We start from the raw sequence: 144,179 nt of genomic DNA, 5'->3' as shown, positions 1-144,179 counted from the left end.
ATGGACTAAATTTTTATTCGTCTCGTACTTGTGGTAATTTATGTTCCTGAACTATTAAATTATTGAACTGCAATATAAGCCCTTTATGTGACGTCGCTCAGACGTCCGACTGCAGCGTGTCTTTTGTTTCTTACTTTAAATATAAACCCTTTATGTGATGTCGCTCAGACGTCCGACTGTGGCACGTACTGCCTTTATTTTCTGTTATAAGCCCTTTATGTGGTGTCGCCCCGACGCCCGACTGTGGCATTATTATTCTCGCAGTTTCCTCTCGAGGAGTCATTCAGACCCTCGTTTGGCACCAACATTAGTATTCTCGCAGTTTCCTCTCGAGGAGTCATTCAGACCCTCGTTTGGCACCAGCATTATTATTCTCGCAGTTTCCTCTCGAGGAGTCATTCAGACCCTCGTTTGGCACCAGTATTACTATTCTGCAGTTTCCGCTCGAGGCGTCATTCAGACCCTCGCTTGGCACCCAGTATTTATTATCTCTATGTCTGAACGCACTGGATAAATTGTTCACATGCTTCATGTTTACATTTGTTATATCTTATGTCCGAACTGTCTTGCGAGTACTTTCATAGTACTCACCTGGCTTGTTGATTTGGCCAGATGTTGACGAAGGCGATCTCTTGGATGAAGAGTTTGATAGCGCGTCCGACGCCTAGAGGAGTCCCAGTCAGTCCTGCGCGATCCCGGATATTGGTCACTTGTATTATATACGCTTCCGCCACCCACAATAAGTCTCCTCAAGCCTCACTCCGACGCTCGAAGAGCTGTAGTCTTCAGGAGTCATATCACTCGCTTCGCGGTGATATTTCCACCACCGTTATTATCGTGAGTTAGTAGTATGCCACCCTATCCGCCGTCTTGTTTTATTGGCGTGCATGTAATAAATTGTTGGGTAGTCTCCGCTCAACCTTGTATTATATTTAGTACTCCTGGTATTTTTCTTCTGTGACCAAGATATTGTCTACCAGTGAGAAGGAATTCTTCCTTACTGGTCCGTAAAAGGGATTGGTCTCTCAATAATTATTTTATTGAAAAACTGGTCGTGACAGCGAGCCTTAAGGAATGCTTCGGCAAGGTGACGTAGAAGGTAGTCTCCTGTGTTAATGAAATGGATCTGGTACTTGAGGGATGGATCCTCATCTTCTGGGGAAATCCTCACTTGTGTCGGAGCTCCAAATCCGCTCTTGCCAGGTAGGTAGCGGGTGGCGTGTTCTTCTTTCATTTCTGGAAGGAGGTCTCGAACACGGAAGAGCGCTTCGTATGCCACTTGCTGAATGGCCAGGTCTCTTGTTGGCATGGGCGGTCCAATGAAGAACCGCCCCTAGGGTGTGGTCTTGGCAGGCATAAAAACCTTGGCGTAGAACTCCTTCTCGAACACATCATTTTCTAGTTCGTGCAGGGTGTACATGGGCAGCAAAGGATAGTGGCATTGTTGGAGGCAGTCTCTTAGGAGTGATGGAAATCCTGTCATAAGAAGTCTCAAGGGGGTGAGGGCCATCTACAAAAGTTGAATAGGAGAGGTCAATAAGGAAAATATCCCTTAGGTTTGGGAAATCTCAAAAAAGAGGGGAGGTATAGGTAGTTTTGAAAAATCGTTTTACCCTAACTAATGACCATGCTAACTAAGGCTTCCTCTAGGTAGGATGGCTCTGATACCAGCTCTGTGCGGACCCCGACTCATAAGTCGTGATCACCGAATGCACGTGTACAGTGATCCCAGATATCAATGCTCACAGAACACACAGAAGTTGAATAACAAGAGTCTTACATCCATACATACCGTCTTACACAAATTATGACCATTATGATCATGTATTACATAGATAAAGCCTCAAGGGATGAATATCAAATAAACTTAAGCAGCGGAAACCTTTGTTGATAGGTAGAGCCCATGCCATCTGCCTTAACCCTACAGGCATTCTGACTAGAAAAAGCATCCTAGTTCGCATGTTCGTCTCCAAAGGATTCTTCTTCGAACTCCTGTTCTTCCATGCCTGGCCAATTAAATAACTAGTGACAAGCCAATGAGTACTTTGAATGTACTCGCAAGCAACCCATGTTTTGGAACAAGTATGACAAGGCATGATATAGCACAAAATTGGAAATGTTTGCAGAAAGCTAATTTTGAGTGCAATGTCGTGAGCTACCTACTTGTAAGGCATGCATCATAAGAGTCCAGAAACCCATGTGAGCAGGTTACAAATATCATCATAAACCAAGTTTGGGTTATTTCCAACTTAGTCAACACGTCGAGTCATTTGACTTGAATCAACCAGCTCTCTCCACACACACACGCACACGAGGTTCGCAAACATTCGACGTAGCCCAAGAGCGGTTACCCAACTGTCCTTGACCATGGACACGACTATTCGAATAGTTACACACTCTGCAGAGGTTGCACACTTTAGCCACAAGATCCGGGAAGCTTTCGTGTCATCCACGATCCCGCAGTACCTCAAGTACTCGGGGGAAGCACCCAATCACTATGTTTACCTAGGCGACACTAACATAGGGTCCACTCGTTGGTACACAGCCTTTGTGTATAAGCATCAAGATCTTGGGACACTGCCCTTTTCATTACCTCACATACACGCAGGGACCAACGGTGTGTCTGGTGCCCTGTGAAAACAGTCATGGCCACCTTTCCAAGCACAACCCCGTCCCGAGAGTGACCTCATGTCACCCCCGTCACTAGTAATGTGGGCACCATGCTAGTATCGGCCTAGGTAATCAATAATTCCCTTTCCCATATAAGGGTAGAGTGGTCGAGCAAGTAAGGTTGGAGTAATGGTCGCTACTTAAACCAATCTGCTTTTGAAAACAAAACACTCACTTGCCTCAGTACACCACTTCTTTATCATGTGGTTACCTAGCTCAACATCTCCCTCGGGCATTAGTGGCACCCAACGGGGTTTTCGAAAAAATCTTTGGAAATACTTTTGTCTCCATCACCATGCATAGACCCGTCCCATTTGCGTAGCAACTACATTAGCATCCTATCTGACCGGCATAACACTCATAGGAAGGTAGGGCCATGCACAATGCAAGTAGCAATGAGGAAGTAACAGAGGCAATCCATCAAAGTGGTTACCACCTCATCATGGTTCCGATGGAACAACAATATGGTGCTATATGATAAGCATATAAAGGGTTTCATAGACATGGTCAAAGGGCTGCTTGCCTTGGTTGGGTTTGTCTTCAAAGTCTTCAAGTCCTTCTCCTTCTTCTTCTCTAGCTACTTCATCAAATACGGGATCTAGTCATCGCAAAGAAACAACGAAAAAAAGACAATAGCAAAACAGAAAAACCAAAGTGCTCAGAAAAATGTCAACTCATTTTTTTAAATACTAGGAGGAAAACTAAGAAGGGGAAAATTATTAGTTTTGGATTTGGAGTCAGAGTCACAGAGTAGTGGATTTTGAAACAGAGATTTTATTTTTCCAATTTGAATTTAAATTTGAACAGTACAGAAAAGGTTCATGAACATGCATGAAAGATACACCATTTAATAGGTGGGAATATTACAAGATTTTAGGACTTGGAATTAATTAATCTGGGTAAATATTTTATCCTGAGGATTTATTTGAAAATCATCAGAAAAGAAAAGGAAAAAGGCCACTGTGCAACTGGGCCAGAATAGCCACCGTGCACAGGCCCAGAGGCGATTTGGCCCGGGCGAGCCGAGCGGCGCGCGAGCCAGCTTTAAACCTGATGGGCGGGGCCCAGGCGCCAGTGAGAGAGAGGCGAGGGAGAGGAGAGGCTGACAGGCGGGGCCCGCCTGTCATCCCTAACCCCGAGTCCATATGGCAGGCGAGCTCACCGACGGCGATGCAGGGCACGGCAACGAGGTCAGGGTTGGACTCAGCGTGGAGTCGCCGATCAGGTGGTGGTGGAGTTGGTCGCCGGTGTGGCCTGGTTTGCCGGCGACGAGGTCACGCGGTGGAGGGCTTCGGGCGTCGGTGGCTCCGGCCGTTTCCGGCTACAAAAAGAGAGGGGAAGAGAGGGGAAAGAGTCAGTGGCTCGCTGCGGTTCCAGATCAAGGAAGAGGAGCGGCGGAGGAGGCTTGTACTTCGTGAACGTCGGCGTGCCGAAGCGGCGGAGCTTGAGCTCGATTTCGAGCTCGAGCGCTTCTAGAGAGGAGTGGGTGGTGTAGGGGGTGATTTGGAGTGTGAGAGAGCGAGTGGTGGCGAGGGAGAGGCTCGGGGAGGCCTTTAAGTAGGCGAGCCATGGCTCACCGTAGACCATTGCGCCGGCGAGGTCGTTGTCGTTGCTGTGAGTCATGGGGGCACTCGTGGGTGTGTCTGGGGTGCTCGTGGGTTCGGTCCAGAGCTAGGGGAGAGAAGAGACAGAGCAGGAGGGAAAGGGGCACCGCCCGTGTGAGCTTGCTCACTGGTGCACTCGGGCGGCCGGCGCGCGTGCGAGCAGAGGCAGAAGGAGGGAGAAGGAGGAGGGGGCCAACCAACTGCCGTGCTGCGGATGCACAGGCAACTCGTCGAGCGTGCTGGGGAGGCCCGAGGTGGCCGGAGGCATTGGGTAGAGGGCGGCCAGAGTGCGGGAGCACACTGTAGCGCGCTCCAGAGCGTGCAAATGGCCGGCATGCAATTTTATATGCATAGTGAGCACGTCCATTGGTGTCTAGCAGGTGTGGGAGAGAGTAAAGAAAGGAGAGGGAGCCTCGGATGCTCTGGAGGGTCCTTTGTGAGAGAAGAGGGGTGAGAGAGAAGGGTGCTATGGCTGTCCATATGGGTGTAAATGAGGAGGTTTCACCCCTCAATCATTGAGCTGAGGCCAAGGGAGAGTTATTGGAGATACAAGAGGGTCAGGAGTAGCTATGGTAAAAAGTTGAGCCCATTTGGATTAGTGGAAGAGGTCAAATTAGTTGTTTTAGAAAAAAGGGCAGAAAGTGTTTGTTGCTGGTTAGGGAAAAAATGGATTCCATTTGGCATGAGACTCCACAAGGTGAAATGGCACATATAATTAGGGCCTTCCACCAATTTTGAGCTCATTTGGGCAAAGTTGCCAGTGCAACTTCTGTAAACCCTAGAAATCAACAGAAATGGACTTGCTTAGATCTAGCTAAGCTAAACTCTTCTCCTTGATGCACAACTTGGTGTAGTGTCACTATTTGGGTACATGAGCATGTCCACAATGTTTGGGATCAAATGGTGAAAGTTGGCAATGTAGAGTTCTTCAAACTTGCATCTGGACAAAGAGGGTTTTGGGGCACTTTTGTGAACCAAAATTATTTTGATTCAGATGAAACTTTGCAAGATCATCACATTATGCGTATGTGACTTGCTAGAATTTTCCTGGATGTATTTGAAAATATTTCTTATAGAAATATTTCAAATACCTGAAATGTACATAAATGGTTTTGGAGAGTTTTATCCAATATTTTGAACATGACGATGTGTTGAAACTCATATATATGGAAAATATATGTCCACTGAGTTTCCGTCAATTTTCTTAAATACTTCTGAAACTTTAAAATAATATTAACCTATTAAAGACCATTTCTGGCCTAAAGAAAAAGCCTTTAAATAAAATAGAAAAATAACTTTTAAAATAATATTTTTGTGGTTTTAGGGAGTCCTATATCTAATAGGATTCAAATATAATTTTTAAAAGATTTTTCACATCCCAAATTAAGTACTTGTAGTTCAAGCCTTAACTCAGGGGTTTTTTGAAAACCTAATTTAGAAAATACTTTCTGGCCAAATTATTTCTGCAAGAAAATAGTATTCTATCCTATACACATGGCATGATCATTGGACAAAGTTTTGGATCAAGGAGAAGGAGTATAAGTGTCGGAGGATTTATTTGATTTTTAGAGCACTTGCAAATAGCAAACAAAACTCCAATCAAGCAAAGTCCAAAACACTCAAAAGGTTTTGTAAAACCACATTTTATCATGATTTATTAGCTTAAGTGTTGTGGCATGAAAATCAGGGTGTGACAGGTGCTGCCCCGAAGATGGCAGTAGCGACGATGAGCTTGGCCTTGGCGACGGCCATGGCGATGACGAGGGTGAGCTTGCCCTTGGCGACGGCCGTGCCATCACCAGCAGCGACGGCTGCTCCTCCGGCGAGAGCACCAACAGCGGTGGCTATGACCAACTACCCCGCCACCGGGCTCGGATCGGGGAAGGCAATAGTCCGCCTCGCCGCCGCGCTCCGGTGAAGCGAGAGGAAGGCTTGTACTGAGCCCGGGCATCGTGGAGCCCGTCCTCAGGAGCTGCTGCAGCCGTGCGGCCCGCTTTTGTTTAACCTTTCCTTTCTCCTGCATTTGAAAAAAGTAGAAGGCCCCGCTGGGGTGTGCTGAACTATGGCAATTATGCCCTTATGCTATGTTTATTATTTTGATATTGTGCCATGACACCTATGTCTCGAGTAGGTGCGGTTAGGGTAACTTAGCTTGATATGCTTGCGGTAGTCTCCCGCCTCGCGAGGACGCGCCTTTCCAGCGCATCTGGCGAAACTCCCTTCCTGGCAACTCAGGAGCTGTTGGGCCTCAGGAAATATTGTAGAGCTGCAGTGTCATATAAAAGCTAGACGGGATGTCTCGTTCTTCCTCGCGCGAGCCGCCCGTCGTGGGTTGGTTGGGGCTATGTGGGGGCCCCGACTCATAAGTCGTGATCACTGAATGCACGTGTACAGTGATCCCAGAGATCAATGCTCACTGAACACACAGAAGCTGAATAACAAGAGTCTTACATCCATACATACCGTATTACACAAGTAGGACCATTATGGTCAAGTCTTGAGTATAACTTCGCAGCGGAAATCTTCATTGATAACTTGGACCCATGCCATCTGCCTTAGCCCTACCGGCATTCTGACTGGGAAGTGTCCTAGCTCGCATGTTCGTCACCGAAGTATTCTTCATCATATCATGTTCTTTCATGCCTGGCCAATAAAATAACCAGTGGCAAGCCAATGAGTACTTTGAATGTACTCGCAAGCAACCCATGTTTTGGATCAAGGCACAATAATGCATGATATAGGTAAATCTTTGCAGAAAGCTAGTTTTGAGTGCTATGACATGTTCAACAACTTGCATAGCATGCATCATGAGAATTCAAGTAACGCTGAGGACAGGTTACATATATCAACATAAATGGAGTGGGCACCAACCCAACTCAATCATGTCAAGTCCTTTGACTTGACCCAAGTAGTTCTTTCCACTCATCTATACACACTCACCAGGTTTCGTAAACATGTGGACGTAGCCCAAGAGCGGTTACCCAACTGTCCTTGACCGTGGACACGGCTATTCGAATAGTTTTACACTCTGCAGAGGTTGCACACTTTACCCACAAGATCCGGGGAACTTTCGTGCCATCCACGACCCGCGGTACCTCTAGTACCCGGGGTAAGCACCCGATCACTACCTTTCCCTAGACGATACTAACATGGAGTCCACTCGATTGGTAGTAACTCCCATGCCCAACATTTCATATCTTTCAATTGTGGAGCCTCGCTCCCATATTTATCACATACCACTGGCACGGGGTACCAACGGTGTGTCCGGTGCCCCATCAAAATGTTCTTGGCCGCCCTACCTGGCACGACCCCGTCCCGAGAGAGCGCACCAACAGCTCTCCTGTCACTAGTAATGCGGGCTCCAAGCTAGTATCGGCCTAGGTAATCAGTAATGCCCTTTCCCATATAAGGGTAGAGTAGTTGCGCATGTAAGGTTGGAATAACGGTCGCAACTTAAACCAATCCGTTTTTGAAACCACACTCACATATCCTTCTCCGGTACGCCACTTCTTTGTCAAGTGGTTACCAAGCTCAACATCTCCCTCGGGCATTAGTGGCACCCGACGGGGTTTTCAAAAAAAGTCTTTGGGAGCATACTTGCCTCCATTACCATGCATACCCGTCCCATTTGCGTAGCATCTAATTTAGCATCCTATCTACTCCCACCCGCATAACCCTCATAGGAAGGTAGGGTCATGCACAATGCAAGTATCAACAAGGAAGCAACAAAGTCAACCCATCGAAGTGGTTACCATCTCATCATGATTCCGATGCAACAATAATAAAGTGCTATATGACATGCATAAAAGGGGGTTTCATAGACATGGTCAAAGGGCTGCTTGCCTGGTTCATCAGAGTCTTGAAATCTTCTGGTCCTTCTCCAAGTACTCCGTCTACTTCGTCAACTAACGCCGGAAGCAACCATAATAAGCAACACAACAAGGCAGAAAATAAAAGTGCTCTAAAAATATTAATTTGATTTTTCTAGGACATCTCTGGTTATATGAAAATTAACCAGAGTGGTTTCATTGGAATTGGGTCAGTGGATATTCCTAAACATTTTGATATGATGGAATCAAGGGGTTTATGGATTTGCAAGAAGTGTACAGAAACATATTTTTGAAAAATGAGCAAAGGCACCCATTTAACAAAGGATGATTTTAGAAGCATCTAGGAGTTGGTTTCACTGGATTTGGAGTTCAAATGATTTTCCTATGAATTTGCAAAGTTAACAAGTATGAAGAAATTGTTGAGGAACGTAGTAATTTCAAAAAAAATCCTACGCACACGCAAGATCATGATGATGCATAGCAACGAGAGGGGAGAGTGTTGTCCACGTACCCTCGTAGACCGAAAGCGGAAGCGTTAACACAACGCGGTTGATGTAGTCGTACGTCTTCACGATCCGACCGATCAAGTACCGAACGCACGGCACCTCCGAGTTCAGCACACATTCAGCTCGATGACGTCCCTCGAACTCCGATCCAGCCGAGTGTTGAGGGAGAGTTTCGTCAGCATGACGGCGTGGCGACGATGATGATGTTCTACCTACGCAGGGCTTCGCCTAAGCTCCGCAACGATATTATCGAGGTGTAATATGGTGGAGGGGGGCACCGCACACGGCTAAAATATCGTATATCAATTGTGTGTATAGAGGTGCCCCCCTGCCCCCATATATAAAGGAGCAAGGGGGAGGCTGGCCAGCCCTTGGGGCGCGCCAAGGAGGGGGGGAGTCCTCCTCCTAGTAGGAGTAGGACTCCCCTTTCCTAGTCCAACTAGGAAGAGAGAAGGGGGAAGGAAAGAGAGGGAGAGGGAGAGGGAAAGAAGGGCCGCGCCCCCCTCCCCTAGTCCAATTCGGACTCCCCATGGGAGGGGGCGCGCCTCCTCCTGGGCTGCTGCCCTCTCTCTCCCCTCAGGCCCACTAAGGCCCAATACTTCCCCGGGGGGTTCCGGTAACCCCTCCGGCACTCCGGTTTTATCCGAAACTTCTCCGGAACACTTCCGGTGTCCGAATATAGTCGTCCAATATATCAATCTTTATGTCTCGACCATTTAGAGACTTCTCGTCATGTCCGTGATCATATTCGGAACTCCGAACAACCTTCGGTACATCAAAACATATAAACTCATAATAAAACTGTCATTGTAACTTTAAGCGTGCGGACCCTACGGGTTCGAGAACTATGTAGACATGACCGAGACACCTCTCCGGTCAATAACCAATAGCGGAATCTGGATGCTCATATTGGTTCCCACATATTCTACGAAGATCTTTATCGGTCAGACCGCATAACAACATACGTTGTTCCCTTTGTCATCGGTATGTTACTTGCCCGAGATTCGATCGTCGGTATCTCGATACCTAGTTCAATCTTGTTACCGGCAAGTCTCTTTACTCGTGCCGTAATACATCATCCCGCAACTAACTCATTAGTCACAATGCTTGCAAGGCTTATAGTGATGTGCATTACCGAGTGGGCCCAGAGATACCTCTCCGACAATCGGAGTGACAAATCCTAATCTCGAAATACGCCAACCCAACAAGTACCTTTAGAGACACCTGTAGAGCACCTTTATAATCACCCAGTTACGTTGTGACGTTTGGTAGCACACAAAGTGTTCCTCCGGTAAACGGGAGTTGCATAATCTCATAGTCATAGGTACATGTATAAGTCATGAAGAAAGCAATAGCAACATACTAAACGATCGATGTCGGGTGGTAGGTGCGACATATGCCAACGGGTGGCTTATCATGGTGGGTGCCAGTAAGACGTCGCCGGTGCCTGGAAACGGGATGAGGCGAAGACATGCACGCCGGCAAATCTTCCCCAGGTTCGGGGCTCTCCGTGGAGATAACACCCCTAGTCCTGCTCTGCGGGGTCTCCGCATGATCACTAGATCAGAAAGAGTAGCTACAAATGCTCCTAGAGCTGTTGGGTTCAAGGGAGAAGAAGAGCAAGACTAGCTCTTGCTTCCCTCTCTCTATGGTGTGTGTGTAACTCTAAGAAGCCAACCCTTTGCATGGGTGCCCCGGGGGGTTTATATAGGCCTACCCTCCGGGGGTACAATTGTAATCCGGCTGGGTGCGGGTCCCAGTCATCAGTGTCTTCGCTCGCCGGCTTCTCCGCCGGCCGTTGGGGCCCGCCGACTGGTGGGTCCCGCCGGCTGCCAGCCTCTTGGTCGACAGGCCGGCACCACTGCCTAGGGGTCTTGTCGGCGGCTGCTTACTGTAGCCTCATCCCTGATGACGAGGGCTTCGTTGAGGTAAGCGTGGCTACAGTGTGCCGCCATGAGGGCTCTCACTGTAGCCTTACCTCGTCTTGTCTCCTTAATGTGGCACATGCTTCGAGGGAGGGGGTAGCCGGCTTCTGGGGGCCGGCTGCGCCCTTGGCAGACTGGGGGAGGCCGGGCCGCCTTCGCGCCTCTCTCTGGCTAAAGGGGCCCGCCGCCCGTGGGCCATACTGGCGTCTGTCGTGGGTGACGTCGAGGCTACCATGGCTATAGTGCCGAGCCGGACGGGAGATGGCCGTCCCGTACGGCGTCCGGTGGCCATGCCTGCCTCGGGCTTCGAGGGTAGTGGGCCACACTGTGGCCACACCCCGTCTTGTCACCGTTACATGGGGTAGTTTTGGTGGGTGCGGTCTTGGCTGGCTTCTTGGAGTCGGCGCTCTTCGTGGCCGGCTCTGGGGAGTCGGCGTTCTTCGTGGCCGGCTTTGGGGAGTCGGCATCCTCTATGGCCGGCTTCCTGGAGTCGGCCATCCCGTGGTTATCTTGGGGGGAGGTTGCTGAGGCTGGGTCGCCTTCTGAGAGTCGGCTTCAGAGGTAGCCGACCAGGGAATGCAGCCCAATGCTTTGAATGCTTGAAGGCTCAAATGGCCTGATAATTTTTGAAGAGCCAGGGGCAGTCGGTTAGGCTACCCGTGGCCATTTACTCCGACAGTAGTCCCCGAAGCTGATTGAGCTTCGAGGTTGGGTGGGAGTCGAGAAACTCGGTCAGCTTCCTGTCTTGACGAGCCGACAGCTGGGAGCCGACTTTGGTTGGGCGCGCCGTCTCGGCCAAAATTTTTGGAGTCGGAGGGCGGGAGCTCACCAGCGCGTGCACCGGGCCGCGGGCCGGCCACTTGCCGCCTGCGAACCACGTGGCAAAAAATCCTGCCAGCCCACGCGCGCGACGGGACGTCGCCACAGGTTGGGGGCCCGCCACGCCCACGCCCGGGCCCAGGCGTAGATTCTCTACGGCCCGAAACCGCCCGCACGTCTCCCTGCGGCGGTTTCGGCATGCTTTTAGGGCGTAATAATCGCGAGGCGTGGGGGGAGTGGGTGCAGTTAATCCCACGTCTCACCCCACGTCCGGCCTCCCCGGCTTCACCTTGCGAAGCTATAAGTAGGGGGAGGGGGAGAGCAGCAGGCTCTCGCACGCTCCTCCTCATTCCACCATCTTCTTCCTCCTGCCCTTTCTCACAACAGTGCCTTGCTGCCGCACCGTTCCACCACTTGCTCCTCCGCCGCTGCGCTCGTTCTTGCCAGCCCCATGCCACGATGCAGTACGGCGGGGATTGGGACAGCTCCAACGTCCACGAGGATCACGTCGAATTCCTCCGCAAGACGCGGCGGCTGCCCGGCGCGGACAAGGTGGAGGTCCATCTCGCGCCGGGGAAGGAGATTACGCCGGAGCTGCGGGAGGGCGAGCGGGTAGTCTTCCGCTCGCATTTCTTGCATGGCATCGGCCCGCCCGTGAGCGCCTTCTTCCGCTCTTGGCTCGAGTTCTACCAACTCCAGCCGCACCACCTCCCCCCGAACACGGTGGTGCTGCTGTCCGCCTTCGTCACCTTGTGCGAAGGCTACCTCGGCGTCCTCCCTACCCTCGAGCTCTGGGGGGAGTTCTTCCAGTCCAAGCTGGGCACGTGCATGCAAGGCGTGCCGGCTCAGAGTGGCGCCTTCATCGCGATGCGGAGGGTGGCTGCCGACAACCCCTTCCCCGTCATCACGCTGATCTAGTCGGTGAAGTTATGGCAAAAGTCATACTTCTACGTGAGGAACGTCGCCCCGCAGGGCGACTACGTCAATCTGCCGGCTTACGTAGCCGGCCCACCGGCGGGCAGGCGGCCCCAGTGGTCCTACCGGGCCGTGATGCTGACGCCGGCTGGAAACGCAGCCGTCGCCCGAGTGCGAGCGATGATCCAGTCGGAGGGCTTATCGGGGCCCGACCTGCTGGCCGCCTTCGTCATGCGCCGGGTACTCCCGCTCCAGAGCCGCCCTCATCTGATCTGTCAGATGAGCGGCCAGCTCAATCCGAGCCGGATGTGTACCAAGGACATGCCGCACGACGAGGTGGCCTATATGGTGAACTACCTTGCGAACTGCAAACTCTCCGCAGAGTGGCAGTTCGGCAAGGAGCCATATTGCCGAGCCAATCTGCCGCCTACGGTATGTTCTCCTTGTCTCTTCTTCTTTTCTCAGTTATGTCGCCGAGTTCCTTTTGGCCGACTCTGACTAGTCGGCTTGTTTTCGACAGAGCCCTCTTCTTCGGCCTGCAGGCGGGTCAGACGCGGAGCGCCGATTCGTCCCGGACCAGACGGAGCACGATCTAGAGGACCCCGACTTGGGGGCGGCTGCTATGGACGACAACACCGAGCCGGGTGGCGGCCAAGCCGGCGGCGAAGCAGGCGGCTCCGGGCTTGGAGTCAGCTTCGACGACTGGCCGGACGATTTCGAGGCCGAAGTCGTCCCGTGCCGTCAGCCGGCGTCTGGCCGCGGCGCGGGTTCCTCCGCTACGCCGCCTGCTCGGGGTGGCGGGCAAAAGCGTCGTACCGCGCAGGATTTGTTCGGCAGTCGGTCGAAGAAGCCCTGAGGCGGGGCAGCAGCGACTAGGCGGGAAGAGGCGGCCGCGAAGGCGGCTCGCTTCCGCAAGGCGGTGAAGCAACCGCAGACGGTGTCGGCGTAAGTTCAAACTCCTTCGTGTACTCTATTTTTTTCTTTTCTCTGGTGGTTCCTGAATCCTTGTCTTTTTCTCCAAACAATCAGAGCTCCATTGTCGCTCGAGCGGGCGGCTGCCGCCTTCGTCGTTGAGTCACCGAGGGGATCTGGGAGCACCACTCGCCGCGTGGACCCCCGTGCCGACCTTCAGGCGGCGACGGAACGGAACGCGCGGGAGGTCCGGGAGGAGCGGGAGGCAGAGGCATGGAAGGCGGCCGCCGCCCAGGCGGCGCAGGAGGAGGAGGCGGCGAAGGTGCGCGCCGACGCCGCAGCCAAGGCCCAAGCGGAGGCTGCAGCTGCGGCGATGGCGGAGGGGGCCTTGTTGGTCACCCCACTGCGCGTCGCAGGGCCTGGGGCCCCGGAGCCTCCGCCAGAAGAAGCTGGCGGTGACCAGCCGGGGCTGGAGAGGGATGACGACGTCGTCATCCTGGATAGGGCGCCGGTGCCGACCCCGCCGACTGGGGCGGCTCAAGGCGGCCGGCCTGATCTGCCGCCTGCGCAGTCGGCGGGGGGCGAGCCGGCCGCGAGGACTGAGCTGGCGGTCCGGATGCCGCCGAGCCGGCGCGTGGGGAAGGCTGCGTCAGAGCGACAGAAGGCTGCGTCGGAGCCGCAGCCAGCCGTGGGCTCCAGCTCGTCGGCCCAGGATGTGGAGGTGGCCAGCGCCACCTCGGGGTGGACGCCGGGCAGAGGGATGCCCGTGATGAACGTGGCCGCGCAAGACGTCCGGACCCGGCTCCAGGCCCAGGCTACGGCGCAGAGGCGATACACCGACGAATTCCTTGCGACGCAGGCGGCTATCCGGGTTAGTCTTCTTATCTTGCTTCTTCTTGATCTTGGTTTCTTCCGTGGGGGCGTGTCAGCGCACCCACTGGGTGTAGTCCCCGAGTTCCGAGTCGGCTGCTGAGCAGGCGGCTTGGAACTTCTTAGTGGATTTGGCTTTGCTATTCTTGTTCTTACTTCGATCTTCTGGCTGTCTTGCAGGACTACCACAATCTTCGCGCGGCTGCCTTCAATTCCCAGGCTCGGGAGTTGACCCAGAAGACCGCCGACCTAACTGAGAGCCGGGGTAAGTGCTTTGCTCTTTATCTCACGTGGAGGGCGCGTTAGCGCACCCACTGGGTGTAGTCCCCGAGATTCGGGCCGACTGCTGAGCAGTCGGGTCGGATCTTCCTTGACGACTTGCTCTTATTGTTTCTTCTTTTTCTGCCGTCCCTGCAGCGGCCAACGCCAGTCTGAGGGCACAGCTGGGAGGGTCTCAGACTGCCCTTCGTGCCAAGGAGGCCGAGTTTGCCGCCTTGGTGCAGGAACGTGACCGCCTGGCCAAGAGGTTGGCCGACCAGGAGGAGGGCCACAAGGCGGCTCTGAAGGCGGTGCAGGACCGCGAAGCCGCCCTCCAGGCCGAGTACGAGACAGAAGCGGCTGGCTAGGCTGAAGCAAGGCAGACTCTGACCAATGGCTATGGCCAGATCGAAGATCTGGTTGACGGTAAGCCGCCTACTTCTTCGTCCTTTCTTGCCGTCTGCCGCTTTTGGCTCGTTTTCTGACTTGGTGTTTTCTCTTCTTTCTCTTTCTTTCTTGCACAGAGTACTTCCCTGGCTACTCTACCGCCGCCAGCCAGATCATCGAAGCCCGCCGCCAAGCACGAAGGCAGGCTGGCGCCGAGATTGCACCAAACGCGGGCCGTTCGCTGGAGGAGCAGCTCTTGGCGATCCAGGCCCGTCTCCAGCCGGCTCATTGACTGCTCCGCCGGCTTCGGCGTGCCAGGGCGCAAGTATTGGCCGCCCTCTGGCCCGGCGAAGTGGTTCCCCGCACCCCCAGTCGGACTGCCGACTGGCTGGAGGTGGCGGTCGGTCGCTTCAAAGCCTGGAAGGCCTCGGCGGCTCTGTCCGGTGCCAGGCGGGCGCTGGAGTTCGTCAAGGCCTGGTACCCCGGCCTGAGTCTGGACTAGCTGGCTACCTGGCGGCAGCAAGCCGACACGGAGCTGGAGCCGGCGCGGCCGGCTATCATCCAGCGGGCTTTGGCGATCGCCGACTACACTGACACCAGCGGCTTCGCCCCTGAGGTAGATGACAACAGTGTCGCCCAGCCGGAGGAGTGGTTCGGGCTGAACCCGGCAGACGGTGAAGACTCGGCGGAGGAGATCGACTCCAGCGACGAGGGCGACGAGGAGGGTGAAGACGCCGGTCCGAATGGTGGAGCGGCCGACCAGCCTCAGCCTCACCGCGCCTCCAGCACCACGTCACGCGCGGGTGCGTCGCCTGCCACCGGTGGTGACCTAGCCGAGACCCGCCAGCCAGCCACTCCTTTAGCCGGCGACGCCATCTCCACCGACCAGCCTGGCTCCCGCACCGCGCCTTAGTCTAGTCTGCTATCATTTGTTTTCCTGTCTTGTCACTTTTGGAACAATATTCTGTTAAGTCTGCACAATTCCACCCACTGGGGGTGTATTCGAACTATGTCGATAGCCGGCCTGTTGGGGGCTTTATATGTATATATGACTTATGCATGCGTTTTGGCTTTTCCTCGTTCTTTGCTTTTCATCCTTCTGCTGTTTCCTTTGCCGCCCTCCCTTGGTTGCCGCCTCCCCAGTCAGACAGTTGCTCTGCAATCTGTGGCTGGAGAAGTGCTTGGCCAATTGGGAGGGCAAGTACTCTAGCTTTGTTGGATTAGAGCTAAGTGTTTAGGAAGCCGGCCAGCCGGCTATTCTGACAGCCGGCAGGCGTGGTTGGAGGCCGTCTTTTTGCTATATAAGTTCATTAGTCCTTAGCCGTTTTTCGTGTGGGCGTCCTTTCTGCCTTGTCTCTTGCTAGTCGGACAGTCGGTTCTTCGAGCTGCGACTTTCAACAAGAGAGGACTCGGGAGCCGGCGCACTACTTGTCTGACTTCAGGTAGAACTTTTAATATAGCTTAAGGCGGCCAATCCCCGGGCCGACTAGTCGAACCCGGTGCCAGACAAGAAATCAAATGTAATAATACATTCATGGACATGACACTCGCCACTCATAGATAAATGAAGGCAGTCCCCGAGTACTGTACGGGGGGCCTGTTGGTTTGTACTTAATACAAAAGGGTAGCATGATACATACTGCTTTCAACTGTAAAATCTTCTCAGGAGGTTCCCGTTCCATGGTCGCTCCGACTCCTTGCCGGAGTCATCTCTCTTGCGTGCTCTTGGTTTTTGCGCGTCGATCAAGTAGTAGGAGTCGTTGCCTAGTGCCTTGCTGATGACGAAGGGGCCTTCCCAAGGGGCCGAGAGCTTGTGCTGGCTGGCTGTTCGTTGTATCAGCCGAAGCACAAGGTCGCCCTCTTGGAAGGATCTTGGCTTGACCTTGCGGTTGTGGTAGCGACGCAACCCTTGCTGGTAGATGGCGGACCGGCTGAGTGCTAACAGCCGGCCTTCTTCTAGTAGGTCGATGCCGTCTTCTCTTGCTTCCTTGGCCTCCGCCTCCGTGTACATGGTGACCCGAGGCGAGTCGAACTCGATGTCGGTTGGGATGACAGCCTCGGCACCATATACAAGGAAGAACGGAGTGAAGCCGGTTGACTTGTTGGGGGTAGTGCGCAGACTCCAGAGGACAGCCGGCAGCTCATCGAGCCAGCTGCCGGCCGATCACTCCAGTGGCACAACCAGTCGGGGCTTGATGCCGGAGAGGATGAGTCCATTTGCTCGCTCGACCTGGCCGTTTGACTGCGGGTGGGCAACGGACGCTAAGTCCAGTCGGATACCCTGCGTCGCGCAGAAACGTGCCAGTGCTACTTTGGCGAAGTTCGTGCCGTTGTTAGTGATGATGTTGTGCGGCACGCCGTACCGAGTAGTGATGTCAGTGATGAATGTCACGGCAGTCGGCCCGTTCAGCTTCTTGATCGGCTTCGCTTTGATCCACTTGGTGAACTTGTCCACGGCGACAAGCAGATGTGTCAAGCCGCCGCGGGCTGTCTTGAAAGGGCCCACCATGTCCAGTCCCCAGATGGCAAAGGGCCAGGTGAGGGGAATGGTCTTGAGTGCAGAAGCCGGTAGGTGTTGTTTGGAACTGAAAACTTGGCATCCTCTGCAGCTCTTGACTATCTCTTTGGCATCTTCCAAAGCAGTCGGCCAAAAGAAACCGTGACGGAAAGCTTTGGCCACAAGTGATCTTGAGGCTGCGTGGTGGCCGCATTCACCTTGATGGATATCCTTGAGGATTGCCACTCCTTTTTCTGGCTCGACACAGCGCTGGAAGACTCCAGTGACGCTGCGCTTGACAAGCTCTCTGTTGATTATTGCATATGCTCCAGCTCGTCGTTGCACTAGTCTTGCTGAGATCTCATCAGCCGGCAGCTCTCTGCTGACTAGGAACTTGAGGATGGGCTAGGCCCATGATGGAGCTGTGACTTCTTCTTCTGTTAGGACGGCCACCATGACTCGGGTGGGTCGGTCGGGAGGCATGGAATTGGAGTTGGCTAGCGCTTCTTGCGTTGCTGCAGTCCCCGGGCCGACTGCTGCAGTCCTCGGGCCGGGTTCTGAAGTCCCCGGGCCGGGTGCCACTACGGCAGTCGGCGGGCCAGTTGTCGAAGTCCCCGTGCCGCCTGCGGGGTTCCTCCAGTCGGATCCGGCTGCATCTAGCACAGGCGGTACGAAGATAGAGTCCGACTCTGGAGACGGCTTGATGGACGGCTTGAGGAGGCGCTGGAGGGAGACGCCAGTCGGTATGGCTTGTCGGGTGGAGCCGATCCGTGCTAGGGCATCTGCTTGGTCGTTGTCGGCCCTTGGCACGTGAAGGAACTCGCACCCTTCGAAGTACCCGCTGATCTGTTGGACGAGGAATCGATAGCTCGCCATGTTTGCGTCCTTGGCGTCCCAGTCGCTAGACGACTGCTGGACCACCAAGTCTGAGTCGCCGTAACATAGGATCCGGCGTATGCCGAGCTCTTTGGCTAGCCGGAGCCCATGTACGAGCGCCTCGTACTCGGCCACGTTGTTGGAGGCGGCGAAGTGGATCTGCAGCGTGTATCTGAGTTTGTCGCCTTTGGGAGAGGTGAGGACGATGCCGGCTCCCAAGCTAGTGCGCATCTTGGACCCGTCAAAGTGCATCCGCCAATGGGTAGAGTCGGGAGCCGACGGTAGGTACTGGGTCTCGGCCCAGTCGACGAGGAAGTCGGCCAATGCTTGGGACTTGATGGCGGTGCGGGGTTGGTAGAAGATTGTGTATGGTGCCAATGCAATGGCCCATTTAGCCACCCGGCCGGATGCATCCCGGCTGCCTATGATCTCGGCGAGCGGGGCGGTGCACACGACCGTGATGGGATGCTCTTGGAAATAGGGCTTCAGCTTCTTGGCGGCGAAGTACACCCCATAGCACATCTTCTGGTAGTGCGGGTAGTTCTGCTTTGAGCTGGATAGCACTTCGCTTAGATAGTACACCAGCCTCTGGACTAGCTGGGCTCGGCCTTCTTCCGGGCGCTGGACCACAACAACAGTATTGACCACTCGGCTAGTCGCGGCAATGTAAAGGAGCATGGGCTCCTTCTCAGTTGGCGCTGCCAGGACAGGCGGAGTGGTCAGCATCTTCTTCAACTCATGGAAGGCTTGGTCGGCTTGGTCATTCCACTCGAAGTGAGTGGACTTCTTCATGAGTCGGTACAGGGGGAGAGCCTTCTCTCCTAGTCGGCTGATAAAGCGATTCAGGGAGGCCAAGCACCCGGTGAACTTCTGCACATCTCGCAATTTGGTGGGAATCTCCATCCTCTCGATGGCCTTGATCTTCACAGGGTTGCACTTGATGCCGCGTTCGGAGACCAGGAAGCCTAGCAGCTGGCCGGCTGGTACTCCGAACACGCATTTCTCGGGGTTGAGCTTGATTTAGAATCGGCGCAAGTTGGCGAATGTTTCTTTGAGATCTTCCAGCAGGGTGCCGCGCTTCTCTGTCTTCACCACAATGTCGTCTACATAGACATGGGCATTTCTGCCGAGTTGCTTGAGGAGGCATTTCTGCATGCAACGCCGAAAAGTGGCACCGGCATTCCTCAAGCCGAATGTCATAGTCAGGTAGCAGAAAGCTCCAAATGGTGTGATGAAGGCAGTCTTCAGGCGGTTAGCTGGGTCCAACTTGATCTGATGGTACCCTGAGTAGGCATCCAAAAAACTCAACAGCTCACATCCGGCTGTGGAGTCTATCACTTGGTCAATCCGTGGCAAGGCAAACGGATCCTTGGGGCAGGCCTTGTTCAGGCTGGTGTAGTCTATACACATACGCCACTTGTTATTCTTCTTCAGTACCAGAACTGGGTTGGCAAGCCACTCTGGAAAAAACACTTCCATAATAAAGCCAGCGGCAAGGAGCCGGGCTATCTCTTCTCCTACGATTCTTCGCTTCTCTTCTGACAGTCGGCGGAGGGGCTGCTTGACCGGCTTTGCGTCGGCTCGGACATGTAATTTGTGCTCGGCGAAATCCTTCGGGACGCCCGGCATGTCCTTTGGGGACCATGCGAAGACATCTCGATTCTCACGGAGGAAGTCGACGAGCTCGCCTTCCTATTTACTGTCCAAGTTTGCCCCAATGACAGCAAACCTCTCCGGATTCTCCGGGTCCAGAGGTATCTTCTTCGTCTCTTTGGCCGGCTGGAAGGAGCCCTGTGCATCACAATCTTTGGGGTTGGGGGACAGGGCCGGCTGCTTGCCGGCCATGGCCACAACCCGCTCCAGCATCTTCTTCTCTTCTGCCACTACGAGGGAGTCGGCCAGCCGGCTACTAGCCATGGCGCACTCGATGGACTTCCTGTAGTCGCCGGCTACGGTGATGATCCCCTTCGAGCTCGGCATCTTCATCTTCAGGTAGGCATAGTGGGCCACAGCCATGAACTTGGCCAGAGCAGGTCGGCCAAGCAAAGCATGATAGGGGCTCTCCAGATCCACTACCTCAAACCAGATCGCTTCTCGGCGAAAATGATCCTTGTCTCCGAAGAGAACATCCATCTTGATCTTGCCGATCGGGGAGCAAGACAAACCGGGGACGATGCCATGGAACATGGTCCGGCTTGGCATAAGTTGCTTTGCCTTGATGTTCAGCTTCTCCATAGTATCACGATACAGTATATTGATACTGCTTCCGCCATCTATCAGGACGCGGGAGAATCGGGCAGCTCGCCTCTCCGTCGCGAGGGTAACATCCAAGACCAGTGCATAGGAGCCAGGGGATGGCATCACCTCTGGGTGGTCGGCCCAGCTCCAGTTGATTGGCTTCTCTGACCAGTGCATGAACTCGGGGGCGCTAGAGGCGACTGCGTTGACCTCTTGATGCTGACGGCACCGACTGCGCTTGTCTTCGGCTTGGCTAGTGAAGACGACGTAGGCGGCGTGCTCTTCAGGGAACTCATCTTGAATGGCTCCGACTGCCGGCCGAGCCGCCGGCTGCTGGGGGGTTGGAGGCGGCGGGCCGGGATGCGGAGGCGGCAACAACCCTTCGCCCTTGGAGATTCGCCTGAGCCAGTGGCATTTTCTGGTCGTGTGGTTGGACGGCTTCGCGCCGCTGTGGAACTTGCAGGGGGCGTCGAGAGTCTGCTCGTAAGAGAAAGCCGGCTGCCAAGCCGGCCTGCCACCCTTCTTCTTGGGAGCGGGCCGCTCTTCAGGCTACTCATCTTCAACTGTGGCCACCTGCCGGCTGGTGGAAGGCGGCATGGGGGCCTTGCGCTTGTGATCATTCTGGTAGGGGCGCCGATTGGAGTCGCCAGCCGGCGTCTTGGGAGCCGGAGCGAGCACCTTCCCAGAGGCGTCCACTCGGAGCTCGGTCTTCATCGAGGAGTTGGCCGTGGCGTACTTGTCCGCGATGATCAACAGTTCGTCGAGGGTAGCCGGCTTGTCGCAGAGGAGTCGGTGCTTGAGGAGGGTGCCCTCTCGGCACCCGGCGGTGAAGTACTCGATGGCCTGAACCTCGTGCACCCCCTCGCAGGAGTTGTGGAGCTCGGCCCACCGCGTGAGGTAGTCGCGGGTAGACTCGTTGGGTCCTTGGACGCACAGGGAGAGCTGGCGAGGCTTGGGAGGCCGCTTGTACGTGCTGGCGAAGTTGTGGACAAAGACTTCCGTGAAGTCCAACCAGCTGTTGATGCTGTAGGGCTTGAGGTTGTTGAGCCATGTGCGCGCCGTGCCTTGCACCATGAGGGGGACGTACTTCACGGCCACGCGCCGATTGCCGTTGGCTATGCTGACAGCAGTGGAGTAGTCGATGAGCCAATCTTCCGGCTTCACAGAGCCGTTGTACTTGGGCGTGTCTCTGGGGAGCGAGAACCCTTTGGGGAAGGGCTTGTCGCGGATGCGGGGGCCAAAGCATGGCGGGCCAACATCGTCTTCTTCTTCTAGCACCAGGGATCGAGCAAAGCGGTCGATCCGGTGGCGGGCGTCGTTCTCGCCGACTCCTTCTCGGCGGCCTAGTCGGTCACCAAGAGTCGGGTGCATGACGGGCGGCGGGGTGAGACGTCTCTCTCTTCGAGGCGGGGGAGGAGGCAGGTTTCCTTGGCGCTCCACCGCTCGAGGGCGGCCTTCCGCGTCGCGCTTGATGGTGATACGAGTCCGGCTGCGGCTGGTAGCCGGCTCCTTGTCTTTCCTCTGGCGGGCGCCGCTCGTAGTCGGCGAGCGGGACGTCGCGGCGTGCTCTCGGCGCGGGGGATGACTATCGGCGCGGGCGCCGGCTTCATGCCCTTCCGCAGCCGTGTCGATCAGCTGCTGGATCCGCCTTGTCATGTAGGGGAGCTCGTCGGCTCCCAGCCCATTTAGCTCTTCAGCGGCCACCTGAGCGGCTCGCAGATTCTCGAGCGGGGTGGCGTAGACGGGGCAATCTGCCCCTAGCATACTGGCGATAGCCGCGCCGCGCTTCTGGACGAAGCCGGCTCGGCTCGGCCCGCTAGGCGGCGACGTACCGAAGGCGGCGCGGTCGACTTCGCGCTGGTGGGCCTCGGTGAGGCGTCTCATGGAGGCTATCTTCTGGCCCTCCGCGACGAGGGCAAGGCGACGTGCCTGCAGGGTCTCGGCGTCGGCGTCGGCCGGGATGGGGACGGAGAGGTCGTGCATCGCCGCTTGCAGGGCGTCGTGGGCGTTCTCGCCCGAGTTGGCGACGTGGATGATGACCAACACTTCGGTGACAGTGCTGCTGCCACTGTCAGCTCGAGGGAGAGGATCATCCAAGACCACCACGTCGGAGGGGTAGCCGTCGAGTGATGCCGTGTCGGAGTCGACAAGCATCGGGTCGGTGGAGCCGACAGACTCCACATCTGCAGCAGGCTCGCTAGAGACGTGAAGATGGTCGAGGAGGCTGACGAGGCGGCTCTCGGGGTAGTCCGTGCCCGCGTCGGACGCAGGCTCGTCGGAGATGCGAGTCTCGCCGAGAAGATCGGTGAGGCAGCTCGCCGCGCAGGCGTCGTCGACGCCTTGCAGCGCGTCGAGGCAAACGCCATCGGGCGCAACAGGCTGGCTGCGCTCGCGGGGGAGGAAGAGGGTTCCCGTCCAGAACAGGTCTCCGGACGACGGTGCACCTGGCTCCATGGTGGGCGCCAAATGTCAGGTGGTAGGTGCGACATATGCCAACGGGTGGCTTACGATGGTGGGTGCCAGTAAGACGTCGCCGGTGCCTGGAAACGGGATGAGGCGAAGACATGCACGCCGGCGAATCTTACCCAGGTTCGGGGCTCTCCGTGGAGATAACACCCCTAGTCCTGCTCTGCGTGGTCTCCGCATGATCACTAGATCAGAAAGAGTAGCTACAAATGCTCCTAGAGCTGTTGGGTTCAAGGGAGAAGAAGAGCAAGGCTAGCTCTTGCTTCCCTCTCTCTATGGTGTGTGTGTAACTCTAAGAAGCCAACCCTTTGCATGGGTGCCCCGGGGGGTTTATATAGGCCTACCCCCCGGGGGTACATTTGTAATCCGGCTGGGTGCGGGTCCCAGTCATCAGTGTCTTCGCTCGCCGGCTTCTCCGCCGGCCGTTGGGGCCCGCTGACTGGTGGGTCCCGCCGGCTGCCGGCCTCTTGGTCGACAGGCCGGCCCCACTGCCTAGGGGTCTTGTCGGCGGCTGCTTACTGTAGCCTCGTCCCTGATGACGAGGGCTTCGTCGAGGTAAGCGTGGCTACAGTGTGCCGCCTCGAGGGCTCTCATTGTAGCCTTACCTCGTCTTGTCTCCTTAATGTGGCACATGCTTCGAGGGATGGGGTAGCCGGCTTCTGGGGGCCGGCTACGCCCTTGGCCGACTGGGGGAGGCCGGGCCGCCTTCGCGCCTCTCTCTGGCTAAAGGGACCCGCCGCCCGTGGGCCGTACTGGCGTCTGTCGTGGGTGACGTCGAGGCTACCATGGCTATAGTGCCCAGCCGGACGGGAGATGGCCGTCCCGTACGGCGTCCTGTGGCCATGCCTGCCTCGGGCTTCGGGGGTAGTGGGCCGCACTGTGGCAACACCCCGTCTTGTCACCGTTACGTGGGGTAGTTTTGGTGGGTGCAGTCTTGGCTGGATTCTTGGAGTCGGCGCTCTTCGTGGCCGGCTCTGGGGAGTCGGCGTTCTTCATGGCCGGCTTTGGGGAGTCGGCATCCTCTATGGCCGGCTTCCTGGAGTCGGCTATCCCGTGGTTATCTTGGGGGGAGGTTGCTGACGCTGGGTCGCCTTCTGAGAGTCGGCTTCAGAGGTAGCCGACCAGGGAAGGCGGCCCAATGCTTTGAATGCTTGAAGGCTCAAATGGCCTGATAATTTTTGAAGAGCCAGGGGCAGTCGGTTAGGCTACCCGTGGCCATTTACTCCGACAATCGAGTGCTAAGCTAACGGAATGGGTCAAGTCAATCACGTCATTCTCCTAATGAGGTGATCCCGTTAATCAAATGACAACTCATGTCTATGGCTAGGAAACATAACCATCTTTGATTAACGAGCTAGTCAAGTAGAGGCATACTAGTGACACTCTGTTTGTCTATGTATTCACACATGTATTATGTTTCCGGTTAATACAATTCTAGCATGAATAATAAACATTTATCATGATATAAGGAAATAAATAATACTTTATTATTGCCTCTAGGGCATATTTCCTTCAGTCTCCCACTTGCACTAGAGTCAATAATCTAGATTACACAGTAATGATTCTTACACCCTTGGAGTCTTGGTGCTGATCATGTTTTGCTCATGGAAGAGGCTTAGTCAGCGGGTCTGCAACATTCAGATCCGTATGTATCTTGCAAATTTCTATGTCTCCCACCTGGACTAAATCCCGGATGGAATTGAAGCGTCTTTTGATGTGCTTGGTTCTCTTGTGAAATCTGGATTCCTTTGCTAAGGCAATTGCACCAGTATTGTCACAAAAGATTTTCATTGGTCCCGATGCACTAGGTATGACACCTAGATCGGATATGAACTCCTTCATCCAGACTCCTTCATTTGCTGCTTCCGAAGCAGCTATGTACTCCACTTCACACGTAGATCCCGCCACGACACTTTGCTTAGAACTGCACCAACTGACAGCTCCACCGTTCAATGTAAATACATATCCGGTTTGCGATTTAGAATCGTCCGGATCAGTGTCAAAGCTTGCATCAACGTAACCACTTACGATGAGCTCTTTGTCACCTCCATAAACGAGAAACATATCCTTAGTCCTTTTCAGGTATTTCAGGATGTTCTTGACCGCTGTCCAGTGATCCACTCCTGGATTACTTTGGTACCTCCCTGGTAAACTTATAGCAAGGCACACATCAGGTCTGGTACACAGCATTGCATACATGATAGAGCCTATTGCTGAAGCATAGGGAACATCTTTCATCTTCTCTCTATCTTCTGCACTGGTCGGGCATTGAGTCTTACTCAATCTCACACCTTGTAGTACAGGCAAGAACCCTTTCTTTGCTTGATCCATTTTGAACTTCTTCAAAACTTTGTCAAGGTATGTGCTTTGTGAAAGTCCAATTAAGCGTCTTGATCTATCTCTATAGATCTTAATGCCTAATATATATGCAGCTTCACCGAGGTCTTTCATTGAAAAACTCTTATTCAAGTATCCCTTTATGCTATCCAGAAATTCTATATCATTTCAAATCAGCAATATGTCATCCACATATAATATCAGAAATGCTACTGAGCTCCCACTCACTTTCTTGTAAATACAGGCTTCTCCAAAAGTCTGTATAAAACCAAATGCTTTGATCACACTATCAAAGCGTTTATTCCAACTCCGAGAGGCTTGCACCAGTCCATAAATGGATCGCTGGAGCTTGCACACTTTGTTAGCTCCCTTTGGATCGATAAAACCTTCCGGTTGCATCATATACAACTCTTCTTCCAGAAATCCATTCAGGAATGCAGTTTTTACATCCATTTGCCAAATTTCATAATCATAAAATGCGGCAATTGCTAACATGATTCGGACAGACTTAAGCATCGCTACGGGTGAGAAGGTCTCATCATAGTCAATCCCTTGAACTTGTCGAAAACCTTTCGCAACAAGCGAGCTTTATAGACAGTAACATTACCATCAGCGTCAGTCTTCTTCTTGAAGATCCATTTATTTTCAATGGCTTGCCGACCATCGGGCAAGTCAACCAAAGTCCATACTTTGTTCTCATACATGGATCCCATCTCGGATTTCATGGCTTCAAGCCATTTTGCGGAATTTGGGCTCACCATCGCTTCTTCATAGTTCGTAGGTTCGTCATGGTCTAGTAACATAACCTCCAGAACAGGATTACCGTACCACTCTGGTGCGGATCTTGATCTAGTTGACCTACGAGGTTCAGTAATAACTTGATCCGAAGTTTCATGATCATTATCATTAACTTCCTCACTAATTGGTGTAGGTGTCGCAGAAACTGATTTCTGTGATGATCTACTTTCCAATAAGGGAGCAGGTACAGTTATCTCATCAAGTTCTACTTTCCTCCCACTCACTTCTTTCGAGAGAAACCCCTTCTCAAGAAAGGATCCATTCTTAGCAACGAATATCTTGCCTTCGGATCTGTGATAGAAGGTGTACCCAACAGTCTCCTTTGGGTATCCTATGAAGACACATTTCTCCGATTTAGGTTCGAGCTTATCAGGTTGAAGTTGCTTCACATAAGCATCGCAACCCCAAACTTTAAGATACGACAACTCTGGTTTCTTGCCAAACCATAGTTCATAAGGCGTCGTCTCAACGGATTTCGATGGTGTCCTATTTAGAGTGAATGCAGCCGTCTCTAAAGCATAACCCCAAAATGATAGCGGTAAATCAGTAAGAGACATCATAGATCGCACCGTATCTAATAAAGTACGATTACGACATTCGAACACACCATTACGCTGTGGTGTTCCGGGTGGCGTGAGTTGCAAAACTATTCCGCATTGTTTCAAATGTAGGCCAAACTCGTAACTCAAATATTCTCCTCCACGATCTGATCGTAGATACTTTATTTTCTTGTTACGATGATTTTCAACTTCACTCTAAAATTCTTTGTACTTTTCAAATGTTTCAGACTTATGTTTCATTAAGTAGATATACCCATATCTGCTCAAATCATCTGTGAAGGTGAGAAAATAACGATATCCGCCACGAGCCTCAATATTCATCAGACCACATACATCTGTATGTATGATTTCCAATAAATCTGTTGCTCTCTCCATAGTTCCGAAGAACGGTGTTTTAGTCATCTTGCCCATGAGGCACGGTTCGCAAGTACCAAGTGATTCATAATCAAGTGATTCCAAAAGTCCATCAGTATGGAGTTTCTTCATGTGCTTTACACCGATATGACCTAGACGGCAGTGCCACAAATAAGTTGCACTGTCATTATCAACTCTGCATCTTTTGGCTTCGACATTATGAATATCTGTGTCACTACTATCGACATTTATTAAAAATAGACCACTCTTCAAGGGTGCATGACCATAAAAGATATTATTCATATAAATAGAACAACCATTATTCTCTGATTTAAATGAATAACCGTCTCGCATCAAACAAGATCCAGATATAATGTTCATGCTCAACGCTGGCACCAAATAACAATTATTTAGGTCTAATACTAATCCCGAAGGTAGATGTAGAGGTAGCGTGCCAACGGCGATCACATCGACTTTGGAACCATTTCCCACGCGCATCGTCACCTCGTCCTTAGCCAATCTTCGCTTAATCCGTAGCCCCTGTTTCGAGTTGCAAATATTAGCAACAGAACCAGTATCAAATACCCACGTGCTACTGCGAGCATTAGTAAGGTACACATCAATAACATGTATATCACATATACCTTTGTTAACCTTGCCATCCTTCTTATCCGCCAAATACTTGGGGCAGTTCCGCTTCTAGTGACCAGTCTGCTTGTAGTAGAAGCACTCAGTTTCAGGCTTAGGTCCAGACTTGGGTTTCTTCTCCTGAACAGCAACTTTCTTGCTGTTCTTCTTGAAGTTCCCCTTCTTCTTCTTCCCTTTGCCCTTTTTCTTGAAACTAGTGGTTTTACTGACCATCAACACTTGATGCTCCTTTTTGATTTCTACCTCCGCTGCCTTTAGCATTGCAAAGAGCTCGGGAATTGTCTTATTCATCCCTTGCATGTTATAGTTCATCACGAAGCTCTTGTAGCTTGGTGGCAGTGATTGAAGAATTCTGTCAATGACGCTATCATCCGGAAGATTAACTCCCAGTTGAATCAAGTGATTATTATACCCAGACATTTTGAGTATATGCTCACTGACAGAACTATTCTCTTCCATCTTGCAGCTGTAGAACTTATTGGACACTTCGTATCTCTCAATCCGGGCATTTGCTTGAAATAATAACTTCAACTCCTAGAACATCTCATATGCTCCATGACTTTCAAAACATCGTTGAAGACCCGGTTCTAAGCCGTAAAGCATAGCACGCTGAACTATCGAGTAGTCATCAGCTTTGCTCTGCCAGACGTTCATAACTTCTGGTGTTGCTCTTGCAGGAGGCCTGGCACCTAGCGGTGCTTCCAGGACGTAATTCTTCTGTGCAGCAATGAGGATAATCCTCAAGTTACGGACCCAGTCCGTGTAATTGCTACCATCATCTTTCAACTTTGCTCTCTCACGGAACACATTAAAATTCAACGGAACAACAGCACGGGCCATTTATCTACAATTAACATAGACAAGCAAGATACTATCAGGTACTAAGTTCATGATAAATTCAAGTTCAATTAATCATATTACTTAAGAACTCCCACTTAGATAGACATCCCTCTAATCATCTAAGGATTACGTGATCCAAATCAACTAAACCATGTGCGATCATCACGTGAGATGGAGTAGTTTCAATGGTGAACATCACTATGTTGATCATATCTACTATATGATTCACGCTCGACCTTTCGGTCTCCGTGTTCCGAGGCCATATCTGCATATGCTAGTCTCGTCAAGTTTAACCTGAGTATTCCGCGTGTGCAACTGTTTTGCACCCGTTGTATTTGAACGTAGGGCCTATCACACCCGATCATCATGTGGTGTCTCAGCATGAAGAACTTTCGCAACGGTGCATACTCAGGGAGAACACTTTTATCTTGAAATTTTATTGAGAGATCATCTTATAATGCTACCGTCAATCAAAGCAAGATAAGATGCATAAAAGATTAACATCACATGCAATCAAGATAAGATGGTATGATATGGCCATCATCATCTTGTGCTTGTGATCTCCATCTCCGAAGCACCGTCATGATCACCATCTTCACCGGCGCGACACCTTGATCTCCATCGTAGTATCGTTGTCGTCTCGCCAACTTATTGCTTTTACGACTATCGCTACCGCTTAGTGATAAAGTAAAACAATTACATGGCGATTGCATTGCATACAATAAAGCGACAACCATATGGCTCCTGCCAGTTGCCGATAACTCGGTTACAAAACATGATCATCTCATACAATAAAATATAGCATCATGTCTTGACCATATCACATCACAACATGCCCTGCAAAAACAAGTTAGACGTCCTCTACTTTGTTGTTGCAAGTTTTACGCGGCTGCTACGGGCTTAGCAAGAACCGTTCTTACCTACGCATCAAAACCACAACGATAGTTTGTCAAGTTGATGCTGTTTTAACCTTTGCAAGGACCGGGCGTAGCCACACTCGGTTCAACTAAAGTGAGAGAGACAGACACCCGCCAGTCACCTTTAAGCAACGAGTGCTCGCAACGGTGAAACCAGTCTCGCGTAAGCGTACGCGTAATGTCGGTCCGGGTAGGGTGGCTACGCCCGGTTTTTCAATAAAAATAATTATAGAGAAACCAATCCCTTTTACGGACCAGTGAGGAAGAATTCCTTCTCACTGATAGACAAAACATTGGTCACAGAAGAAAAATACCAGGAGTACTAAATATAATACAAGGTTGAGCAGGGACTGCCCAACAATTTATTACATGCACGCCGATAAAACAATACGGCGGGTAGGGTGGCAAACTACTAACTCACGAAAAAAAGGTGGTGGAGATATCACCGCGGGGCGAGTGATATGACTCCAGAAGACTATAGATCTTCGAGCGTCGGAGTGAGGCTCGAGAAGACTTATTGCGGGTGGCGGAAGCGTACACAACATAAGTGACCAAAATCCGGGATCGCGCAGGACTGACTGGGATTCCTCTAGGCGTCGGACGCGCTATCAAACTCTTCATCCAAGAGATCGCCTTCGTCAACATCTGGCCAAATCAACAAGCCAGGTGAGTACTATGAAGTACTCGCAAGACAGTTCGGACATAAGGTATAACAAACGCAAACATGAAGCATATGAATAAGTTAACCAGTGCGATCAGACATAGAGATAATAAATACTGGGTGCCAAGCGAGGGTCTGAATGACGCCTCGAGCGGAAACTGCAGAATAGTAATACTGGTGCCAAACGAGTGTCTGAAAGACTCCTCGAGAGGAAAATGCGGAATAATAATACAGGTGCCAAACGAGTGTCTGAAAGACTCCTCGAGCGGAAAATGCGGAAATACAATGCCGCAGTCGGGCGTCGGGGCGACACCACATAAAGGGCTTATAACAGAAAGTAAAGACAGTGCATGCCGCAGTCGGACGTCTGAGCGACATCACATAAAGGGCTTATATCGAAAGTGAGAAACGAGTACACGCCACAGTCGGATGTCTGCACGACGTCACCTAAAGGGCTTATATCACAACTCATTAATACAATAGCTCGGAGACATAATTTATCACAAGCATGAGACACAAAATAAAGTTAGTCCATCAACTGGAATAACAATAAAACTGAGATTTTACCGCTTGAGCTTGTTTACCGGGGGCAAGATTTTCACACGGATAGATTTGGATGTAAAGTCTACATTACTGATCATGGATAGGATGATTTGGAAAGAATTGACTCTGCAGAGTTTGTACTTAACCACTGCCAACGGATTTTAGTAGTCACGGGGACTAGTTCCGTCTACGGTGTTCTGGAAGGAACACGTCTAACCAGTACACACCCAATTCAACCATCCGAAGCCAGGGATCACCCTCGGCAACATTCAGGAAAAACCCTGAGTCAGGGAGGCTACAACCTCGCGTAGCATGGGATCAAATTTCTATACGCGCGCTATAAGGGGGTGCCCCCCCCTCTCGGTCCCAACCGGAAACACCCATGCCCCCTGACTGAATGACTGGCTTTAATCCTGGGCCAAGGTACCATCATCCCGGCCTCTCTGTTTGGTGTGTACACGGAAAGAGGTTACCAACTTACTAAACCGTATCCTGGCAATGAGACATGTGGTAGCACGGAAAGGGGAAGGGACGATAACACGGCTCCAACCATGTTAACGTCGGGAAAGTCGGATGACACAAGGCTGGCATGCTACAACAGTACCACCTCGCTGCCCTTCATGTCACCACATGATTAGGCCACCTCTCATCAGAGGTCATCGCAACCTTGGAACATGCACGAAAAGATCGATAACGTGGCTCCAACCACGTTAACGTCGAAGAAAGTCGGATGACGCAAGGCTGGCATGCTACAACAGTACCACCTTGCTGCCCTTCATGTCACCACATGATTAGGCCACCTCTCATCAGAGGTCATCGCAACCTTGGAACAACCGGGTCGTTGCCTTACAAGCAACGAGGTATTTATCGACCCTCACATGCCACGCACAAACTTTCACATGAACATGCAAAACATCTGCCATATCAAATGTTCAAACATGCTTGCCTGGTTCGGAGAAGTCGGAGTCTAGCACGGCGAAGTTCGCGGCTCCGTCCCCTCTCCCGGAACCTACGGCAATCACGAAACGGGGGTACTAACGTGAAAACCAACACATGCACAGAAAACTTTGCCAAATATTTTTCAAATAAATCCCGTAAAAAACTAGACAAAATTTGGAGATTGACAGAAAAAGAATCACTCAAAAATACCTTTTCATTAAAAAGTTATAAAGGTTTCTGTCCAGGGACCTTTCTATAATGAAACAGAAAAGTTCCAGGGTTTTAACTGAGAAAACAGAAAACGGTTCATTTGGAAATGCGCAAGCGCAAGAGAGAAGACGTATTTTGCCCGAAGGCGCCAACAGAAAACGATTCGGGGAAATAAAACAGAGGCTGACACGCGGGGCCCGCATGTCAGATTTGAAAGCTCGCCGGCGCCCGAAGACGGCGGTGGACGCCGGCGTCGAACCACGGCGAGTTAGGAGAAACGGAGGGTACCAAGAGCTTCAGTGTCTTCTTCCGCGTCGGTGGGTGGTGGACTCATCCAACGGGGAGCACCACGTCGACGGCGACACTATCTCCGGCGGACGGCGGTTCGGGTGAGGTTGGGGAACTCCGGTGGAGGGCTGCAAAGTATGAATTGAGGCGCGGGTCAGAACGAGGGATGCAAGGAGAGGCTACTGGCAAGAGAACGGAGACTGCGGAGCACACACGGGGGCGAATCGGGCTGGATCCCGTGGCGGATCGCGGCGGCCGGAGTCGAGGAAGGAGACCCCCTCGCGGCTCTTCCAGTGGCTGGGCGTGCTCTAGGGGAAGTGTCGGGCTGGTGGGTGCTCGAGTTGAAGCTCGGGGCCCCTATTTATAGGCAGCTCGACGGGGTGGGCGTGAACGGAGAATCTCCGGCGAGCGATTACGGCGGAGCAGTGGGTTGTCAGGGGGTTTGAGCGGTCGAGCAGCATCAGTGGCTGTTACTGGACTCGATTTGCAGCTGAACGGGGCTGGTCTGGGTGTAATGGCGTCTGTCCACGGTGAGGTGACCGCACGGGCTCAACGGCGGCAGAGAGCGCGCTCCGCACCCTGGGGTTCACGACGAGTGCGGCAGCGCATTCGGGGGAGTGGACGGCCACGCGGCGGGCTCCAGTGGTTTGGGCGGCGCTGGGTGGAGTCGGCGGCGCCGTGTCTCCCGCTGGCGTCCGCAAAGCCGCCGCCGGCATCGGTCACGGGGCGGCGCACCTTCTGCTGCTCGTCGCCGACGCCCAGAAGGTTCCAGGCACTCGTGCGGTGTAGGAACAAGAGGGCGAGGACGAGGAGCAAGGCGACGCGATGGCACTGGCGAGATCGATGCCCTGTTCTGAAGAAAACGACAGTAGCCACTGAACTGAATCTCTGAATTTATCTGAATTTGACATGACCATGCACTGCAGGTGTTCGACAGTAGGTTTTGGTAAAGAGATAAATTTTTCTGGAGCTGTAACTTGGTGAGATGATCACTCAAAGCACCCAGGGGCTGTATGAATTTACTTGGAATTTTTGGAGAAGGTTTTGAATGAATTTCACCAAATTTGGCAAATCTGGTCCAAACTTGCAGCTGATGTAGTTTTAAAATTTTGAACTAGAGACCAGTGGATCTTCATGGTTCTAGGTTGGGGGTTCAAAGGACTAGGAGGGGGAAGAAGTTTGGGGCCAAAAATCAAAACAGAAAGAGGAGTTCCTTTGTAAACCTCCAAGTGCTAGAAGAGAAGACATAAATTTATTTGAATAGAATTTGAATGGAAATGATCACATGGGGAGGTTCAACTTGCTGGATTTGATGCAAATCATGGTCCAAAGGTGAGGGAAAGGTTAGGAGAGAGCATTTGCACTAATGCCATGGCAAGGAGGAATTGTTGAAAGTGGCAAAAGACTTTCCAAAAGCCATAGTGCATAATTCAAGAAGATTTACCAAAGGTTATTTTCCCAAATGAAAAACCATTTTGTCTTGAGTCCAAAAGAGAGCAAGAACCTCCAAGGTTAAAGGCAGATCTTGGGTGAATCCAAATAAAATTTTTGCCATAAAGAAAATATATGAGAGGGAGAGTTCTCTTGAAGAAAAATTTTAAATCACTCCCTTCAAGTCAAATGAAACCTTTTGAAAAATCCAATAAAAACTTGGGTGTCACAACACCTACCCCTTAGGAAAAATCTCGTCCTCGAGATTTCTGCTGATCCTCAAATAGATATGGATACTCTGCTCGGAGGAAATCCTCCCTTTCCCATGTGGCTTCATCCTCAGTGTGGTTGCTCCACTGGACCCTGAAATTTTTTGTCGTTTTCTGACAGGTCCTCCGTTCAGACTCTTCTAAAATCTTTACTGGCCTTTCTCTGTAGGTGAGATCTGGTTGCATATGAATGTCCTCATGAGGTACATGTTTCTCCGGGTTACTCACACATTCCTCAACTGCGAGACGTGGAATAAGTCATGGACGTCTGACAGCTCTTTGGGCAGGTCTAGTTGGTAGGCTACCGTGCCTCTTCGTGCCTTCACACAAAATGGTCCAATAAATCTTGGGGCTAGTTTCCCCTTTATTTTGAACCGTTGCAGACCCCTCATAGGAGATACTCGGAGGTATACGGAATCACTAGGCTCAAAGCTGACCTCACGATGCTTCTGATCATAGTAGCTCTTTTGTCGGCTCTGTGCTGTCTTGAGTCTGTCCCTGATTTGTTTAACCTTTTCCTCGGCCTCCTTAAGCATATCTGGGCCGAAGATACGGCTGTCACCTGTTTCTGACCAATTCAATGGGGTACGACACCTCCGTCCATACAATGCTTCAAAGGGTGCCATTTGCAAGCTGGCTTGGTAACTGTTGTTGTACGCAAATTCGGCATAGGGCAAACTCTCTTCCCAACTGGATCCATAGGTGAGCACACAGGCTCTTAGCATATCCTCTAGGATTTGGTTTACACGTTCTGTTTGTCCATCTATCTGAGGGTGGTATGCTGTACTGAAAGCCAGTCGTGTGCCCAGAGCTTGTTGTAGGTGTTCCCAAAATTTGGAGACGAATTGGGTGCCTCGATCTGATATTATAGTCTTCGGGACTCCATGCAAGCAAACTATACGAGAGAGATAGAGTTTTGCCAGTCTTTGTGTGGAGTAGGTAGTCTTTACGGGAATGAAGTGAGCAACCTTGGTTAGTCGGTCTGTGATGACCCAGATGGCGTCATTTCCCCGCTGTGATCGGGGTAATCCGATAATGAAGTCCATTACGATTTCATCCCATTTCCACTCCGGTATTCTGTTTGGCTGGAGTAGCCCTGCTGGCTTTTGATGCTCGGCCTTGATACGCTGGCATGAATCGCAACAAGCAACAAATGTGGCTATATCTCTTTTCATACCGTGCCACCAAAATCTTTCCTGGATGTCCTTGTACATTTTGGTTCCTCCAGGATGTATCGAGTATGGAGCGGTGTGGCTTTCCATCAAGATCTGTTGCTTGAGTTCCTCAATGTTAGGTACGCAAAGTCTGTTTCGGTACCACAATGTTCCTTCACTGTCCGTGACGAATTCTGAAGTCTTACTACGGTTCATTTTCTTCTTTATGCCTTCGATACTGGGATGCCCCTGTTGAGCCTTCTTGATTTGTTCCACTAGGGTGGGTTGTATCTCCAGGTTCGATACGGTGCCCTCGGAGACTAACATCATGTTGAGCCGAGTGAACTCTCGCTGAAACTCAGGCCTCAAGTTTTGCTGACCGTCACTGTCCGGGCTGGGGTTTCGACTAAGGGCATCGGCTACTACATTTGCTTTTCCAGGGTGGTAGTGGATGCCGATGTCATAGTCTTTGACCAGTTCCAACCAGCGTCGTTGGCGTAAATTTAGCTCTGGCTGTGTGAAGATATATTTGAGGCTTTTATGGTCCGTATATATTTCACAGCGATTTCCCAACAGAAAGTGCCTCCACTCCTTGAGTGCATGTATAACTGCTGCTAGCTCCAGGTCATGTGTTGGGTAATTTTCCTCGTGTTTTCGCAGTTGCCTGGAGGCATATGCGACAACCTTGCCATCTTGCATTAGTACACATCCGAGACCTTTTCGGGACGCGTCACAATATACTTCAAAACTCTTGTGTATGTCTGGCACAGTTAAGACTGGTGCGGTTGTCAGCTTTTTCTTGAGTTCTTGGAAGCTCTGCTCGCATGCTTCTGTCCATACAAATTTCTTGTCCTTCTTGAGTAACTGTGTTATAGGTTTTGCCACAGTGGAGAATCCTTCAATAAACCTCCTGTAATACCCGGCCATTCCTAGGAAACTCCGCACATCTGTAACATTCGCGGGTGGCTTCCAGTCTAGTATGGCCTTGACTTTTTCTGGGTCTACGGCCACGCCTTCTTGGTTCAAAATATGGCCCAAGAACCCAACTTGTCTTAGCCAAAATTCGCATTTGCTAAATTTGGCGTACAACTGATGTTTCCTCAATTCTCCCAAAACAATTCTGAGGTGCTCAGCATGCTCTTCGGGTGTCTTTGAGTAAACTAGAATATCGTCAATGAATACCACCACAAATTTGTCCATGAATTTCATGAACACTTTGTTCATGAGGTGGACGAAGTATGCGGGGGCGTTTGTTAGACCAAAAGGCATCACTGTGAACTCGTATAGCCCATATCTGGAAGTGAATGCTGTCTTGGGGATATCCTCTGTTCGTACCTTCAGTTGATGGTATCCTGATCTCAAGTCAATCTTTGAAAATACTTTAGCTTGTGCGAGCTGGTCAAACAAATCATTTATCCGTGGCATCGGGTATTTGTTTTTGATGGTGACCATATTGAGGGCTCGATAGTCTATGCATAGTCTCAGTGTCCCATCCTTCTTCTTGGCGAACAATACGGGCGAACCCCATGGTGAGGAGCTGGCTCGTATAAACCCCTTGTCCAATAATTCTTTTATCTGCTTCTTTAACTCCACCAATTCTGAGGGTGCCATTCTATACGGCTTCTTATAAATGGGTGTGGTGCCAGGTGCTGATTCAATGCTGAATTCGATCTCTCGGTCTGGTGGCATACCTGGTAGTTCTTCCGGGAACACATCAGGGAACTCGCATACCACTGGCACTTTTCTTAATTCTGCGATGTCCATCTTGTTCAGATTTGGTTTCTGTGATCGTGGCCTTTCTTGAGCGGAAACTCTTATTGTCTTGCCGTGATGGTGAGTGAGAATCACTGTCCGATTGAAACAGTCGATGAATCCTTTGTTGGTGGTTAACCAGTCCATTCCTAAAATGACATCCAGTCCTTTACTTTCCAACACGATGAGATTTGCGTGGAATGGTAGTCCTTCGAACTCAATGACCACTCCTTGGCAGTAACCCTGAGCAAATTGCTTGTTTCCGGGGGACTTGATGATCATAGATTTTTCCAAGGGGAGTATCGGAAAACCATGTTGCGAAACAAAACTCTTCGAAACGAACGAATGGGAAGCTCCAGAATCAAACAAAACCGTGGCAGGTACTGTGTTGACAGGGAATGTACCGAGCACGATGTCTGGGGCATTCTGCGCTTCTTCCCTGGTCACATGGTTCAAGTGACCCTTCCTGTGGTTGTTGTTTGGGTTGAAGTTGTTGCGCTTGGGGGCGGGATTGTTCCCACCATTGTTCGGCTTGGGTGCCGAGTCTCTTGGCTTCGGGCACTGTTTAGCATAATGCCCTTGCTGACCACAAGCATAGCAGGTGACTCCCGGACGGTATGTGAACTCCTTGTCTCTGGCATGAAAATGTCCGACGGGTCTTGGCTCAGTGGTCGTGGATCTCCTTGTGTCTGTCCTTGGGACCTCAGCCTTGCCTCGGTTGTTGCGGGCAAGAGTCGTCTTGTCCCTCTTCCGCTTGCGGATATCTTCTAGACTACGGCACTCATTTTCCAAGATGATGGCCTTGTCCACCAGCGTCTTAAAATCCGGAAAGGTGTGTACAATCAGTTGGCATCTTAATGCTGGTGCCAGGCCGTCCAGGAATTTTTCCATCTTCTTGTTTTCTGTCATGTGCTCGTCGTAGGCATAACGAGACAGCTGGGTGAACTGACCATTGTACTCTGTCACTGACATGCCTCTTTGTTTCAGGTCATCAAACTCTCTCTTCTTGATCTTTAGAATGCTCCTGGGGATGTGTGACCCACGGAAACCTTCCTTGAACTCTTCCCAGGTGATGTTGTGTTCCCTGGGATGCATGTGTAGGAAGTTCTCCCACCATGCTGCGGCTGCTCCAGTAAGGTAGTGTGGTGCATAAAGCACTTTCTCATGATCTGAGCATTGAGCAATAATCAGTTTCCTTTCAATCTCACGAAGCCAATCATCGGCTTCCAGCGGCCTATCGGTGTGAGCAAAAGTTGAGGGGCGAGTCTTCTGCAACTCGGATAACTTGGAATGTGGTTGATAGTGTTCACGGTGATTTCCCATGTTGATGACATGGTTCATCATCTCTTGGTGTTGTTGCTGACTCTGCTCGAAGAGACGGCATACTCGAGACAGTGCTGCTTCGCTGTCTTGTTGGCTGGACTAACCCTGAGTGAAATTGTTGCTGGTCTGTGTCCCGTAAACCTCTTCTGGCTGATTGGGCATGGAGCGAGTCCATGGGCGAGACATTTTTCCAGTCTGGGGTATTAGTTGCAAAACCCATGAGAAAAACTGTGTAGCACGAGGAAACTCTTGCAAAGGCAACACAAATGATTTTTCATGGAAGAGAAGTGCTTAACACAAATCTTCCATGCGAAAGCAAATACAAGATACAACACTCAGGTTGTGCGTACACAAACCTGACATGTTATTAAAACTAGCGTACTACTCCGGAAGGCAGCAAAACACCCCAATACAAACTAGCGTACAGATAAGAACAACACATCATACAAGCAGACATAACACGCGGCTACTCGGTGCTCTCAGTCGGAGATGGTGAGGATCTCCTTCCCCTTGCCGATGGCAAGGCTCAGTGGTCCAGGAGAATCAACCTCCTCCTCTCTAGCTGGCTCCTGGCGTGCGACGCTGCGCTGCGGTGATGGTGCGGGGGCGACTGGTGGTAGAGCGTGTGCGGCAGGCGGTGCGGCTCTGACTGGAGTAGGGGCGATGACTCGGTCGAACTCCTCAGTGGTAGGCAGACGGCGAGCAGTGGCCAAAACGGCTGGTGCATACGAGGCTGAAGACGAGACGAATGTCAGAGGCGGCGCCGTGTGGAGAAGCTCCTTCCTGCTGGCAGGACTGCTCCGGACTAAGTCCATGCGAGCCGCCACAAGATCATCTACGAGGTTGTCGAAAGACTCCTCCAGAGCCTTGAGATACTCCACAACCATCTCGATGGCTTCGTCTCTTTCTCCCCGATGGCAGGCAAACGCATGGTGGCTGGTGTATGGCACATGGCATGGGAGGTAGCGGTAGCGACGAGTCTTCATCGTAGGAAGGATGTCCCGAAGGCGAGCTATCGCCTCACTGGCAGCCATCTGCATGGCATGCCTCTCCGTGGGCATGGCCCTTCCCGTAAAACGGAAATGGCGAGCAGCAGATCGTCCTCCCCTGAACTGCACCACGGCTTGGTGCATAGACACGTCGTCACTGAGCTTGTGCTGATAGAGGGTGAACTCCGGGCGAGCTGCTGGCCCAATCGCGAGCTTGGTGATGGAGATGAGGAGCTTGACAAACCCCTCGGGCACGTTAGTGAACACTCGATTCTCACAGCCGCTGCCAGCCATCTACAAAAGTAGGCAAAAATTCTGAGTAGTCATGTCATAAATTTATGATGACCAACAGAAAATAGCTACAATTGCAAAATGCTGAAAAAGCACAAAAGACGCTAATAACCGATTAGCGATCGCACCTAGTGGCTTCCTACAGTCAGCCTGGCTCTGATACCAAGCTTGTCACGACCGGTTTTTCAATAAAAATAATTATTGAGAAACCAATCCCTTTTACGGACCAGTGAGGAAGAATTCCTTCTCACTGATAGACAAAACATTGGTCACAGAAGAAAAATACCAGGAGTACTAAATATAATACAAGGTTGAGCAGGGACTGCCCAACAATTTATTACATGCACGCCGATAAAACAATACGGCGGGTAGGGTGGCAAACTACTAACTCACGAAAAAAAACGGTGGTGGAGATATCACCGCGGGGCGAGTGATATGACTCCAGAAGACTATAGCTCTTCGAGTGTCGGAGTGAGGCTCGAGAAGACTTATTGCGGGTGGCGGAAGCGTAAACAACATAAGTGACCAAAATCCGGGATCGCGCAGGACTGACTGGGACTCCTCTAGGCGTCGGACGTGCTATCAAACTCTTCATCCAAGAGATCGCCTTCGTCAACATCTGGCCAAATCAACAAGCCAGGTGAGTACTATGAAGTACTCGCAAGACAGTTCGGACATAAGGTATAACAAACGCAAACATGAAGCATATGAATAAGTTAACCAGTGCGATCAGACATAGAGATAATAAATACTGGGTGCCAAGCGAGGGTCTGAATGACGCCTCGAGCGGAAACTGCAGAATAGTAATACTGGTGCCAAACGAGTGTCTGAAAGACTCCTCGAGAGGAAAATGCGGAATAATAATACAGGTGCCAAACGAGTGTCTGAAAGACTCCTCGAGCGGAAAATGCGGAAATACAATGCCGCAGTCGGGCGTCGGGGCGACACCACATAAAGGGCTTATAACAGAAAGTAAAGACAGTGCATGCCGCAGTCGGACGTCTGAGCGACATCACATAAAGGGCTTATATCGAAAGTGAGAAACGAGTACACTCCAGAGTCGGATGTCTGCGCGACATCACCTAAAGGGCTTATATCACAACTCATTAATACAATAGCTCGGAGACATAATTTATCACAAGCATGAGACACAAAATAAAGTTAGTCCATCAACTGGAATAACAATAAAACTGAGATTTTACCGCTTGAGCTTGTTTACCGGGGGCAAGATTTTCACACGGATAGATTTGGATGTAAAGTCTACATTACTGATCATGGATAGGATGATTTGGAAAGAATTGACTCTGCAGAGTTTGTACTTAACCACTGCCAGCGGATTTCAGTAGTCACGGGGACTAGTTCCGTCTACGGTGTTCTGGAAGGAACACGTCTAACCAGTACACACCCAATTCAACCATCCGAAGCCAGGGATCACCCTCGGTAACATTCAGGAAAAACCCTGAGTCGGGGAGGCTACAACCTCGCGTAGCATGGGATCAAATTTCTATACGCGCGCTATAAGGGGGTGCCCCCCCTCTCGGTCCCAACCGGAAACACCCATGCCCCCTGACCGAATGACTGGCTTTAATCCTGGGCCAAGGTACCATCATCCCGGCCTCTCTGTTTGGTGTGTACACGGAAAGAGGTTACCAACTTACTAAACCGTATCCTGGCAATGAGACATGTGGTAGCACGGAAAGGGGAAGGGACGATAACACGGCTCCAACCATGTTAACGTCGGGAAAGTCGGATGACACAAGGCTGGCATGCTACAACAGTACCACCTCGCTGCCCTTCATGTCACCACATGATTAGGCCACCTCTCATCAGAGGTCATCGCAACCTTGGAACATGCGGGAAAAGATCGATAACGTGGCTCCAACCACGTTAACGTCGAAGAAAGTCGGATGACGCAAGGCTGGCATGCTACAACAGTACCACCTTGCTGCCCTTCATGTCACCACATGATTAGGCCACCTCTCATCAGAGGTCATCGCAACCTTGGAACAACCGGGTCGTTGCCTTACAAGCAACAAGGTATTTATCGACCCTCACATGCCACGCACAAACTTTCACATGAACATGAAAAACATCTGCCATATCAAATGTTCAAACATGCTTTCCTGGTTCGGAGAAGTCGGAGTCTAGCTCGGCGAAGTTCGCGGCTCCGTCCCCTCTCCCGGAACCTACGGCAATCACGAAACGGGTGTACTAACGTGAAAACAAACACATGCACAGAAAACATTGCCAAATATTTTTCAAATAAATCCCATAAAAAACTAGACAAAATTTGGAGATTGACAGAAAAAGAATCACTCAAAAATACCTTTTCATTAAAAAGTTATAAAGGTTTCTGTCCAGGGACCTTTCTATAATGAAACAGAAAAGTTCCAGGGTTTTAACTGAGAAAACAGAAAACGGTTCGTTTGGAAATGCGCAAGCGCAAGAGAGAAGACGTATTTTGCCCGAAGGCGCCAACAGAAAATGATTCGGGGAAATAAAACAGAGGCTGACACGCGGGGCCCGCATGTCAGGTTTGAAAGCTCGCCGGCGCCCGAAGACGGCGGTGGACGCCGGCGTCGAACCACGGCGAGTTAGGAGAAACGGAGGGTACCAAGAGCTTCAGTGTCTTCTTCCGCGTCGGTGGGTGGTGGACTCGTCCAACGGGGAGCACCACGTCGACGGCGATACTATCTCCGGCGGACGGCGGTTCGGGTGAGGTTGGGGAACTCCAGTGGAGGGCTGCAAAGTACGAATTGAGGCGCGGGTCAGACCGAGGGATGCAAGGAGAGGCTACTGGCAAGAGAATGGAGACTGCGGAGCACACACGGGGGCGAATCGGGCTGGATCCCGTGGAGGATCGCGGCGGCCGGAGTCGAGGAAGGAGACCCCCTCGCGGCTCTTCCAGTGGCTGGGCGTGCTCTAGGGGAAGTGTAGGGCTGGTGGGTGCTCGAGTTGAAGCTCGGGGCCCCTATTTATAGGCAGCTCGACGGGGTGGCCGTGAAGGGAGAATCTCCGGCGAGCGATTACGGCGGAGCAGTGGGTTGTCAGGGGGTTTGAGCGGTCGAGCAGCATCAGTGGCTGTTACTGGACTCGATTTGCAGCTGAACGGGGCTGGTCTGGGTGTAATGGCGTCTGTCCACGGTGAGGTGACCGCACGGGCTCAACGGCGGCAGAGAGCGCGCTCCGCACCCTGGGGTTCACGACGAGTGCGGCAGCGCATTCGGGGGAGTGGACGGCCACGCGGCGGGCTCCGGTGGTTTGGGCGGCGCTGGGTGGAGTCGGCGGCGCCGTGTCTCCCGCTCGCGTCCGTAAAGCCGCCGCCGGCGTCGGTCACGGGGCGGCGCACCTTCTGCTGCTCGTCGCCGACGCCCGCAAGGTGCCAGGCACTCGTGCGGTGTAGGAACAAGAGGGCGAGGACGAGGAGCAAGGCGATGCGATGGCACTGGCGAGATCGATGCCCTGTTCTGAAGAAAACGACAGTAGCCACTGAACTGAATCTCTGAATTTATCTGAATTTGACATGACCATGCACTGCAGGTGTTCGACAGTAGGTTTTGGTAAAGAGATAAATTTTTCTGGAGCTGTAATTTGGTGAGATGATCACTCAAAGCACCCAGGGGCTGTATGAATTTACTTGGAATTTTTGGAGAAGGTTTTGAATGAATTTCACCAAATTTGGCAAATCTGGTCCAAACTTGCAGCTGATGTAGTTTGAAATTTTTGAACCGGAGACCAGTGGATCTTCATGGTTCTAGGTTGGGGGTTCAAAGGACTAGGAGGGGGAAGAAGTTTGGGGCCAAAAATCAAAATAGAAAGAGGAGTTCCTTTGTAAACCTCCAAGTGCTAGAAGAGAAGACAGAAATTTATTTGAATAGAATTTGAATGGAAATGATCACATGGGGAGGTTCAACTTGCTGGATTTGATGCAAATCATGGTCCAAAGGTGAGGGAAAGGTTAGGAGAGAGCATTTGCACTAATGCCATGGCAAGGAGGAATTGTTGAAAGTGGCAAAAGACTTTCCAAAAGCCGTAGTGCATAATTCAAGAAGATTTACCAAAGGTTATTTTCCCAAATGAAAAACCATTTTGTCTTGAGTCCAAAAGAGAGCAAGAACCTCCAAGGTCAAAGGCAGATCTTGGGTGAATCCAAATAAAATTTTTGCCATAAAGAAAATATATGAGAGGGAGAGTTCTCTTGAAGAATTTTTTTAAATCACTCCCTTCAAGTCAAATGAAACCTTTTGAAAAATCCAATAAAAACATGGGTGTCACACCCCCTCCCCTAGTCCAATTCGGACTCCCCATGGGAGGGGGCGCGCCACCTCCTGGGCTGCTGCCCTCTCTCTCCCCTCAGGCTCACTAAGGCCCAATACTTCCCCGGGGGGTTCCGGTAACCCATCCGGCACTCCGGTTTTATCCGAAACTTCTCCGGAACACTTCCGGTGTCCGAATATAGTCGTCCAATATATCAATCTTTATGTCTCGACCATTTCGAGACTCCTCGTCATGTCCGTGATCATATCCGGAACTCCGAACAACCTTCGGTACATCAAAACATATAAACTCATAATAAAACTGTCATCATAACTTTAAGCGTGCGGACCCTACGGGTTCGAGAACTATGTAGACATGACCGAGACACCTCTCCGGTCAATAACCAATAGCGGAACCTGGATGCTCATATTGGTTCCCACATATTCTACGAAGATCTTTATCGGTCAGACCGCATAACAACATACGTTGTTCCCTTTGTCATCGGTATGTTACTTGCCCGAGATTCGATCGTCGGTATCTCGATACCTAGTTCAATCTCGTTACTGGCAAGTCTCTTTACTCATTCCGTAATACATCATCCCGCAACTAACTCATTAGTCACAATGCTTGCAAGGCATATAGTGATGTGCATTACCGAGTGGGCCCAGAGATACCTCTCCGACAATCGGAGTGACAAATCCTAATCTCGAAATACGCCAACCCAACAAGTACCTTTGGAGACACCTGTAGAGCACCTTTATAATCACCCAGTTACGTTATGACGTTTGGTAGCACACAAAGTGTTCCTCCGATAAACGGGAGTTGCATAATCTCATAGTCATAGGAACATGTATAAGTCATGAAGAAAGCAATAACAACATACTAAACGATCGAGTGCTAAGCTAACTGAATGGGTCAAGTCAATCACGTCATTCTCCTAATGAGGTGATCCCGTTAATCAAATGACAACTCATGTCTAGGGCTAGGAAACATAACCATCTTTGATTAACGAGCTAGTCAAGTAGAGGCATACTAGTGACACTCTGTTTGTCTATGTATTCATACATGTATTATGTTTCCGGTTAATACAATTCTAGCATGAATAATAAACATTTATCATGATATAAGGAAATAAATAATACTTTATTATTGCCTCTAGGGCATATTTCCTTCAGAAATGGCTCATTATTTTGTGTGGTATAGAAAGTATTAAAAAGATGTTCATAAACTAAGTTATGAACTCAAGAGCATCTAGGAATTTGAATCATGGCATTTGGATCAAGGATGATCTGTCTGTGATTTTCTAAAGTTCATCACAGAAATAGGAAAATAGGGTTTCACGAAATATGTGTGAAGAAAAGTTTCCTGGAAAAATGTGCAAGTTGCACCATGAGATAGATCATGAGTTTATGAGCTACTAGAAATTTGGATCATCAAATTTGTAGTTAATTTTATTTATTTAAGTGCTTTTGAAGTCTACTGGGAAAAAGAAAAAGGAAAAGGGGGCTTTACCCTTATCATGCGCGCAAGGCGAGAGATAGGCAGCGGGCCGGCCCAGCTGCTCGGCCGCGCGTGGGCTGTGGACGCAGGAGGCGCACTCTTAGGAGTACGCCTTCCCCGAGCGAAGGCGGTGGCAAGCAGAGCCCGTCTCCACTTAACGGGGCGGGGCGAGGCCACTAGCCAGCGGCTCCGCCTTGCTGGTTGAACGACCTCGCCGCTATCTCCGCCGCTATCTCCGCCGCCGTCGCCTCGTCCTCTCCTTCCCCTCCGCCTCTTCCTCCACTCCGATGGCCGGCCCGAGCTCGAGAGCTTCGGCCAGATCCGATCGAGGTAGCTCCAGCGTTGACTTTTCCCGAGACCAGAATATTTTCCAAGTCATTATTTTTCTCAGCATATGCCCCTGTTCATCTTTGCATAACTCTCCGCATATAGCTCTGTTTCGTGCGTGTAATATGTCAAATTGTTCGTCTCATGATGCTCTACATTTTGTTCAATTGCACCATGTTCATTAGAGGCCATCTTGATGCCCAAATCTCTGGTGCAAGAGTCCTAGTTGCTGTTATCTACTAGTTCTTAGCAGAACTTGGAGATTTGTCATTTTTGTATCATTTAATCTGGATCTTATGGGCATGAGCTCTACATGTGTTTTGTTGTATGCCATGCCATGATTCCAGTGGTGTATGCCATGTATTTTTTTGATCTCTGTGGTGACTAGCACAAGCATGCAAACTAGGCCCCGTAATGTTTCTGATTTCAGGGACTTGGTGATTTCTCTAAGTCTTTGTCTGCTGTTATTTTGTTGCCATGTAAACTTGATGATACAGAGAGATCCATGCATATTTTGGATATGTTCAATAAGGATGTTTTGGAGATATTGTTGTAATTGATCCATTCCTTCCTTGTTTGCAATTATGGGGTGCCATAGCATGACTCAATCTTTCTCTATTTTTGCTATAAAATATTTCTGGCAGATTGTTTACGTGTTATTCAATTTTGCCAAGCTTGTTGTAGTTGGTCCATGCATGCTATGCTTTTGTCCTTGCCATGGTTAGCTTCATAAACATGCCGTCTTTCTGTAGGTATGCTAGTTTTGTCATGTATTGCTTTGTGGTGAGTGAATCAAGCTCACAAACATGCCTTCATATTATTATTTCTGCCATGCTCTGTTTTCTGCTAAGTCTGAAACCTGTCAACGAAACTTGCTATGTTTACATGCTTGCCATCATATCTTCTGGTCCTTCTAGGCTTATGGTCGTTAAGGGACTTTTGTCATGTGCATTTAGTAGAACACTGCCATGCCTTGTTTTGCCATGTTAAGTTCCTGTAGCATGTTGATTTTGTGCTTTGAACATTGCTACCTGATACTGTTTTCTGCCATGTCCAGTAATTTCACCAAGTCTATGAACCTGTTATCTTTTGCACTTTTGCCATGCTTGTTTGAGCTTGATATGTTGTGATCTAGCCGTAGCTCAGTGTTCATCTTTTGTCAAGCATCTCCTGTAGATTACTGCCATGTACTTTGTAGCTATGTTGGAGTGCCGTAGCATTGTTACTTGTTGCATTCTAAGTGCTATCATGCTGTTAATCACAGATTCGTGTCATTCTTGTTTTGCTTGCCATTTGCAAACCGTGCATCCGTTTCCGGTGATCTTTATATCGATTTCGACTGAAATCATCTCATCCTTCCAGCGGCATGCTTGGTTTTCCAAGTTACTGCCTTGTTCATCATTTTCCTTCCGGAGCACGCATATGCATCGCATATCATATCTCGCATATCATACATGTTTTGCATCATGTTGCTCGTGCATTTCTCATGATTGATTGTGCTTCCGTTGCTTGTGTTCGTGTCTTGGGTAGAGCCGGGAGACGAGTTCGTGAATGAGGAACATGTTGAGTACGCTTACGAGGATAAAGCTTTCGACAACTCTGAGAACCTTGAAGGCAAGATGACCACCCCTCGAAATCACTTCTATCTTTTCTTTGCTAGTTGTTCGCTCTATTGCCATGCCGCGTTACCTATCACTTGCTATATCATGTCTCCCATTTTGCCATGTCAGCCTCTAACCATCCTTTCCTAGCAAACCGTTGTTTGGCTAAGTTACCGCTTTTGCTCAGCCCTTCTTATAGCGTTGCTAGTTGCAGGTGAAGTTGAAGTTGGTTCCATGTTGGAACATGGATATGTTGGGATATCACAATATCTCTTATTTAATTAATGCACCTATATATATTTGGTAAAGGGTGGAAGGCTCGGCCTTATGCCTGGTGTTTTGTTCCACTCTTGCCGCCCTAGTTTCTGTTATACCGGTATTATGTTCCTTGAGTTTGCGTTCCTTACGCGGTCGGGTGATTTATGGGACCCCCTTGACAGTTCGCCTTGAATAAAACTCCTCCAGCAAGGCCCAACTTTGGTTTTAACATTTGCCGTCTAAGCCTTTTCCCCCAGGTTTTCGCGAGCCCGAGGGTCATCTTTATTTAAACCCCCGGGCCAGTGTTCCTCTGAGTGCTGGTCCAAACTAGAGCCACTTGCAGTGCCACCTTGGGAAAACTCGAGGATTGGTTTTAGCTGTATGTAGTGTTCATCCGGTGTGCCCTGAGAACGAGATATGTGCAGCTCCTATCGGGATTTGTCGGCACATTCGGGCGGCTTTGCTGGTCTTGTTTTACCATTCTCGAAATGTCTTGTAAACCGGGATTCCGAGACTGATCGGGTCTTTCCGGGAGAAGGTTTATCCTTCGTTGACCGTGAGAGCTTATGATGGGCTAAGTAGGGACACCCCTGCAGGGTATTATCTTTCGAAAGCCGTGCCCGCGATTATGAGGCAGATGGGAATTTGTTAATGTCCGGTTGTAGAGAACTTGTCACTTGACCCAATTAAAATACATCAACCGCGTGTGTAGCCGTGATGGTCTCTTCTCGGTGGAGTCCGGGAAGTGAACACGGTTTGAGTTATGAATGACGCAGGTAGGAGTTCAGGATCACTTCTTGGTCATTGCTAGATGACGACCGTTCCGTTGCTTCTGTTCTCGCTCTCTTTTGCGTATGTTAGCCACCATATATGCTTATTGCTGCTGCAACTCCACCTCATTACACCTTCCTTTCCTATAAGCTTAAATAGTCTTGATCTCGCGGGTGTGAGATTGCTGAGTCCTCGTGACTCACAGATTCTACCAAAACAGTTGCAGGTGCCGACGATGCCAGTGCAGATGATGGGATCGATCTCAAGTGGGAGTTCGATGAGGAACGTGGTCGTTACTATGTGTCTTTTCCTGATGATCAGTAGTGGAGCCCAGTTGGGACGATCGGGGATCTAGCATTTGGGGTTATCTTATTTTCATTTGGATCTTGACCGTAGTCGGTCTATGTGTGTATTTTGGATGATGTATGAATTATATTTATGTATTGTGTGAAGTGGCGATTGTAAGCCAACTCTTTATCCCATTCTTGTTCATTACATGGGATTGTGTGAAGATGACCCTTCTTGCGACAAAACCACTATGCGGTTATGCCTCTAAGTCGTGCCTCGACACGTGGGAGATATAGCCGCATCGTGGGAGTTACAAGTTGGTAATCAGAGCCATCCCCGACTTAGGAGCCCCCTGCTTGATCGAATCGCTGGCGTTGTTGAGTCTAGAACAAAAATGTTTTGAGTCTTAGGATTATATATATCGGAGAGTAGGATTCTTTTTACTCCTCAGTCCCTTCGTCGCTCTGGTGAGGTCTCCTGACGTAGAAATTTTGACTATTCTCTCCTCAAATTTCACTAAAAAAAATTTAGGATCACGCGGGTATCTTGGAATCGTTCCGATGGTTTTGTGACGAGAACATTGTTCTTGCTGCCTCCTGACATTTAGGGGTTGTGGCAGTGTCCCGGGGAGTTGAGCTCCGAGGTGTTGTCGTCATAACTTTATCGTTGCAGTTCTAGAATACCTGAGTTTCGCCGACATCGAAATCTCTTTTATGCAGTTGTTGGTGAGATCACCTCGACGCCACCCAGTACTGGGGCGGGAGTTCGGGAGTATTGCCATAACTTGTATAACGGATGCTTTTCGAAGGTTGAGGTAAACGATTTCCGAAGGTTTCTTGGTTATGTGTTGACGGATGGATACAGCTGGATCTAGGGATTGCTAGTTTGGGTGATATATTTTGTGTCCCCTATATCCCCAACACCAGATTGCATAACCAGAAAGTTTCGGGAGTTTATAAGTGGGAATTCAAGTAGCCTTAGGATATCTTTCCGACAGACGCATGATAAGAGATTGGGGTTCGACGTCTAGTGGTCTGCCTGTACACGGTTGGTTTTACAGTGGTCTCGTAGTGTCTTAAAGAGTCCATGGCTATGCCGACTCGGGGACGCTTCGTATGTCATGTGCACAGCCTTGTACATGATGGTGCTGTACGATCGAGCCCGTGTGGGCCCCACCATGAAAACTTTGGACGAAATCTCTATCATATGTTTGTTCCGGCTTATTCTGCAAGCCAATACTTTGTTTTGTTTTGTATTGTGGTATTCGAGTTGCTTCGAAGTCAAATGCTGATTCCATATCTCTTTCTAAGTGGCTTCTAAACTTATGGAAGTGTGATGATTTACTATGAAATTCATTCGTTCATCTTCGTTCGAATGTTTATTGTGAAGACTATATGTTGCAATTTCTATCCGTTGATTCTACTTATCTATTTGTCTATCAAGATGCTAACGGATGTCACCCTCTTCAGGATGGCTCCGCCAACGCGTCAGAATCCGGATCACAATGAAGGGAGTCAAGCGAACCCTCCGCCACCACCTCCGCCTCCGGAGGCATGGCAAGCTATCATGGCAGCCACCAACGGCAATGCTCAGATGATTCTACAACTCTTGCAAGAACGCACCCAAGGGCAAGGCAATCAAGGCAATCAAGGTCAAGGCAACAATCAGCCTCACTTCGCTACACTCATCCAGTTTCTCGCAAATCAGCCCAAGTCTTTCAGCTACTTTGCCGAGGCCAGGGATGCCGATGATTGGCTCATGGACATCAACAAGCATTTTGAATGTAGCAATGCCAGGCCTGAGGACTATGTCAAGTTCGCTTCTTTCCAGCTCAAGGACCAAGCTGCTGATTGGTTTCAGCAATACAAAGATTCCAGAGGAGGTCGTGTGATCACTTGGACTGACTTCTGTCGGGACTTCAAAGCGCACCACATTCCACAAAGTGTTGTTGAGAGCAAGCGTGAGGAGTTCCGCAATCTCAAGCAAGGCAACATGTCTATGTATCAATACAACTTCCAGTTTCAGAGACTTGCTCGCTTCGCTAAACAAGACGTTCCTGATGAAAAGAGTATGATCTATCACTTCAGAGGTGGCCTTAGAGAGGATCTGCAGTTAGCTCTCGTTCTTGTTGAGCCTACTCAGTTTGATCAATTATATAATATGGCACTGAAGCAAGACGCTGCTCAGCTCAAGTGTGAGGCTTCTAAGAAGAGAGTCAGAGACGCAGTTCAGTCTTCTTCTTCCTCACTTGTGGCAGCTAAGCAACAGAAGTTCTGGTTGCCTCCTCCTCCTCCGTTTCGTCAGCCTTACCAGCAGAAGAACAAGGGTGGCCATGGTTCTTCCAACTCTTCCAACTCTGGCTATTAGAACAAGTCTCAGAATCAAGCTCCAAAGTCCAATGCTCCTTATCATCGTCCACACTCAGAGGTGACTTGCAACAAGTGTCAGCAGAAAGGTCACTATGCTAACAAGTGCTTCAACCAAAGGCGCCTTCCGCCTCCTCCTCCTGTCAGATCTTCCAGCAATGCAGTGGTCAAGCATAATCCAAAGTCTGCAAAGGTGAACATGATGAATGCAGCTCAAGCGGAGGAATCTACTGATGTGATAATGGGTAATCTTCCTGTTAATGATATTCCTGCAAAAGTTCTTTTTGATACTGGTGCATCTCTTTCTTTCATTTCAAGACCTTTTGTTGCCAAGCATGAGTTTGTGACGGAAAAGATTCCTATCCCGTTGAAGGTTGTGCCTCCGGGCAAGCAAATGACATCTAATAATTGTGTCCCGGATGTTTCCATCAAGATGGGAAACTATAAATTTCTGCCTAAACCAGTTGTTCTTGGTGACTCGGATATTGATCTAATTCTCGGGATGGACTGGCTTTCCAAGCACAAGGCTCAACTTGATTGTGCTGCCAGGGAAATTCAATTGACACACTCTTCTGAGGATGTGATCATTTATGCCGCTCGTGATGAAACCATTCGGTTTTTTTCTCTCAATGAGAAGGGCGAATTGAATGCCATCTCTCAAATTCGATTCGTTTGTGAGTATCAAGATGTCTTTCCAGAAGAGCTTCCGGGTATGCCTCCTCATCGACCAGTTGAGTTCGTTATCGAACTTGAGCCAGGCACTGAACCCGTTTGCAAGCATCCATACAAGCTTGGAACTAACGAGCTGAAGGAATTGAAGAAACAGCTCGATGAACAAGAGCGTCTGGGTTTGATCAGACCGAGTTCTTCTCCATGGGGTTGTGGTGTTCTTTTTGTAAAGAAGAAGGATGGCGTGGACCGACTTTGTGTCGACTACCGTCCATTGAACAAGAAGACAATCAAGAACAAGTATCCACTTCCCAACATCAATGAGCTATTCGAGCAACTCAAAGGTGCTAAAGTTTTCTCCAAGCTTGACCTTCGTATGGGTTATCATCAGATTCGCATTCGTGAAGAAGATATTCCCAAGACATCATTCAGAACAAGCTTTGGTTCTTATGAATATACTGTCGTGTCTTTCGGCCTTGTCAATGCTCCTCCAGTGTTCTCTCGGATGATGAATTTCATCTTCAACCCCTATACCAATGAATTCGTTCTGGTGTATCTCGATGATATATTGGTCTTCTCCAAGAATAAGAAGGATCATGCCAAACATTTGCGATTGGTGCTCGACAAGCTCAGAGAGTATCAATTCTATGCGAAGTTCTCCAAATGTGAGTTTTGGCTCGATGAAGTTCTTTTCCTTGGTCACATCATCTTTGCCAAGGGCATCGCTGTTAACCCCGAGAAAGTGTCCGCAATTGTGAATTGGGAACCTCCTCAGAATGTCAAGCAGCTCCGCAGTTTTCTTGGTCTTGCAAGCTATTGCCGAAGATTCGTTGAGAATTTCTCCAAGATGCAAAGCCCCTTTCCAACCTCCTCCAGAAGCATGTGAAGTATGTCTGGTCTCCTGAGTGTGACGTTGCTTTCAACACTCTCAAAGAGAAACTAGTCACAGCTCCTGTCTTGACTCCTCCTGATGAATCCAAGCCATTTGAAGTTTTCTGTGATGCTTCTCTCCAAGGTCTCAGTGCTGTGTTAATGCAAGAGAAGAAAGTTGTGGCCTATACCTCTCGTCAGTTGAAGCCCAATGAGAAGAACTACCCCACTCACGATCTTGAGTTGGCGGCAGTTAACCATGCATTAATAACGTGGAGTCATCTCTTGTTGGGAAGACAAGTGGACATTTTCACCGATCACAAGAGTCTCAAGTACATCTTCACTCAGCCCAACCTCCACCTCAGGAAGACTCGATGGGTCGAAATGATTCAAGAGTACAATCCGAGTATTGAATATACTCCAGGTAAGGCCAATGTCATTGCAGATGCTTTAAGCAGGAAGGCTTATTGCAACAGCTTAATTCTCAAGCCTTTCCAACCGGATCTTTGTGAAGCTTTCCGCAAGCTGAATCTCCAAGTTGTTCCTCAAGGCTTTCTTGCCAACCTCATAGTCTCTCCTACTTTGGAAGATCAAATTCGTGAGGCACAACTTCTTGATGCCATGGTGAAGAAGGTGAAACGTGGTATCGACAAGGGTCTTTCCAAATACAAGTGCTATCGCATTGATGACAGAAACACTTTATTCTTCGAGGACCGGATTGTGGTTCCTAAAGGTGATCTAAGGAAAGTCATTATGAACGAGGCACACAATTCTCTTCTTTCCATTCATCCTGGAAGTACGAAGATGTATCATGACCTCAAGCAGTCGTATTGGTGGACTCGAATGAAGCGAGAAATCGCCCAGTTCGTGAATGAATGTGATGTCTGTCGAAGAGTGCAAGCAGAACACAAACGACCAGCTGGTCTCCTCCAACCTCTTGCTATCCCAGAATGGAAGTTTGATCATATCAAAATGGACTTCGTGACTGGTTTTCCAAAGTCCAAGCATGGAAATGATGCTATCTTCGTTGTCATTGACAAGCTTTCTAAAGTGGCTCATTTCCTTCCAATCAAAGAATCCATCACAGCAGCTCAGTTGGCAGAGCAATACACCTCCAGAATTGTCTCCTTGCACGGCATTCCACAATTGATTTCTTCAGATCGTGGAAGCATCTTCAGCTCTAAGTTCTGGGACTCCATCCAGAAGGCCATGGGCACAAACATTCGCTTCAGCACAGCTTTCCATCCTCAAACTAGTGGCCAAGTCGAGCGAGTCAATCAAATTCTTGAAGATATGCTCAGGGCTTGTGTCATTTCCTTTGGCATGAAATGGGAAGATTGTCTTCCATATGCCGAATTCTCCTACAACAACAGCTTCCAAGCAAGTTCGGGCAAGGCCCCAATCGAGATTCTCTATGGCAGAAAGTGTCGTACTCCTCTCAATTGGTCAGAGACTGGTGAATGCCAACTTCTTGGAAATGACTTAATCACTGAAGCTGAAGAAATGTGTAAAGTCATCCGTGAAAATCTCAAAGCCGCGCAATCGCGCCAGAAGATTTACTATGATAGTAAGCACCATGATGTGGCTTTCGAGATCGGAGACCATGTCTACCTCCGCGTCTCTCCAATGAAAGGCACTCGTCGCTTCGGTATCAAAGGGAAGCTTGCCCCTAGATACGTGGGTCCTTTCAAGATCATTGGCAAAAGAGGCGACCTCGCCTATCAACTTGAGCTTCCTTCCAACTTCGCGAACGTGCACGATGTGTTCCACGTGTCACAGCTCCGCAAGTGCTTCAAGACGCCTGAGCGCACTATCAACTTCGAAGAGATTGACCTCCAAGAAGATTTGTCTTATCATGAGCACCCCGTTGCTATTCTTGAAGAAACTGAGCGCAAGACTCGCAACAAGTCAATCAAATTCCTGAAAGTGAAGTGGTCGCACCATTCCGACCGGGAAGCCACCTGGGAACGCGAGGACCATCGCCGTTCCGAATATCCGGAGTTCTTTCAGTCCTAGATCTCGGGACGAGATCCTCTCGTAATGGTGGAGTGTTGTAACACCCCGGATGTAACTTGCCATATTTGTAACTCCAACTCTTGCCTTTTTCGGCTATGTGCTATGTTTTTCCCTCCGTGTTCGGGTTTTGTCTTTTGTTTTGTATTTTGTTCATGTCATGCATTTCATATCATGTCATCATGTGCATTGTATTTGCATACGTGTTCATCTCATGCATCCGAGCATTTTCCCCGTTGTCTGTTTTGCAATCCGGCGCTCCCATCTCCTCCGGTGCTCCCCCCTTGTTTTCTTTCGTGAGCGGGTGTCAAACATTCTCTGAATGGACCGAGGCTTTTCAAGTGGCCTTGGTATACCACCGGTAGACCACCGGTCATGTTTCGCACCATTTGGAGGTCGTTTGGTACTCCAACGGTTAACCGGGTAACCGCAGATGCCTCCTGTGTGTTCCAGCAAAAACCCCCTCTCTAAACAGCCCAAAACCCACCAAACTCTCTTCCATGTTGTAGGTCGTTCGATCACAATCATGTGGGCGAAAACCGCACCTCATTTGGACTCTCCTAGCTCCCTCTACCTATATATTCACCTCCCCTCCCGAGACATTCGCAGTCCAAACCCTAAAAATCGCCCTCCGGCGCCGTCGGACGTGTCCGTACGTCACCGGACAAAGCCGCCGCCGCCTCCAGCCACTCACGCGCCGCCACGTCACCCCTGTACCCCGCGCGCAGCCGAAGCCCGCGAGGGCCCAGCGCCGGCCCCCGCGGCCCGACGCCGCCCGCGCCGCCCGCGCTCGCCCGAGCGCCTCGCGCCTCCGCCCGGCCGGCCCCGCCGCCCTCGCCGCACTGTCGCACCTCGCCCGCGCCGCCGCGGCCTCTCCGCGGGCCGGCGCCGCCATTCGCCGCCTGCGGCCTCGCCGCCATCTCCGCCGCCGCGCGCCACCACCGCCGCCGGCGCCTCGTCCTCTCCTTCCCCTCCGCCTCTTCCTCCACTCCGACGGCCGGCCCGAGCTCGAGAGCTTCGGCTAGATCCGATCGAGGTAGCTCCGGCGTTGACTTTTCCTGAGACCCGAATATTTTCTGTCATTATTTTTCTCAGCATGTGCCCCTGTTCATCATTGCATAACTCTCCGCATATAGCTCCGTTTCATGCGTGTAATATGTCAAATTGTTCGTCTCGTGATGCTCTACATTTTGTTCAATTGCACCATGTTCATTAGAGGCCATCTTGATTCCCAAATCTCTGGTGCAAGAGTGCTAGTTGCTGTTATCTACTGGTTCTTAGCAGAACTTGGAGATTTGTCATTTTTGTATCATTTAATCTGTGCATCTTATGGGCATGAGCTCTACATGTGTTTTGTTGTATGCCATGCCATCTTTCCAGTGGTGTATGCCTTGTATTTTTGTGATCTCTGTGGTGACTAGCACAAGCATGCAAACTAGGCCTCGTAGAACACTGCCATGCCTTGTTTTGCCATGTTAAGTTCCTGTAGCATGTTGATTTCGTGCTCTGAACATTGCTACCTGATACTGTTTTCTGCCATGTCCAGTAATTTCACTAAGTCTATGAACCTGTTATCTTTTGCACTTTTGCCATGCTTGTTTGAGCTTGATATGTTGTGACCTAGCCATAGCTCAGTGTTCATCTTTTGTCAAGCATCTCGTGTAGATTACTGCCATGTACTTTGTTGATATGTTGGAGTGTTGTAGCATTGTTACTTGTTGCATTCTAAGTGCTATCATGCTGTTAATCACAGATTCGTGTCATTCTTGTTTTGCTTGCCATTTGCAAACCGTGCATCCGTTTCCGGTGATCTTTATATCGATTTCGACCGAAATCATCTCATCATTCCAATGGAATGCTTGGTTTGCCAAGTTACTGCCTTGTTCATCATTTTCCTTCCGGAGCACGCATATGCATCGCATATCATATCTCGCATATCATACATGTTTTGCATCATGTTGCTCGTGCATTTCTCGTGATTGATTGTGGTTCCGTTGCTTGTGTTCTTGTCTTGGGTAGATCCGGGAGACGAGTTCGTGAACGAGGAACCTGTTGAGTACGCTTACGAGGATCAAGCTTTCGACAACTCTGAGAACCTTGCAGGCAAGATGACCACCCCTCGAAATCACTTCTATCTTTGCTTTGCTAGTTGTTCGCTCTATTGCCATGCCGCGTTACCTATCACTTGCTATATCATGTCTCCCATTTTTCCATGTCAGCCTCTAACCATCCTTTCCTAGCGAACCATTGTTTGGCTAAGTTACCGCTTTTGCTCAGCCCTTCTTATAGCGTTGCTAGTTGCAGGTGAAGTTGAAGTTGGTTCCATGTTGGAACATGGATATGTTGGGATATCACAATATCTCTTATTTAATTAATGCACCTATATATATTTGGAAAGCATTGGAAGGCTCGGCCTTATGCCTGGTGTTTTGTTCCACTCTTGCCGCCCTAGTTTCTGTTATACCGGTATTATGTTCCTTGAGTTTGCGTTCCTTACGCGGTCGGGTGATTTATGGGACCCCCTTGACAGTTCGCCTTAAATAAAACTCCTCCAGCAAGGCCAACTTTGGTTTTACCATTTGCCGCCTAAGCCTTTTCCCCCGGGTTTTCGCGAGCCCGAGGGTCATCTTTATTTAAACCCCCGGGCCAGTGTTCCTCTGAGTGCTGGTCCAAACTAGAGCCACTTGCAGTGCCACCTTGGGGAAACTCGAGGATTGGTTTTAGCTGTACGTAGTGTTCATCCGGTGTGCCCTGAGAACGAGATGTGTGCAGCTCCTATCGGTATTTGTCGGCACATTCGGGCGGCTTTGCTGGTCTTGTTTTACCATTGTCGAAATGTCTTGTAGACCGGGATTCCGAGACTGATCGAGTCTTTCATGACCGTGAGAGCTTATGATGGGCTAAGTTGGGACACCCCTGCAGGGTATTATCTTTCGAAAGCCGTGCCCGCGGTTATGAGGCAGATGGGAATTTGTTAATGCCCGGTTGTAGAGAACTTGTCACTTGACCCAATTAAAATACATCAACTGCGTGTGTAGCCGTGATGGTCTCTTCTCGGTGGAGTCCAGGAAGTGAAAACGGTTTGAGTTATGAATGACGTAGGTAGGAGTTCAGGATCACTTCTTGGTCATTGCTAGATGACGACCGTTCCATTGCTTCTCTTCTCGCTTTCTTTTGCGTATGTTAGCCACCATATATGCTTATTGCTGCTGCAGCTCCACCTCATTACACCTTCCTTTCCTATAAGCTTAAATAGTCTTGATCTCGCGGGTGTGAGATTGCTGAGTCCTCGTGACTCACATATTCTACCAAAACAGTTGCAGGTGCCGACGATGCCAGTGCAGATGACGGGATCGATCTCAAGTGGGAGTTCGATGGGGAACGTGGTCGTTACTATGTGTTTTTTCCTAATGATCAGTAGTGGAGCCCAGTTGGGACGATCGGGGATCTAGCATTTGGGGTTATCTTATTTTCATTTGTATCTTGACCGTAGTCGGTCTATGTGTGTATTTTGGATGATGTATGAATTATATTTATGTATTGTGTGAAGTGGCGATTGTAAGCCAACTCTTTATCCCATTCTTGTTCATTACATGGGATTGTGTGAAGATGACCCTTCTTGCGACAAAACCACTATGCGGTTATGCCTCTAAGTCGTGCCTCGACACGTGGGAGATATAGCCGCATCGTGGGAGTTACAAAATTGGTGTTTTTAGAAAAATGGCAGAAGGTGTTTGTTGTTGATTTGGGCAAGAAGATGAACTCCTCTTGTCATAAGGCTTGACAGGGCCAAATGGCATGAGAAAACAAGTGGTTCCAGCAAGATTGAGTCCATTTGGGCAAAGTTGCCAATGCAACTTTTGTAAACCCTAGAAATCAACAGAAATGGACTTCCCAAGATTTAGTCATGCAAATCTGTTCTCCTTGATGCACCACTAGGTGTAGTGTCATAATTTGAGGTTCTGAACATGTCCACAAAAGTTGAGATCAAAAGGAGAAAGTTTCCAATGTAAAGTTGTTCAAATTTGGTTCTGGACAGAGAGGGTTTTGGGGCACTTTGATCAAGATAACATTCTCTCCAACTTGTGCCATTTGGTCTAGATGCATTATTACACCATTTGAGCATGTGCACCAAGTTTGAGAGCATTTGGACATGTTTGACAGTGCAAAGTTGTTCAAACTTGAAAAAGGACAGAAGTGGTTTTGAGGGGATTTCATGATGTTATATTGTTCGTGTGGAGCACCAGTGCTCATCCAAAACTGATACAACAAACTACAGACGATGCCACGCTCTTCTCCTTGTTACTTCTGCGTGATCGATCACCTCCCTCGGCCTCTACTACGCAAGGACTTGTCGCTAGACATCCCACGACAGCCCTTGGCTTCTGCTCTTTGCCAGCCTGCGCGGTGACCACCATTTTGGCATGGTGTTTCTCGCGCTCTAGCGCCTCCGTCTCCTTCTCCCCGTCTGTGCACTCATCCCCTCGGAGCCTAGCCATGTCCAGCGTGTTCCCCACGTTGTTGCCGTGTCACGACCGGTTTTTCAATAAAATAATTATTGAGAGACCAATCCCTTTTACGGACCAGTAAGGAAGAATTCCTTCTCACTGGTAGACAATATCTTTGTCACAGAAGAAAAATACCAGGAGTACTAAATATAATACAAGGTTGGGCGGAGACTGCCCAACAATTTATTACATGTACACCGCTAAAACAAGACGGTGGATAGGGTGGCATACTACTAACTCACGATAAAAATGGTGGTGGAAATATCACCGCGAAGCGAGTGATATGACTCCTGAAGACTACAGCTCTTCGAGCGTCGGAGTGAGGCTCGAGGAGACTGATTGCGGGTGGCGGAAGCGTATATAATACAAGTGACCAATATCCGGGATCGCACAGGACTGACTGGGACTCCTCTAGGCGTCGGACGCGCTATCAAACTCTTCATCCAAGAGATCGCCTTCGTCAACATCTGGCCAAATCAACAAGCCAGGTGAGTACTATGAAAGTACTCGCAAGACAGTTCGGACATAAGATATAACAAATGCAACCATGAAGCATATGAACAATTTATCCAGTGCGTTCAGACATAGAGATAATAAATACTGGGTGCCAAGCGAGGGTCTGAATGACGCCTCGAGCGGAAACTGCAGAATAGTAATACCGGTGCCAAACGAGGGTCTGAATGACTCCTCGAGAGGAAACTGCGAGAATAATAATACTGGTGCCAAACGAGTGTCTGAAAGACTCCTCGAGAGGAAAATGCAGAATAATAATGCCACAGTCGGGCGTCGGGGCGACACCACATAAAGGGCTTATAACAAAAGAAATAAAAGACGAACATGCCACAGTCGGACGTCTGAGCGACATCACATAAAGGGCTCATATTGTAGCTCAATAATACAATAGTCCGGGAACATAAATTATCACAAGTACGAGACAAATATAAAATTAGTCCATCCACAGGAATAATAATTAAACTGGATTTACCACTTGAGCTTGTTCACCGGGGACAGTTTTCCACGCGGATAGATAGGGGTATAATGATTACACTACTTGATAATTGATACGATGAATGGAAAGGAATTGACTCTGCAGAGTTTGTACTTAACCACAGCCAACGGATTTCAGTAGTCACGGGGACTAGTTCCGTCTACGGTGTTTTGGAAGAAACACGTCTAACCAGTACACACCCAATTCAACCTTCCGAAGCCAGGGATCACCCTTGCCACCGTTCAAGAAAAACCTTGAGACGGGGAGGCTACAACCTCGCGTAGCATGGGATCAAATTTCTATACGCGCGCTCTAAGGGGGTGCCCCCCTCTCGGTCCCAACCGGAAACACCCATGCCTCCTGACCGGATGACTGGCTTTAATCCTGGGCCAAGGTACCATCATCCCGGCTTCTCTGTTTGGTGTGTACACGGAAAGAGGTTACCAACTTACTAAACCGCATCCTGGCAAATGAAACATGTGGTAGCACGGAAGGGGGGGAGAACGATAACGTGACTCCGTCCACGTTAACGTCGGGGAAAGTCGGATGACGCAAGGCTGGTATGCTACAACAGTACCACCTTGCTGCCCTTCATGTCACCACAGGATTAGGCCATCTCTCATCAGAGATCATCGCAACTTTGGAACATGCGGGAAAAAGAACGATAACGTGACTCCGTCCACGTTAACGTCGGAGAAAGTCGGATGACGCAAGGCTAGTATGCTACAACAGTACCACCTTGCTGCCCTTCATGTCACCACATGATTAGGCCATCTCTCATCAGAGATCATCGCAACTTTGGAACATGTGGGTAGTTGCCTACAAGCAACGAGGTATTTACCGACACTCATATGCCACGCACAAACTTTCAAGCAAAGATGCCAAACACTTATCATATCAAATGTTCAAACATGCTTGCCTGGTTCGGAGAAGTCGGAGTCTAGCTCGGCGAAGTTCGCGGCTCCGTCACCTCTTCCGGAACCTACGGCAATCACGAAAACGGGCACTAACATGAAAACCAACGCGTGCACAGAAACTTTTCCAAATATTTTTCAAATAAATCCCATAAAAACTAGACAAAATTTGAAGATTGTCAGAAAAAGAATCACTCAAAAATCCCTTTTTATTAAAAAGTTATAAAGGTTTCTGTCCAGGGACTTATCTGTAATGAAACAGAAAAGTTCCAGGGTTTTAACTGAGAAAACAGAAAACGGTTCGATTGGAAATGCGAAAGCTCAAGAGAGAAAACGTATTTTGCCCGAAGGCGCCAACAGAAAACGGTTCGCGAAAGAATAGAACAGAGGCTGACAGGCGGGGTCCACATGTCAGGTTTGAAAAGCTCGCCGGCGCCCGAAGACTGCGGTGGACGCCGGCGTCGAACCACGGCGAGTTAGGAGGATCGGAGGGTACCAAGAGTTTCAGCTTATTCTTCCGCGTCGGTGGGTGGTGGACTCGACCAACGGGGAGCACCACGTCGACGGCGACACTATCTCCGGCAGACGGCGGCTCGGGTGAGGATGGGGAACTCCGGTGGAGGGCTGCAAACTTTGAATTGAAGCGCGGGTCAGAAAGAGAGGTGCATGGTGAAGCTACTGGCAAGAGAAGGGAGGCGGAGGTGCACACACACGGGCGAATCGAGCTGGATCCCGTGGCGGGTCGCGGCGGCCGGAGTTGAGGAAGGAGACCTCCTCGGGGCTCTTCCAGTGGCTAGGCGTGCTCTAGGTGGAGTGCAGGGATGGTGGGTGCTCGAGTTGAAGCTCGGGGCCTCTATTTATAGGCGGATCGACGGGGTGGCCGTGAACGGAGAATCTCCGGCGAGCGATTACGGCGATGCAGTGGATTGGCAGGAGGTTTGAGTGGCCAGGCAGCATCAGTGGAGGTTACTGGTGTCATTCCATAGCTAAACGGAGTTGGTCTTGGCGTAATGGCGTCGGTCCACGGTGAGGTGACAACACGGGCTCGACGGCGGCAGAGAGCACGCTCCGCGCCCTGCGGTTCACGACGAGAGCGGCAGCGCGTTCGGGGGAGTGGAAGGCCACGCGGCGAGCTCCAGTGGCTTGGGCGGCGCTGGGTGGCGTCGTCGGCGCCGTGCCTCCCGCTGGCGGCCGCAAAGCCGCTGCTGACGTCGGACACGCGGCGGCGCACCTTCTGCAGCTCGTCGCCGACGCCATCAAGGTGCCAGGCGCTTGTGTGGTGCAGGAACAAGGGGGAGGGGACGAGGAGCAAGGCGACACAGTGGCACTGGCGAGATCGACAACCATCTCTGAAGAAAACGACAGTAAGCCACTGAACTATTCTCTGAATTTTTCTGAACTTGACAAAGACCATGCACTGCAGGTGCTCGACAGAATGATATGGCTATGAGAAAAAAAATTCTGGAGCTGGTACTTGGTGAGATGACCACTCAATGCACCCAGAGGCTGCCTGATTTTACTTGGAATTTTTGGAGAAGGTTTTGAATGAATTTCACCAAATTTGACAAATCTGGTCCAAACTTGCAGCAAGTGTATTTTGAAAAATTTGAACTGAAGACCAGTGGGTCTTCATGGATCTTGGTTGAGGGTTCAAAGGACTAGGGAGGAGAGTTGGTTTGAGGGCAAAAATCAAAACAGAAAGTAGAGTTCCTTTGTAAATCACCAATGGCTAGAATAGAGGACAGAAATTTATTTGAATAAGATTTGAATGGAAAATAAACATAGGGGAGGTTCAACTTGCTGGATTAGATGCCAAACATGATCCAAAGATGAGGGGAGGGTTAGGAGAGAGTATTTGCACTAAGGCCATGGCAAGAGGGAAATGTTGAAAGTGGTAAATGATTATTCCAAAAGCCATAGTGCAAATTTCAAAGAGATTTTCAAAGGCATTTTCCCATGTGAAAAGCATTTTGTCTTGAGTCCAAATGAAAAGCAAGAACCTCCAAGACCAAGGACAGATCTTGGGTGAATCCAAATAAAACTTTTGCCAAAAAAAAATATTTGAAAGGGAGAGTCCTTTTGAAGAAAAAGTTAAATCACCTCCCTCAAGTCAAATAAAAATCTTTTGAAAAATCCAATTAAAAACTTGGGTGTCACAACACCTACCCCCTTAGGAAAAATCTCGTCCTCGAGATTTCTGCTGACCCTCAAATAGATATGGATACTCTGCCCGGAGAAAATCTTCCCTTTCCCATGTAGCTTCATCCTCAGTGTGGTTGCTCCACTGAACCCTGAAAAACTTTGTCGTTTTCTGACGGGTCCTCCATTCAGATTCTTCCAATATTTTACTGGCCTCTCTCTGTAGGTGAGATCTGGTTGCACATCAATGTTCTCATGAGGTACCTGCTTGTCCGGGTTACTCACACATTTCCTCAACTGTGAGACGTGAAATACGTCATGGACGTCTGACAGTTCCCTGGGTAGGTCTAGTTGGTAGGCTACCGTGCCTCTTCGTGCCTTTACACGAAATGGCCCAATAAATCTTGGGGCTAGCTTCCCCTTAATTTTGAACCGTTGCAGACCCCTCATAGGAGATACTCGGAGGTATACGGAATCACCGGGTTCAAAGCTGACCTCACGATGCTTCTGATCATAGTAGCTCTTTTGTCGGCTCTGTGCTGTCTTGAGTCTGTCCCTGATTTATTTAACTTTCTCCTCGGCCTCTTTAAGCATGTCGGGGCCGAAGATACGGCTGTCACCTGTTTCTGACCAATTTAGTGGGGTACGACACCTCCGTCCGTACAATGCTTCAAAGGGTGCCATTTTTAAGCTGGCTTGGTAGCTGTTGTTGTAAGCAAATTCGGCATACGGCAAACTCTCTTCCCAATTGGATCCATAGGTGAGCACACAGGCTCTTAGCATATCCTCTAGGATTTGGTTTACACGTTCCGTTTGTCCATCAGTCTGAGGGTGGTATGCTGTACTGAAAGTTAGTTGCGTGCCCAGGGCTTGTTGTAGGTGATCCCAAAATTTGGAGACGAATTGGGTGCCTCGGTCTGATATTATAGTCTTCGGGACTCCATGCAAGCAAACTATACGGGAGAGATAAAGTTTGGCCAGTCTTTGTGTGGAGTAGGTAGTCTTCACGGGAATGAAATGAGCAACCTTGGTTAGTCGGTCTGTGATGACCCAAATGGCGTCATTCCCGCGTTGTGATCGGGGTAGCCCGACGATGAAATCCATTCCAATTTCATCCCATTTCCACTCTGGTATCCTGTTTGGCTGGAGTAGCCCTGCTGGCTTTTGATGCTCGGCCTTGATGCGTTGACATGAATCGCAACAAGCAATAAATGTGGCTATATCTCTTTTCATACCGTGCCACCAAAATCTTTCCTGAATGTCCTTGTACATTTTGGTTCCTCCAGGATGGATCGAGTATTGAGCGGTGTGGCTTTCGGTTAAGATTTGTTGCTTGAGTTCCTCAATGTTAGGTACGCAAAGTCTGTCTCCGTACCATAATGTTCCTTCACTGTCCGTGACGAACTCTGAAGCCTTACCAAGGTTCATTTTCTTCCTTATGCCTTCGATGCTGGGATGTCCCTGTTGAGCCTTCTTGATTTGTTCCACCAGGGTGGGTTGTATCTCCAGATTTGATATGGTGCCCTCAGAGACTAGCATCATGTTGAGCCTAGCGAACTCTTGCTGAAACTCAGGCCTCAAGTTTTGCGGACCGTCATTGTCCGGGCTGGGGTTTCGACTAAGGGCATCTGCCACTACATTTGCTTTCCCTGGATGGTAGTGAATGCCGACATCATAGTCCTTGACCAATTCCAACCAGCGTAAATTTAGCTCTGGCTGTGTGAAAATATATTTGAGGCTCTTATGGTCCGTGTATATTTCACAGCGATTTCCCAACAGAAAGTGCCTCCACTCTTTGAGTGCATGAATAACTGCTGCTAGCTCCAAGTCATGTGTTGGGTAATTTTCCTCATGTTTTCGCAGCTGCCGTGAGGCATATGCGACTACTTTGCCATCCTGCATTAGTACACATCCGAGACCTTTTCGGGACGCGTCACAATACACTTCAAAGCTCTTGTGTATGTCTGGCACAGTTAAGACCGGTGCGGTTGTCAGCTTCTTCTTTAGTTCTTGGAAGCTCTGCTCGCATGCTTCCGTCCATACAAATTTCTTGTCCTTCTTGAGCAACTATGTCATAGGTTTTGCCACAGTGGAAAATCCTTCAATAAATCTTCTGTAATATCCGGCCATCCCTAGGAAACTCCGCACATCAGTAACGTTGGCGGGTGGCTTCCAGTCCAGTATGGCCTTGACTTTTTCTGGGTCTACGGCCACGCCTTCTTGGTTCAGTATATGGCCTAAGAAACCAACTTGTCTTAGCCAAAATTCGCACTTGCTCAATTTGGCGTACAACTGATGTTTCCTCAATTCTCCCAAAACAATTCTGAGGTGCTCAGCATGCTCTTCTGGTGTCCTTGAGTAAACCAGAATATCGTCAATGAATACCACAACAAATTTGTCCATGAATTTCATGAACACTTTGTTCATGAGGTGGACGAAATATGCGGGGGCGTTCGTTAGTCCAAAAGGCATCACTGTAAACTCGTATAACCCATATCTGGAAGTGAATGCTGTCTTGGGGATATCTTCTGTCCGCACTTTCAATTGGTGATATCCCGATCTCAAATCAATCTTTGAGAATACCTTGACTTGTGCGAGCTGGTCAAACAAATCATTTATCCGTGGCATCGGATATTTGTTTTTGATGGTGACCATATTTAGGGCTCGATAGTCTATACACAGTCTCAGTGTCCCATCCTTCTTCTTTGCGAACAACACAGGCGAACCCCAGGGTGAAGAGCTGGCTCGAATAAATCCTTCGTCCAATAATTCCTTTATCTGCTTCTTCAACTCCACCAATTCTGAGGGTGCCATTCTATAAGGCTTCTTATAGATGGGAGCGGTGCCAGGTGCTAGTTCAATGCTGAATTCTATCTCCCGGTCTGGTGGCATGCCTGGTAGTTCTTCAGGGAACACGTCAGGAAACTCGCATACCACTGGAACTTTTCTCAGTTCAGCAATGTCCATTTTGTTCAGTTTTGGTTGCTGTGACCGAGGTCTTTCTTGAGCGGAAACTCTTATTGTCTTGCCGTGATGGTGAGTGAGAATCACGGTCCGATTGAAACAGTCAATGAATCCTTTGTTGGTGGTCAACCAGTCCATCCCTAAAATGACATCCAGTCCTTTACTCTCCAACACGATGAGATTCGCGTAGAATTGTAGTCCTTCGAACTCAATGACTACTCCTCGGCAGTAACCCTGAGCGATTTGCTTATTTCCGGGGGACTTGATGATCATAGATTTTTCCAAGGGGAGTATCGGAAAACCATGTTGCAAAACAAAACTCTTTGAAACGAACGAATGGGAAGCTCCAGAATCAAACAAAACCGTGGCAGGTACTGTGTTGACAGGGAACGTACCGAGCACGATGTCTGGGGCATTCTGCGCCTCTTCCCTGGTCACATGGTTCAGGTGACCCTTCCTGTGGTTGTTGTTGGGGTTGAAATTGTTGCGCTTGGGGGCTGGATTGTTCCCACCATTGTTTGGCTTGGGTGCCGAGTTCTTTGGCTTTGGGCACTGTTTAGCATAATGCCCTTCTTGACCACAAGCATAGCAGGTAACCCCTGGGCGGTAGGTGTACTCCTTATCCCTGGCATGAAACTGTCTGACGGGCCTTGGTTCAGTAGCCGTGGATCTCCTTGTGTTTGTCCGTGGAACCTCAGTCTTGCCTCGGTTGTTGCGAGCAAGAGTCGTCTTGTCCCTCTTTCGTTTACGGATATCTTCCAAGCTACGGCGCTCATTTTCCAAGGTGATGGCCTTGTCCACCAGAGTCTTAAAATCCGGAAAGGTGTGTACAATCAGTTGGCATCTTAGTGCTGGTGCCAGGCCGTCCAGGAATTTTTCCATCTTCTTATTTTCTGTCATGTGCTCGTCGTAGGCATAACGAGACAGCTGGGTAAACTGACCATTGTATTCTGTTACTGACATGCCTCTCTGCTTCAGGTCATCAAATTCCCTCTTCTTGATCTTTAGGATGCTCCTGGGGATGTGTGCCCCACGGAAGCCTTCCTTGAACTCTTCCCAGGTGATGTTGTGTTCACTGGGATGCATGTGTAGGAAATTTTCCCACCATGCTGCAGCTGCTCCAGTAAGGTAGTGTGGTGCATAAAGCACCTTCTCATGATCTGAGCACTGAGCAATAATCAGTTTCCTTTCAATGTCACGAAGCCAATCATCGGCTTCCAGCGGCCTATCGGTGTGAGCAAAAGTTGAGGGGCGAGTCTTCTGTAACTCAGATAACTTGGAATGTTGTTGATAGGGTTCACGGTGGTTTCCCATATTGATGACATGCCTCATCATCTCTTGGTGCTGTTGCTGGCTTTGCTCGAAGAGACGGCATACTTGAGACAGGGCTGCTTCGCTGTCTTGTTGGCTGGACTGACCCTGAGTGAAATTGTTGCTAGTCTGTGTCCCATAAACCTCTTGTGGCTGATTGGGCATGGAGCGAGTCCACGGGCGAGACATTTTTCCAGTCTGGGGTATTATTGTGCAAAACCCATGAGATAAACTGTGTAGCACAAGGAAAATCTTGCAAAGGCAACAGATTTAAAAGATCTCAAGGTTTTCAAGAAAACATAAATGATTTTGCATGGAGAAAAGACTGATGAACACAAAACTTACACGCGAAAATACAATCACATGATACAGCACTCAGGATGCGCGTAGACATCCTGACATGTTATTTAGACTAGCGTACTACTCCGGGAGGCAGCAAACACACCAATACAAACTAGCGTACAGATTAAAACAGCACATCATACAAGCAGGCATAACACGCGACTACTCGGCGCTCTCAGTCGGAGATGGTGAAGATTTCCTTTCCCTTGCCGATGGCAAGACTCAGCGGTCCAGGAGAATCCACCTCCACCTCCTCTCTAGCTGGCTCCTGGCGCGTAACGCTGCGCTGCGGTGATGGTGCGGGGGCGACTGGTGGTAGAGCGGGTGCGGCTCTGATTAGAGTAGGAGCGATGACTCGGTCGAACTCCTCAGTGGTAGGCAGACGGCGAGTAGTGGCCAAAACAGCCGATGCATACGAGGCTGAAGACGAGACGAATGTCAGAGGCGGTGCCGTGTGGAGAAGCTCCTTCCTGCTGGCAGGACCGCCCCGGACTAAGTCCATGCGGGCAGCAACAAGATCGTCCACGAGGTTGTCGAAAGACTCCTCCAGAGCCTTGAGATACTCCACAACCATCTCGATGGCTTCATCTCGCTCTCCGCGATGGCAGGCGAATGCATAGTGACTGGTGTATGGCACATGGCATGGGAGGTAGCGGTAGCGACGAGTCTTCATCGTAGGAAGGATGTCCCGAAGGCGAGCTATCGCCTCACGGGCAGCCATCTGCATGGCATGCCTCTCCGTAGGCATGGCCCTTCCCACAAAACGGAAGTGGTGAGCTGCAGAACGTCCTCCCTTGAATTGCACCACAGCTTGGTGCATAGACACGTCGTCACTGAGCTTGTGCTGGTAGAGTGTGAACTCCGGGCGAGTTGCTGGCCCGATCGCGAGCGTGGTGATGGAGACGAGGAGCTTGACAAACCCCTCGGGCACGTTCGTGAACACTCGATTCTCACAGCTGCTGCTAGCCATCTACAAAAGTAGGCAAAAATTCTGAGTAGTCATGTCATAAATTTATGATGACCAACAGAAAATAGCTACAATTGCAAAAAGCTGAAAAAGCACAAAAAAACGCTAATAACCGATTAGCGATCGCACCTAGTGGCTTCCTACAGTCAGCCTGGCTCTGATACCAAGCTTGTCACGACCGGTTTTTCAATAAAATAATTATTGAGAGACCAATCCCTTTTACGGACCAGTAAGGAAGAATTCCTTCTCACTGGTAGACAATATCTTGGTCACAGAAGAAAAATACCAGGAGTACTAAATATAATACAAGGTTGGGCGGAGACTGACCAACAATTTATTACATGTACGCCGCTAAAACAAGACGGCAGATAGGGTGGCATACTACTAACTCATGATAAAAAACGGTGGTGGAAATATCACCGCGAAGCGAGTGATATGACTCCTGAAGACTACAGCTCTTCGAGCGTCGGAGTGAGGCTCGAGGAGACTGATTGCGGGTGGCGAAAGCGTATATAATACAAGTGACCAATATCCGGGATCGCACAGGACTGACTGGGACTCCTCTAGGCGTCGGACGCGCTATCAAACTCTTCATCCAAGATATCGCCTTCGTCAACATTTGGCCAAATCAACAAGCCAGGTGAGTACTATGAAAGTACTCGCAAGACAGTTCAGACATACGATATAACAAATGCAACCATGAAGCATATGAACAATTTATCCAGTGCGTTCAGACATAGAGATAATACATACTGGGTGCCAAGCGAGGGTCTGAATGACGCCTCGAGCGGAAACTGCAGAATAGTAATACCGGTGCCAAACGAGGGTCTGAATGACTCCTCGAGAGGAAACTGTGAGAATAATAATACTGGTGCCAAACGAGTGTCTGAAAGACTCCTCGAGAGGAAAATGCAGAATAATAATGCCACAGTCGGGCGTCGGGGCGACACCACATAAAGGGCTTATAACAAAAGAAATAAAAGAAGAACATGCCACAGTCGGACGTCTGAGCGACATCACATAAAGGGCTCATATTGTAGCTCAATAATACAATAGTTCGGGAACATAAATTATCACAAGTACGAGACAAATATAAAATTAGTCCATCCACAGGAATAATAATTAAACTGGATTTACCACTTGAGCTTGTTCACCGGGGACATTTTTCCACGCGGATAGATAGGGGTATAATGATTACACTACTTGATCATTGATACGATGAATTGGAAGGAATTGACTCTGCAGAGTTTGTACTTAACCACAGCCAACGGATTTCAGTAGTCACGGGGTCTAGTTCCCTCTACGGTGTTTTGGAAGAAACATGGCTAACCAGTACACACCCAATTCAACCTTCCGAAGCCAGGGATCACCCTCGGCAACGTTCAAGAAAAACCTTGAGACGGGGAGGCTACAACCTCGCGTAGCATGGGATCAAATTTCTATACGCGCGCTCTAAGGGGGTGCCCCCCCTCTCGGTCCCAACCGGAAACACCCATGCCCCCTGACTGGATGACTGGCTTTAATCCTGGGCCAAGGTACCATCATCCCGGCCTCTCTGTTTGGTGTGTACACGGAAAGAGGTTACCAACTTACTAAACCGCATCCTGGCAAATGAAACATGTGGTAGCACGGAAGGGGGGGAGAACGATAATGTGACTCCGTCCACGTTAACGTCGGGGAAAGTCGGATGACGCAAGGCTGGTATGCTACAACAGTACCACCTTGCTGCCCTTCATGTCACCACATGATTAGGCCATCTCTCATCAGAGATCATCGCAACTTTGGAACATGCGGGGAAAAGAACGATAACGTGACTCCGTCCACGTTAACGTCGGAGAAAGTCGGATGACGCAAGGCTGGTATGCTACAACAGTACCACCTTGCTGCCCTTCATGTCACCACATGATTAGGCCATCTCTCATCAGAGATCATCGCAACTTTGGAACATGCGGGTAGTTGCCTTACAAGCAACGAGGTATTTACCAACACTCATATGCCACGCACAAACTTTCAAGCAAACATGCCAAACACTTATCATATCAAATGTTCAAACATGCTTGCCTGGTTCAGAGAAGTCGGAGTCTAGCTCGGCGAAGTTCGCGGCTCCGTCACCTCTTCCGGAACCTACGGCAATCACGAAAACGGGCACTAACGTGAAAACCAACGCGTGCACCGAAACTTTTCCAAATATTTTTCAAATAAATCCCATAAAAACTAGACAAAATTTGAAGATTGTCAGAAAAAGAATCACTCAAAAATCCCTTTTTATTAAAAAGTTATAAAGGTTTCTCTCCAGGGACTTATCTGTAATGAAACAGAAAAGTTCTAGGGTTTTAACTGCGAAAACAGAAAACGGTTCGATTGGAAATGCGCAAGCTCAAGAGAGAAAACGTATTTTGCCCGAAGGCGCCAACAGAAAACGGTTCGCGAAAGAATAGAACAGAGGCTGACATGCGGGGTCCACATGTCAGGTTTGAAAAGCTCGCCGGCGCCCGAAGACTGCGGTGGACGCCGGCGTCGGACCACGGCGAGTTAGGAGGATCGGAGGGTACCAAGAGTTTCAGCTTGTTCTTCCGCGTCGGTGGGTGGTGGACTCGACCAACGGGGAGCACCACGTCGACGGCGACACTATCTCCGGCGGACGGCGGCTCGGGTGAGGATGGGGAACTCCGGTGGAGGGCTGCAAACTTCGAATTGAAGCGCGGGTCAGAAAGAGAGGTGCATGGTGAAGCTACTGGCAAGAGAAGGGAGGCGGAGGTGCACACACACGGGCGAATCGAGCTGGATCCCGTGGCGGGTCGCGGCGGCCGGAGTCGAGGAAGGAGACCTCCTCGGGGCTCTTCCAGTGGCTAGGCGTGCTCTAGGTGGAGTGCAGGGATGGTGGGTGCTCGAGTTGAAGCTCGGGGCCTCTATTTATAGGCGGATCGACGGGGTGGCCGTGAACGGAGAATCTCCGGCGAGCGATTACGGCGATGTAGTGGATTGGCAGGAGGTTTGAGTGGCCAGGCAGCATCAGTGGAGGTTACTGGTGTGATTCCATAGCTAAACGGAGTTGGTCTTGGCGTAATGGCGTCGGTCCACGGTGAGGTGACAACACGGGCTCGACGGCGGCAGAGAGCACGCTCCGCGCCCTGCGGTTCACGACGAGAGCGGCAGCGCGTTCGGGGGAGTGGAAGGCCACGCGGCGAGCTCCAGTGGCTTGGGCGGCGCTGGGTGGCGTCGTCGGCGCCGTGCCTCCCGCTGGCGGCCACAAAGCCGCTGCTGACATCGGTCACGCGGCGGCGCACCTTCTGCAGCTCATCGCCGACGCCATCAAGGTGCCAGGCGCTTGTGCGGTGCAGGAACAAGGGGGAGGGGACGAGGAGCAAGGCGACACAGTGGCACTGGCGAGATCGACAACCATCTCTGAAGAAAACGACAGTAAGCCACTGAACTGTTCTCTGAATTTTTCTGAACTTGACAAAGACCATGCACTGCAGGTGCTCGACAGAATGATATGGCTATGAGAAAAAAAATTCTGGAGCTGGTAGTTGGTGAGATGACCACTCAATGCACCCAGAGGCTGCCTGATTTTACTTGGAATTTTTGGAGAAGGTTTTGAATGAATTTCACCAAATTTGACAAATCTGGTCCAAACTTGCAGCAAGTGTATTTTGAAAAATTTGAACTGAAGACCAGCGGATCTTCATGGATCTTGGTTGAGGGTTCAAAGGACTAGGGAGGAGAGTTGGTTTGAGGGCAAAAATCAAAATAGAATGTAGAGTTCCTTTGTAAATCACCAATGGCTAGAATAGAGGACAGAAATTTATTTGAATAAGATTTGAATGGAAAATAAACATAGGGCAGGTTCAACTTGCTGGATTAGATGCCAAACATGATCCAAAGATGAGGGGAGGGTTAGGAGAGAGTATTTGCACTAAGGCCATGGCAAGAGGGAAATGTTGAAAGTGGTAAATGATTATTCCAAAAGCCATAGTCCAAATTTCAAAGAGATTTTCAAAGGCATTTTCCCATGTGAAATGCATTTTGTCTGGAGTCCAAATGAAAAGCAAGAACCTCCAAGATCAAGGACAGATCTTGGGTGAATCCAAATAAAACTTTTGCCAAAAAAAAATATTTGAAAGGGAGAGTCCTTTTGAAGAAAAAGTTAAATCACCTCCCTCAAGTCAAATAAAAATCTTTTGAAAAATCCAATTAAAAACTTGGGTGTCACATGCCGTCCCTGTGGAGCCCTTGCCCCCTCTGTCTTCTTCCCCGGCGAGCCGTCCCCGTCGCCGAACAGTGAGCGTCCACGGGCGCATAGTGCCGACAAGGCTTTAATGGCGCCCTGGCCACTTCTTCCCCGTGCCTCTCGACCTCATCTACCCCGTGAGCTTCTCCCTATTGCTCCTTGTCGCCGTCCGTCGAGCTCGCTGGCGTGCACATGCGTATGCGGACGTGCCCGCGCCGCGGACACGCGTCCATGGCCACGGCCTCGACGCCGCGGCTATTTAAGCCCCTCCCCTCGCCTCCCGATCTCACCAAGCTCCTCCCCGTCCTCCTCTAGTCCTGCCTAGCCACTATCCCGAGCTCAAGGAGCTCTCGTTACCCTCGATTGCCGCCACAGCCGCCGCACGGCCTCGGCTAAATCCGCCTGAACCAAGCCCTCCCCCTTCTTCCTGACCTCACTAGAAGATCACCCGAAGTCCTGCGATCCTCCCCATGGCCTCGCCCACTCCTCCGGTGGCCTATGGCCGCGAGCCCAGCTCCACCCGAAGCCCTCCTCCGCCGCTTCTGGTGCCCTGCTCCTTCCCGTCCTCCTTGATGTCTGTGCCCTTCGGGGACGGGTTCGCCTCGCTTTCCCCTACGCGTGGGTGGTTCGGGCGCTCCGAACAATGGCCCGAGCCGCCCAGGAGCCTCGCCGGAGCGCGCCGTTCCTCCCCTGCATCGGGCGCGAGCGGGAGGAAGAAGGCGTTGACCACAGCCAGGCGGGCCCCAGCCCCGCGGACCCACCTGTCGGCCTCCGACGCGTTGACCCGGCGGCCGACGTGGATAAGTGACGGGCCCCACTACCCGTTGGACCCGCATGTTAGCGTCACACGAGCCGACCCCGCCTCTTCCTAGTCACGTAAGTGGAAGCGTATTCGCAGGAATACGTTTCTGTTTCTCGAAACCGTATTCTCCCATCTTATAAACCAAAATGCGCTTTCCCTTCTGGAAAGCGTATTGCCTTTTACTTCAGCTCAAAATACGTTTTCCTTCTCAAAAAACGTACTCAGCCGAAGGCGCTTTCAGTCTTTGCATCCAGGGACTTGTTTGTTGAAGTTTTATTCATAGATTGGTCCCTGGTGTTCAACACCTCATAACTCCGAATCAGTAACTCCGATTGAGGTGAAACCAACGCCCAGGTCTTCGTCTCTTCGAGCCTAAACTTTTGGTACAATTTTCACTATGGTTTGGCATACTGGAAATGACCATTTTGCCCTTGCCCCTAATCAGCCCCCTCCGAGAGAGAATCTTTCCGGCGATTCCTTCCGCGATCTTTCCGCAGTTCTCACCAGAGCCTTCTTCATACCCAGGCAAGCCACAACCGCCATTTACATGATAGCCATGCAGAAGCATTGGTTCTCAACTTGAATCTTTAATAACTGCCTGTTCGTTTTGCTATTGCTGTCGGTATTTCGGTTATGCTTATGGATCGGTGTTTACCGTCATGCCATGTTTTCATGCACTCTGTTATTACACTAGTATTACTTTAATATTGGCAATGTTTGGTAGTAGTACATGTTGGTGATGGTCTTCGGTGCCTGACTATCGTCTGTTCCGAGTACCGTTGTTATGCATGTTCCTTTGCATCCGGTTGGTTAAATACTTGCATGGTAGTTGATCGTTATGTTATTGCATGGTATTTATTGTTGATGCTAGTGGTCATGTTATGCTATGAATAGTGTTCTAGTTGTGATATTCATGCTCATCAGTATGCCATGCTCATCTGGATAAATGATTAAATGTTGTTGTTATGCTCATTGATTATGTTGCACCTCCATGCTTATTTTGATATCATGTTCATGCATCATGTTATGTTATCATGGCTCAGCATATTGCATTCAAGTTTAACCAGATTAAATTGAACTTGAACAACTGTTGGCTGAGTCATGGTGCCACCATATCGATCTGACCAGTGCAACCACGCTTACCCTATGGGGGTTCCTAATTGGGTCTATTGTCATGCCTCTCACCGGTGCCTCCCGCGAGGGAAGGTTATGCGCGGGCGCTAGCCTGAGCAGGTAGGACGGCATAAGCCTGGTGTGCCCGTTGTTGAGTATGGATCCTTGTCCCTGTTTGGGACCATTTTGCCATGACGGTGGTCGTTAGTGCCTTTGGTAGGCACGGGGCCACCCAGGACTTTGAAGGAAATATGCCCTAGAGGCAATAATAAAGTTATTATTTATTTCCTTATATCATGATAAATGTTTATTATTCATGCTAGAATTGTATTAACCGGAAACATGATACATGTGTGAATACATAGACAAACAGAGTGTCACTAGTATGCCTCTACTTGACTAGCTCGTTGATCAAAGATGGTTATGTTTCCTAGCCATAGACATGAGTTATCATTTGATTAACGGGATCACATCATTAGGAGAATGATGTGATTGACTTGACCCATTCCGTTAGCTTAGCACTCGATCGTTTAGTATGTTGCTATTGCTTTCTTCATGACTTATACATGTTCCTATGACTATGAGATTATGCAACTCCCGTTTACCGGAGGAACACCTTGTGTGCTACCAAACGTCACAACGTAAATGGGTGATCATAAAGGTGCTCTACAGGTGCTTCCAAAGGTACTTGTTGGGTTGGCGTATTTCGAGATTAGGATTTGTCACTCCGATTGTCGGAGAGGTATCTCTGGGCCCACTCAGTAATACACATCACTATAAGCCTTGCAAGCATTGTGACTAATGAGTTAGTTGCGGGATGATGTATTACGGAACGAGTAAAGAGACTTTCCGGTAACGAGATTGAACTAGGTATCGAGATACCGACGATCGAATCTCGGGCAAGTAACATACCGATGACAAAGAGAACAACGTATGTTGTTATGCGGTCTGACCGATAAAGATCTTCGTAGAATATGTAGGAACCAATATGAGCATCCAGGTTCCTCTATTGGTTATTGACCGGAGAGGTGTCTCGGTCATGTCTACATAGTTCTCGAACCCGTAGGGTCCGCATGCTTAAAGTTAGATGACGGTTATATTATGAGTTTATGTGTTTTGATGTACCGAAGGAGTTCGGAGTTCCGGATGAGATCAGGGACTTGACGAGGAGTCTCGAAATGTTCGAGACGTAAAGATCGATATATTGGACGACTATATTCGGACATCGGAAAGGTTCCGAGTGATTCGGGTATTTTTCGTGAGTACTGGAGAGTTACGGGAATTCGTATTGGGCCTTAATGGGCCATACGGGAAAGGAGAGAAAGGCCCCAAAGGGTGGCCGCACCCCTCCCCATGGACTAGTCTGAATTGGACTAGGGAGGGGGCGCCCCCTTCCTTCTTTCTCCTTCTCCTTTCCCTTTTCCTACTCCAACAAGGAAATGAGGAATCCTACTCCCGGTGGGAGTAGGACTCCCCCCTTGGCGCGCCCTCCTCCTAGGTCGGCCGCCTCCCCCCTTGCCCCTTTATATACGGGGGCAGGGGGGCACCCCATAGACACAACAATTGATCTATTGATCTCTTAGCCGTGTGCGGTGCCCCCCTCCACCATATTACACCTCGATAATATCGTAGCGGTGCTTAGGCGAATCCCTGCGTCGGTAGAACATCATCATCGTCACCACGTCGTCGTGCTGACGAAACTCTCCCTCAACACTCGGCTGGATCGGAGTTCGAGGGACGTCATCGAGCTGAACGTGTGCTGAACTCGGAGGTGCCGTGCGTTCGGTACTTGATCGGTCGGATCTGAAGACGTACGACTACATCAACCGCGTTGTGTTAACGCTTCCGCTTTCGGTCTACGAGGGTACGTGGAAAACACTCTCCCCTCTCGTTGCTATGCATCACCATGATCTTGCGTGTGCCTAATTTTTTTTGAAATTACTACGTTCCCCAACAGTGGTATCCGAGCCTGGTTTTATGCATTGATGTTATATGCACAAGTAGAACACAAGTGAGTTGTGGGCGATATAAGTCATACTGCTTACCAGCATGTCATATTTTTGTTCAGCGGTATTGTGAGATGAAGCGCCCGGACCGACATTACGCGTACGCTTATGCGAGACTGGTTTCACCGTTGCGAGCACTCGTTGCTTAAACGTGACTGGCGGGTGTCTGTCTCTCTCACTTTAGTTGAACCGAGTGTGGCTACGCCCGGTCCTTGCGAAGGTTAAAACAGTACCAACTTGACAAACTATCGTTGTGGTTTTGATGCGTAGGTAAAGAACGGTTCTTGCTAAGCCCGTAGCAGCCACGTAAAACGTGCAACAACAAAGTAGAAGACGTCTAACTTGTTTTTGCAGGGCATGTTGTGATGTGATATGGTCAAGACATGATGCTATATTTTATTGCATGAGATGATCATGTTTTGTAACCGAGTTATCGGCAACTGGCAGGAGCCATATGGTTGTCGCTTTATTGTATGCAATGCAATCGCCCTGTAATGCTTTACTTTATCACTAAGCGGTAGCGATAGTCGTAGAAGCATAAGATTGGCGAGACGACAATGATGCTACGATGGAGATCAATGTGTCGCGCCGGTGACGATGGTGATCATGACGGTGCTTCGGAGATGGAGATCACAAGCACAAGATGATGATGGCCATATCATATCACTTATATTGATTGCATGTGATGTTTATCTTTTATGCATCTTATCTTGCTTTGATTGACGGTAGCAATATAAGATGATCTCTCACTAAAATTTAAAGATAAAAGTGTTCTCCCTGAGTATGCACCGTTGCGAAAGTTCTTCGTCCTGAGACACCACGTGATGATCGAGTGTGATAGGCTCTACGTTCAAATACAACGGGTGCAAAACAGTTGCACACGCGGAATACTCAGGTTAAACTGGACGAGCCTAGCATATGCAGATATGGCCTCGGAACACTGAGACCGAAAGGTCGAGCGTGAATCATATAGTAGATATGATCAACATAGTGATGTTCACCATTGAAAGCTTCTCCATTTCACGTGATGATCGGTTATGGTTTAGTTGATTTGGATCACGTAATCACTTAGATGATTAGAGAGATGTCTATCTAAGTGGGAGTTCTTAAGTAATTTGATTAATTGGACTTAAATTTATCATGAACTTAGTCCTGATAGTATTTTGCAAAATATGTTGTAGATCAATAGCACGCGTTGTTGCATCCCTATGTATATTTTGATATGTTCGTAGAGAAAAATTATGTTGAAAGATGTTAGTAGCAATGATGTGGATTGGATCCATGATCTGAGGATTATCCTCATTGCTGCACAGAAGAATTATGTCCTTGATGCACCGCTAGGTGACAGACCTATTGCAGGAGCAGATGCAGACGTTATGAACGTTTGGCTAGCTCAATATGATGACTACTTGATAGTTTAGTGCACCATGCTTAACGGCTTAGAATCGGGACTTCAAAGACGTTTTGAACGTCATGGACCATATGAGATGTTCCAGGAGTTGAAGTTAATATTTCAAGAAAATACCCGAGTTGAGAGATATGAAGTCTCCAACAAGTTCTATAGTTAAAAAATGGAGGAGAATAGCTCAAGCAGTGAGCATGTGCTCAGATTGTCTAGGTACTACAATCGCTTGAATCAAGTGGGAGTTAATCTTCCAGATAAAATAGTGATTGACAGAATTCTCTAGTCACCATCACCAAGTTAGTAGAACTTCGTGATGAACTATAGTATGCAAGGGATGACGAAAGTAATTCCCGAGCTCTTCGTGATGCTGAAATCGACGAAGGTATAAATCAAGAAAAACATCAAGTGTTGATGGTTGACGAGACCACTAGTTTCAAGAAAAGGGCAAAGGGAAGAAGGGGAACTTCAAGAAGAATGGCAAGCAAGTTGCTACTCAAGTGAAGAAGCCCAAGTCTGTACCTAAGCCTGAGACTAAGTGCTTCTACTGCAAAGGGACTGGTCACTGGAAGCGGAACTACCCCAAGTATTTGGTGGATAAGAAGGATGGCAAAGTGAACAAAGGTATAATGGATATACATGTTATTGATGTGTACTTTACTAGTGTTTATACCAACCCCTTAGCATTTGATACTGGTTCAGTTGCTAAGAGTAGTAACTCGAAACGGGAGCTGCGGAATAAAACAGAGACTAGTAAAAGGCGAGGTGACGATGTGTTGGAAGCAGTTCCAAGATTGATATGATCATCATCGCACACTCCTTATACTTTTGGGATTAGTGTTGAAACTAAATAAGTGTTATTTGGTGTTTGCGTTGAGCATGAATATGATTTGATCATGTTTGTTGCAATACGGTTATTCATTTAAATTAGAGAATAATTGTTGTTCTGTTTACATGAATAAAACCTTCTATGGTCCTACACCCAATAAAATGGTTTGTTGGATCTCGATCGTAGTGATACACATATTCATAATAATGAAGCCAAAAGATGCAAAGTTAATAATGATAGTGCAACTTATTTGTGGCACTGCCGTTTAGGTCATATTGGTGTAAAGCGCATGAAGAAACTCCATACTGATGGGATTTTGGAATCACTTGATTATGAATCACTTGATGCTTGCGAACCGTGCCTCATGGGCAAGATGACTAAAACGCCGTTCTCTGGAACTATGGAGAGAGCAACAAATTTGTTGGAAATCATACATACAGATGTATGTGGTCCGATGAATATTGAGGCTCGTAGCAGGTATCATTATTTTCTGACCTTCATAGATGATTTGAGCAGATATGGGTATATCTACTTAATGAAGCAGAAGTCTGAAACATTTGAAAAGTTCATATAATTTCAGAGTGAAGTTGAAAATCATCGTAACAAGAAAATAAAGTTTCTACGATCTGAACGTGGAGATGAGTATTTGAGTTACAAGTTTGGCATTCAGTTAAAACAATGTGAAATAGTTTCACTACTCACGCCACCCGGAACACCACAGCGTAATGGTGTGTCCGAACGTCGTAATCGTACTTTATTAGATATGGTGTGATATATGATATCTCTTACCGATCTACCACTATCGTTTTGGGGTTATGCATTAGAGTTAGCTGCATTAACGTTAAATAGGGTACCATCTAAATCCGTTGAGACGACATCTTATGAAATGTGGTTTGGCAAGAAACCAAAGTTGTCGTTTCTTGAAGTTTGGGGTTGCGATGCTTATGTGAAAAGTTTCATCCTGATAAGCTCAAACCCAAATCGGAGAAATGTGTCTTCATAGGATACCCAAAGGAGACAGTTGGGTACACCTTCTATCACAGATCCGAAGGCAAGACATTCGTTGCTAAGAATGGATCCTTTCTAGAGAAGGAGTTTCTCTCGAAAGAAGTGAGTGGGAGGAAAGTAGAACTTGATGAGGTAATTGTACCTGCTCCCTTATTGGAAAGTAGTTCATCGCAGAAACCAGTTTCTGTGACGCCTATACCAATTAGTGAGGAAGTTAATGATGATGATCATGGAACTTCAGATCAAGTTATCACTGAACCTCGTAGGTCAACCAGAGTAAGATCCGCACCAGAGTGGTACGGTAATCCTGTTCTGGAGGTTATGTTACTAGACCATGACGAACCTACGAACTATGAAGAAGCGATGGTGAGCCCAGATTCCGCAAAATAGCTTGAGGCCATGAAATCTGAGATGAGATCTATGTATGAGAACAAAGTATGGACTTTGATTGACTTGCCCAATGATCGGCGAGCCATTGAGATTAAATGGATCTTCAAGAGGAAGACGGACGCTGATAGTAGTGTTACTATCTACAAAGCTAGAATTGTCGCAAAAGGTTTTCGAAAAGTTTAAGGTGTTGACTACGATGAGAGTTTCTCACTCGTATCTATGCTTAAGTCTGTCCGAATCATGTTAGCAATTGCCGCATTTTATGAAATCTGGCAAATGGATAAACAAAACTGCATTCCTTAATGGATTTATTAAAGAAGAGTTGTATATGATGCAACCAGAAGGTTTTGTCAATCCTAAAGGTGCTAACAAAATATGCAAGCTCTAGCGATCCATCTATGGACTGGTGCAAGTATCTCGGAGTTGGAATATACACTTTGATAAGTTGATCAAAGGATATAGTTTTATACAGACTTGCGGTGAAGCCTGTATTTACGAGAAAGTGAGTGGGAGCACTACAACATTTCTGATAAGTATATGTGAATGACATGTTGTTGATCGGAAATAATGTAGAATTATTCTGCAAAGCATAAAGGAGTGTTTGAAAGGAGGTTTTCAAAGAAAGACCTCGGTGAAGCTTCTTACATATTGAGCATCGAGATCTATAGAGATAGATCAAAATGCTCGATAAGTTTTTTCAATTAGTACATACCTTAACAAGATTTTGAAGTGGTTCAAAATGGAACAGTCAAAGAAAGAGTTTCTTGCCTGTGTTACAAGGTGTGAAATTGAGTAAGACTCAAAGCCCGACCACGGCAGAAGATAGAAAAAGAATGAAAGTCATTCCCTATGCCTCGGCCATAGGTTCTATAAAGTGTGCCATGCTGTGTACCAGATCTATTGTATACCCTACACTGATTTTGGCAAGGGAGTACAATAGTGATCTAGGAGTAGATCACTGGACAGCGGTCAAAATTATCCTTACTGGAATAAGGATATGTTTCTCGATTATGGAAGTGACAAAAGGTTCGTCGTAAAGGGTTACGTCGATGCAAGTTTTGACACTAATCTAGATGACTCTAAGTCTCGGTCTAGATACATATTGAAAGTGGGAGCAATTAGCTATAGTAGCTCCGTGCAGAGCATTGTAGACATAGAAATTTGCAAAATACTTACGGATCTGAATGTGACAGATCCGTTGACTAAAATTATCTCACAAGCAAAACATGATCACACCTTAGTGCTCTTTGGGTGTTAATCACATAGCGATGTGAACTAGATTATTGACTCTAGTAAACACTTTGGGTGTTGGTCACATGACGATGTGAACTATGGGTGTTAATCATATGGTGATGTGAACTATTGATGTTAAATCACATGGCGATGTGAACTAGATTATTGACTCTAGTGCAAGTGGGAGACTGAAGGAAATATGCCCTAGAGGCAATAATAAAGTTATTATTTATTTCCTTAAATCATGATAAATGTTTATTATTCGTGCTAGAATTGTATTAACCGGAAACATGATACATGTGTGAATACATAGACAAACAGAGTGTCACTAGTATGCCTCTACTTGACTAGCTCGTTGATCAAAGATGGTTATGTTTCCTAGCCATAGACATGAGTTGTCATTTGATTAACGGGATCACATCATTAGGAGAATGATGTGATTGACTTGACTCATTCCATTAGCTTAGCACTCAATCGTTTAGTATGTTGCTATTGCTTTCTTCATGACTTATACATGTTCCTATGACTATGAGATTATGCAACTCCCGTTTACCGGAGGAACACCTTGTGTGCTACCAAACGTCACAACGTAAATGGGTGATTATAATGGTGCTCTACAGGTGCTTCCAAAGGTACTTGTTGGGTTGGCGTATTTCGAGATTAGGATTTGTCACTCCGATTGTCGGAGAGGTATCTCTAGGCCCACTCAGTAATACACATCACTATAAGCCTTGCAAGCATTGTGACTAATGAGTTAGTTGCGGGATGATGTATTACGGAAGGAGTAAGTAGACTTGCCGGTAACGAGATTGAACTAGGTATCGAGATACCGACGATCGAATCTCGGGCAAGTAACATACCGATGACAAAGGAACAACATATGTTGTTATGCGGTCTGACCGATAAAGATCTTCGTAGAATATGTACGAACCAATATGAGCATCCAGGTTCTGCTATTGGTTATTGACCGGAGAGGTGTCTCGGTCATGCTTACATAGTTCTCGAACCCGTAGGGTCCGCACGCTTAAAGTTAGATGAGGGTTATATTATGAGTTTATGTGTTTTGATGTACCTATGGAGTTCGGAGTCTCGGATGAGATCAGGGACTTGACGAGGAGTCTCGAAATGGTCGAGACGTAAAGATCGATATATTGGACGACTATATTCGGACATCGGAAAGGTTCCGAGTGATTCGGGTATTTTTCGGAGTACCGGAGAGTTACGATAATTCGTATTGGGCCTTAATGGGCCATACGGGAAAGGAGAGAAAAGCCCCAAAGGGTGGCCGCACCCCTCCCCATGGACTAGTCCGAATTGGACTAGGGAGGGGGGCGCCCCCTTCCTTCTTTCTCGTTCTCCTTCCCCTTTTCCAACTCCAACAAGGAAAGGAGGAGTCCTACTCCCGGTGGGTGTAGGACTCCCCCCTTGGCGCGCCCTCCTCCTAGGCCGGCCGCCTCCCCCCTTGGTCCTTTATATACGGGGGCAGGGGGCACCCCATAGACACAACAATTGATCTATTGATCTCTTAGCCGTGTGCGGTGCCCCCCTCCACCATATTACACCTCGATAATATCGTAGCGGTGCTTAGGCAAAGCCCTGCGTCGGTAGAACATCATCATCGTCACCACGCCGTCGTGCTGACGAAACTCTCCCTCAACACTCGGCTGGATCGGAGTTCGAGGGACGTCATCGAGCTGAACGTGTGCTGAACTCGGAGGTGCCGTGCGTTCGGTACTTGATCGGTCAGATCGTGAAGACGTATGACTACATCAACCGCGTTGTGTTAACGCTTCCGCTTTGGGTTTACGAGGGTACGTGGACAACACTCTCCCCTCTCGTTGCTATGCATCACCATGATCTCGTGTGTGCGTAGAAATTTTTTGAAATTACTACGTTCCCCAACAGACTTAGCCCAAAGGGGAGTTGGTCGGAGTGCCGGGAGAGTGTCATGGCAGTAGGACGGTTTTATCAGAACGCTTTGGTCCACCCGAATGGGAGTGCGAGGCCAGGGTTCCGTGGTGTGGGTACAGTGTGCTAACCTCTGCAGAGTGTGTGTGTTAAATCTATCGGTAGCCTCGCTCGCGGATATGGGCCCAGTTCGTAGTTGGTCACACTGTGGGTCAACAGTAATAATAACAATTTTCTTAATAACAACCCTTGTTCGATGATAAAAGAAGTTGGTTGATATTTATGTGATCGTGAGAGGATCACTTTAGTATCGTGAATGCCAACTTGTTGGATATTTGTGGTGTTATGTGAGAGTCAAGGGTAAAGGTCAAGCTCCTTGTGGTCATGAATGATTACTATGGTATTGTTAATACCAAGCTTGATTGGATCCTGAGATGATCGTGTGATGTTCGTGATGGTAAGTTTGTGCAGGTGATGGTACCGATGTAACCCGAGCAGAGTAAGTTGGAGCATGATAGCGTCATCATGTTGCATGCTAGTATTATCATGTTCATATGTTCATGACATGCTCGTATTGTTCTGGCTATATCATCTTGTTCATGTTATGATTGATCTAATAGTGTCATGTTAATCCTTGTTAACCTATAATTGCCATGTTGTTGTCTGTCTTGATTGCTTTGGTTGCTGTGAGCCTGCAAGTACATTCAATGTACTGACCTGGCGTTTTATGCCAGTTTGCACGTCATGCCGGATTTGATTGCTTATTTGTCGTGGATCCCTTGTTTGAGCGCTAGGATAAGCGTTCCAGCCAGAGTCCCTACGGAGTGGAGTTCATCACCATCGTCGATGTTCCGCTACCAGTAGTCATTCCGCTGCGTCTAGTTGTTCTGCTGCCTGCATAGAGCAATCATGGCTGGCGTAGTGTCGCCGTCCGATGTAACCCCTTTGTACCCAATATAGCTTGTAATAACGAGCTGATTTGTTCTATGCTAAGCAGTGCCGTATTCCAGAATACTTCTCCTCGATCTCTGGGGCTGGAATACGGGGCGTTCCGGTTTCTCTGAGCCGAGGTGCCACATCGCGGTACATCAAGATCGTGCCAAATCAAGAACACGAGAGAGAGAGAGAGGGAGAGAGGGAGAGAGATCATACACATAGCTACTGGTACATACCCTCAACCCCGAGGGTGAACTACTCCCTCCTCATCATGGAGAGCGTCGGGATGATGAAGATGGCCACCGGTGATGATTTCCCCCTGCAATAGGGTGCCGGAACAAGGTCCAGATTGGTTTTTGGTGGCTACAGAGGCTTGCGGCCGTGGAACTCCCAATCTAGGTTTATTTCTGGAGGTTTGGGGATATACAAGAGGTGTTGGCATCGAGAACAAGTCAGGGGGACCCACGAGGCAGCCACAATGTCAGGGGCGCGCCCTAAGGGGGTGGGCGTGCCCCCCACCCTTGTAGTGGCCTCGGGGCTCCTCTGGTGCATCTCCGGCACTCCGTGGGCTTCGTTTGGTCCAAAAATTATCTCCGAAAAGTGTCAGGTCAATTGGACTCCGTTTGATATTCCTTTTCTACAAAACTCAAAAACAAGGAAAAAAAATAGAAACTGGCACTGGGCTCTCGGTTAGTAGGCTAGTCCCAAAAATCATATAAAATAGCATATAATGCATATAAAACATCCAAAACAGATAATATAATAGCATGGAACAATAAAAACTTGTAGATACGTTGGAGACGTATCACCCAGCAGCTCGCGTCCCTGCTCCGTGGAGATGCACCGTAGAGAGACATCGTTCGGCCGTTTTCGGTAAAGCTTATCGTCCCTGATGTAGTACACGGTGGCCTGGCAGCCTACCCACTCTGCGTCTTCCTCCTTCTCTGGCAAGGTGCCTTGGAGCAGGTACGTCTTGAACTCCTTGGTCTAGCACCCCTCCCGAGGCTCGAGCGCGAAGAGCAGACGGGCTCCCAAAGTTGGGCCGCAAGCAGGTGCGCCCGAGAGTGGTGCTGGGGGGAGCTCCTCCTAAGGCGATATTGGTCCCACGATGGAGGGGGCTGCCGACGGCCTGAGGAGCCGCTCCTCAAAGACGCCAGGCTCCTGAGGCAGGCGCCGGGATGCCCTCTTGGCGATGTTGTCTGCCTCCTTGTTCGTGCCGCGGCATGTGCTGCAATTCTAGGCCCAAGAACTGTTTCTCAATTCTGTGTACCTCCTCAGGGTATGCCTCCATGTGATCGTATTTTGGCTTGTATACTTTGTTGGAGAAGTTGATGAGGAGCCGGGAGTTTCCCTTGATGGTGAGGCACTTCACTCCCAAGGCTGCCGCAGCCTTGAGGCCGGTGATCAGGCCTTCGTACTCCGCGATGTTGTTGGAGACCTTCTCGCCCTGCTGGAATCGGAGCTGCACAACCTAGTAGAGCTTGTCCTGGGTGGGCGAGATGAGCACGGCTCCAGCCACCACGCCCTGACACGCGGATGCGCCATCGAAGTACATGACCCAACTGTCTAGTGCCTCGCTTCCTGGCGATGGGGATTGGTCCTTGCCCACTTCGGGGCCGGGGACGTCGGTCCATTCCGCCACGAAGTCGGCGAGTGCTGCACCCTTGATGACTCTGGTGGTGCTGAACTCCAACTGGACGCCTACAGTTCGATGTTCCATTCGGCGACTCTCCCCGGGCATTGGGGCTCCGGAGCACTCTCTCCAGTGGCTAAGCCAAGACAACTTTGATGGGGTGGCCTTGGAAGTAGTGGCACAGATTGCGGGAGGCGACGAGGAGCGCGAGCAAGAGCTTTTGTGGCATGGGGTAGCGTGCCCACGCAACACGCAGGACCATGTTGACGAAGTACACCGGGTGCTCGACGAGGGCGGAAGTGTTGGCGGGGTCTTGTACCTCCTGAGACCAGAGGACATGAGGAGCTTGGTCGTTGGTTAGGGCAGCCGAGGCCTCAGGAGCGCCGTCCTGAGGAACTTCGACATCTGTAGGGGCAGCCGAGGCCTCATGAAGCCGCGACATCTTGACCGGGTGCGGGGTGCTGCTCTGAGAGCCCTTGGCCAGGCGCTCCTCCCGGACCGCCACCAGCGCTGTGCTGGCAGAGTGAGGCGTGGTGGCAACGTAGAGCACCAGGGGCTCAAGGGGACATGGTGCTACCATCACCGGCGGGCTAGTGAGGTACCTCTTGAGGTCTTGGAATGCCGCGTTAGCCTCCGGAGTCCACTCGAATGGTCCTTTCTTTTTCATCTGCTCGAAGAACAGGAGGGCGCGTTCTCCCAGCTTGGAGATGAAGCGCCCCAGCGAGGCCACACAACCCGCCAGCTTCTGCATCTCCTTGAGGGTTTGTGGTGGGCTCATCCTTTCTATCGCCTTAACCTTCTCTGGGTTGGCCTCGATCCCCCTGTGCGACACCAGAAAGCCCAGAAGCTTGCTGGAGGGGACGCCAAACACACATTTCTCTGGATTGAGCCGCAGATCCACCTTGCGTAGGCTAGCAAAGGTTTCCTCCAGATCTACAATAAAGGTCCTTGCCTCTCGAGACTTCACCACTATGTCGTCGACGTAGGCCTCGACGTTCCTCCCGAGCTGCTGGCCCAGAGCAATGTGCATCCGCCGCTGGAAAGTTGCTCCGGTGTTACGCAACCCAAACGGCATGCAGGTGTAGCAATACACCCCACATGGAGTCAGGAAGGCTGTCTTCTCAACATCCTGCACCGCCATCTTGATATGGTGATAGCTCGAGAAGGCATCCAGAAAACACAGCAAGTCGCACTCGGCGGTGGAGTCGATGATCTGATCAATGTGTGGGAGCGGGAAGGTGTCTTGAGGGCAAGCCTTAATGAGGTTTTTGAAATCGACGCACATGCGCTCCTTCCCGCCTTTCTTGGGGACAATAACTGGGTTTGCCAGCCACTTCGGGTACCGCACCTCCCTAATAATGCTAGCCTCTTGCAGTTTGCGGGTCTCTTGGACGATGAACAACTGCTTCTCTGTGGACTATCCCTACACCTTCTGTTTCACCGGGCGCACATTTGGGCACTCCCTCAGGTGATGTTCGATTACTCCCCTCGAGATCCCAACTAGATCCTTGGGCTCCCATGCGAAAACACCCTTGTTCGTGTAGCGACCAGACCTCAAACAGTCTGTGCTGCTGTGCACCAGTGTCATCCCTGGATCAGTAATGTTGACACGCACAGTACAAATGGAGGATTTATAACAGAGTAGCAATCACACACTTAGTACAATGAATATCTCAAAAGAGAATAAGTATGATAAATATGGCTTAAGGCCATCTAAAAACGATAACAGCGGAAGGCTTGGAAGATAAGTGAGTCCATCAACTCCAACGGCATCACTGAGTATAAGACCACGACCTAAGGCACCATACTCGTCGTCTGAAAAGTCTGCAACATGAAATGTTGCAGCCCGAAAACGGGTCAGCACATGGAATATGCTGGCAATATAACACATAGAGAATAATGAACATAATAATGCTATACTACATGCATATATGGCTGGTGGAAAGCTCTATGGTTACAGTTTTGCGAAAAGCAAATTTTTCCCTACTACAAAGGAATAAGTTATGTTTAACTATCATGGTGGTTGTTAAACATTGAGAAGGTACCTCCAACTCAATCCCAATTAAGTGTCATCATTAACCCAACAAAATTAATTAAAGTAACATGGTGATGAGATTCACATGATAATCCAGATACAAGATACTCAAGTTGTCCATAACCGGGGACACGGCTAACCATGATTAGTTTGTACACTCTGTAGAGGTTTGCGCACTTTTCCCCACAAGACTCGATAGCCTCCGCTTGATTCTCGCACTGCATGATGTTTGGCAAACGGATGACCGAGACACAGTCTTTCAGAAGCGTTAACACTCTACTCCAGGTAGACCGTACCACCTACATCCCCTACATCTGCTAGCCTACCTCTTCAAGAGCTCACACAACTTAATCAACTATGCTAGAGCCCATAATAGCTTGTGGCTGCACACGGAAGTTTCTAGCATGAAAAATCTCATGATCCCTTTTAGCCTGGGTGGCGGTCCATAGGATGATCACATGGGTACCCCGGGATATCCAAAAAAACAGGAAGCACTGGGTTCCCCAGGTGCCTCAATCCACCCAGATGTGAGTTTTAGTTGCCACCTTAAGTAAACCATTATTAACAATCTCGCATCTGTCATGAATATCTCTCAAACCCAATCCACGTCTACGAGCATAGCATGGCAATATAAGCAACATAGAAGTAACTCCCAAGGGTTTGCTAAATAAAACAGGTAATAGGTACTACCTCAACTACTTCCCAATACCCACAATTTAATTAGATCCTAACCATGCAATGTTTGAGGATTGATCTAATGCAATAAAAACTGGGTATGGAAAAATATGATCAGAGTGTTACTTTCCTTGCTCATGATCCGCGAAACCTAGAGATTCGAAGTAACAAGGGGCGCACTCCGGGTACTGTATCGCAAACAAACAAGCAAACAATAAGTACTCATCTAATGCACAGGTAAAACTCGAATAAAAGATACAACCAGAAAGTTCAACTAAAGAACTCCGGTTTGCAAAAAGAATCAAATCGAACGAAGCAACGAAAGTCAAACGGCGAAAGAAACAAGCTTCGTTTACTAATCTGGATCTAGGTCAAATTTTACAGTAGCAAAAACTTGTTCGAGTAGGTTAAACGGAAAGTGAATTTCGAGACAAAACTCTAGGCGCTTGAATCGCCTGTTTCCGATAAACGAGCGAAAAGTTAAACGAAAACGAAGATCCGATCAGGAATCGGGATCTGGAAAATCGCGGAAAAAACCGACAAAAAAGAAAACTGACGAACGGTTAAACGAACGAACGTTCGTTAACAGCGAAAATCCGACGAACACGTTCATTAAAACGAACGGGTCGGTGAACGTTCACTAAATAATAAAACTGAAAAAAAATAAACTGATCTAGGGTTTAGAAAAAAAACGAACGGTTTTTTTTTAGAAAACCGGCAAACGGCGGCGGCTCGGTACCTCGTCGGGACGGGCTCCGGCGGGGTTGGCGAGGCTCCGGCGGGGGCTCGGCGAGGGCGGCTTGGGGTGGCGGGGCTCGGGCGGGGCGCGGGGCGGCGGGCTCGGGCGGCGGCGCTGCGGGCTCCGGCGGGGTCGGCTTCGGGCGAGGACGGGGTGAAGGGGGGGCGGCGGCTTATAAGAGAGGGGGGCTGGTGGCGTGGGGGAGGGGGCAAGGCGGCGGCCGTGCTCCAGGCGGACTCGGGCGCGGCGGCGGCTGCGTGCGCGCGAGGGAGACGAGGGAGGTGGGCCGGCCGGCTCGGCAGGAACTCGGCCCGGTGTGGCGCGGGTTTTTTTTTTAAATATTCCGCCGAATCTAAACAAATCGCAGAAAAATAAATAAAAATCGAAAAATGGTAAAACAAATTTTCCCCGTCTAATAAAATTAATTAGAACAAGGTGAACATTTTTTTGACCCAAAAATGCAGTTTCGAAAACGTGCAATTTTTTTAATGCAATTAAAATTGCAAATATATGATTTTAATATTTTTCCTCCAATATTTCAATTGTTTTGGAGAAGTCATATTTTCTCCTCTCATTTATTTTTAATGTGAAATATTTTTCCGGAGAGAAAATAATTAAAACCAAAATCCTCGTTTTATTATTTGATGAAAATCAAATATGAAAAATCGGGAAAATCACCAACTCTCTCCGAGGGTCCTTGAGTTGCTTAGGATTTATCGAGGATTTGCCAGAATGCAATAAAATATGCTATGCAATGATGATCTAATGTATAACATTCCAAATTGAAAATTTGGGATGTTACCAACCTACCCCCCTTAAGATGAATCTCGCCCTCGAGATTCGGGTTGGCTAGAAAATAGGTGAGAGTGGTCCTTCCATAGATCTTCCTCTCGCTCCCAGGTGGCTTCATCTTTCGTATGGTGATACCACTGGACTTTGCAAAACTTGATAACCTTACTGCGGGTAACTCGGCTGGCATATTCAAGAATCTTAACTGGTTTCTCCTCATAGGTCAAATCACTTTCCAGCTGAATCGCTTCCAGTGGCACTGTATCTCTCAGTGGTATCTCAGCCATCTCTGCGTGGCACTTCTTCAACTGGGAAATGTGAAATACATCATGAACTCCTGACAATCCTTCAGGCAATTCCAGCTTGTAGGAAACTTCTCCCATACGTTCCAAAACTCTGTATGGTCCAATAAAACAGGGCGCTAGCTTTCCCTTAACTCCAAAGCGCTTCACTCCTCGAAGTGGCGATACTCGCAGATAAACTCTGTCTCCGACTTCGTGAACTGTCTCCTTACGTTTTGAATCCGCATAACTCTTCTGCCTGGACCGGGCTACCTTGAGCCTATCGCGAATCAACCTCACTTTTTGTTCAGACTCCTTAATCAAATCTGGTCCAAACAACTGATGGTCTCCAACTTCGTCCCATAACAACGGTGTTCTACACCTTCTTCCATACAAAGCTTCGAAAGGGGCCATCTTCAAACTGGTTTGATAACTGTTGTTGTAAGAAAACTCTGCATATGGCAAATTGTCGTCCCAACTAGATCCATAATCTAGTGCACAATCTCTCAACATGTCCTCCAGAATCTGATTGGCTCTCTCGGTCTGTCCATCTGTCTGTGGGTGAAAGGCTGTACTAAATTCTAGCCTGGTTCCCAATGTTTCATGTAACTACTTCCAAAACTTCGAGGTAAACTGGGTTCCTCTGTCTGATACAATGGTCCTCAGAACTCCATGCAAACATACGATCCTGGTCATGTATATCTTTGCCAACTTAGCACTGGTGTAAGTGGTCTTCACTGGAATGAAATGAGCTACTTTCGTCAAACGGTCGACTACAACCCATATTGAGTCATAGCCTGAACGAGTCCTGGGCAATCCTGTGATAAAATCCATGCCTATTTTATCCCACTTCCATTCGGCTATTGGCAATGATTGTAGCAATCCTGCTGGCTTCTGATGTTCTGCCTTCACTCTCTGACATACATCACAAACTGCTACATACTCCGCAATGTCCTTCTTCATTCCGGTCCACCAGAAAGTATCCTTCAAATCCAAATACATCTTGGTATTTCCTGGGTGAATTGAATACGGTGAATCATGGGCCTCTTGCAAAATCAACTTCCTGATCTCCGGATCATTGGGCACGTAAACGCGGTCCTCAAACCATAAGGTATCGTGCTCATCCTCACGAAATCCCTTGGGTTTTCCTTTGCTCATCTTTTCCTTTATCTCATCCATCTCCTTGTCTGTCTTCTGAGCTTCTCTGATATTTTTCATCAAGGTAGACTGAATCTCCAATGTCGCTAAATAGCCTCTTGGGACTATCTCCAAACATAGCTCGCGAAGGTCCTCGGCTAACTCCTGAGGTAACTCTCCTGTCATGAGGGTGTTGACATGGCTCTTGCGGCTCAACGCATCTGCTACTACGTTAGCCTTCCCTGGGTGATAATGCAATCTCATATCATAGTCCTTAATAAGCTCCAACCATCTCCTCTGTCAGAGATTTAACTCCTTCTGCGTGAAAATGTACTTCAAACTCTTGTGATCCGTGTACACCTCACAATTGTTTCCGATGAGAAAATGTCTCCATGTCTTCAACGCATGCACTATGGCTGCTAATTCCAAATCATGCGTGGCATAATTCTTCTCATGGGGTTTATGTTGTCGTGAAGCATATGACACAACTCTTCCTTCCTGCATAAGCACTGCTCCAAGTCCTCGACGAGAAGCGTCGCAATAAACTTCATAATCCTTGCGTTGATCTGGCAGAATCAACACTGGTGATGTAACCAATCGTTTCTTGAATTCTTGGAAACTAGCTTCACATTCCTCAGTCCAATTGAACTTGGTGTCCTTCTTTAATAGCTCAGTCATGGGTTTTGCAATCTTTGAGAAATTCTCAATAAACCTCCGGTAGTATCCTGCAAGTCCAAGGAAACTCCGAATCTCTCCAACTGACGTCGGTGATTCCCAACTTGTTATCGTGTCAACTTTGCGGGGTCTACTACTATTCCTTCTCCAGATATAACATGTCTGAGGAATCCAACTTCCTTCAGCCAAAATTCACATTTGCTGAACTTGGCGTATAACTGATGTTCTCTGAGCTTCTCAAGTACCAAACGAAAATGCTCCTTATGCTCTTCTTCATTCTTGGAAAAGACTAAAATATCATCTATGAACACCACGACGAACTTATCCAAAAACTCCATAAACACTTTGTTCATCAGGTTCATGAAATAGGCAGGTGCGTTAGTCAGACCAAATGAAATAACGGTATACTCATATAGCCCATATCTGGTGGTAAAGGTCGTCTTAGGTATATCCTGCTCTCGAATCTTTAACTGATGGTATCCTGATCGTAGATCGATCTTGGAAAATACTTTAGCTCCTTGTAAGCTTTCAAACAAATCATTGATCATCGGCAGTGGATACTTGTTTTTGATGGTCACTTCATTCAATCCACGGTAATCAACAACCATCCTCAACGATCCATCTTTCTTCTCCACTAGAAGTACTGGTGATCCCCAAGGTGACGAACTTGGGCGAATATAACCTTTATCCAATAACTCCTTAATCTGCTTCTTAATTTCCTCCAAATCTTTTGCGGGCATCCTGTACGGTCTCTTAGATATTGGCCCTGTACCTGGCAAAAGTTCAATCAAGAACTCAATGTCTCTATCTGGTGGCATGCCTGGCAACTCTTTTCGAAATACATCCGGGTAATCCTTCACCACTGGTACCTCCTCCTGTACAACTCCTGATAAGGAATTCACTTGAGTCCTCTTTGGCACATGCCGGGATACATACTTGATCCTTCTTCCTTCCGGGGTGGTAAGCATAATCGACTTACTGGCACAATCAATGTTCCCTGCATACTTTGATAACCAATCCATGCCTAATATCACATCCAATCCTTGCGATTCCAATATTATTAGGTCTGAGGGAAACAGGTAGTTACCAATCCTTAACGGTAACCGTTCAGACCATAAACTAGCCATATACTCTGCTCCTTGTGAGGTTACTAATATGGGTGACCTAAGGGCTTGGGTTGGCAGTTTATACTTATCCACAAATCCCCTTGATATGTATGAATGCGATGCGCCAGTATCAAAAAGAACGAGTGAAGTAAATGACTTAACCATAAACTTACCTATTACTGCATCAGGCTGTGCTTCAACCTCTTCCACGCTCACGTGGTTCACATGTCCTTTATTGAAAGGGTTCGGCTTCTTCCCAGAGCTTCCATTGCCATTTCCATTTTGGGCTTCAGGACAATCATTTGCATAGTGTCCAGTCTTCTGGCACTTGAAACAATTAATGTGGCTTAGATCCCTCTTGGCTGGGGTAGGTGGGTTGGTGCGGTTCTGTCCGTTGCTTCCTCCATTCCCATTACCATTCTTGGAGACATTATGCTTGTGCGAACTACTTCCTCCATGGGTATATTGAAACTGCCCTCCTGGTTTCGAGGCAAAACGTGGCTTCTGCTGAGCTCCAGAATTATACTTCCCTTGTCCATACTTCCTCTTACGGTTTTCAATCTCCTGCTGCTTCCCTTCAATCATGAGTGCTCTCTCTACCAACTCCTGGTAGTTGTTGAAGGTTGCTACCATTAGCTGCATGCTCAGCTCATCATTCAGTCCTTCCAAAAACTTCTCCTGCTTGGCTGCATCTGTAGCAACGTCATCTGGTGCATAACGTGCTAACTTACTGAAATCCTCCACATACTGGCCTACGGTGCATCCTCCTTGGCGTAGGTTGCGAAACTCACACTTCTTCATAGCCATAGCTCCTGCTGAAACATGAGCTGTACGGAAAGCTTGCTGAAACTGGTCCCATGTGACAGTGTCAATAGGGTGTGTGGCTGTGTAATTCTCCCACCATGATGCTGCGGGTCCATCAAGCTGATGTGCGGCAAAACGAACTCTTTCCGCATCTGTGCATCCTGCAGTGGCCAACTCCCTTCCAACTTTGCGGAGCCAATCATCTACAACAATCGGCTCGGTGCTGCTGGAAAACACCGGCGGATTTAGCCTCAAGAAACGGGCTAAGTGATCAACAGGTGGAGGTGGTGGGTTGTTGTTGTTGTTGTTGTTGTTGTTGTTGTTTCCTTGGTTCTGTACCAACACTTGCATCAGGGCATTCTGTTGCTGAATCAACTGAGTGATCTCTGGTGGGAAAACAAATCCGGTGTCACGTCTCAGAGGCATCTGATGGGTTAGAAAAGATGAGAGTTAAGAATAGAATGAGATCTAGAGAGGAAACACTACCCATATGCTCATGAGACAAATACAATCAATATCACTCCATCAATTCAAACAAGGCATACAATCGATCTAACTAGCGTTACAAAGTGCTTGAACTATACTATTAAATGGGGGAAAACTACTACTGATATGGTGGTCTACTAGAAATTCTGATTAGTTGAAGACTCCATGATATCTGCTCCAGCTTCATCAACAAAGTCATCTTCACTGGGGTCCGAGTCGGTGTCGTCGATGATGATGTAGTTATCCGGGCAAGCGCATTCGTCATCTTCTGCTTTTGACACTGGATTTCCCTTGAATACTCCAATCTTCTTCTCCAGGTTGTCATTCTTCCCTACTAGTGCGATGATTTCCTCCAGATAATCCTCGTGTGTAGCCTTGAGTTCTTCCTCCAGCTCCTTGATCTTCGTCAACGCCTTCTTCAGCTCTATCTTGTCTGAGCACATCTTGTTCTCCTGGCGACGAATGTGTTGGTTTTGCTCCTGGATGAAAGCTGCAATTGATCCATCCTTCTTGGTGCTGATGATCTCCCATTGCTCGTCTCGGCGTCCAAAAATCTGATAAATAGTATCCTTAAGCTCCCTGTGGTAGACTTCTCCAATGCGTCCCATAGCGATGTGGGCTGCCATGCTCTTCCCTAAACTCCAGGTTGGTGCTTCAAAAGCCAATCTTATAGGTTCAGTAACTGGTGGAAACGTCGTTCCTGGAACTTGAACTTGAATCTTCCAGCTCTCCTCTTCAGGTAATGTGGCGTTGTAGGTTCCGGTGATGCTTGGTATTCCTATGTTCAAGTACTTAGTGACTTCCTTCAAGTGACGTCCAAAAGGCGTATCTTCATCTGGTTGCATGAACTTGCTCCTTGCATCCGCCATTCCTAAAAGAGTAGAAAGTGGAGGGGGTCAGAAATGAGAAGAGAGAAGTGTTCTAGGGTTTAAGCTTAGTGGTCGTGTCCTACAGTCAGCCTGTGCTCTGATACCACCTTTTGTAGCGACCAGACCTCAAACAGTCTGTGCTGCTGTGCACCAGTGTCATCCCTGGATCAGTAATGCCGACACGCACAGTACAAATGGAGGATTTATAACAGTGTAGCAATCACACACTTATTACAATGAATATCTCAAAAGAGAATAAGTATGATAAAAATGGCTTAAGGGCATCTAAAAACGATAACAGCGGAAGGCTTGGAAGATAAGTGAGTCCATCAACTCCAACGGCATCACTGAGTATAAGACCACGACCTAAGGCACCTTACTCGTCGTTTGAAAACTCTGCAACATGAAACGTTGCAGCCCGAAAACGGGTCAACACATGGAATATGCTGGCAATATAACACATAGAGCATAATGAACATAATAATGCTATACTACATGCATATATGGTTGGTGGAAAGCTCTATGGTTACAGTTTTGCGAAAAGCCAATTTTTCCCTACTGCAAAGGAATAAGTTATGTTTAACTATCATGGTGGTTGCTAAACATTGAGAAGGTACCTCCAACTCAATCCCAATTAAGTGTCATCATTAACCCAACAAAATTAATTAAAGTAACATGGTGATGAGATTCACATGATAATCCAGATACTAGATACTCAAGTTGTCCATAACCGGGGACACGGCTAACCATGATTAGTTTGTACACTCTGTAGAGGTTTGCGCACTTTTCCCCACAAGACTCGATCGCCTCCGCTTGATTCTCGCACTGCATGATGTTTGGCAAACGGATGACCGAGACACAGTCTTTCAGAAGCGTTAACTCTCTACTCCGGGTAGACCGTACCACCTACACCCCCTACATCTGCTAGTCTACCTCTTCAAGAGCTCACACAACTTAATCAACTATGCTAGAGCCCATAATAGCTTGTGGCTGCACACAGAAGTTTCTAGCATGAAAAATCTCATGATCCCTTTTAGCCTGGGTGGCGGTCCATAGGATGATCACACGGGTACCCCGGGATATCCAAAAAAACAGGCAGCAGTGGGTTCCCGAGGTGCCTCAATCCACCCAGATGTGAGTTTTAGTTGCCACCTTAAGTAAACCATTATTAGCAATCTCACATCTGTCGTGAATATCTCTCAAACCCAATCCACGTCTACGAGCATAGCATGGCAATATAAGCAACGTAGAAGTAACTCCCAAGGGTTTGATAAATAAAACAGGTAATAGGTACTACCTCAACTACTTCCCAATACCCATAATTTAATTAGATCCTAACCATGCAATGTTTGAGGATTGATCTAATGCAATAAAAACTGGGTATGGAAAAATATGATCAAAGTGTTACTTGCCTTGCTGATGATCCGCGAAACCTAGAGATTCGAAGTAAGGAGCGGCGCACTCCGGGTACTGTATCGCAAACAAACAAGCAAACAATAAGTACTCATATAATGCACAGGTAAAACTCGAATAAAAGAAACAACCAGAAAGTTCAACTTAAGAACTCCGGTTTGCAAAAAGAATCAAATCGAACGAAGCAACGAAAGTCAAACGGCGAAAGAAACAAGCTTCGTTTACTAATCTGGATCTAGGTCAAATTTTACAGTAGCAAAAACTTGTTTGAGTAGGTTAAACGGAAAGAGAATTTCGAGACGAAACTCTAGGCGCTTGAATCGCCTGTTTCCGATAAACGAGCGAAAAGTTAAACGAAAACGAAGATCCGATCAGGAATCGGGATCTGGAAAATCGCGGAAAAATCCGACAAAAAAAAAACTGACGAACGGTTAAACGAATGAACGTGCGTTAACAGCGAAAATCCGACGAACACGTTCATTAAAACGAACGGGTCGGTGAACGTTCACTAAATAATAAAACCGAAAAAAATAAACCGATCTAGGGTTTAGAAAAGAAAAAAACGAACGTTTTTTTAGAAAACCGGCAAACGGCGTCGGCTCGATACCTCGTCGGGACGGGCTCCGGCGGGGTCGGCGAGGCTCCGGCGGGGGCTCGGCGAGGGCGGCTTGAGGCGGCGGGGCTCCGGCGGGGCGCCGGGCGGCGAGGGGCGGCGTCGGCGGCGGCGCACGGCGAGTGGGGCGGCGGGCTCGGGCGGCGGCGCTGCGGGCTCCGGCGGGGTCGGCTTGGGGCGGGGACGGGGTGAAGGGGGGGCGGCGACGGCTTATTAGAGAGGGGGGCTGCTGGCGTGGGGGAGGGGGCAAGGCGGCGGCGGCCGTGCTCCAGGCGGACTCGGGCGCGGCGGCGGCTGCGTGCGCGCGAGGGAGACGAGGGAGGTGGGCCGGCCGGCTCGGCTAGGCCTCGGCCCGGTCGGGCGCGGGGTTTTTTTTTAAATATTCCGTCAAATCTAAAAAATCACAGAAAAATAAATAAAAATCCAAAAATGATAAAACAAATTTTCCCCGTCTAATAAAATTAATTAGAACAGGGCGAACATTTTTTTTGACCCAAAAATGCAGTTTTGAAAACGTGCAATTTTTTTAATGCAATTAAAATTGCAAATAAAATCCGAATAAAATCCAATATATGATTTTAATATTTTTCCTCCAATACTTCAATTGTTTTGGAGAAGTCATATTTTCTGCTCTCATTTATTTTTAATGTGAAATATTTTTCCGGAGAGAAAATAATTAAAACCAAAATCCTCGTTTTATTATTTGATGAAAATCAAATATGAAAAATCGGGAAAATCCCCAACTCTCTCCGAGGGTCCTTGAGTTGCTTAGGATTTATCGAGGATTTGCCAAAATGCAATAAAATATGCCATGCAATGATGATCTAATGTATAACATTCTAAATTGAAATTTGGGATGTTACAGTTCGTGCGCAAGAAGCTGGCCAATGCCTCTTCTTGATCCGGGGGGAGGCCGGCGCCTATGGTGAAGGTGGCACCCGATGCCCTTTCTTCATCAACTAGCACCTACTTCGTCTCGGCAAAATCTTGAGAGAACAACTGCTTCTTCTTTGCTGGCGCAGCTCCCGGAGCGTCCAGGGCTCCTTCCTCACTTGACCGCGCGGCCAGGGGTGCCGTCGTAGTGTGGAGGCAGGTCGGGCTTGAACTTCCCTGGATAGACGACGCTGCGCAGCTCCAGAGTGAATGTGCAGCATCCCGTTGTGGTCATGGGAGCCCATCGTGGAGGTGGAGTCTGATCTTGGCGCTCTGATGCCACCACCACAGGTGGCGCGCGGTCTTGACGTGGTGCTGGTGGAAGCGCACACACCTCTCCTTGCGGCCGCTGCACCACCTGGCAGCTTTCCTTGTCACGCGCCGACGCCCTACGTGGCGGGTCACCCTGTGGAGCCTCACGCCTCGGCTCTAGGGAGACGTCTTGCCTGGGAGGTGGAGTAGGTGCACCATGGGCCACGTCGCCCGCGAGAGGCGGCTGGGGAGGCACCGAGCGGGACGGTGTAGGGGTATCGCCGACAGCACTGACGAGCTCGGCGATGCGGTTCAGCCAGTCCTCGTAGAGGTCGTCAATGGGGCAGTAGAGAAGGAGCTCGCGTGCCATAAACAATGCAGCCTGCGCGTTTACCGGCCCGCGTCGAGCATGAGACGATGAAGCGGCCGCCGGGGTCCGTGACAGACTAGCGGTGCGCCCATCGTGCCACACGGATGGCTGCATCGATGAAGCATGCTGCTCGTGGACCGCGGGTCCGGTGGCAGCGTTGGCCACGGGGCAGCGGGTGCCGTCTGGGCGACGCAGGCGGCGAGGGCGGCCCGGCGCTCAGCACGAACTCAACGAGCATCAGCCATGGGGATGGCAAAACGGTGGCGAATCGACAGGAGGAAGAGAGGCTCCGACGCACCCCTACCTAGCGCGCCAAATATCAGATTTTGGGTTCCGCAGACCCTTGAGAGGTTCAAACTCTTAGGTGCATGCGAATAACTCAACCTCCCCAGTCTGCCTACTCGCGAATCTCGTAGGCCAGCTCGATGAACGGGAAGGAAATGGGACACGGCAGTTTACCCAGGTCCGGCCACCTTGCAGTGTAAAACCCTACTCCTGCTTTGTGGTGGATTGTCCTTGAGGGGCTGAGCATGAAATAGTACAGTGGAGAACAACCTCAGGAGGAGGCATGTTCTTGTGCTCGAGTGAGCTGGTGGTGTGAGGATGGAATCCGAATGATCCGGTCCCGTTCTACGGTGGTGTCTAGGCCCTATTTATAGCGGTCTTGGTCCTCTTCCCGAATGAAGGCAGGAAGGGATCCCACAATGGCCAAATTCGAAGGGAGACAACTAGTACATGTTATCCTGACAAAAGTAGTCTTCGCCTACAAGAGCCTCTGGTCGTGACGCAGTGGTGGGCTCGGCGATGACCTCCATCCTGCCGTCTTGGTGGTCTTGATCTTGTTGCACGGGAATGGAAACCTTTGGCTGATTCCTCGGGACCCCGCACCTGCGCTTGCCTCTTTAGCACCAAAGAGGAAATTGGTGCACTGCGCCCGCTGGCGCCCACCTGGCCTTGGTCGTCATGGCTCACGTCACCCTAACATCACGAGGTGAGGCTTGCATAGAAATCTCCGCTCCTCGGGAGCCAGCCTGAGGAGGTTGCTCCTCGTGGAGATCTTGGTGTCGTCCCCTGATACGTCTCCAATGTATCCACTTTTCCAAACTCTTTTTTGGACTCTAACTTGCATGATTTGAATGGAACTAACCCGGACTCATGCTGTTTTCTGCAGAATTGCCATGGTATTATTTTTGTGCAAAATAAAAAGTTCTCGGAATGACCTGAAAATCAACGAAGATTATTTTTGGAATTAATAAAAAATATTGTTGAGCTGTCACGTTACGTATGTACTCATGTGATGTATATCTGATCATTGTTGTAACTAGTAGTCCTAGTCTTCAGGAGGTTTCCTAGTCTAGCGCCACCTCCCGTCATCGTGCCTTGTATGTAGGGCTGTTTTTTTGACAGAAAGACTGTAAGGGAACCCCTTACAGTATAATTGGTGCAACAAACCCAAATTGCAAGTACCATGCCTTGAACCTGGGTGGGTGGGAAGGCATCAGCCCCTTCCCACCACTAGGCTATGCCTTAGTCTGCATGTAGGGCTGTTTCCTTGTATATGTAACTGGCCTGCCGATGGCATTGCAACACGAGATGCATATTCCAGTTTGGTTATCAGAGCCATGTCTTCCCCTCCCTCCCCCACTCGCACGGCTAATGCGGATCAGGCCGCTGCTGCTGATGCCGCCGCTGCGGCCCTTGCCGCCGGCACCCCCGTCGACGCCTCCAACTCCACTGCCCCGCGCCCCCGCTACAGATCAGAGTTCAGGCTCCAGTGATCTCCCCCTCACTGCCGTTCCACCCACCTCTAGTCCTCTGGCTTCCACCTCTGCCCCTCCTCCACCTCTTCCGGCCAGCCTCGCCGGCATCCTCGACTTCAAGCTCGCTCTCGACGGGACCAACTTCACCCGTTGGCGCAACTACATCCATCTGATGCTGGCCCATCATCACGCCGAGGACCATATCCGCGACGTCTCCGCGCGCCGCATGGCTGACCCGGCGTGGCGCGCCGACGACACCACCGTCGTCCTGTGGTTTTTCACCACCATCGAGGGGGATCTCCTCGACATCGCCGCCCCCGTCGGATCCACCGCCTTCACCATCTGGACTCGGCTCCACAAATACTTCCTCGCCAACGAGGCCGAGCATGCGATGCACCACGGCCAGGAGTTTCGCGCGTGTGTGCGCGGCGACCTCACCGTCAACGACTATTGCCGCCGACTGCAAGGTATCGCCGGCGCCCTCGCCGACGTCCGTGAGCCGGTTACGGATCGCACCCTGACCCTGCAGATGCTCGATGGGCTGGGGCCGAAGTTCGCCATGCAGGCAGTGATCATCCAGTCCACTGTGCCGCTGCCCACCTTCAGCCAGGCGCGGTCTCGTCTTGTCCTCGCCGAGCTATCAATGGACAAGCGCACCCGCACTGAGGGCGCCCAAGTCCTGGCCGTGCAGAACGATGAACGCGGCGCAGATCGCGGCCGTGACCGCGGCGGTGCGCGAGGCGGCGACTGCGGTGGTGGCGACCGTGGTGACCGTGGCGGCGATTGCGGCCCCCACGGCGGCAGCTGGCGCGGTGGCCAACTTGGCACCGGCCGTAACCAGCGTGGCGGTCGAGGGCGTGGATGCGGCCGCGGGCGCGGCGATGCTTCCGCCGGACGTGGCGCTAGCGGCCAGCCGTGGCTTGGGTACTTCGCGCCGATGGGGCTGCCCTTCCCTCCGCCGCGCTCGCCTTGGATCCCTCCGAACTCTGCCGGCATCCTCGGCCCCCATCCTGGCGTTTCGCACCAGGCGTACCCGCTGCTGCTGAGCAACGCGTCGGCACCGCCAGCTCCCTCTGGTCCCTCCGCCTATGGCGCTGCTCCACCCGGCTGGGACGCGGCCGCCATGTACCACGCCGCCCCCAGCTACGGCTCCGCCTTCCCCGCCCACGCCGACTGGATAATGGACACCGGCGCCGCCTCCCATGTCACTGGGGACCCAGGTACCTTGACCTCTTGTCATTCCCTTTCAGCTCCTTATACTCGCCACATCATTGTTGGCAATGGCACTCGCCTTCCTGTCCTTGCGATCGGTACCACGCACCTCCCTCCCAAGCCTTTTTTTTGCGTCATATTCTACTTTCTCCTAACATTGTTCGCAATCTTATATCTGTTCGTCAGTTCACCCGTGACAATTTATGCTCTGTGGAATTTGACCCCCTTGGTTTCTCCGTAAAGGACCTAGCCACCAAGGCGCTGCTCCTGAGGGTCAACAGTGACGGCGATTTCTATCTCCGTATCGCTGTGGAATTTGACCCCCTTGGTTTCTCCGACAATAAAGGCGCTACCACCTCCACCGCCCTCACTATCTCCGTATCTGATTTATGGCATAGGCGGCTTGGGCACCTTAGCTCCTCCTCATTTTCTCGTTTTTCCTTAGATTTCCTTTCTACTTGTAATAAGGATGATCGCTCCACGCACTTGTGTGATGCATGTCAGTTGGGCAAACATACTCGAAAGCCTTTTCCCGCATCTACCTCTTATACTTGTGCACCGTTTCATTTAATTCATTGTGATTTATGGACATCTCCCATTGTTAGTCATTCGGGCTACAAGTACTATCTCGTGATTGTGGATGATTATATGCATTACTCGTGGACTTTTCCTCTCCGTGCCAAATCTTACACATGCAACACCCTTCTTCGTTTCTTCAAATTTATTCTCACTCAGTTTGGCGTGCTTATCCGGTGTGTGCAGTGTGACAATGGTGGCGAATTCCTCAACACGTCTCTCCGCGACTACTTCTCCTCCAACAGCGTTGCCTTCTGTCTCACCTGCCCTCACACCTCTCCACAAAATGGGAAGGCCGAGCGCTACCTACGCACCACCAACGACGTTGTTCGGACCTTGCTCATCCAAGCCACCCTCCCTCCTCCCTTTTGGGTCGAGGCCCTCCATACCGCCACCACACTCCTCAACATTCGTCCCTCACGTGCTATTCATCACTTTACCCCGCACTTCCTTTTATATGGTGTCCATCCCACATACGACCATCTCTGGACGTTTGGCTGTCTTTGCTACCCAAACATCTCCGCCATAACCACCCACAAACTCTCCCCACGTTCCGCATGCTGCGTCTTTCTCGGCTACCCACGCGAACAGAAAGGGTATAGATGTCTTGATCTCGCCACACACAAAGTCATTATTTCCCGGCATGTCACGTTTGACGAATCCATCTTTCCCTTCTCTGTTCCCACCATTTCTGCTGCCACAGAAAATCCCCTCACTGCCATAGCAGCTGATCCGCTGCGCCGCATCCCGCACCTCCCACTCCCCACTCCCTCTCGCCAGCTAGACGTCCCGCCAACGACCCTGCGCACCCACCGCGCCATCCCGCGCCCATTCCCGGCCATGCAACCAACCACCCACCAGCTGCAGGCTGCTCCACTGCGGGGCCCGCCCGCCATGCAGCCACTCCCGCTCGCCCCAGCCATGCGGCCAATCCCGTGCCCGCAGGCCATGCAGCCACTCCCCTCGCGCGCCTTCCCGCTCCGGACTCCGCGCCCACTTCCCCCATCCTCGCGCCTCGTACCGCATCTCCCTCGGGATCGCCCCCAGGTGGATCTTGTTCACCACACTCGCCGCTATTCTCCAGTCCCGAACCGCCAGTCGCCCGTTGTCCCCTCATAGCCCGCCACTACCGAAATGCGTTGTTCCCATTCCACCCGTCGCCAATCCCCATCCCATGCAGACTCGTGGCAAGACCGGCTACGCCATGCCTAAGGACATTTTTGACTTGCATGTCGACACCGCCCCTTCTCCCATTCCCTCCTCATACTATTCCGCTCTTCAGGACCCACATTGGCGTGCCGTGATGGTCGACGAGTATAACGCGCTAATTCGGAATGACACTTGGTCTTTGGTTCCTTGTCCTGCAGGTGTCAATGTGGTGACCGGCAAGTGGATCTTTCACCACAAACTCCATCCTGACGGCTCTCTGGCGCGATACAAGGCAAGATGGGTGGTGCGCGGTTTCACACAGCAGCAGGGCGTGGACTATGGGGAGACGTTTAGCCCCGTGGTCAAGCCGGCTACGATTCGGGTGGTTCTCAGCATTGCGACAGCGCACTCTTGGCCCATTGGTCAAATGGACGTCAAGAATGCTTTCCTCCACGGTGATATTGCTGAGGTGGTCTACTGCCAGCAGCCCTCCGGGTTCGCCGATCCCACTCTTCCCACGCACGTCTGTCGTCTCAACAATTCCCTGTATGGACTCAAGCAGGCACCCCGCACTTGGTTCCTTCGGTTCACCAGCTTTCTTCACACCCTTGGATTTGTCTCTTCTAAGTGCGACACCTCACTCTTCATCTTACGCCGTGGAGACTCTATCGCGTATCTGCTCCTGTACGTCGATGATATTATCCTCACTGCTAGTGCCACCCCTCTGCTTCAGTCACTCGTTCGCGCCCTCACCAGTGAGTTTTGTATGAGTGATCTCGGTGACCTTCACCACTTCCTCGGGATAAACGTTCATCGCTCCACCACCGGCCTCTTTCTCTCTCAGGAGCAATATGCCCTTGAGATCCTCGATCATGCCAAGATGCTCAACTGCAAGCCCATATCTACTCCTGTCGACACTTGCAATAAGCTTTCTGGTGCCGATGGTGTTCCTTATAGTGATCCGACTCACTACCGTCGCCTCGCTGGTGCGTTGCAGTACCTCACACTCACCCGCCCCGACCTCTCCTATGCCGTTCAGCAGCTTTGTCTTGCCATGCACGCTCCGATGGGGGGACACTACCAGCAGCTCAAAGCGTGTGCTACGCTACCTCCGCGACACCACTCACTACTGGCTCCAGCTCTACCGCTCCTCTTCAAATGATCTTCTTGCTTACAGTGATGCCGATTGGGCCGGCTGCCCTGACACCCGTCGCTCCACCTCGGGATTTTGTGTGTTCCTTGGATCTAACCTCGTCTCTTGGTCCTCCAAGCGGCAACACACCATGTCTCGGTCCAGCGCCGAGGCCGAGTACCGCGCAGTTGCTAACTGTGTGGCCGAGTCCTGTTGGCTTCGCCAACTTCTTACGGAGCTTCATCGCCCTCCTCGCCGGGCTACTCTTGTATATTGTGATAATGTGAGTGCAGTATATCTCTCGTCCAACCCTATTCAACATCAGCACACCAAGCACGTGGAGATTGATTTGCATTTTGTCCGCGACCGTGTGGCTCTCGGCGAGGTTAAAGTGCTGCATGTCCCGACTGGATCCCAGTTCGCTGATGTCATAACCAGGGGCTTGCCGTCGACGCTCTTTCGTGACTTTCGCTCCAGTTTGAACGTCTTCCCTGGCGTCGTTCGGACTGCGCGGGGGGGGGGGGGGGGGGGTGAGCTGTCACGTTACGTATGTACCAATGTGATGTATATATGATCATTGTTGTAACTAGTAGTCCTAGTCTTCAGGAGGTTTCCTAGTCTAGCGCCACCTCCCGTGATCGTGCCCTGCATGTAGGGTTGTTTCCTTGTATATGTAACTGGCCTGCCGATGGCATTGCAACACGAGATCCATATTCCAGTTAATATTGGCGAGAGAATCAGCATCGCGGGGCCCACACCCTAGCGACAAGGGTGCGGGGCGCGCCCTCCGACCTTGTGGGCCCCCTGGGCCTCCACCGACCTCAACTCCAACTCCATATAATCACTTTTGGGGAGAAAAAAATCAGAGAGAAGGATTCATCGCGTTTTATGGTACGGAGCCGCTGCCAAGCCCTGTTCTTCCTCGGGAGGGCAGATCTGGAGTCCGTTCAGAGCTTCGGAGAGGGGGGTCCGTCGCCAGCATCATCATCAACCATCCTCCATCGCCAATTTCATGATGCTCACCGCCGTGCATGAGTAATTCCATCGTAGGCTTGCTGGACCGTGATGGGTTTGATGAGACCATGTAATCGAGTTAGTTTTGTTAGGGTTTGATCCCTAGTATCCACTATGTTCTAAGATTGATGTTGCTATGACTTTGCTATGCTTAATGCTTGTCACTAGGGCCCGAGTGCCATGAACTCAGATATGAACCCTTTATGTCTTCATGAATATATTTGTGTTCTTGATTCGATATTGCAAGTTATAGTCACCTACTACGTGTTATGATCCGGCAACCCCGGAGTGACAATAGTCGGGACCACTCCCGGTGATGACCATAGTTTGAGGAGTTCATGTATTCACTAAGTGTCAATGCTTTGGTCCGGTACTCTATTAAAAGCAGGCCTTAATATCCCTTAGTTTCCAATAGGACCCCGCTGCCACAGGAGGGTAGGACAAAAGATGTCATGCAAGTTCTTTTCTATAAGCATGTATGACTATATTCGGAATACATGCCTACATTATATTGATGAACTGGAGCTAGTTCTGTGTCACCCTATGTTATAACCTTTGCATGATGAATGCCATCCGACATAATTATCCATCATGGATCCATTGCCTACGAGCTTCTCACATATTGATCTTTACTAAGTTACTTTTTCGTTACCACTATTATGATTGCTACAAAATTGATACTGTTGCTTTTGCCACTGTTACCGGTACTTCCATACTACTTTGCTACTAAATACTTTGTGGCAGATATTAAGTCTTTCAGGTGTGGTTGAATTGACAACTCAGCTGCTAATACTCAAGAATATTCTTTGGCTCCCCTTGTGTCGAATCAATAAATTTGGGTTGAATACTCTACCCTCGAAAACTATTGTGATCCCCTATACTTGTGGGTTATCAAGACCTTTTTCTCGCGCTGTTGCCGGGGAGCATACCTCTATTCTCTGAGTCACATGGGATTTATATCTGTTGATCACTAAGAGTAATTTGAAAGATCAAAGAACCAAGATTTTCCCCTCAACTACGAGGGGAAGTAAGGAACTGCCATCTAGCTCTGCACTTGATTCTCCTTCTGTTTTAAGTAAACTTGCTACACCTACTCCTACTATTGATTTTGATATGTCGCATGTTATTGATGATGCCACTTCTAGTATGAATGATGCTTATGATAATACTTCTATGCTTGATGATAATGTGCCATTAGGTGAATTTCTTGATGAACAACTTGCTAGGGTTAGAGAGAAGGAAATTACTGAAACTGATGATATTATTGAAGATTATGATTATGATACTCCCCCTAGATATGAATTGCCTATTATTCCCGAGGGTTATGTTATGGATGAAGAAACTGCTAGAGACTTCTTTGCTTGCAATGATATAGAGGATCTTAAGAAATTGTTAGTCAAGCTGAAAGAAAAATCCTTGAATGCTAGAATGAAATATGATCCTGCTTTTGCTACTCCACCTATCTTTGTTACTGATAAGGATTATGAATTCTCTATCGATCCTGAGTTAATTACTTTGGTTGAATTGACCCTTTTCATGGATATGAATCCGGAAATATTGTGGCACATCTTACTAAATTAAATGATATAGCCACCCTATTTGCTCATGAGGAAAAAATTCGCTACTACTATATCCTTAAATTGTTTCCTTTCTCATTAAAGGGTGATGCTAAGATATGGTTTAATTCTCTTGCTCTTGGTTGTGTGCGTAGTCCCCATGATATGATATCTTACTTCTCTGCAAAATATTTCCCCGCTCATAAGAAACAGCTGCTTTAAGGGAAATATATAATTTTGTGCAAATTGAATAAGAGAGTCTCCCACAAGCTTGGGGGAGGCTTCTCCAATTACTTAATGCTTTGCCTGATCGTCCTCTCAAGAAAAATGAAATAGTTGATATCTTTTATAACGGACTAACCGATGCTTCCTGAGACCACCTGGATAGTTGTGCTGGTTGTGTTTTCAGGGAAAGAATTGTTGAGCAAGCTGAATTGCTATTGAATAATATATTGAGTAATGAAAATGATTGGACACTTCCTGAACCAACTCCGAAGCCAACTCCGAAGAAAAGGGGTATCCTATTTCTCAGTCCTGAAGAAATGCAAGAGGCAAAGAAATCTATGAAAGAAAAAGGTATTAAAGCTGAAGATGTTAAAAACCTACCACCTATCAAAGAAATACATGTTCTTGATAACCCAACACAGGTAGTAGAGGTAAACTCTCTCTGTAGATTTGATGAAGGTGATATTCTTCATAATAAGTCTGCTAGACAATGCTTGGACGAGTTTGGTAATTTTATTGTTAAACAAGAAAATTTCAATGCATGCGTTAGTAGACAATTGAAACGTAATGCTTACATGCTTGACCACTTGAGTAATTATATGAATAGTACTTTTAATGATCTTAAGCTTATTAGTAAACATGCTTCCATGGTTACAACTCAAGTAGAACAAGTACTTAAGGCTCAAGATTAATTGCTTAATGAGTTGAATAGTAAGAATAATGGTAATGTTGTTAGGGTTATGACTAGAGGTGGTAAAATAACCCAGGAACCTTTGTATCCTGAGGGCCATCCTAAGAGAGTTGAGCAGGATTCTCAGAGAACTAATACTGATGCACCTAGTCCTTGTACTAAAAAGAAAAACAAAACTTATAGGACTTTGCATGCTTCTAGTGAACCTGTTATAGATACACCTGAGAATCCCAATGATATTTCTATTTCTGATGCCGAGACACAATCTGGTGATGAACATGAACCTAGTGATAATGTTAACAATGATGTTCATGTTGATGCTCAACCTACTAATGATAATGATGTAGAGATTGAACCTGATGTTGATCTTGATAACCCACAATCAAAGAATCAACGTTATGATAAGACATACTTTGTTGCTAAGAAACATGGTAAAGAAAAAGAACCATGGGTTCAGAAACCCATGCCCTTTCCTCCTAAGCCATCCAAGAAAAAGGATGATGAGGATTTTGAGCGCTTAGACCTATCTTTTTGCGTATGCGTTTGACTGACAGGCTTAAAATGCCTCCTTGTGCTAAGTATATGAAAGATATTGTTACTAATAAAAGAAAGATACCGAAAGCTGAAATTTCCACCATGCTTGCTAATTATTATTTTAAGGGGGTAATACCAAAGAAACTTGGAGATCCAGGGGTACCAACTGTACCATGCTCCATTAAAAGGAATTATGTGAAAACTGCTTCTGTGATCTTGGAGCCGGTGTTAGTTTATGCCCACAAGGTCACTATAGGGAGATCACTGTAGCCACTCCGCGTCTTCTCTAGTTAATGGCGCATGGGTCCCGAGGAAGGAGCGGGCCGACTGCTGGGGACCGGCTTCCCACGGGTCTGACTGGTGAGGCCCCCGCCGTGTTCCGGGCTCTCGCTGACCGGCAGGGCCCGCCGTCTTCGGGCCGTACCAATAAGTGGTCGTGGGAACAAGACTTCGCCTGACAGGAGTGACATCATGTGCGTAGTGGCAACAGTGCTACGCCGGGTGGAGATCTCCCCCTGTACGGAGCACTGTGGCCACGCCGGCCCTGGATACGGGGGGATAGGCTACACTGCAGCCACACCCTGTCCTGTCTTCTTAATGGGGGCACAGACTTTGAGGGCGCCATGGGCCGACTGCTAGAAGCCGGTTTCTCTGGAGGCCGCCTGCTAGGAGTCGGCCCGTCTCGGAGCCGCCTTCTTGAGCATGGCCGCCTTCTGGCAGTCGGCTGTTTGGCCAGCCGGCCGACAGAAGGTGGAGCTCTATCTTGACGTCTTGAGGGGCACAGCCAGCCCCGATGTCTTGAAAGGTTCCGGGGCTCGGATTAGGCTATCCGTGGCCCATTACTCTGACAGTAGTCCCCGAAGCTAGTGAGGTGCCGTGGCTGAGGAGCCGAGGAGCCTCAACAGTTTCCTCCTCCGGGTGCTCTAAAGGAAGCTTCATCCGACTCCTGGGAAGCCGGTTGGTAGGAGTCGGGTACGTCCAGTCGGATCTTTCTGGAATTTCGAATGCAATGATGGGAACCAGGTGGCATGCTAGCCAAGCTTCTCGGCCCGCCGCCCGTCGTGGGCGTGCCACGTGGCGCTAGCCAGCCGGGCCAGCCTGCCAGCCCACGCGCGTGATGGGATGCGCCTGCAGGCCGGGCCCGCCACCACCGGGCCTCGGCACGTGAGCGGATCTACTGCGGCCGAGGCGGGCGGTTGGGTTTCCCCGCGGAGTTACTGCGCACAGTAACTCGCGCGGTAAAGGCGGGAGCGTGGGGTCGTGGGCGCAGTTAATCCCACGATCCCACGCCCGCCCCCTCGGCTTCATAGCCCGTAGGCTATAAGTAGGGAGAGGGGAGGGAGCGGCGAAGCCCGCGTGCCCCTCCACCCCATTTCCCCCCCTTCTTCTTCCTCCCATCGCAATGCCCCCGAGCTCCGTCGGAGCGCCACCGCTGCTCGTCCCCGCGCCCTCTTGGCCCCGCCCCAATCTCAGCTCACCCGCCGCGCCGATCTCTTCGTCGAGCCCTCCATGGCGCGTGAGCATGGAGGAGACTAGGACGGGTCGAATGTCCACGAAGACCATATTTCTTTCCTTCGCGACACGCGATGCCTTCCCGGTGCAAACTACGTGAAGGCGCGCGTGCCTCCAGTGGGGAGATCTCGCCAGCGCTGGGGGAGAACGAGCGGGTCGTCTACCGCTCGCACTTCATCCGCGGCTTCGGCTTGCCAGGAGCGGCTTCCTCCGCTCGTTCTTCGAATTTTACCATCTCCAACCTCACCACATCACGCCCAACACCGTGATGCTCCTGGCCGCCTTCTTCACGATGTGCGAAGGCTATCTCGGCATCCTCCCCACCATCGAGCTGTAGGGAGCATTCTTTTACACCAAGCTGGGCACCTCTGTCCGGGAGGTGGCTGCCCAGTGTGGTCCCTTCATCGCGGTGTGCCGGCCGTCTTCAAAGAACGCCTTCCCCACCATCAAGTTGCCATAGTCGGTTATGATGTGGTAGCAATCTTACTTCTACGTGGAGAACGTGGACCCGGCGGTCGACTTCATCAACCTGCCGGCCTACGTGGCCGGCCCGCCGGCTGAGCCTTGGGCCAGCTGCGGCTACAAGCCGAAGCCGGTGTCAGCAGACGGCGCCGCCGCCATCCAATGACTCCGGGAGCTGACCAACACCGAGGGCCTCAAGGCGACCGACTTGTTGGTTGCCTTCGTCGCGCGCCGGGTTCTCCCGCTCCAAGGCCGGCCTCACCTGATCAGCCGGATGAGCGGGCATCGCGACCCATGCCAGCTGAGCACCAACGAGATGTCGCCTGCCGAGGTGACCAACTTGGTGAACGAAATCTCCGGCTTCAAGCTGGAGGGGTCCTGGCAGTTCGGCAAGCCGCCGTACTCCCGCGCGGACCCTCCACCCACCGTAAGTATTTCAGCCTCTTCTTTCTTTAATACTATGTCTTGGTTCCGTCTGGTGGTCTTGAGCAGTCGGACTTTGGGATGCAGATATACATGTCTCCAGCGACGGCTGCCGTCGTGGGGCCGGGTGGTGACTACGCGCCGGACCGGGCCGTGAGTGACGTGGATGACCCCGATTTGGGGGCGGCTGCCTTACAGGACACCGCAACAGCCGGCATCTATGGGACCGGAGGCTCCAAGGAAGGTGGCATCGAGACATGGCCCGACGACGACAATGAGGAAGACGAGCCGCACCCTTCACGAGGCGCGGGCAAGGAGGACGCGGGCCCCTCCGCCGAGCCGACTGCTCGAGGCGGCACGCGAAAGCGAAAACAGGGCGCCGCCTTGTTCGGCAGCGCGCCAAAGAAGGCCAAGAACCCGACCGCTGCTACCCGGCGGAAGGAGGCCGCCGCGAAGGCAGCCAAAATTCAGAAGCTCCCAAAGGTGCCTCCCATGGTGTCGACGTAAGTATCATTTCATGCGCTTTTCTTCTTTCCTTGTTGATTCTTTCTGAATTTCCTTTGCTCTTTTTTCTTGATTTTAGGGCTCCGCTCTCTCTTGAGAAGTCGGCCGCCGCCTCCATCGTAGAGTCGGCGGAGACTTCCACCACCACACGGTGAATCGATCCGGCCGCCGACCTCCGGGAGGCGATGGAGCGAAACGCGCGGGAGGCGTGCGAGGAGCAGGAAGCCGCCCGCCTGGAGAAGGCGGAGGCAGACAAGGCGGAGGCCGCCGCCTTGAAGAAGCTGGCGGAGGCCGAGGCTGCCACCGCGGCAAAAAAGCAGGCCAAGTAAGCCGCGCATCGTCAGTCGGCGATATTCGTCACCCCCCTGAACTCCGCGCCGCCACCACCAGAGTTCGTGGCGCCGACTGGGGGAGCTGGCGACGAGCACCCGATCATGGAGAGGGTCGGCGGCGTCGCCGTCATGTCGGACGTAATCGTGCCCCGACCACCACCTTCTGAGGAGGCGCGAGACAAGCAGCCGGCTGATCCACCGGTGCCACCAGCCGGAGACGAGATGGCGATGGACCCAACTGCCGAGGCGACCAGCGCCGCGCCCACTGGGTGGGTGCGGGGAGGCGGGACGTACCCTTTGAACAAGGCAATCCTGGACGTCCAGGACAAGCTCCGCGCTGAAGCCGACGCACTCAAGCACTACAATAATGCGTTCCTGGAGTCGCGAGCAGCCATGGCGGAAAGCTTTGGCCATGAGTGCTCTTGAAGCTGCATGGGGACCACACTCGCCTTGATGGATATCTTTGAGGATTGCTCGGCCTTGCTCCGGCTCTACGCAGTGCTGATAGACACCAGTGACACTGCGCCTCACAAGCTCTCTGTTGACTATGGTGTACACTGCTGCCCGGTGTTGCACTTGCTGGGCCGAGATCTCATCAGTCGGCAGCTCTTTGTTCACCAGAAAGTTGAGGATGGGCTGGGCCCATAAAGGTGCTGCAATTTCTTCGGCTGCTAGGACTGCTACCTGCACGAGGGCGGTAGGGCCGGGAGGCGGCGGGTTGGAGTCGGCTGCCGCTTGCTGGGTCAATGAAGTCCCCGGGCCGACTGCTGCAGTCCCCGGGCCGGGTTCTGAAGTCCCTGGGCCGGGTGCGAGTGCTGCAGTCCCCAGGTCGCCTACCGAATTCCCCGTGCCGGCTGCTGGGGTCCTCAAGTCGGATCCGACTGCTTCAGGAGGAGCCGGCACAAAGATGGAATCCGACTCTGGCGATGGCTTGACAGACGGCTTGAGGAGGCGTTGCAGGGTGACGCCGGCTGGTATTGCTTGCCAGGTGGAGCCGATTCGTGCAAAGGCATCAGCTTGCTCATTGTCATTTCTTGGCACATCGAGGAACTTGCACCCTTCGAAGTATCCGCTGAGTTGCTGGACGAGGAAGCGGTAGCTTTCCATGTTTGCATCCTTGGCGTCCCAATCACCTAACGACTGCTGGACCACCAAGTCGGAATCTCCATAACACAGGATCCGGCGAATGCCAAGTTCCTTGGCAAGCCGGAGCCCATGAATGAGTGCTTCGTATTCAGTAATGTTGTTGGAGGCGGCAAAGTGAATTTGCAGCACATATCCTAGCTTGTCGCCTTTGGGAGAGGTGAGGACGATGCCGACTCCCAAACCAGTGTGCATCTTGGAACCATCAAAGTGCATTCGCCAATGGGTGGAGTCTGGCGCTGGTGGCAAGTACTGGGTCTCGGCCCAGTCGAAGAGGAAGTCAACCAGTGCTTGTGACTTGATGGTGGTGCGAGGCTGGTAGTAGATGGTGTAGGGGGCCAAATCTATGGCCCATTTGGCCACTCGGCCTAAGGCATCTCGGCTTCCAATGATCTCAGCAAGGGGGGCAGTGCGGACCACAGTGATTGGGTGCTCTTGAAAATATGGCTTCAATTTCTTGGCGGCAAAGTGAACGCCATAGCACATCTTCTGGTAGTGGGGGTAGTTTTGTTGGGAAGCGGACAGTACTTCACTCATGTAATATACCGGCCTCTGGACTGGTAGTGCTTTGCCTTCTTCCTTGCGTTCCACCACTATGACTGTGCTGACCACCCAGCTGGTGGCGGCGATGTAGAGTAGCATGGGCTCCTTAGGAGTCGGAGCCGCCAGGACAGGCGGAGTGGTCAACATCTTCTTGAGCTGGAGGAAAGCTTCATCCGCCTTATCGTTCCACTCGAAAAAAGTGGTCTTTTGCATGAGCTGGTACAGGGGAAGAGCCTTCTCACCCAGCCGACTGATGAAACGGTTGATGGATGCCAAGCAGCCGGTAAATTTTTGCACGTCCAGCAGTCGGGTGGGCACCTCCATCCTCTCGATGGCCTTGATCTTCACGGGGTTGCACTCTATGCCGCGCTTTGAGACCAGAAAGCCAAGAAGCTGGCCGGCTGGCACTCCAAAGACGCATTTCTCCGGGTTGAGCTTGATCCGAAATCGGCGCAAGTTCTCAAAGGTCTCCTTGAGGTCTTCTAGCAGCGTTCCACGCTTCTCTGTCTTCACCACCACATCGTCCACATAGACATGGGCGTTTCTGCCGAGTTGCTTGAGGAGACACTTCTGCATGCAACACTGGAACGTGGCGCCGACATTTCTCAAGCCGAACGTCATGGTCAGGTAGCAGAAGGCTTCGAATGGCGTGATGAACGCGGTCTTCAGCCTGTCGGCCGGGTTTAGCTTGATCTGGTGATACCCTGAGTATGCATCCAAAAAGCTCAACAGCTCGCATCTGGCTGTGGAGTCAATCACTTGATGGATCCTGGGCAGAGCAAATGGGTCTTTGGCGCATGCTTTGTTGAGGCTAGTATAATCAATACACATGCACCACTGCTTGTTCTTTTTCAGCACTAGGACTGGGTTGGCTAACCACTCTGGAAAGAACACTTCCATGATGAAGCCGGCTGCCAGAAGCCGGGCTATCTCTTCTCCAACAACTCTTCTCTTCTCTTCTGACAGGCGGCGCAAGGGCTGCCTGACTGGCTTGGCATCAGACCGGACATGTAGCTTGTGCTCGGTGAATTCCGTCGGAACACCCGGCATGTCCTTGGGAGACCATGCAAAGATGTCCCGATTATCACGGAGGAAATCGATGAGCTCGCCTTCCTATTTGCTGTCAAGGTTTGCACCTATGAGAGCGTGCCTCTCCGGGTGCTCCGGGTCCAAGGGTATCTTCTTTGTTTCCTTTGCCGGCTTGAACGAGCCCTCAGCTTCCGACTCCTTGGGGTTGGATGATATTTCCGGCTGCTTGCCGGCCATGGCCACCACCCGGTCAAGGAGCCGCTTCTCAGCCGCGATCATGAGGGACTCAGCTAACCGGCTGCTCTCTGCTGTGCAGGCGGACGACTTCTTGTAGTCCCCTGGTATGGTCAGGATTCCCTTGGAGCTCGGCATCTTCATCTTCAAGTAAGCATAGTGGGGGACCGCCATGAACTTGGCCAGGGCAGGCCGGCCAAGTAATGCATGATAAGGGCTCTCAAGGTCCACCACCTCAAACCAAACTGGCTCTCGGCGGAAATGATTTTTCCCCCGAAGAGGACATCTATCTGGGTCTTGCCGATTGGTGAGCAGGAAAGGCCAGGAACTATGCCATGGAAAACAGTCCGGCTGGGCTGAAGATGTCTCTGCTTGATTCCCAACTTCTCCATGGTATCTTTGTATAGAATGTTGATGCTGCTACCTCCATCTATCAGAACTCGGGAGAAACGAGCAGCTCGCCTCTCCGTGGCAAACGTGGCATCCAACACCAGATCATAAGAGCCGGGATTGGGCATCACCTCCGGGTGGTCGGCTCTTCTCCAGCTGATGGGCTTCTCAGACCAATGCATGAATCCCGGGGTCTCTGATGCTACTGCATTACTTCTTGTTGCTGCTGCCGTCTGCTGCGCCTGTCGTCGGCCACGCTGGTGAACACGACATAAGCTCCATGCTCCTCAGGATAATCATCTTGTATGGTGCTGACTGGCCGAGCCGCCGGCTGCTGTGGAGGAGGGGGCGGCGGGCCTGCTGGCGGAGGAGGCTGGAGTCCGTCACCCTTCGCAAACCTGGCGAGCCCGTGGCACTTCCGAGTGGTGTGATTGGATAGCTTCGCACTGCTATGGAACTTGCAGGATGCATCGAGAGTCTGCTCATACAAGAAGGCGGGCAGCAAGTTGGGCTTGCCGCCCTTCTGGTGTTTGGGAGGAGGCTGCCCTTCTGGGTGCTGATCTTCGACTGTTGCCACCTGCCGGCTCGTGGAAGCCGGCTGCATGGCTTTGCGCTTGTTGTCGTTTGGTTGCTGTCACGGACTGGTGTCACCAGCCGGGGTCCGAGGAGCTTGAGGGGCCACCGTGCCCAACGTGTTAACTTGGATCTCCACATTCATGGAGGAGTCGGCCGTGGCGTACTTCTCTGCTATGATCAGCAGTTCGTTGAGGGTTGCTGGCTCGTCGTGGAGGAGCTTGTGCTTGAGGAGGGTGCCCTCTCGACACCCGACAGTGATGTACTCGATGGCCTGCACCTCGTGCACACCCTCGCAAGCGTTGCGCAGCTTGGCCCAGTGCGTGAGGTAGTCGTGAGTCGACTCGTTGGGGCCTTGGACGCACAAGGAGAGCCGGCGGGGCTTGGGCGGCCGCTTGCGGATGAACTCCACAGCTCTTGATGCTGCGGGGCTTCAGGCTGTTCAGCCACGTCCGGGCCGTGCCCTGGAGCATGAGCGGAACGTACTTCACGGCAACATGCTTGTTGCCGTTCGCGATGCTGACGGCTGTGGAGTTGTCGACCAGCCAGTCTTCCGAATTCATGGAGCCGATGTACTTGGGTGTATCTCTCGGGAGCGTGAACCCTTTGGGGAAAGGTTCGTCTCGGATGCGGGGGCCGAAGCATGGCGGACCCAGCTCATCTTCTTCTTCTAGCGCCAGGGATTGATTGAGGCGATCGATCCGGTGGCGGGCATCGTTTTCTCAGATTCCTTCTCGGCGGCCAAGGCGGTCGCGAGTGACGGGTGATCAATAGTCGGCGGGGAAATGCGCCACTCCCTGCGGGGAGGAGGAGGCGGACAGTCGTCTCGTCGCTGCACTGCTCTTGGGCGGCCGTCTTGGTCGCACTCGATGGTGATGCGAGTCCGGCTGCGGCTAGCAGCCGGCTCCTTGTCTCTTCTATCGCGGGCGCCACCAGTTGGTGTCTGGGATGTCGCGCCTTGGTCTCGGCGAGGAGGCGGGTCATCGTTTCGCCAGTTGGCGCTTTAGTGCGGCACCCGGCCTCTTGCTGCTCAGCAGCCGCGTCGAGGAGCTGCTGGACTCGCTCCGTCATGTGGCGACGCTCATCGCCCTCGAGCTTGTCTAGCTCTTCTGCTGCCGCCTGGGCAGCTCGTATGTTCTCCGCAGGCGTGGCATAGATGGGACGATCTGTCCCAAACATGCTGGCGATGGCCGCGCCACGCTGCCGGACCAAGCCAATGCGGCTAGGCCCGCCAGGAGCCGGCGTGCTGCCGACAGCACGGTCCATCTCCCGCTGGTAAGCCTCCGAAAGGCGTCTCATGCTGGCCAGCCGGTTGACACTCTCGACAAGCTGGACGCGGCGCGCCTCCAGCGTCTCGGTGTCGGCGTCTTCCGGGATGGGCGCAGTCAGGTCTTGCATCACCGCTTGCAACGGATCCTGGCCACCTCTGCCAGAGTGCTCGCCGTGGCTGATGACGAGCACTTCTGAGACGGTGCTGCCGCCGCTGTCCGCGTGAGGAAGCGGCTCGTCGTAGACCACCACGTTGGTGGGGAACGCGTAAAGCGACGCCGTGTCAGAGTCGACCAACATCGGGTCGGTGGAGCCAACCGACTCCAAGTCGGCAGCAGGCTCGCCGGCGACGTGGAGCTGATCAAGGATGCTCACGAGGCGGCTCTCAGGGCCATCGGTGCCCGCATCAGACGCGGGTTCGTCGGAGAGGCGAATCTTGCCAACAAGATCGGCGAGGCAGCTCGCCGCATAGGCGACCTCCGCGCTGTGCAGCGCGTCGGCGCAGACGCCGTCTGGCGTGCCGGGCTGGCTGCGCTCGCCAGGAAGGAACAGGGTTCCCGTCCAGAACAGGTCTCCGTGAGACGGTGCACCTCGCCCCACGGTGGGCGCCAAATGTCGGGGGTTGGGTGTGACATATGCCAATGTATGTCTTATCACGGTGGGAGCGATTAGAACGTCGCCGGTGCCTGGAAGCGGAATGAGGCGTAGACACGAACGCCAGCGGACTATGACCCAGGTTCGGGGCTCTCCAAGGAGATAACACCCCTAGTCCTACTCTGCGGGGTCTCCGCATGATCACTAAGGCACTAGTGAGTACAAATGGTGCTCCTCGAGCTATATGCTAGAGGTGGAAGAAGGCAAGGCAAGCTCTCTTCTCCCCCTAGGTGTGAATCTAATTCTAAGAGGTTCCAACCCTTTGCATGGGTACCCTGGGGGTTTATATAGGCCTACCCCCAGGGGTACAATGGTAATCTGGCCGGGTGTAGGACCCGGCTCTCAGTCTCTCTGGTCGCCGGCTTCTCTGCCGACTGCTGGGGCCCGCCGCCTGGTGGGCCCCGCCGATTGTTCTGGTATGGAGCCGATAGGCCGCCCCCGCCGCTTCGGTTCTTGCCGGCTGCTGGTTACTGTAGTCGTAACGCTAATTACGCTTGCTTTGTCAGGGGAGCGTGGCTACAATCCCGCCGCCTGGCAGGAGATCACTGTAGCCACTCCGCGTCTTCTCTGGTTAATGGCGCATGGGTCCCAAGGAAGGAGCAGGCTGACTGCTGGGGGCTGGCTTCCCTCGGGTCCGACTGGTGAGGCCCTCGCCGTCTTCCGGGCTCTCGCTGACCGGCAGGGCCCACCATCTTTGGGCCGTACCGACAAGCGGTCGTGGGAACAGGACTTCGCCTGACAGGACTGACGTCAGGGGCGGAGTGGCAACCGTGCTGCGCCGGGCGGAGATCTCCGCCTGTACGGAGCACTGTGGCCACCCCCGGCCCTGGATACGGGGGGATGGGCTACACTGCAGCCACACACTGTCTTGTCTTCTTAATTGGGGCACAGACTTTGAGGGAGCCATGGGCCGACTGCTAGGAGCCAGCTTCTCTGGAGGCCGCCTGTAATGCCCCGAGACAGAAGTTTCAGTTGCCCTTCCTTTTATTTTAGTTGTTGACGTGTGTTTATTATGTTTGTTGCATTATCATAATTGTTTTGCATATTTCATTCATATATGTTTATGCCATGATCATGTTGAGTGCCTTGTCATTTTTGCTTCTTGCATCATGTTCATCTTTTATTATATTGCATTGTGCCATCCTTGTTTGTTTGCCATGGTCATCTCACTTGCTTTGATTCATGCTTCATGATGTGATATGGCCTTTGTCGTTTTTGTTGCATTTGCATCATGATCATCATTGTAGTGTACATATTTCTCATGTGCTTGTTATCTTTGTGAACTCCTTCTCCTCATCTTCTTTGTTGTTCCATCTTGCCCTCCCATCTTAACCATCATCAAGTGCAACACCCAATCACTAGCTTCTTCCTTTCAATTCTCACACATTTATTGCAAGTGACATCATTCCCTCTTTCATTAATGTTCATTTATTTCCTGATGATCATACTCCTTGCCTTATGCCTCTCTGTCAAATTTCAGATCCTTTGGAGTTGTTTTGGTTGGGTTCAAAAATGGCTCAAGTTTGAATTTTATTCAAACTTGAATTATTTTTCTACCTCTAAAAAATGTCCAAACCATTTTATTCCACTTGTGCATAAATCCAGGATCTCAGATCTATTTCTTTCTCAGTCTACTTCCTTCCTCATCTCCCTGTGCATTTCTACTCTTGTTATTTCGTCTGAAGTATTAAAGAAAAGAAATGAGGAGAGAAAGGAAGAGCAGCCCGCAGCAGCCCAGCTAGCCCTCCAGATCCGTTTTCCACCTGAAACCCACGTACCCCTCTCTCTTACCCGTCCCACGTGGCCCATCTGGACCCACGCGTCAGTGGCTGGTCTGTAGCTCTCACCCACCTTTCTCCTACCTCTCCCCTCTCCTTTACACGCACGCCATGGCCACCGTAGCCGAGCCGCTCGCCCGCGCCCCCTCTATATAAGCCCCAGCCGAGCGCCCTAGGGTTTCCCTCTCCCCTCTCCTCGCTGCCGCCACCCAGTAGGTCCTAGCCACACCACCATAGTCGTCGCCCCCTTCCACGGGAGAGCTTCTGAAGTACTCCCATGGCTCCGCCGCAGCCATAGCCCTCCTTCGTCGTTGTCTTCGCTGCTGGTCGGCTCGCCGACGGCGTGTTCTTCGACTACAAGCAGTCCAGGAGCCAGATGGGCTCGAGCAACCCCACGCGCACACCTCCCGTAGCTGCTCCACATGCACGAGCGCACCCACACTACATTCCCGCAGGCCCGCTGCTGCTCTGCATCACGGGTCGTCGCCTCCTAGCTTCTGCCGCACGCCATGCCAGAGGCAAGCACAGGCTCGTCCTCGAGGTCCCGCATCACCTAGCCTTTGCACGCACATGTTCAAGCACCCCGCACCCTCGCAAGTATCCCGCACCTCCGCCGGTGCTCCTCTGCTCCGACGGTCGCCGTCTTGCTCGCCGGCATCGTCACCCAATTCCTCTGTGATCGACGGAGAAGGAGGCCTGGCCTTTGATTCTTTCAAATTCGGCCACGCCCTTGTTTGGCACAAGCATTCAGCAGCAGCGCACTGGTCAGGGCACTAGTCAGCAAGCGGGAGTTCCTGGGTTCGAGTCCCGGGCGCCCCATTTTTTGCTCTGTTTTCCCTTTGCTGTTGCACGCTCACTCGGGCCAAGTCCTGGGCCGCCGCAATCCGACCCGTGCATTTTTTTCCAGTCTGTGTATTTTAGCATTTTCCAATGCATTCTTATTTACTGAAATGCCACTGGTTTGCATTGTTGATAACTAAAAATACATGCATCCAAATAGATCATGTCATATATGTAAAATGCTCAGTTTTTCCTATACTTTCATAATATGCAACTTTCACCCATGTCAAAATGTGTAAACTTGCTGCTTGCATTAATTTTCATAAATGATTTGTTAAAATGGTTTAATTCATATCTAACTAACCGTAGCTCCGAATTTAATGAACTTTATATGTAGATGGGGTAGAAAAATGCCTAGTTTAACATGGTGCACTTTATTTTGCCGTTTAACAAAATTAAAATTGTGTTTATGGTAGAACAGTACCAAATCTAAAATATGCACATGAGGATTTTCCGGAATTGTTGTTTGTTGTTCCGACCTCATTTAAACTTGCCTAGATAGGTAGTTTTCTTATGCCTCACCTCTTGCCATGTTAAAATACATTTAATATTGTTGGGTACATAACCGAGAGAGAACTAAATAATCGTATGTGGTGTTTCGTCAATATGCAACTCATTGCATATTGAGCTCCACTTAATTTGTAGTATTGTTTGTTGCACCTTGCCATGCCATGCCTCATTAAACCGGACATGCATCATACTTGATTGTGCATCATGCCATGTTTATGTGGTGGTTGTTTACTATGTTGTTATTTTCCTTCCGGAGTTGTGAGGATTCGTTCGACTACATCCGTTTGTCTTCTTCATGGACTCGTTCTTCTTCCTTGTGGGATCTCAGGCAAGATGACCATACCCTCGAAATCACTTCTATCTTTGCTTGCTAGTTGTTCGCTCTATTGCTTTGCCGTGCTACCTACCACTTGTTATATCATGCCTCCCATGTTGCCATGTCAAGCCTCTAACCATCCTTTCCTAGCAAACCGTTGTTTGGCTAAGTTACCGCTTTTGCTCAGCACTTCTTATAGCATTGCTAGTTGCAGGTGGAGATGAAGTTGGTTCCATGTTGGAACATGGATATTTTGGCATATCACAATATCTCTTATTTAATTAATGCATCTATATATTTGGTAAAGGGTGGAAGGCTCGGCCTTATGCTTGGTGTTTTGTTCCACTCTTGCCGCCCTAGTTTCCGTCATACCGGTGTTATTGTCACATCCCTAGTTCTGGTTTGCTCTAGGCTAGCTAGTCATGTGTGCATCTTGTTTAAGTTTCAAATGAATTTGAAATGGGGATTGCCTAAACCCTAGCATTAAAAGAATTCACTAGGTTCAACTAAAATATTCTCAGTGACTCCAAATGGCTTTCAAAAATGTTCATCATTTCTGGGAAATGCTAGAAGCAATAACCAGACGTGTTGCACATTTTTCCATGACATATTTGGGCTCTGAATTAAATCATATAGTATTTGCATTTGGGCATTTAAATGCTATTAAATATTTCAAATGCTCAAATAATCATGAACTAAAATGTTTGCTGTTGGTTATATTCCAAAAAGTGGCATTGAGCAGTTTGATGATTTTTGGATCTGTCTAAGTATTTTTAATAAAGCCCTAAAGACTACAGAACAATAGAAAAACAGAAACTAAATTAGGAAAGAGAGAGAGAGAGAAGTACCTGGCCACTTACCTGGCACAGCCCACCTGCCAGCCCACCAGATAGCCCAACACTGTGCGGCCCAGTGCCAGTCGTCTTCTTCCCGGCGCCAGTAGGAGCTGCTGCGTGTCGACGGGCGCAGCCACCTCTGGCCACCTCCTGCTTGCCACCGAGGCGCCCCCGAGCCTACCCGACGCGTCTGGAGAACGCCCTGGCCCCTCTCGCTGTTCCCTCCTCTCTCTGGACCTCCCTCCCCTCCCTGCTCTTTCTCCCACGCGACCACCAAAAGCAGCCGGAGCCCGCCGCTCGCCGTAGCCATGGCCACCGGCCACCACACCCCCTGCCGACATACCCATCGACTCCGCCGCGACGCCTCGCGCCTCCAAGCAGAAGAACGCAAGCCCGGACGACCTTCTTCCCCGTCAACGCCGCCGTCCTCGACCTCGGGTGCCGGTGATCTGCACCCTCGATTCGCCGGACCCCGTGCCTCCCCTGCCTTGCCAGCAGAACCAGCAGATTCGCGGTGAGCCGCTGCTTCTTTCCCCCTACTCCCATGGTCGCCCGCGTCCTATAGATCGTAGTTGCACGGACGCAGAAGCTCCCCGCCGCCATGCCTCATTGTCGTCGCACCAACAGTAGCCATAGCTCGCGTCCGAGCACCGTCGCGCTCTCAGCATGCTCCCAGGAGCCGAGTGCAGCCACCCGTTCGCCCTGCCGTGCACAATAGCGCCGAACCCGACCTTGCCGAGCTCCGGCCGCCGCCCGGCTCGTCGCCACCGCCGCTACATGCTGCCCCAGCACACACCGCGGCCACCGCTAGATGCGCCGCATCGCGGGCTTTCTAGCGCGCCCAGCCGCGCGTCCAGCCGATGCCAGAGTTGGCCGGACGAGGAGCGCGCCGCGTCTGCTTATCGCCGGCGATTAGTTGCCTGATTGGATGATGTGGCGCGCGCTTAATTAGCACTAACCACTGATTAGTTGACCCCAACGGTCATTGACGGACGGGCCCCACGCTTAAATTAACCTAATGCCCGTGGCCCACCGGTCAGTTTGACCTTGCCACCTCAGCATTGACCTGGCCCCACAGGTCAGCCTCTGATGCTGACCCTGTTACACAGACATGCGGGACCCACAGGTCAGGTTTGACCTGGACCGGGTCCGTTGACCTGCTGAGGTCAGCATGACCTAATGCTGACGCAGTTAATCATTTTCTGGATTTAAAATAATTCAGAAAATTCTAGAAAATGCCCTAACTTCTAAAATTCATAGAAATTCAACCGTAGCTCCAAATGGGAAATGATCAGAAAAATCCAATCTATCCATCTGTACCATTTCCATGCATGTTAGAACAACTTATGACTACTGTTTAGGACAATTCAATTAAATGGCATTTAAGAAATCACATATGGAGTTGAATTTGAATCTTTGATTCAAGCCAACTCCATTTAACTTGGCGCTAGTTGCATTAGCTCAAATCACAGCATATTGCCATGTCACATTCATGCATCATATTGTTGCATTGCATTGATTGTGTTTCCTCTCTGTTGCCGGTATTGTCCCCTCTCGATAGCCGTGTTTCCGACGATGAGTTCGATGACACCGATGAAGAACTATAATATCTTCAGAAGTGCCAGGCAAGCAAAACCCCCTTGTTCATTCCGATACAATCCCACTCTCTCGCTCCTGCTCTCTTTACTGCAGCGGTAGTTGAACCCCTTATCCTCTGCATGACCTGTCATTGCCACAGTAAATAGATGAAACCCACTAGTATGAGTAGGAGTTGTTTGAGCCCTGATGTGCCTACTCATTCATGCTTGTTTGTCATGCCTGCTATTGCTTAGAGTTGTGTCAGGTCTGATTCATCGGGAATGAATTGGAAAGTGGTGAACATGTCCTACTGTGTGAGAGCTAAGGGTGTGAACACGATTTGGTAAAGGTAGCGGTGAGAGGCCATGTAGGAGTACATGATGGGTTGTCTCATTGAAACCGTCCTCAGGAACTGAGTTCTGTGTTTGTGATCCATGAACAGTTACTACCACACATTGGGTTCCGGTAACTCGACCCCTCTCGGCTTATTAACCGCCTCGATCTCTGTCCAGGAGTTGCAACTAGTTTTTGGTGTTTGTAGGTTGTGTTAGTAGTCTACCAAGTGGTACCCGGTACAGGTAGGCTTGGGACAGACTAGGCACCATGGCACGGTGTACCAAGCGTAGATCCATCCGTCGAGGTGGGCTTGGGAACCCTGTTCACATCGTTTGGGGCCGTGAGCGACACCCCGCCCGGATCTCCTTGCAGATGGAACCCGAATAGGCGATAAACCTGGACTAGAGACTTGTGTGGTTAGTCAAGTCGTGGCCGACTCCCTCGCCAGGCTTCCGCTTGAAGGTTGCCGAGGTACACGACGTGTACATGGTGGTAAGTGGCGAGAGCGTGTGTGACGAAGTACACCCCTGCAGGGTTAATATGATCTATTCGAATAGCCGTGTCCACGATAAAGGACTTCTGGGTTGCCTATAACAGTTCATAGACAAGTGAAAGTGGATACTCTAAAATGCGCAAGATAAGCATGAGTGCTATGGATGGCATTCTCGTAGGGAGACGGGAGCGGATCCATACTGGTGTATTGATATGGTGAATATGTGGACTCGTGTGCGCCACCTCAAAAGAGTTACTTGCAGTCATAGTTCAGGATAGCCACCGAGTCAAAGCTGGCTTGCTGCAGTTAAACTCCACCACCCCCTTTGTTGATACCGATGCATATATAGATAGTCCTGATGTAAGTCTTGCTGGGTACATTTGTACTCATGTTTGCTTATTTTATGTTTTGCAGAGAGACGTCAGTCTCGCTAGTAGTTCCGTGTGGACTTCGACGTTTAGCTTGATACCCCAGCTACGATCTTGTGCCCTCGGCAGGATCTGGTAGATAGTCAGGCTTCTCAGCCTTTTTCTTTTGTAGATGTCTGTACTCAGACATGTTAAGCTTCCGCATGTGCTTTGACTTGTATGCTCTGAATGTTGGGTCATGAGACCCATGTTTGTAATATCTGGCTCTTCGGAGCCTAATGAATAAATACTCTGAGTCATAGAATCTTGTTGTGATGCCATGTTGTATTTGCACATATCGAGCATATTGTGTGTATGATTGAAATGCTTGGTATGTGTGGGATCCGACAATCTAGTTGTCTATCCTTAGCAGCCTCTCTTATAGGGAAATGTAGTCTAGTGCCTCCTTGAGCCATAGTAGTCCGCTACGCCCGGTTCACCGGAGTCCTGCTAGCCCAGCACTACTGCTCTGGACACTTGACTGGCCGGCATGTGTTTCATATCGTTCCTGTGTCTGTCCCTTCGGGGAAATGTCACGCGGTGACATCCGGAGTCCTGCCTAGCCTGCTACAGCCCGGGTTCCCGGAGTCCTGTTAGCCCAGTGCTACAGCTCGGATTCGCACGCTGCTGACGGACACGTTCGATGTTGATTCATGTATGCCTGTCCCCGTACGTTAGTGCCGCTTTGGGTTCACGACTAGCCATGTTGGCCTGGGTTCTCTGTCATATGGATGCCAGCGACATTGTCATATACGTGAGCCAAAAGGCGCAAACGGTCCCGGGCCATGGTAAGGCGACACCCGTGGGAGTACCGTGCGTGAGGCCGCAAAGTGAGATGAGGTGTTACAGGCTAGATCGGTGTGACTTGGAATTGGGGTCCCGACAGCTTTGGTATCAGAGCCTGACTACCTGTAGGATTACCAAGCCAATCTGGTCGAAGTTGAGTATGGAAATGCTTTAGTTATATAAGGGAATTGATTGTGGAAGGGAACGTAAGGCTCTTTTTACTCCTTTACCTAATGCCCTCTGATCTGAGTCACCCTCTTCTCTTCTAGGGGATTAAGAACTAGGCTTCTCATCTTTCTATCAGGATCACGTGTACTAATCTTTAGACTCGTAGGATTGTTGGTCTGAAGCCCCAGTTCAGTTTCTACTACTTCCGTGTGTTCATAGTTGGTCTCGGAACCTTGATATTGTGCTTCTAAGTGGTTATGCCACCATTTTTGCAGGATGTCTCAAATCCTTTGAGCATTTACAGCCGTTATGCTGTCCGAGTCATCCCAGGCTTGTAAATAATCTGACGCATTTGCAAATCCCTTCTTTCCGTTCTCGATGTTCCTTTGGGCCAGATTAACCACACTAATCGTTGAGTTGAGGTACTCTGTTGCCTTGACATATATGTTGGAGTTATTATTATGACCCTAGGTGTCTTAGAGGACCACTTAGTAATCTAGCAATGCTTGTATCCCCGGTGTGATGATTCTGGCCATTATTCTCGAAAGCATCCCGTGATGCAATTTAGTTAGCAGGCATTCTATTTCTTGGGTTCTTGACCCAAGATTCACTCTACTTACCTTGTGTTGATAGTGTTGCTCGTACCTTTAGGATATTAGTAACCTTTGCGATAGTCCTCGAGGTCCGTGGTTTATCATTCTTCCAATACCATGAACCAATATGGCAGAAGTTCCTTTGACCCAAAAGATCACAACAAGAGTGATCTCGATGAGTTCTCCATTCTACATTGTGAATCTGCCAGTCCTACCTTTCTGCATGGGTTATCTGGAAGAAACCTGTTGAACTTGGTTCGACATTAATCTATGCATCCACAACTCAGAAACATATATGTCCCCTTGAGTTGTCCCTCTTCATTGGTATTCCGACCATCGTCTGTCAATTGATAGTCAGGAGTAATTGTGCATTTGTGTTATCGATGCCTATTATTCTTGTGGTCTGTCAAGCCATTCTAATCCGGAATGACTAGGAGAAACAAACTCCAGTACCTCGTCCATCTTTGGGATTGGGTCAACGTAGTTGTATTCCGCAGATCTAATGCCTAAACAGCTTTTGTTCTGTTCTACCTTCGAGTATTACCATCTTTATGTCAAGAATGTCATGGGAATTGCACTACCTCTTATGGATTCTTGACGCAGTGATACTTCTCGCCATCATCGTTCATTCCTCGGTCCCCGTGTTATTATAACCGGAATACCGACAAGTGAATTGTGATGTGTGAAATCAATACTCCTAGCAACTCCGTTGCTTGGTAGTTAATGGCAATACTCTCATTCTTAGCGTGCTGGTTATTGAATCATCATCCTAAGATTGATCGTGCTACCTAGTCCTTCTTTTTGGTGCACTCTTCAATCAATGAGTTAGGATTTTGTCAAACCCTTGCTCAGTTGATCATATCGTCTTGCCCTGAAAGGCGAGATTGTTCTCGAGCCTAGTAACATATCGGTGGTACGTGATTTTCCGAATATCTTCTCGGAAGTATCACCAGGTTGTCACCTGACCGCTATGTTGAGCTCGTGATTAAATGGTTTTCCTATAAACCACTCTTTCTCCAAGAATCTGTGTTGGATACCCTTGAGCTAGTTGGTTAAGCTAAACAACAACTTGGAGAGTTGGAAGATAAAAGCTTGCCTGACTTAGTTCTTTCCAAAGGATATCTTTGTGTTTGTGTGTGTGTTGAAGAAAGATGATATCTTCACCGATTGGTCCTCGTGATCAGTTGTTGGATCTATTGTCTTGTCAAAACTTTGACTTGAGTATGGGCTATCGTCAAGTCAAATCAGAACCAACAATATTCCTAATGTTTTCTTACTCGTGGTTGTTTCCTCGAGCATACACCATTATATCTTTTGGGTCCGACCAATGTTATCACCTTGTTCACATAGTTGTGGAATTCCAGCCCCATTGGAATTTTGATAAATTGTTGTTGAGCCCATTGACAACATTTTCATCTTGTCCATGATTTTGTTGAGCATTAAGCTAGTGTTGGAAACTTTTATAAGCATTATCTTCGTGTCCCGCTCATGAAGCATATGTTTGTCTGAATGAAGTGACTTTCCCTAATTCACGTGCATTTGATGTAAGTTGCCGCCGTGGATCCGAGAAAGATTGTTTCTGTTTCCTCTGGTACCATCCCAAGTCAATTGTGCATGTGCGAATGTATTCTATGGTTTGGTAGATTAATTACCTCCACTCCATATGTATTCCCTAGCATGCCAAGCCACTGATTGATTTGTTCAAAGAAAAGAAGTTCATGCGCTAATCCTGAAGGGCCCGGACGGATATGCACAAGACTTCGTTATCTCGATGATGGTTCCCAACCAGAGCTCGGCAGTGTTTTCTTGTAAGACTACTATGTGGTCATGCTTGTCTGGGACAGCGTGTTCACATGTTGTAGCAGAACCAGCTCATGTTTTGGAGCTTGCTATCGTAGTTCATCTCCCGAGAATCTCGCAACATCGTCTCGTCGGTTTGTGTTGCAAACTTTCTTTCCAGACACGTTGTCTGAATTATCCTGTTACCAACCAGATTTGAATCTCAGGCAGATATGATGATTGGAACTTCTTCCAAGAACTATGATATAGGTTCCAATGAAGTGGACGCACCTAGCTGGAAGCACCATTATTGTAGTATCTTGATTAAGCCGTTTGGTCACTTCCCATGAGGATTTCATATGACATATCCCACAAGTTGTTCCTTATGGATTTTTGTGCCTCCGAAGTCCGACCTTTACTTGATGGCCATGTTGATGTTTTTTTAGCATAACCGTGGTAGCTAGAACATCAAGGAGAACATTAGAAGCGGAGTGCTAAATGTCTCTCGGTCGATGATCCAGATTTGCTTCTTTGGCATTGCTAAGGAAAAATCTGAGAAAGTGTTATCCTCCTTTGCACCTGCATCCTCCATCACCATTCATCATGGTAGTATGATGTGTTGCCAGGATCCTCGGCACGGATGTTGGTAAAACCTTGATGAATATGGAAATGCTCAAGATCTTGAAAGCACGCTCAGTCACTAGGTTATATCCCTGGTATCAACTGGAATGTGCCTTCCATTTGCCGAGTTGTTCTATAACCGTAGCTTCCTTTCCAAATTGAGTGTGCCATTCTTTGAATTCTTTCAAATGATCATTTGTAAATTGCCTTAGGCTGGTATGAAGAGTTTCAATGATCTCTGAATCAAAAGTAATTCTTTTTGCCACTTAAGGGATATTTCTATGAGCCACCTTCCCTAAGGTGCCCCGTTATGGAATCATGGCAATTAACTCCTCGCTTCTTTGGAACCCATGCACCATATTATCTAAGCGTGGGATTGTTGCCCACCAAATCAAATCTCATCGTTTGTTCTTCCATCCCTCTCGATGTGTTTTGTGTCTCAACTCGAGATGTTTCAACATCGCATTCCGCGAGTTGATCTTGTATAGTTCGATCTTCGAGAAGATCAATCCTGTAGAGTTTCCCTCTCTTCCGTCATCATAGTTGGATGAAGCTCTCGAAAGAAAAGATGTCAAGATCAAGATGATGCAATGAATCAACATCTTCGAGAAGAACAATGGGATCGTGAAGATTATGTTACTTTGCGTTCCCCTTTCATCTTACCCTACGCTTGAATCTCGGGACGAGATTTTTGTTTAGTGGGGGTGAGTTGTCACATCCCTAGTTCTGGTTTGCTCTAGGCTAGCTAGTCATGTGTGCATCATGTTTAAGTTTCAAATGAATTTGAAATGGGGATTGCCTAAACCCTAGCATTAAAGGAATTCACTAGGTTCAACTAAAATATTCTCAGTGACTCCAAATGGCTTTCAAAAATGTTCATCATTTCTGGGAAATGCTAGAAGCAATAACCAGACGTGTTGCACATTTTTCCATGACATATTTGGGCTCTGAATTAAATCATATAGTATTTGCATTTGGGCATTTAAATGCTATTAAATATTTTAAATGCTCAAATAATCATGAACTAAAATGTTTGCTGTTGGTTATATTCCAAAAAGTGGCATTGAGCAGTTTGATGATTTTTGGATCTCTCTAAGTATTTTTAATAAAGCCCTAAAGACTACAGAACAATAGAAAACAGAAACTAAACTAGGAAAGAGAGAGAGAGAGAAGTACCTGGCCACTTACCTGGCACAGCCCACCTGCCAGCCCACCAGATAGCCCAACACTGTGCGGCCCAGTGCCAGTCGTCTTCTTCCCGGCGCCACTAGGAGCTCCTGCGTGTCGACGGGCGCAGCCACCCCTGGCCACCTCCTGCTTGCCACCGAGGCGCCCCGGAGCCTACCCGATGCGTCTGGAGAACGCCCTAGCCCCTCTCGCTGTTCCCTCCTCTCTCTAGACCTCCCTTCCCTCCCTGCTCTTTCGCCCACGCGACCACCGAAAGCAGCCGGAGCCCGCCGCTCGCCGTAGCCATGGCCACCGGCCACCGCACCCCCTGCCGACATACCCATCGACTCCGCCGCGACGCCTCGCGCCTCCAAGTAGAAGAACGCAAGCCCGGACGGCCTTCTTCCCCGTGAACGCCGCCGTCCTCGACCTCGGGTGCCGGTGATCTGCACCCTCGATTCGCCGGACCCCGTGCCTCCCCTACCTTGCCAGCAGAACCAGCAGATTCGCGGTGAGTCGCTGCTTCTTTTCCTCCTACTCCCATGGTCGCCCGCGTCCTATAGGCCGTAGTTGCACGGACGCAGAAGCTCCCCGCCGCCATGCCTCATTGCCGTCGCACCAACAGCAGCCATAGCTCGCGTCCGAGCACCGTCGCGCTCTCAGCATGCTCCCAGGAGCCGAGTGCAGCCACCCGTTCGCCCTGCCGTGCACAATAGCGCCAAACCCGACCTTGCCGAGCTCCGGCCGCCGCCCGGCTCGTCGCCACCGCCGCTACATGCTGCCCCAGCACACACCGCGGCCACCGCTAGATGCGCCGCATCGCGGGCTTTCTAGCGCGCCCAGCCGTGCGTCCAGCCGATGCCAGAGTTGGCCGGACGAGGAGCGCCGCCGCGTCTGCTTACCGCCGGCGATTAGTCGCCTGATTGGATGATGTGGCGCGCGCTTAATTAGCACTAACCACTGATTAGTTGATCCCAACGGTCATTGACGGACGGGCCCCACCCTTAAATTAACCACATGGTTATTCCCTGTTTAAATTAACCTAATGCCCGTGGCCCCACCGGTCAATTTGACCTTGCCACCTCAACATTGACCTGGCCACACAGGTCAGCCTCTGATGCGGACCCTGTTACACAGACATGCGGGACCCACAGGTCAGGTTTGACCTTAACCGGTTCCGTTGACCTGCTGAGGTTAGCATGACCTAATGCTGACGCAGTTAATCATTTTCTGGATTTAAAATAATTCAGAAAATTCCGGAAAATGCCCTAACTTCTAAAATTCATAGAAATTCAACCGTAGCTCCAAATGGAAAATGATCAGAAAAATCCAATCTATCCATCTGTACCATTTCCATGCATGTTAGAACAACTTATGACTACTGTTTAGGACAATTCAATTAAATGGCATTTAAGAAATCACATATGGAGTTGAATTTGAATCTTTGATTCAAGCCAACTCCATTTAACTTGGCGCTAGTTGCATTAGCTCAAATCACAGCATATTGCCATGTCACATTCATGCATCATATTGTTGCATTGCATTGATTGTGTTTCCTCTCTGTTGCCGGTATTGTCCCCTCTCGATAGCCGTGTTTCCGACGATGAGTTCGATGACACCGATGAAGAACTATAATATCTTCAGAAGTGCCAGGCAAGCAAAACCCCCTTGTTCATTCCGATACAATCCCACTCTCTCGCTCCTGCTCTCTTTTACTGCATTAGGACAACAACGATTCATCTGTTACTTGCTGCGGTAGTTGAACCCCTTATCCTCTGCATGACCTGTCATTGCCACAGTAAATAGATGAAACCCACTAGTATGAGTAGGAGTTGTTTGAGCCCTGATGTGCCTACTCATTCATGCTTGTTTGTCATGCCTGCTATTGCTTAGAGTTGTGTCAGGTCTGATTCATCGGGAATGAATTGGAAAGTGGTGAACATGTCCTACTGTGTGAGAGCTAAGGGTGTGAACACGATTTGGTAAAGGTAGCGGTGAGAGGCCATGTAGGAGTACATGGTGGGTTGTCTCATTGAAACCGTCCTCAGGAACTGAGTTCTGTGTTCGTGATCCATGAACAGTTACTACCACACATTGGGTTCCGGTAACTCGACCCCTCTCGGCTTATTAACCGCCTCGATCTCTGTCCAGGAGTTGCAACTAGTTTTTGGTGTTTGTAGGTTGTGTTAGTAGTCTACCAAGTGGTACCCGGTACAGGTGGGCTTGGGACAGACTAGGCACCGTGTACCAAGCGTAGATCCATCCGTCGAAGTGGGCTTGGGAACCCTGTTCACATCATTTGGGGCCGTGAGCGACACCCCGGCCGGATCTCCTTGCGGATGGAACCCGAATAGGCGATAAACCTGGACTAGAGACTTGTGTGGTTAGTCAGGTCGTGGCCGACTCCCTCGCCAGGCTTCCGCTTGAAGGTTGCCGAGGTACACGACGTGTACATGGTGGTAAGTGGCGAGAGCGTGTGTGACGAAGTACACCCCTGCAGGGTTAATATGATCTATTCGAATAGCCGTGTCCACGATAAAGGACTTCTGGGTTGCCTATAACAGTTCATAGACAAGTGAAAGTGGATACTCTAAAATGCGCAAGATAAGCGTGAGTGCTATGGATGGCATTCTCGTAGGGAGACGGGAGTGGATCCATAGTGGTGTATTGATATGGTGAATATGTGGACTCGTGTGCGCCACCTCAAAAGAGTTACTTGCAGTCATAGTTCAGGATAGCCACCGAGTCAAAGCTGGCTTGCTCCAGTTAAACTCCACCACCCCCTTTGTTGATACCGATGCATATATAGATAGTCCTGATGTAAGTCTTGCTGGGTACATTTGTACTCACGTTTGCTTATTTTATGTTTTGCAGAGAGACGTCAGTCTCGCTAGTAGTTCCGCGTGGACTTCGACGTTTAGCTTGATACCCCAGCTACGATCTTGTGCCCTCGGCAGGATCTAGTAGATAGTCAGGCTTCTCAGCCTTTTTCTTTTGTAGATGTCTGTACTCAGACATGTTAAGCTTCCGCATGTGCTTTGACTTGTATGCTCTGAATGTTGGGTCATGAGACCCATGTTTGTAATATCTGGCTCTTCGGAGCCTAATGAATAAATACTCTGAGTCGTAGAGTCTTGTTGTGATGCCATGTTGTATTTGCACATATCGAGCATATTGTGTGTATGATTGAAATGCTTGGTATGTGTGGGATCCGACAATCTAGTTGTCTATCCTTAGCAGCCTCTCTTATGGGGAAATGTAGTCTAGTGCCTCCTTGAGCCATAGTAGCCCGCTACAGCCCGGTTCACCGGAGTCCTGCTAGCCCAGCACTACTGCTCTGGACACTTGACTGGCCGGCATGTGTTTCATATCGTTCATGTGTCTGTCCCTTCGGGGAAATGTCACGCGGTGACATCCGGAGTCCTGCCTAGCCTGCTACAGCCCGGGTTCCCGGAGTCCTGTTAGCCCAGTGCTACAGCCCGGATTCGCACGCTGCTGACCGACGCGTTCGATGTTGATTCATGTATGCCTGTCCCCGTACGTTAGTGCCGCTTTGGGTTCACGACTAGCCATGTCGGCCCGGGTTCTCTGTCATATGGATGCTAGCGACATTGTCATATACGTGAGCCAAAAGGCGCAAACGGTCCCGGGCCATGGTAAGGCGACACCCATGGGAATACCGTGCGTGAGGCCGCAAAGTGATATGAGGTGTTACAGGCTAGATCGGTGTGACTTGGAATTGGGGTCCCGACAGTTATGTCCCTTGATTTTGCGTCCCTTACGTGGTTGGGTGATTTATGGGACCCCTTGACAGTTCGCTTTGAATAAAACTCTTCCAGCAAGGCCCAACCTTGGTTTTACATTTGCCTCACCTAGCCTTTTTCCCTTGGGCGTCGCGCATCCCGAGGGTCATCTTTATTTTACCCCCCGGGCCAGTGCTTGTCTAAGTGTTGGTACAAACTAGAGCACCGTGCGGGACCATCCCTTGGCCACTTGGGTTACGTCGGTGCCTATACGCTTCGCTTATCCGGTGTGTCCTGAGAACGAGATACGTGCGACTCCTATCGGGATTGTCGACACATCGGGCGGCTTTGCTGGTTTTGTTTTACCATCGTCGAAATGTCTTGTAACCGGGATTCCAAGACTGATCGGGTCTTCCCGGGAGAAGGAATATCCTTCATTGACCGTGAGAGCTTATAATGTGCTAAGTTGGGACACCCCTGCAGGGTATAAACTTTCGAGAGCCGTGCCCGCGGTTATGTGGCAGATGGGAATTTGTTAATGTCCGGTTGTAGAGAACTTAACACTTGACTTAATTAAAATGCATCAACCCCGTGTGTAGCCGTGATGGTCTCTTTTCGGCGGAGTCCGGGAAGTGAACACGGTGTTTGGGTTATGTTTGACGTAAGTAGGAGTTCAGGATCAGTTCTTGATCATTACTAGTTGACGACCGTTCCGTTGCTCCTCTTCTCGCTCTTATTTGCGTATGTTAGCCACCATATATGCTTAGTGCTTGCTGCAGCTCCACCTCACTACCTTCTCCTACCCATAAGCTTAAATAGTCTTGATCTCGCGGGTGTGAGATTGCTGAGTCCTTGTGACTCACCAGATACTTCCAAACAGTTGCAGTTGCCGATGATACCAGTGCAGGTGACGCAACCGAGCTCAAGTGGGAGTTCGACGAGGACCTGGGTCGTTACTATGTTTCGTTTCCTGATGATCAGTAGTGCAGCACAGTTGGGACGATCGGGGACCTAGCATTTGGGGTTATCTTGTTTTTATCTGGATTTGACCGTAGTCGGTCTATGTGTGTAACTTGAATGATGTATGAATTTATTTATGTATTGTGTGAAGTGGCGAGTGTAAGCCAACTCTTTATCCCATTCTTGTTCATTACATGGGATTGTGTGAAGATGACCCTTCTTGCGACAAAACCTACAATGCGGTTATGCCTCTAAGTCGTGCCTCGACACGTGAGAGATATAGCCGCATCGTGGGCGTTACACAGCCTGCTAGGAGTCAGCCCGTGTCGGAGCCGCCTTCTGGCAGTCGGCCGTTCGGCCAGCCGGCCGACAGAAGGCGGAGCTCTATCTTGACGTCTTGAGGGGCACAACCAGCCCCGATGTCTTGAAAGGTTCTGGGGCTCGGGTTAGGCTACCCGTGGCCCATTACTCCGACACTTCGGATCGTGAGGAGTGGGTGAGCTAGGGAAGGGAGAGATCTTCGTGCGCACCCCAGTGTTCGAACCTTCAGTGTTTTGCCGGAACCCGAAATCCGACATTTTGGCAGCAGCGTATGCGCACCATGCGCGCGTCTTGCCATCGCGCGTCTCGTCATCACTGGCGTTCGCTTCTCACGAGGCCCTCTCGGGTGGGCTAGCGGACCCCTCAGGAAACCAAAACATCATGAGCTCCCATGGGGCTCCCCTCGGAAGAAATGCACACCCGCAGCTGCCAAATCAGTTTGAAGCCCAGCTGGACCAAAGTAAGTTATGGCAGCACACCTGCGAGGGGCTCGCAAACACACAAGAGCGCGTTTTTAACCTAGCCTAAGGAGTAATAGTAGTCTATTTACATGAGGGGCTCCCCCTCCCCAAAATGCTCTTACATCGTGAGGGGCTGTACCCAAGCTTTTGTGTGCATGTTCAAAGTAAAGGAGTGCGGGCTCAGTCGGACATGTCACTCGCCCCATGTCCCGAGTCACTCCAGGACAGGCTGCTGGAGCCATCGCTGGCGCTACCTTCACCGTCATCAACCACGCCGCCCTCATCCGCCGCGACCACCACCGCGTCGTCAGAAGCAAAGGCCCTAACCAGAGCATCCACATTGTCGTCCACCCAGCGTGCTAGGTTGTCCTGAATGACCTCAGGCACTAGGGCAATTTACTGCGTCAAAATCAAAGTCAGGATTGGTGTTCAGGAGATGGCTGAAGACGCGGGAGAATGCACGCCCGAGGAGGCCTCGGCTCTTTTCTTCCACAAGCTCGCGAGCCCTCTCAGCCCGGCTCTCTAGGCACATCACGACGTTGGTGAAGCGAAGATGGCCGGCATAGTCCTTGGCGTGTGGGTGGGGAGCGTGCTCATCGCAGATGGTACCGAGCGCCTTATTGGCCCTCATCCTGAGGTCCCGAAGCATGGGAACATGCTCGCGCAGTAGCGTCTGACGGCGAAGCGCCTCCTCCCTACTCTACTACACGAAGGACTCGGCGCTGGCAACCCGCTGCTGAAGTGAGAGCAGCTCGGCACGGGCGGAGGCCAGCTCGGACTGCACGGAGATCAGGGTGGATGCGATGGATTTCTCGCGCTATCCCGCCTCAGCCAACCCTGACCCAAGGGCAGCGGTCCTGCCCACAGCTTCGGCCTCCACGAGCTTCAGCTTCAGGTCGTACCTGCTAGCAAGGTCAGCGCGAGCCTCGGCCAACCTGCGGTCGACCTCCTCCTGGGCCCTGGCCTCATGCGCGCTGACAACATCCTCTGCTTGGGCGACTTGGCGCTCCCTCATCTCCAACTGCTCAAGTTCAAGACTGCGCTTCGTGGCCTCCAGCATCAGCGCTTCCTCGCACCTCAGGACCTCTTCCTCGTCGGACGGCGCCCCCTTCATCGACGCCAAGGCAGCTCTGCGCACCTCCACTTGCTGCACCAAGGAAGCATTCAGGGCCTGGAGCTCCTGCAAGCGCTTCTCGGCGACCACGCGGCGGTGGTCCGCCTCCCTGGACTCCTCCAAGGCCCGGGCACTGGCCTCGTGCAAGCGCTTCGATGACCACGCGGCGTTGGCGTGCTCACGTTGGAGGCTCCCAAGGTTAATGGCCACCTTCGGTTGGTGCCATTCATCCGCAAGTCGGAGGCCCTCGGTTTCAAGACGAGCATCAACATCCACAAGTTCTTCCCCAAGTTGGCTCAGTGCACCTATCGCCTCCCGGAAGAGTTCATAACGAAGGACACCCCGCTTGCGCGCATGCTTGAGCGTGCGGCCGGGTCCGTCCTCCACGCCAGTGGATGGCGGAGGAGTCCGAAGTGGTGTGCTTCCCCCCAGCTGAGGCCTGGGGCCGGCGCCCTCCTAGTCGCCCTTCGGGCCTCGGCGGAGGCCTGGAGGGGCGGAAGTTCGTTGCTTGGAGAAGAGGCCAGGATCGAGGCCATCGAGCCGCCGTCAATGACAAGGGAGGAGTCCTTGGTACACCCCCTGCACCCCATGCGAAACTGCGAGGGAGGAACGGCAAGAACGCGGGTTCGAGGCGCCAGGCTGGCTCGCTTGCTTCTCCGGCCGACCTCACGTCGAGCGCGGCATGCTGACGAGGGGTGACCAAGGCCGGCGGGGGATTCGAGGCAAGAGGAGGTTGCTCTTCGGGAGATTTCGTCACCCTGGCGGAAGGGGGCCTGAGAAACGATGGTCAGGAGGGAAGACAACACTCAAAGAATTACAGAGATAAGGTACTCACTCGTCCATGGCGATGTATGTCCTCTGCTTCAATGGCCGGAAAGTATCACCGCTGCAGCTTGGAGACCCCTTCCTCTTGCGGAGCGCATCGAAGTTTAGTCGGAGCCGACCGAAGCCTCGGACGCGGTCGCCAGCGCTGGGCACGGCTGGTGAGGCTCCTGAGGGAGCGTCCTCGGGAGCGCTGGGCTGCGAGGAACCCTCGGGCTCCGTTTCATGGCGACCCGTCGGGGCCTCGGGGGCTTCGACCTCGGGAGCAGCGGATGGTGTCGCCCCCTCAACCGTTTCCTTAGGACGGAGGTCACGAGCCCGAGGAGATGGCGCCTCGGGAGCCTCGGGCGGTGTCAGCACCACAACAGTCGCGTCTCCAGCACTCGGCAGCGCTCGCCCCCCTGCGCCCACTCTTTGGGTGAGCTCCGCGCTGGTGGCAAGCAGGGGAACCACGGAGACAGGGTTCTCGCGAGGCCCTTCAGGACCGACTGGACGCAGCCCCCACTCATCAAAAGGGGGCATCTGCCTCGCGAACTCCACCCTGTTTGAGCAGCAGTACAAGAGCTAACCCTCCTCCGGCATGTTGGCTGGCGACGGGTCACCCGTCAGGACCTCGAGCACCGTTCGTCGCGCCTTGGGGGGAAGCCCAGACTCTTGGAGCCTCATACGGTCCTTGCTGCCGGACAAGGCCCACATCGGTCGAGAATGGCGCTAGAGCGGAGCGATGCAGCGTCGGATGAAATCCTTCATCACCATGGGTACAGTCACGCCAAGACCCTTTATCCTCTCCAATCGGAGCCAGACGAAGGCAAGGCGTGGGTCAGCGAGCTTCTCGTGATCCCAGCCGGAGCTAGGAACGGCAGGCGCCGACGGAAGCGAGAGCAGGGGGCTGAGCACGCCAACGTCCAAAAACACCCACCACGTCCAGAACCCGCTCGCAAACGGTGGGAGCTCAATGTCAATCCTTGGGATCGTGGGGAGTGGGTGAGCTAGGGAAGGGAGAGATCTTCGTGCGCACCCCATTGTTCGAACCTTGAGGGTTTTGCCGGAACCCGAAATCCGGCAGTGGCTCTCATACATTATTGTTGATCTAACATAGAGCCCATATTACCTTGTCTTCTCCATTGAATAAATGTTTGCAGATTCTAGCTTAGTCCAATGCACGTGAACTATTATTATTATCCACATCGTTCAGTCATGCAAGTGAAAGGCAATAATGACAATATATGATGAAATGATTGAGATGAGGAAAAGCTGGTATGAACTCGACCTATCTTGTTTTTGTAAATATGAATAGTTCATCGTTCCTAACTCAGCCTATTGTGAACGAAACAAGTTTGCAATGAAAATTAGAGATAATAGTTACTCATGCCATGCTTAATTAGCTAGGAGCTTATAATGGTTTACCTTGTGTGCCAACATGGAAATTAAAATGGTTGTGATGTAGTATGATAGGATGGTATCCTCCTTTGAATGATTCGAGTGGCTTGACTTGGCACATGTTCATGCATGAAGTTGAAACAAAATCAATATAGCCTCTACGATATTTATGTTCATGGTGATTTACATCCTACTCATGCTTGCACTCAATGTTGGTTAATCTCAATGCATGTTTATGACTGTTGTCGCTCTCTAGTTGGTCACTTCCCAGTCTTTTTCTAGCCTTCACTTGTACTAAGCGAGAATACTACTTGTGCATCCACTTCCATAAACTCCAAGGTTCATTAGTGCGCGTCGGTCCTAAACAAATGGTTTTTTACCCCTTTCCACGACGGCATTGGGAACCATCGCCAAGTGAGTGTGGGCGATAGGGGGGTCCTTCCCACACGACCTAGAAACCGTTGGGGATATGCCCTCCTGGCACACACGCTCGGCAAAATGAGGTCGTGTGCGACCGGCGAGCACTCAAATACAGAAATACGTACAGTAGTGCTAAAAAAATACAATTATACATGCAAAATCATTTCTGGTCGTAAGTACATCCCACACAGTCAGTCACCACTAAACGTTTCCGTTCGTATATACATCCCACTCAGTCACTACAAGGAAAAAGTTTGCGCAAGGTGGCATAACGCAAACAGTTTTGAAGAGAATGTCGTGTGTGATTGTTCATTGATCCAATACGGTTTATTCCTAGAAACTGTGTGCGTTGCCTTAGGTCATCGCCCATGGTGTTTTCTCATTAACCGTTTGCAATAAGAAAACCCAATTAGCAAGCTAATTGGCCAATTAGCGGGCTAATTGGCCTATTATTAATAATACATTTACTAATCTAATTGACATTCGTATTCCATTTCCATATTAAGGAAGATGGATTTCATAATTGAAATACATCGGAGTACAACATGATATAGCTTCAACACTCAGCTACCCCATTACACAACTCCACTAGCAGCAAGTTTCACACGCAACATCTAGAACCTTTCAAAATTAGCATCATAGACGGAACGTAGAGAGATGCATCTCATCTGGAAAACTGCTGAAGTGGAAGGCGAATATTGAGCCTTCATTCTTGTTGAAGGTCTTTGTAACTTTAGGCCAGTGCCTGTGGATGATTGACCGTCCATCCTTCGACCTCTTCAGGAACACTGCAATATTGAACCGTGGGTGTTGTATGAAAACTTTCCTCGCCTCCTGACCACAGAGGTGGTTTGACAGGTAATCATTAGTGAACCCTGAAAACAAGGATGTGCATAAATATCTTCTCTATTTTCGAAACGAGGCAAAGGAATAAAAAAGGCAAGGTATAATAGTTAGTACCATCTTATAAACCTCAGTGCTTCCCATTGTTTCCTTGCAACACATATAAGGTAGTTAGTCATAAGGTTAAGTAAGGGTTTGCATGCTATCAGTAAAATATGTTGATGAAAAATAAGCACATTGCGGATTCATCAGATTAATTCAAGCCACATGGAAAACCCGTTTATCCAAACCAAGCATGATTAAGAACTAGGAAATATAGCACTTCTATATGTTTCTCATGTATTAAGTGCAGCCAAATTCGATTTATTCCTCACATAGTATACAATAAGAGAATGCAGCCACAACAATTGAACATCGCATTGCAGAATTGAACCAAGCAGTTAACTGAACACCACAACAAATGAACCAAGGCACAACAAATGAACCAAGCAGTTAACTAAACACCAATTGAACAATATAACATACTCCTAATAGAAGATCAGACAGTTAACCAAACCAAGCATGCTTAACAACTTGGAAATATTTCACCCTGAAGAATTGAACATCTCATTTGCAGAATTGAACCAAGCAATTAATTGAACACCACATTGCAAGACATATAGAACATATACACTATAGCAGAGATTGCATGGTGAAAGTAGATAGCACAATTCACTAGAATTTGTTAAGGAAAGGTACTAGCTAGCAAACTGAACATGGGTCCTTATAGTGAGGCAATAAGACAAGCTACTCCTCATTGTCAGAGATATCGATGACGATTGGCTCCTTGGACATGGAAGAGGGCATGGACTCTACATCGTGGGTGCCCTCGTTGTAGTGGGGAGTTGCCTGAGCCGCTCTGGGCACCAACCTGCTAGCTCTCGAGATGAGGTAAGCCCGTGCACGCTGAGAAAACACCTCGTAGTCTTCGTCAAAGGCACCGACTGTGGCCTCGAGAAAACACCAAAACTATCGTTTAAAGCAGCCAACCGCGTCGCGGCGTCGGCGCGCGAGGCATCAACGGTGGACTCGACGGCGAGGTGCTCCTCCAATATCTGGGGGTCGGCACGAATGGAAGCCATCGTGACCTGATCCGCGCGTGCGGCCGCGATTTGCTTCTCCGCTGCCAAATGCTCCTTGAGGTCCTGGCTATACTGCGTGCACCGTGGCTTAGGCCGGAGCTTATTTGGTGGAGGGGTCGGTGATTCCGGTGGAAGGTGTCGCGCTCGCGCCGATGATCGGGGCATGTGGGATGTGGAAGGAGGAGGAGGATGGGGGTCGGGTGTGGATTACCTGCCTGGATAGCCGAGGCCGAGCAGCGTGAAGGAGGGTCGCTAGCGAGGAGGCGGTGGTGCTGCAAGCAAGGAGTGAAGGTTTCAACTTGGAAAGTGTCAGGACCGGATTTTCGGGATATCAATTTCCCAGAAAATGGCCCTTGCGCTCACCAGCCCCAGGATTACTGTTAGCTGATGAGGCACAGACTTGATACAGAAACTCCAAGCAAAATACATAATATGTAGTACAAGACCATTCTGGCCTATGAGTACAACAACTGGTTTCTAGTGGTTGATGGCGGAAGCGGTTTGTGGTTCATCAGTGGCCATGGGACTCCATTTCCCATAGGAACAGCTGACCAGGTTAACTCCTATCTTTGCGAGGCTGTTGTCACCATTGCGTGGGTTCCGGGGCTGACATCGCAACGCTCCTCTCCAAGCAAGAAATCTGGCCAAGACAATAGCCAGGGACAAGCCAGTGAGTACTTTGAATGTACTCGCAAACATTATGAACACAGGTATAATATAACAAACGATAATCATGCCCTGAAATATTCTATGATCACAACGTCAGTCATGAAATCAAAACCCATGTTGCACGCAAGGAGGTCGTTCATATAAAACATGAATATGCAATCCGAGAATAGAAATAAAAATGCACCGATCGGGTGTCTGAAGCGACGCCTCGAAAGGACGACAACAGAAAGCGTGCCTCAGTCGGGCGTCTAAGCGACACCACATAAAGGGCTTATAAAATAAAATAAATAACAAGCATGCCACAGTCGGGCGTCTGTGCGACACCACATAAAGGGCTTATAAGGTAAACAAATAACAAGCATGCCACAGTCGGGCGTCTGAGCGACACCACATAAAGGGCTTATAAAGTAAACAAATAACAAGCATGCCACAGTCGGGCGTCTGAGCGACACCACATAAAGGGCTTATAAGGTAAACAAATAACAAGCATGCCACAGTCGGGCGTCTGTGCGACACCACATAAAGGGCTTATAAGGTAAACAAATAACGAGCATGCCACAGTCGGGCGTCTGAGCGACACCACATAAAGGGCTTATAAAGTAAACAAATAACAAGCATGCCACAGTCGGGCGTCTGAGCGACACCACATAAAGGGCTTATTAGAAAATAATCACAATGAATATCCAGGAGGTAGAACCGTCCCAGGGATACTCAATAATTCAAGTAATAAAAAGGGTAGTCCAATATAATAATAATCATAATCATCATAAGTCACAAGTCATGATCCATGTTCCGGTTTAGTAGTTTCTCCTCCGAAGACCGACACTAAGACCGACACTTGACCCATCTCAGACTGTAGTCCTTACCCATGGACACGGCTATTCGAATAGATTTAACCTCTGCAGAGGGTGTACTCTTTACCCACGAGTAACGGATTCCTTTAGTCCATCGGGACTAATTCCGTCCACGGTCTTTCAATTGAAAACACACCTCATCGGACACACCAGCCTAACTTACCGGTGTCTGGAATCACCCACGACACCTGTTAAGCAAAACTCTGAGTGGGGAGGCTACAACCTCGCGTAGCATGGGATCAAATTTATATCGCGCGCTCTAAGGGGTGCCCCCCTCTCGGTCCCAACATGAAACACCCATGCCCCCGGACCAGGTGGCATGCCTATCGGATGCAGCCGGTATCTTCCACCATGGCCTCTCTGTACGGTGTGTGCTAGGAAAGGGGTTGACAACTTACTGAGCCGTACCCTACCTATGGCAGGGACAAGTGGTAGTACGAAACAAGTATTGGGGTTACTGGAACAAGACTTGATCTATGGTCGACTCAGGAGGTTTTAGTATCCCCTACATGATTAGCATAACAGATATATTTCAACCAACGGACAGAATCACCACTCACCATACCTCATCATGCCATACCGGACACAACCGTCTCGACAGAGGACTAGAGACAAGCCCGTGTCTACCCAAGACAGAGGCTTTCCCGGATTTCCTTCCGGTATGCATGAAAGGCATATGATGGTGATTACTATCACAACGTATCAAATTCCAATAGCACGGAATCATCAATATGCACTTATGAGTATGTTCATATCATCGCATAAAATAACGAAAACTCCAAGACGAGGGATGTTGTAACCGTATCAAACAACACACGACAACATTATGCCAGGGTTCAGAATGCTTGCCTTCAAGTTGTGGAGAGGCAGGGTGCATTCCAGAAATTTTGAAAGTTTTCTCCTCTCTCCAAAAATCCTATCTTTGAAAATATTCAAATTAACACATAGTTTCAAAATAGTACAGAAAGTTCTCTGAATTTTCTTAAAATAAATATGAAAATAAACTAGAAGAAATTTGAGAGAGGTAGGAAAAAGAATCAACTCATTTGGAGTTTTATTTAAAAAGTTATAGCCAGTCAAATTTTAGTCAACTTTTTGTTAAAATAAATAAATAAAAGAAACAGAAAAGAAAAACGGTTCGAGGGGAAAACGTACTCTGCGCTTTACGTGTCCACTTAGCCAGCGTGGACCAGCTCGGGGGCGCTGACAGTGGGTCCAGGGGGCCCACTGGTCAGGTTTGACCGGCCGCCCCCGCCTCCTTCCTACTCTGGCCGAACAGAGGCGGGGCTCCGGCGATCAACGCCGGCGAACGGCGGCTCCTCGCGGGGTTCCGAGGGCGGGGATGGATCCGCCAGGCCAGGGCGGTCCTCCCGGTGGTCGAGGAGGTGGCCGGGATGGAGGGAGTCGCCGGCGGCGAGCTCCGCGGTGGACGACAGCTTTGGGTGAGTATGGGGGTTCGTGCTACGACGGTTCCCGAGCGAATTTGAGGTATTGGGTGGCTCCGCGAGATCGAGGGGAAGGGGATGGTGGCACTGGTAGGACGGAGGA

This window comes from Aegilops tauschii, chromosome 5 (genome assembly GCF_002575655.3).
Source record: "Aegilops tauschii subsp. strangulata cultivar AL8/78 chromosome 5, Aet v6.0, whole genome shotgun sequence".
NCBI classification, from domain to species: Eukaryota; Viridiplantae; Streptophyta; class Magnoliopsida; order Poales; family Poaceae; genus Aegilops; species Aegilops tauschii.
The sequence above is the reverse complement of the archived record's forward strand: the minus strand, read 5'-3'. Positions refer to the sequence as shown.